Below are 144179 nucleotides of genomic sequence, written 5' to 3'. Positions count from 1 at the left end.
ATTAAATGACTATGTTAGTATTCTCATAACTCACACTCTAAGGGAAGGCAATAAGGTTGCAGACCTCTTATCTAATGAAGGTGTCAATTTAGAGGTGGAGGTTAAATATATCGAAGAGACCCATTGTAAAAGGGATGTTAGAGAGCAATTATTACTTGATAGCATCAATGGGTCAATTTAAAATCATGATTATCTTTTGGGGTCCAGAAATCAAAAATAGAGTTTGGGGGCAAATGAAATGTAAGTTAATGATTTCTTTTAGGCATTGGTTTTATGATCATATGTGTGATGGGGTTTATAATAATAAGTGTTGATTTTGTGCGACCATTATTATTATCTTTAAAACCATGGACGGGACTCTGTTATGTTATTCTAGAATTTTGCTCAAGAACTTGAGGTTAAATCTACAGATTGTGAGATAAACCTTTGGGTACTTCGACTTTCTCTTCAATATGGGAGGTAACTTAAATAGGAATGAGCCCTTTGGTTGCAAAAACTAGAAGAGTCAACGGAAAGTGTGGAGGAGGCTTCATAGATATGGATTCACCGACTATATGGAAAAGTTGCATGGAAGCAGAAATTCGATGTCTCATGGCTTTGCTAGGGGCTGGAATAGAAATAGAGTCACCTTGTTTGGGGAGACCTGGAATATTGATGAGGATTTGGTTGCGAAGGTGACGAGTCTTCAAAAGGAGGGCACTAAATTCTATAGAGACAGGAAGTATGCTGCTGAAGCGATTAAAAACTTCCCAAAATCTAAGGATGAGAAGGCTCGGCTTGCCAAGAAAGACAACATCTCCTACTACCTCCCCTAGCAGGTAAAGTCTTTCTGGTAGAAAGTGTTAAGGGTTTTGATGGAATTCCTTACTATTGATGGTAGATTTACTAAAATCTACAATTATCATTTTGCAATTCTTAATCATTTCCGTCATGGGGTTAAGATTTCCCTGCCCTTTTACTTAGCTTCTTCTCTGAATGAGAGTTTAGCTGACCATGCTAAAAAGCCCAATTATTACCCCATAGCCCATCAGGGGCTTATTTTACTCATTTATGAATACCTGAAGGAAAAAGCTAGGGCTAGCAAGGATGATTACCTGGTAACTAATGCACATGTTTCTGAGTCTGATGATGACTAGTCTAATGCCCCTACCCATAAAAAACAAAGAGCTGATATAGATACTGTAGAAACAGAGGTGCATTATGAATTGGAGGAAAAGGGGAAGGATATTGAGACAAAAATGGAGAGTGAGAAGGTAGAGGATGCTGGAGAAGAGGAGGAAGGGAAAAAAGATGCTAATTCTGAAAAACCCTTATTCTAACCCTATGGGTTTGGATAGTAGGAATGTCGCCCCAAAATCTATGGAGGAAGACAACCCTAATTTTGTGAGCACTGATCAGGGTAGGGATTCGGCGAATACTATTTTGAATACTATCCAAAATTGCAGACTTGAGTCTTTCAATCTCCAGAAGTGGGTTATTGACAACATAACAAGCATTCAGAGCAAATAGAGGGAACTAGAAAATAAGATACACAATTTGATTGAGGAAACTAATTCGGGGAAAAAGAGTGAGGAGATGGAAACCAGTGAAGCTGAGGAAGAAATTGAGATGTAGGAGTGGTCGGAGAAAGACCTGATAAAAGGGGATTTGAAACATTTGGAGGATGTTATCAGAATTATAAAAGAAAAAGATGAGGTGGATAAAGATAACATCATCACACGGGTTGCTCAAACTGAGAAGGCTTTGAAAAGCTTCATGAACCATAGTCTTGAGGTCTTAAGAGTCTTGTCACATAATATGAATGCCTTGGTGGATCACTTAGAGAGGATAAATTAGGATAAGAACTTGGTAATCATTGAAGATGTACCGACCTCCAACTCCACTCATCAAATCTCTAGGCGAAGGACTAGGCAGACCACCACTGATATGGAGACCAAAATGAAAGACATCTAGCTGAAACAAGAGAGCAATGATCTAAGAGAAGCCACTAAGGCCATGATGCTTTTGGTTTAGAATGCTAAGGAGTCTATAAAAGTTTTCATTTGAAATGTAATGCTGGGTTTTGGATGCCAACTTCTCATTGGCTCCTTGTTGTACTTTTGTCCTAGCCACTAGTTTTTGTGCTGGTCTTTTGCAGCTATTTTATTTTGGTCCTATCTTCTCTTGTTTCTTTCTTGCTCATCTATCATATTGTAAGCGGGTTTTAGCTCCCTTAAAACCTGATTTTCCTTAATCAAAAACATATTCCCTTTTGATACTATTAGCATTATGTGAACCGGTATGAAGACATAATGATATTGTATGTTGTCATTGATGTCAATATGTGACATGATGTGAACTGGCACATATGACATGTGAGAAGAGAGAACCGGCATATATATATGAACTGGTATATATGCCAAAGGGAAGTGGTATATTTGTTCAAGATGAACCGGCATGTCAAGATGAACCGGCATGCAATTATGAGAACCGGCACATGGAAGCATTGTATGACTACCAATTGGTAGGTAGTTTCCACTTTAGGATTTCCGATTGGAGTACCTCAAGCCTGTGTAACTCAATCGGTGATCCTTGTGTGATGAGTTAGCAGTATAATGGAGAATAGATCGTGTTGCCATGTAAGCCCTATGCGCGTGAAGGATCTTGCATGAAGAAGACTATCCCTATCTACCTTGGGAATGTGCGAAGTTTGTCAAATGGTGATAACGCGTGATGGGTTATCAGCCACCATGAAATCGGTGGATAATGGATGATAGAGAATGTCTTGAGATCGATTCAAGAGTGTTGTATTTAATGCAGTATGATTCAATGGTCGGGATTGAACTATTTGAATTATTTAACCTAACAGGTTTAGGGTTTAGGGTTTTTGCTACCAACCTGTCTATTTCTTATAAGGTCGATGTTGTGTTTCTTTCTAAAGTTGTTGGCAAAATTTGTATGTGTGTATCCAAGGGAAGTGATACGTGATTCTTGCCAGACCAAAGGAGAGAAGAGATATCTACAAAGTGAATGTGCAGAAGGTGAAGAGGAGCCAAAACAGATCTGCATTAGCATTGAGTGTTGTTACTAGATCATTGTAATTCCTGTTGATCTTTAACCACTTCAATAGTTGTGAAATCCCTTAACAGGTTAGCCTTAACCGGCTTGATACAAATCCCTTAATAGGGTAACTTGAAGTTATTGAGTTCTAGGAAGCTATAGAGCTCTGGAGATCCTTTAGCTATTGAGTTCTTGAAATCCTCTAACAAGGTAACCCTAACTAGGTATTATAGCCATCCCTTAACCGAGTGATCCCTAACAAGATTGGTTCTTAGCAGAACCTATTGTAATGTCTTTAACTAGAAAAGGCTCCTAACAGAGTGGACTTCTAAAGAGTTCAAAAAGTAGCTTGTGGGTATTCATCCCCACCGTGGTTTTTTCCAGTTGGGTTTCCACATGAAAAATATGTGTGTCATGTGTGATGCTTTTATCTTGTGATGCTTTGTTATTACCTATTGAGCATATGATGGTTCTGTGTTTTATGCCTGTCTATAAAACATATTGAACTAACTATTTTGAAGATCTGATGATAGTTTACCTATTCATGCATGAGGGTGTAATGGTACTATAGTATTGAGCTAAGAGGAAAGCTTAGTGAGTAACCAGTTTATGATTGTTTTAGTTGTTCTGAGTCCTACTGGTTGCACTATGTTTTAACCAGAGTCATAGCTTGCCAGTCACTTGGAGTAATTGTTGACAAACTGGTTTTGGATAGTATTTTGCCTGTACTGATTCACCCCCCCCCTCTCAGTACTAGTTTGGTACTATTCGTTCATCATTGAGTTATCAGATACTTCTCTTACAAACAAGGTAATTTTCACATAACAACAATTCACATATTAATGCACATTACTTAAGATAGAATTTAATTATGTTACTCCTACAAGACACATGGAGAATTCTTTAATGTAAACATACAATTTTTTCTCAATAACCAATATTAACTTCAACCCAAAGCCCTTTTATAATTTACAAACACATAAGCGTTATAAGGCTCACACAAGGGCTCAAGAAATCGCAACCTTTCTCTTGCAATAAGAAAACTCAAATAAGAGATAATTACACATATCAAAGACATTTTAATTTCTAGAGAGAGAGAGGAGGAAGAGTGATAATTATTCAGTTTGCTACATAATAAGCATTCAATATCTACCACACTAGTCCTTCAAGAGAACAACACTAAGCTAGATCATAACCATAAACAAGCACATTTTGTACTTTCAGATTCAAGACGACACTAACCAACCCAAATGGATTAGTCAAAAGTGTACAATGAATCAAAAAGGAAGGTACATATGACTCTCTTTCAAAAAATGAGTAATCGTAGACCAAGACATCAATAAGTAAACAAATCACATATAATCACTCCAAAGCACCCACATCAAGAAGGTGAAAATAGGGTGTGAACACACATGTTACACACAAGTTAGGGTCTACTCAATCACACTCATACAACAAGGGGGACAAGCATACAACATAAGGTCGATACACCTCACACCAACTAAGGGCACAAGCGAAACTAGAGATCCCAGTATTGCAACATGGGCTCTGATACCAAATGTAATGCCTCGTCAAGAAACCCCGAAGGGATAAAGCTAAAACACAAAATGGAGTGAATATATATATATATATATATATATATATATATATATATATATATATATATATATATATATATATATATATATATATATATATATATATATATTAATAAGACACAACATTAAGATACATTGAGTTATCTAAAGCTTCGATGACACAGTGGAAGACTAAACAACCTAAGGAGTTTCCCAACATGATTACGTAACTTAACACCTAACTCAACTCGTGACATTTGATCCAATTAAGCAAGGTATCTTAATTACATGTTATTACTTAAAACATGGATATAATTTATTCAGTAAATTAAAATTATTTAGAAAATAGGACACGTTCATACAATAAGGTTGAAGATGAGGCTAACATGAGGAAATTTACCCATTAAAGTTAAAACATAGATAACATGTGGAGGTTCATCCATTAGAGGTAAAATATAGGTAACTTAATGAAGTTTATCCATTAGAGTTAAAATTAGATAACATGACGAGTTCATCCATTATAGTTAAAATATAGCCAATAAGATGAAGTTCACATATTAAGGTTAAAATGTAAATAACATAATGAAGCTCATCCATTAGGGTTAAAATATAGATAACTTGATGAGTTCATCCAATTTAGTTAAAATATAGCTAATATGATGAGGTTCATTTATTAAGGTTAAAAGGTAAATAACCTAATGAGTTCATCCATTATAGTTAAAATATAGCTAATAAGATGAAGTTCATTTATTAAGGTTAAAAGGTAAATAACCTAATGAGTTCATCCATTATAGTTAAAATATAGCTAATATGATGAAGTTCATTTATTAAGGTTAAAAGGTAAATAACCTAATGAGTTTATCCATTATAGTTAAAATATAGCTAATAAGTTGAAGTTCATTTATTAAGGTTAAGATGTAAATAACCAAATGAGTTCATCCATTATAGTTAACCTATAGCTAATAAGATGAAGTTCATTTATTAAGGTTCAAATGTAAATAACCAAATGAGTTCATCCATTATAGTTAAAATATAGCTAATAAGATGAAGTTCATTTATTAAGGTTAAAATATAGATCACAAAATGAAGTTCATGCATTAGAATTACAATTTAGGTAACATGACGAGTTCATCCAAATAATCGTTATCCATTCATTACGTTCAATTTTACATTAAACACATGTTGTACATCTTGATTCCAAAATGCACTATAATTTCATCATAACTAGTGAGATCTTTCCAAGCATACTTATTTTCATTAATAATAAAATGCATTCTTTCATGATCCAATTTACTGCATTTAAGAGACGACTGCATACATACATTTATGGTGAATCTCACCAAATCCACTTATACATTCTATCAAAAAGCCATCCATACATGCTAACACTAGAACATGAAACATAAGAACAAAAGCATCGCATAACACCAAATTGATATCGGAGTTCACCCTTGAAGGGCTACATCTCCGGGTCTGCTCAACTGCAAGACCCCTCTGATCATTTAAATAAGTTAAGGATACATAAGGTTCACATTATTTACAATCCTGCCATCAAGGTGAACATAACCAATATGCAAATGACATCGGTCAATAAATACATAGACAATCCCTACATAGAAACAGATCCAACTAGACATATTAAAAGCAAATTCAAAGGTCCACTGCCTAACGGTACTCTAACTAGAGACCTGACCAACTATGTGTTGGCAAATGCACACTCCAATGAGAAATTGTAGGTGATTGAAGGTTTTGTCATTGATGGAAACCTTGCAATCATATGATACTGGCAAAACAAATATACCAGCACCAGCAAGGACAAACTCTACACCAGCACACAGAACACCGACAGTGAAAGGATGGATACCGGCACTCTGGCCGACAAGAATTTTGTTGATAATATATTTTATAATTAATTGTAAAATCATTGTAAGCCGACATGACGAGTTGTAATATGACTCATATATGTATGAGATCATTGTAGAACATTTAAAAATAATGTGATAGGCGAAATTATGCAGACCTAATATGCGAATTTTAGGTTAAGGGTTTATGTATAAAGCAGAGCTAAAACCGGTATTGGATCTGGCATAGCAGATGCTAATTTGAAGCAGTACAAGACATTGGATTTGTATAATCCATTTTTGTAAGTCAGTTTGATTTCCTTTTTAATTGAGCAGTGAGCTCTAGGCACTTGGCCTTCCTGCATGTGCAGGACCCTCTTGTAAAACAGTAATATTCCCTTATTGGCCAGTAAGTGAATATTGTGGGTCACAAATCCCACCAAGGTTTTTCCCACACTGGGTTTCCTCGTTAAACTACTATGTTATGGTGTGCTTTTCATGTGGTTGTTGTTATTTTTGTTTACTGCATTCTTTTTGGTTTACCGGTACAAAATATTGATATACTTTACATGTTTTAATTCAAGTAAATTCAGTAACTAGTTAGATATTGATTCACCACCCCCCCCCCCTCTCAGTATCTTTGGGAATCCTAACAATTGGTATCAGAGCTTGGTCCTCTATTTTCAGAAGCCTAACAACTTGAGGAAGATCTTGTCACTGATAGAGATGGAAAACTTGAGAGATCAATTGAAAATAACTCTTTCAGACTATGATGTAGAAAATGTGAAGAATATCAAACTTGAAGATGATCTAAAGGCTGCTCAAGATATCATTCAAGTGCTTCAAGAGAATCTTACCATTACAAGAAATAAGAGAAGAGAATTTTGTGAAAAGATGTAGAATGAGAATGATGAAAAAGAAACTCTTAATGATTTGGTAAACAAGCTAAGACAAGATAGTAAGAAGAATGAAGAAGACTTGGCCAAAAGACTAAATGATGCTGGAAATAAAAACACAAGACTTAGTCATGAAAATGATATGTTGAAGATAGACCTAATCCACACACAAAATGATAGAACTGAACTCATACGACAGAAAGGAATCTTGGAAAGTGAACTAACTACTACAAATCATCACAAAGAAAAATTCAAGAAAAGTTCAGAAGAACTTGGTGACATGCTGAAGAATTAAAAACCTAATGGTGATACAAATGGGCTTGGCTTTGAAGTTGGTGAAATCTTCGGTACTGCAAACAATCATGATCATAGCAAACTGGTAAGACAGCCTACTGCTTACAAGTTTAATGGCAAATGCTTTAACTGTAACAAGTATGGTCATAAAGAAAATCAGTGTAGATCTAGAAATTATCAGAACACTAATACACCCACCGGTCAATGTTCTAAATGCAACAAAGTTGGTCATAATTCAGAAAATTGCAGAATGAATGTGAGATGTTATGTTTGTGGAAGATTTGGGCACTTATCTAATCAATGCAAAACACATACCGGCATAGGATATGGGAAAGCTATTCAAAAGAACAATGTGACTTGTTATGCATGTAACAAGATCAGACATATTGCTAAATTTTGTAGAAGTAAGGAATCACCAACAAATAACAAAGGTCCTAGTTTGAAAGGTAAAGAAAAAGTTGAAGAGGTAAAGCAAGAATTTTCAAAACAATGGATCAGAAAGTCAGATCAGAATGTTGATATGATTACACCTCCACTAGTAGAATAGAATAACACTCCACCGGCAAAAGACTCCTCATCTAGCTAAAGAAAATTCTTTTGGGGGTTTAGAAACAAAATGAAAAACATGTTATTAGTCCCTCGGTTGATGGTGAGAAGTTGAAATTACTTCTATACCGGTAGATGACTTAAGTTGTGACTTAACCGACAAGCATTAAATGTGGTAGTTGGTGAAAATAACATTATAAAGCAAGTGTTTTGGCTCTTTTTTCAGTCATCGAGCATTCAAATCTTTGAGAGCGTGAAGACTCCTGAGCGAAGGTACTCCAAGGAAATAAGTGAAGCAATCCATCAAAGAATTCATCCTTAAGGTAGATTAAGGTATTTATAGCTATGGCATCTTCATCCACTCCTGAATTTATTGCCAACCCTACTGTTGTTGAAGTTGTTAAGTGACCTAGACCCATTTTTCATCTAGTTCCCAAAATTTATAAGAAAGATGATAGCATAGGTGCATTCTCCCAAATCCTTAAAGGAGTACTATATGTTGAAGACCCTAGAATGTATATACATTGTCATATTGATGAACTAGGTAATGATGAAATTGAGAATATGTATGAGACTATAATCTGTGATGAATCCGGAAATGTCAAACCTGAACACAAGATAGTAGAAACCCTATGTTTCACTGAAATACTTAGTATCCCGGATTTTCCCAAGGATATAATAAGGATTGTGTTAAGCAGAGTACATGGTGAATTTTTCTGGTTAGACTCTATTCACAAGATCACAAAAGAAGCGGTAAGGGCAGTAATAGGGTTACCCTCCACTGGCAACAGACCTGACAAAACTAAGAAGGTCTCAAATGACTTAGTCACAAACTTAACTGGTGCAACATTTGATAAAAGATCACTAAGGGTAAATGATGTAAAGGATACAAATATCACATTTATCAGTATGGTCTTAGGTTACAAGGATACACATGCAAATAGGTTAAACTCAGTTTCTAGCCTATGTATTAAGAGTGCCTATGATATGGTAAATGATAATGCAAGGATAGACATATGTGAATGGCTTAAAGATGAGCTAATAGACAATCTAGGAAAGATCAACAGGGAAAAGAAAGGAACATTCAAATTTGGAAACCTACTTGTTTGTCTGATGCTATACATAACCAAACAAGTACCCGGTATTGGTGCTAAATATTTTGGATTTGATATACCGGTAGGAAAACAACTATCAAAATTGCTGAACAATATGGGAGAGAACAAGGAGAAAATCATAAATGAGCACTTTCAAGCACTAAAGGCTCGAATGAAAACAAGAGTATGGCTATCACAAGCTATTATGGATAAGTACCAAAAGGAAATCTATTTTGTAATAAAGAAAGATGAAATTTGGATGGAGGCAATTATTCCTAGAACCATATGGGTAACTGAAATGGGGTATGAGACTAATGACAACATAATAGAAACTTATGCAAAATTCCTCTTGGAAGCTCCTAAGGAACTAGAAGAAAAAGTATTTGGTAGTGCTGAAACTATAAAAAGACAAATTAAATCAAGGAAAAGAGTTAAGTAGGTTGAGGCAACTATTAGAAAAGGAACCCGACAGGTAAAAGCTATTAAAGATGTGCTAAAACAAACCGCTATAACTGAAAGTGAGTTGGAAGCACTTCAACTGGAAACTCACCTTTCACTGGTTGGAACTTCTTCAGAAAGTGACATACCTACTGTGTTTAGGAGAGTTGAAAGGAAAAGAAAACCTTCATCGGCACCTTCTCCTACACCAAAGAGGACAAGACAAAAGCAATAGGCAGTGAGGCCCCCAGCAAAGAAATTAACTCCAAAGAAAAAGAAGATGACTCCTAAGAAGAAGACACAACAAACTATTGCTCCCATTGATAAACTTCTCAGTGAAATTACAGAGGATGGAAAGTTGAATAATATCAACAAATTATATGACACACTATCCGCTGATGATAAAGAGAAAGTAGAGAACAGTGTAATCTTACACTTAGATATTTTCAAGAAATTTTTGATGCAAGTTGTTGATGAAATACCAACAGGTCTATATAATAGACTAGAAGCTAGAAGAGTAGCTATTGTTGAGCTAGATAAGAAAATAAAGATTGAAAAACTACTTGCAATGCATCCTGTTAACTCATCTAATGATATAGATCAATTAATCTCTGAGGCTAACTAGTCAGTATTCTCAACTGCTCACCGAAATGTAGCACTAATGGCAGGAAGAGTGAATCAGGTAACAGAGGAAACAATAGATGCATGGGACATATTCCTAGTAGAAAAAGAGAAACGGGAAGAGTATCAAAAACCTAAAACCTTCAAGGTATATCAAAAGGACAGGGACAAAGGAAAAGGTAAGGTAGGTGGACCTCCCAGTATAAAGATAATAGACAAATTACCCCACCACCTCTAGATACTCCATCGGTAGACACTACTGACAATCAACCGACAACTGAGAGTATGGACACACCACATGAGGATACAAATCCTGATTCTAAGGTGTTATATACAATGAACATTGACACTCAGAAATTCAATATTGTGGTGGATAAGGAATCAACTGAGAAATCAGATGCAGCAACAGAGCCATCGGTAGGAAATATTGCAATAGAAAACATTGAAATTGGGGAACTAAAACAAACTGAAGGATCAAGTGAACCCCCAGACATTGGAAAGGCAAAATCCATAGATGTGCATACTAATGCATCCACTAAGCCATCGGCAACTACTAAAACTGAAAAACCAACTAAGTCACTAACAACAGGCAACAAAGAGGAAAAACCGACAATGGACAACATAGAGAAACAAGTAGAGCAACAAGCTCCTTCATAGGTATAGATAGAGACAGTGCCATCGGCTCAAAATGAAAAGCCTAAAATTTTGTTTGTAGAAATGCAAACTCAAACAAATCCTCCAGAGAAAGAGGAAAGCAAAGCTACAACTACAACCGGTGGATTATAGATTGTAAAAACTATTGGACAAACATCCGGTACAACCATGATATAATTCAGACCTACTAATGTAGCTGAGGTCTTATTAGATTCAATAAAGAAAATAACAGAGTGCAATGCACAAGCCTATAAAGCTATAGATGACACTTTACTGATTTTGAAGATGATAGCACCAAAGTGCAGTGTTAAGAATAAAGATTCTTTGAGCCAATTAGACACATTGTCTAAGTATATAACTGACAACCTAATAACACTGGACAAAATAAATGAGGATACATTTAAGGAAAGAATGATAAAAGAGAAAGAAAAATTCTTTATGAAAATTGTGAATAAGAACAAAGAGGAAATGGATACTCTTTTACTGGAACTCAGTGAAATCATTCTTGACTTCAAGAAATTGTACAGGGACACTTGCAAAATGGATGTATTAACAGAGGATCTTGACAAAGAAATCAGAAAAGCACAGGATAAGATTAATAATATTTTTGATAATCTGATTAAAACATCAGACTCATTTTTGGAATTAGAGAATAAAATTGTAGAGCAGGAAGAGAAAATCAAGAAACTGGTAAATGAAAAACAAAGAATAAAGGACAAAGCACAGGACTTAAAATGCAGACTTGGTCCAAGACTAGAGTATCTTATTTCTTTGAGAAAAGAAATATCTGAGGCTCTGGTTCTAGGACTAAAGACACTGGAAGAGAAAATGCACATACTCACTAGTACAGTGTAGAGGACTCAAGAAGCCATAAAAGATTGCAAAACATTCAGCAATAGAATAAATCTAGTTTTGATAGACATTTTTCAGATTGTAACCCATTGGTTACAAGAATTCAGGCAGGATTCCACTGACAGCGAATGACAACCTTTGTCATTGATGTCAAAGGGGGAGTAGAGGAATGAGAAAAATGGTTCATCTCCTCAGGGGGAGCATACAGTTTTGGCAGACTATTTTTGGATATCATTTTTGAACACCTTTTTATTTTTCTCATGAGTGTTGCCATCAATGCCAAAGGGGGAGATTGTTGGCAAATGCACACTCCAATGAGAAATTGGTAGGTGACTGAAGTTTTTGTCATTGATGGAAACCTTGCAATCATATTATATCGGCAAAACAAATATACCAGCACCGACAATGAAAGGATGGATACCGACACTCTGGCCGACAAGAATTTTGTTGATAATATATTTTGTAATTAATTGTAAAATCATTGTAAGCCGACATGGCGAGTTGTAATATGACTCATATATGTATGAGATCATTGTAGAACATTTAAAAATAACGTGATAGGTGAAATTATGCAGACCTAATATGCGAATTATAGGTTAAGGGTTTATGTATGAAGCAGAGCTAAAACCGGTACTGGATTTGGCATAGCAGATGCTAATTTGAAGTAGTACAAGACATTGGATTTGTATAATCTGTATTTGTAAGTCAGTATGACTTGATTTGTAATTGAGCAGTGAGCTCTAGGCTCTTGGCCTTCCTGCATGTGCAGGCCCCTCTTGTAAAACAATAATATTCCCTTATTGGCCAGTAAGTGAATATTGTGGGTCACAAATCCCACCGAGGTTTTTCCCACACCAAGTTTCCTTGTTAAACTACTGTGTTATGGTGTGCTTTTCATGTGGTTGTTGTTATTATTGTTTACTGCATTCTTTTTGGTTTACTAGTACACAATATTGATATGCTTTACATGTTTTAATTCAAGTAAATTCAGTAACCGGTTAGATACTGATTCACCCCCCCTCTCAGTATCTTTGGGAGTCCTAACACTATGGTCAACCACAAGTCAATACACTACTCCCGCATTAAAGGACATGACCAATTATAACATCATTAAAAGGCAACAACCAAACTAGAGACCATTTATATAAATAGGTACCCCAAATTAACCAAACGATAGGGTCCAAAAAAAACATATCAAGTCTTGCCATTACTTAAGCAAAAGCGAGTGTAGAAATTAAACTTGCATAGGCATTAACCGGTAGAGGCAATATTTTCCCATATTAATTTAAACACTAAAAGTCGACCAAGTTTTCTAAATGATCTAAGTTGTTTTTAGTTATCTACCTCATTCAGGTACATGTCATTCTTGGTTTTCTAGCTCACTATGTTCATATGTGTCAAGACATAACATAAATACATCATTACAAGTTTTTCAACCAAGTTCACATGAATGTAAAGAATTAATCGTATAAATATGTTATTTAATCTTTAGATAAACATCATTGACATACTGGTTTGGAACAATAATCTAGTCCCCTCTCTAGCAACACAAATTTACCCTTTCCAAAAATGGAAATATACATAAAAAGGAAATATCAAAATGGGTAAACATTTCCCAATGAAATAAAATTCCCTTGAATATATTTAAAACAAATAGACCATCTGAAAGTATCAAATAGCATATATATATATATATATCTCAATATATACCTAACTTAATAAAATTAATGATTGAACAATACTATAATTCATTGAAAATATATGCTATAAAGGGACCAACAATTAATATATAATTAATAATATATATTAATGTATAAATTATCTAAATTAACATATATTTACAATATAAATTAATCAATAATTAATAATTAATATATAATATTAATATATTAATTAAAGTTTAATAATAATAAAATGTATTAATTTAAAATTTAATATATTTAATATATATATATTTAAACTAAAAAAAAATTTAATTGTAAAAAAAATGAAGGGCGACAACCCTAGGGCAGCCGTGGGCCCATCTCCCATCCACGGGAGTGGGGCGGTTGTGCCCTAGCCATCGAGTCTGCGGCCACCACGATGGACGTAGATCATCGACCTCCACATAGTGGAGCTAGGGTCTCTACGACCACCGTGGGGGTCGTAGACCCTTCGGCCTCCACCTTGTGAAGCAGGGTCTATGCAGCCACTCATGTGGACGAAGTCCCTCTGCCTCCACATGATGAATGTAGGGGCTCTGCAGGAGGCAAAAAGGGGAGGGGCGAGGGTTGAGCTTTGGCTCCCCCCCCCCACAAAAACCCCAAAATTTCCATTTTTTACATAGATTTTTTTTAATTTTGATTTTAATTTTTAATTAATAAAAAAATAAAACAAATTTCAAAGACATACACCCCCATTTTCTTTCATTCACAGATTCTATACTATTATTTTTATTTTTATTTTTCCAAAATGTCCAAGAATACCAAAATAGATTTGAAAACTAAATCAACAAACCCATAAAATAAAAATAACTAAAAACCCCCAATTTCTTTTGTGCACAGTCTCTGTAATGTTTTCTAGAATGTCAAAACACCATTTTGAAGATTTTTCCAAAGCTAAAACTCAAATTTGGGAACCTCCATGGATTTTTAAACCAGAATTTCATGAAGAACAACCAAACACAATTTTTTGATTTAACAACGAAATAAAAAGGTAAACAAGAATCCTACCTCTTTTAGCATTCCTGGCAAGATTTTGAGGAAGAGCCCAACCTGCAGCTGTAGAAATCCTTCCTTCCCAAAATCCGCAATTTTCTCCATCCAAAAAATATCTTTCTCCATAAAAAATCAACAACCCCAAAAATATTATCCAACCTAGGTTAAATGGAATAAAATTTGACCTAATCTCCTAATTTTGAATTTAAACACTTTTTAAATAAAAAAATGAAAAAAAATCATTATTTTCAACTATTCAAATAATCTAACTTGCTTTTCTAATTAAAATTAAAATGCTTCTCTCTCATTTAATTTTAATTTTCTCAATATTAACATAGCTAACATTTATATTTCACAATATTTTTTTATTTTATTTTTTTGATTGATAAAAGGTCGAGGCCAAAGAATTTTATTAATTTAAAAAATAGATAGATATACATTTACACCTCCATTATTTGTGGGCACCGGTAGGAAAGAATGGAGGGAAGAAAACCTCCAGTCTAGCCTAGATCCCTCAAGGATCAGAAAAAATTAAGAATGCGATACAAAATAGAGATAGAAGATCACAAAGGGAACTTGTCCAAAATAATGAAGATTGTATGTAGAAATCCTCTGTGTAAAGTTGAGCAGCAGATTGCCCATCTCTTGGTGTGATGCTAGCATTTGTGGGTGACTGTTCTTGCTATTCCTGAAACACAGGGTTAAGCATGCTCTGCTCCTTATGCTGCACAAAATCTTGAGAAAATCTCTCACCAGAATGTTAGGAAAAGGAAAACTGAACAGGTCAACTTATACAATATATCATACCTGCCTGGATGGTCACCTTGTTAGGATACACAGGTCAAAATATTAGTTTCAAAAAATCTCCAGAAACATATTGCGAGAGTGATTACCCATCGAAGAGCATAAACTCAATAAATATTAACGAGGCAAATTCCATAAATATTCCTGCAAAGAGATCGCAGGGAGCTATCATCTTAAAGAGTATGGTTCGAGAGCCTTCTAGGCCCTAATTGAGTGTCATGGGGAAGCTTTAAGTGAGATAAAATTTTATCAGGTCGACCCTTAATCTAATAATATGATGCTGGAGATTACTGGGAAGAAAGAGGAAAATTGACATATGTATCTGAGACTGATTTAACTTAAAACTGAGAGAACAGGCAAGAAAATAGGAAACTATATATGAATATGATTATAAAGATGTAAGTTTGAACAAAATCCTAATATACAATGTGAATGATGATAAATTTATATAAAAATATAAATACAAATATATATATATATATATATAGATATATATTGCAACCATGGAAGGCCTAGAAAGCCTGAAGGTGGCTGGGGCCGATCATACACAGGGAAGAGGATGACGCAAAGCATATACACAACTTAACAAAATTACGAAGCTAAGTTAAAGCAACCTAGAGACATTAAATCCTGAAAGCTTCTTAAGAACAAAACAAGAGACAAAACCTCAAGAAAGATCAAAACTACTCATAAGATCCCCGAAGGCAGAGACCAAGCTGCTAACCTTCCAGAGGGATCTTTAGTCCTTCTAGCATAGATAGCGCAATGGGCTATCATTCATAATAGATTTTGAATTAAACAAAGATCCTACCATGCCCAAAAGAGTGTGGATGATAAAAGAGCCATCTAAGCTATCCTAGTACAGAAAAGATGGAAATAACAGAGAAGATCATCATTGAAACAGAAATATGAAACATCGAGATTTTTAAATATATAAGCATATATACATATATCTATATGAAATATGGATATATGGCTTTATGTCTATATATGTTCAAAATATAACATTATTAAGAAGCAGCAGCAAGGCTATACCGCCTGAAGATCACCAAGAAAGTCTTAGCCAAGCATAACCATATTTATGAGATATATCTATCAGAGTTTTAGATGTTCGACCATTATGTCTCACCTATCTACTACGGCTCGCCAAATATAGGGGACCGAAAAGGTAAAATAGAGATGAGGATGGCTAGGTAAGTGTTAGTCCTAAAAGAAGGCAATATCTACATAAATAGTAATACCTATATATCCATGATCACATATATCTGGGAGTGAGATATGCCATCACATTTATATACCTATGCTCATTAATGTATGGTATTGCCTCCTTCTAGTCTTAAAGCTTATCCTAGCAGAGCGACAAGACTAAAAAAGCTAAATTTAGGAGTGATCAAATATAAGGAGGAAATACTTAAACATCTGAGTCTGAGATGGATAAATCTGAATAAGAGAATGAAAATGGTTATATAAATATATATAAGTATATAAATGTAAATATAAATAAGTATAAATAAAAGAAGGAGAAAAACTATATATATATATATACACTTCTATGTAGGTATATATATGTATATATATATACATAAATAAATATAACTAGATATCTAGTTATAAAACTGAAACCTATTATTATTAATTTATATTGTTGTGATTATTATGATATTATTTTATAATTTATTGAAAATAATATTCATAATATAAATTTGAAATATTTGAAATGTATTATATTATTATTTTAAATTATGTTTAGTTATAATATTAGTTTTGTAGTTTTATTAGTAATATAATATTAATAGAGTGCCATATGATAAGTATAATACTATTATATTCTTATTTTGAAACTGTAATATTATTTTATAGTTATTAAGTGTATAATATCAGGGTCAGGGTTTAAATATTTTGTTAGAGTTAGGGTTAGGGTTATGGTTAGGGGTGGTGTTGAGCATCGAATTTAAATCAATAGAATTCCATGGTTTTAATTAAAGCTATGAAAGTTTTCTTAAAAAAAAAAAAAGAAATCAAGCATGCCTTTAAGAATTTTGATAGAACCCTTGAAACTTCCACCAACATCAGAATCCTAAAAGTTATCGCCCAAACCAAAGCCATTGGATATACACACTAACCTCTCACCAAAATGTCTAGTTTGACCGAAATGGTACACCTATTGTATCAAAGAAACCTATTGATGTTTCATTGATAAGATTATTTATCGAAGTGACTTGAGCCTCGATGAACTTCAAAAAGGACTTATCAAAAGCATTATTTTTCATCGATAGAAGGTATATCAAAGAAACCAAAGGAGGTTTCATTGATGAAGCAAGGCTACCAAAGAAACTATGGTATCCGTAGGACATGTAAAGAATTCACCGAAGAAGATAGTTCTACCGAAATGATGAGATCGAAGAAACTGGTGAAGGTTTCATTGATAGGACTTTTCAAGAAAAGAAGGGTGTCTAAGAGATACTAAAGTTATTGGCCGATAGTGACAATTTCATTGAAAGACAAAAGGTCGATAAAACATAAGAGATATTCATCAATAACATGCCATCGGTAAAAACAAAAGGTCAAAGGAAGATATTCTTCTTTCATCAACATAAGGAATTTCATCGATGCCAATGCAAAAGCTGGATAATGAGGAACCATTATCGATAAACTTAAAGATTGATAAGATGGTTGTGAAACGCATCAACAAAATGATTCCTATCGAAAATAGGTTTTCGATGAATCGATGGAGGATTACATCGACATGAACACGTAAGGTAAAGATTTCAATGAAAATGAGGAGATCAATGAAACCACAAGGCTCATTGACAATAACGATGCTTTCATAAAAAAAAGGTAACGTCGATGAAACATGATATTTCGAAGGAAGATAAAGTGATGCCATAGAAGTGAATGATTCCATCGAAAAAATAGTGCAGCTATAAAATTAATGAGCATTGATATAAAATATGAAGTACTACTAGATAAATGATTACTTTCTATCGCAAAGATCAATACAGACTTGGGCCTCGATGAACTTCAAAAGGGACTTATCGAAAGCATTATTTTTCATCAATAGAAGTTATATCAAAGAAACCAAAGGAGATTTCGTTGATGAAGCAAGGCTGTTGAGGAAACTACGGTATCGGTAGGACATGCAAATAATTCACCAAAGAAGATAGTTATACCAAAATGATGAGATCAAAGAAACTGGGGAAGGTTTCATCGATAGAAATTTTTTAGAAAAGAAGGTTGTCGAAGAGATACTAAAGTTATTGGCCGACAATGACAGTTTCATCGAAAGACAAAATGTTGATAAAACATAAGAGATTTTCATCGATAACATGCCATCGATAAAAATAAAAGGTTGAAGGAAGATATTCTTCTTTCACCAACATAAGGAATTTCATCGATGCCAATGCAAAAGCCGAATAATGAGGAACCATTATTGATAAGACGACTGTGAAACACAATGACAAAAGGATTCCTATCAAAAATAGGGTTTCAATGAACCAATGGAGCATTACATCGACACGAACACGTAAGGTAAAGATTTTGATGAAAATGAGGAGATGGATGAAACCACAAGGCTCATTGACGATAACAATGCTTTCATAGAAACAAAGTTAACATCGATGAAACATGACATTTTAAAGGAAGATAAAGTGATGCCACCAAAGTGTATGACTCTAAGAAATTATGAAAAAAAAGGCATCTATACCTTCAGATAAATGAAGAGATGGATAAAAAAGATTTAAGCCGATATTCAAGGATGAAAGATCAGTAAACTTCAAGAGACTAATAAGAATATATATATATATATATATATATATATACACACACACACACACACACACACATATATATATATATGTATATATATGTATGTATATATATATATAATAAAAAAATAAATATATCAAAATATATATATATAAGTATATATATAAATGTATATATAAATATGAATATATATGACTATATATACCTATAAATGTGAATCAAGGATCTAACTTAATATAGGTGTTAAGATATATATGTGTGTGTGTGTGTGAAATGCCTGTATATCTGTAAAGAGAAAATTATTACATGCGTTGAGAGTGCTTATTTGTCCCAGATGATTCATGAAAGGGTCCTCAGCTGCAAGAATGTATATATATATATATATATATATATGTTGATGAGAGGTTGAATATGAGGATGGATGACTAAATCAAGGTGAGGGTCTGATAATGAGAGTTCCCAGATAAGTATATACAAAAATATTAGATGAGGGGCCTCTCCTTGGGCTAAAGGATGGAAGACTAAATGGGTATGCAGGAGAGGAATCAAAATATATGATTGAGATTTGTGTTTTAATGATTATATCCGACCATGGATTGAGACTAACTACCTGAGGTAAAGTCTGGGAGAACAAATATATGGGCATATTTAAACCGAATGTTTGTCTGAGTATCTATACGTAAATATAGGGGGCAGGAAGAGGAATAAATAAGGGGGTTAAAATAGAGTGTGGGCAAGATAAACATAAGGGGGTGAAAGGAGAAACATGCTAACGACCACTTAGGAAATGAAAACAAAAGAGGGGGTTGCCTTAGGGTGGCCCTCACATGAGATTGATGCATTGGCTCCCAAGTTGGCCAACTCATCTACTCTTTTATTGCCCTCCCTATAAATATGATTGACTATGAACATATCAAAATCTCTGCATAAGTCAAGAGCTTTTGACAACAAAGTATTTAGTCTCCAATTAGGCATACTACCTTTCCTCAAAGTATTGACAATTATAGCTGAATCTCCTTTAATTTCCAAGTTCTTAACTCCTAGTTTCCTACATAAATGCAGACCCTCCACCAAGGCCATAAGTTCTGTCCAATTGTTGTTGTTGATGCCAACCAGAGAGGCAAGGGTTGCTAGTTCCTTGCCTTCCCAATTATGAACAACACATCCTATCCTTGCTTGCTTTGGGTTGCCACGGGATGCCGCATCAAAGTTTAGCTTCACACAACCTTCACCTGGGGGCTGCCATCTGCATGCATCCCTTGATTGAAGACTTGCAATAGGACCATCTCCTACAAAGGGAGGAAAGGATAAGCCTTCCCAACATTTTTTCATCTTTTCATCCCAATAAGTGATAGAGGTATTCTTCAATGTGCCTAATCATAGTCAGTTTTTCATGAGCTCAGTGATAGCTGACTCTATCCTATTAATGATTCTGGGAACCTCTAGTTTTTCATTCTTAAAGATATGTCTATTTCTCTCCTTCCATAGTTCCCACATAATGGAATAAGGAAGAGCTATCCATAAACCTTCAAAGAGATAGCCACGCCTGAGGAGAGGCCATGCCTTGAGCATTCCAAAGATGGTGTGGGGGAAGGCCACAGACCATTCAAGTTTGTTGGTGAACCAGATCCAAAATTTATGTGCAAAGGGGAAATTAAGGAGGATATGATTGGTGTCTTCCTCGTCTGCCTCGCAAAGAGGACATCTACTAGGGCCCTCATACCCCATTCTTCTAAATTTGTCCACAGTTAGGAGCTTGTTTTGAACCACAAGCCAAGAGAAGATACCTGCCTTAGGCATGTTGGCATATGGACACTCCAATGAGACATTGTGTGTGATTGAAGGTTTTGTCATTGATGGCAACCTTGCAATCCTATGGCACCGACAAAGCATTACTCAGGCAACCTTGCAATCCTATGGCACCGGCAAGACAATATACCGGCAAAGCATTACTCAAACAAAACAGTGCTCTCGCATCAACAAAATCAATCTACACCAGCACCGACACAGAAGATGTACACCAGCACAGAAGGAAATATGTATACCGGCACAGAGGCTGACATAATTTTTGATATGTAATATTCTTTTTATCATTGTAAGCCGACTTGGCAAATTGTAAAATGACTCTTGTATATAAAAGAGATCATTGTAGGCATTTGTAGGATATGGATAGAAAGCAAAAAAAAAAATTATAAGGCAGACCTAATGTGCGAATTGTAGGTCAAGGGTATATGTAAAGAACAAAGCAAGAACCGGTACTAAATCTGGCATTGAAGATGCTATTGTAAAGCAGTATAGAATATTGGATTTGTGTAAATCCTCATTGTAAGTCAGTGTGACTTCTTATTGAGCAGTGAGCTCTAGGAAGTTGGCCTTCCTGCATGTGCAGACCCCTATTGTAAGTAATATTCTCTTATTGGCTAGTAAGTGAATATTGTGGGTCACAAATCCCACTGAGGTTTTTCCCACCGGGTTTCCTCATTAAACATCTTGTGTTATGGTGTTCTTTTCATGTGGATGCTTTTGATTCTATTATTTGCATTAATTCTTGCATACCGGTATACTGTTACTTTATATTCTTCATATTCAGTTTTAAGAAAATTTCATTATCGGTCAGATACTGATTCACCCCCCCCTCTCAGTATCTGTGGGAACCCTAACAAGGTAGACAATATTTATCCCAGTAAAGTTTCAAGGGAAGCTCAGTCATAGGTCTTATAAATGATTTGGAGATGAGAGAGTACCCATCCTTGGAGTTGTATTATCCTCTTGTAGAGCCATCCTAGATGAGTTTGTCCTCATTCTGACCTAAGGCAATGTTCCTCAATTTAAGAATTGCCATAAGTTTTTGTTTATCCCTTACCAGGATATCCTCATCTTCCTTCTCGTTCCACTGCCAAGTAGCCCCATCCTCCGAAGGGGAGATATAGTTGTTTAATAGGGGTCCTCTATGAGATTTGAGAAGGATACGAGTAGCACCAAAGTCATGGATATTATCAATAGCCTTATATCCACCCCATGAATCTGACTAGAAAAGAGCTTTATCCCCAGACCTCAGGTTCCAAGTAAGTCTATTAGAGATAATCCTCCTCTAGTCTAACATAAAATTCCATAGGTAGGACCCTCTAGGAGGGCTGGTTTCTCTAAAGATTTGGATAGGATTCCCTCCATTAAGGTATTTGTGGTGCAGCAAGTGAGCCCATTTGAGGTGGGGGGTTCTGAACATCCTCTAGACCAACTTGGCACCCAAGGCTTTGCCCTGATCATGAAGGTTTTTAATGCCAAATCCTCCTTCTTCTTTAGGTTTACATATCTTGTCCTAGGATATGAGTGATATTTTACAGTTGTCATTAGCACCCTGCCAAAAGAAAGTCCTGAGATGCTTGTTGAGCTCTGCATGTTTAGAAGAAGATAAATGTTGACAGAAGAGCTGGTAAATGGGCATAGTTGACAAGACTGATCTAACCAAGGTTTCTCTACCTACAGATGAGAGCCATTTTCCTATACAAGTGTTAATCCTAGCCTTGATTTTATCCACCAAGTTGTCCCATAATTTTGAGGGTCTTATACCCTTGTCAAGGGGAATGCCTAGGTATTTGCAAGGAAGAATTCCTTCACTAATCTCTAGAACATTGCTGATCACTTTTCCTAAGGAGGGGTCTATGTTGAACATAAAAGCTGTAGACTTGGCCAGATTCACCTCTTGACCTGAGGCTAGCATATAGGAATTAAGGATGCCTTTGAAGGTGCTCACTTCCCATACACTTCCCTGCCTAAAAAGCATCATGTCGTTGACAAATTGCTGGTGGGTAAAGGGAGGGAGGCCGCTGGTAATGGGTATTCCTTGGAACCCACCTTCCTCTTTGGCCTTAGAGATGGATCTACCTAGGGCTTCAGCCATGATGATGAAGAGGAAGGGGGACATAGGATCTCCTTGCCTGAGCCCTCTTGAGCTACTGAAGAAACCTTTCGGGGAACCATTAACCGAGACCAAGAATTTGGGGATGGATATACATTCAAAGATTAGGTTGATCCAGGATTTGGAAAATCCATAGGCGTCCAACATTTACATAGGAAGCACCAATCAACTTTGTCGTAAGCTTTGCTTATGTTTAATTTGACTAGCATACTTGTGGCCCTGTTGAGCTGGACCAAATGAATGGCCTCTTTGGCTATAATAGCCCCATCATAGATTGATCTACCTGCTACGAAGCTGGTTTGTTCTTCACTAATGATAATGGGGAGAAGATTTTGGAGTTTGGCTGCTAGGGTTTTGGTTAAGAGTTTGTACAGAGTGTTGCAAAGGGCTATTGGTCTAAAGTCATTAAAGCTTTCAGGATTCTCTTTTTTGGGGATGAGAGCTAAGAAGGTATTGTTGATTTCTTTGAGAATCTTACCGAAGTTCCTAATACCTTCTAAGGCGTCCGTGATCTCTGTCCCCATAAAACCCCAACATTTTTGGAAAAAGCTAGTGGGGAAGCCATCCGGGCCCGGGGACTTGTCGGGATTCATCTTCATAAGGATAGATTTAACCTCCTCCTCAAAGAATTTCTTTGACAAGATTTTGTTGTGGTCATCATTAATGAGTTTTGGAAGATTCTTGATAATATTGAGTTGGCCTCTGAGGTTGGATCCTTCAATATTGCTTAAGATTTTATCAAAAAACCTTGCTGCCTTAGAGGCAACATCATCCAGTTCAGACAGGATGGAACCGTGGCAATTCTTAATTTTAGAAATTCGATTGACCCATCGCCTCTGCTTAGTACTACTGTGGAAAAAATTAGTATTTTGGTCCCCATCACTCAACCAAGTCTCCCTTGATTTTTGTTTCCAAAAGATCTCTTCATTTGAGAGTGTCTTTTCATACTCAGAGAGTAGAGTCTTTTCTTTGAGGAAGAGATGTTCATCCATCCCCTTCTCAAGAACCTCAATGTTAACATTCTTAAGATCATTTTCTATTAGGATTTTTTTATTGAAAATATTTCCAAAATTAGTCCCGTTCCATTCTAAGAGCTTCCCTTTGATAAGATTTAACTTGCTTGTGATAATAAACATCTTCGAACTAGAGAAAACAAAGATTCTCCACCAGTTCTCAATTAATTTTAAAAAGTTATCATCTTTGAACCACATGCTCTCAAATTTGAAGGGACATTTTTTAGGGGAGTGGTCAGATAATAAGATTAGTTGGAGTGGGAAATGGTCAGATCTTGCTAAAGGGAGGGGTTTTGCATTCAGGGTAAAGTTAAGCTCTAAGAGCCACCCATGGATAAAGAACCTATCTAGTTTCTCAACAATGTTACAAAAACCAAGCCTTTTGTTGTTCCAGGTGAAGGCATTTTTTGTCATTTGGATTTTCAATAGGGCGTTCCTATTGATCCAATGATTGAAATCTATAGCTGCTAGAGGAAGTTTGTTGCTACCTCCTCTTTTGTCTGCTACTTTAGTGATACCATTGAAATGTCCCCCAATGATGCATACATCATTTAGGAAACTTCTGAGGAAAGACTCTAGTTCCACCCACACCCTAGTCTTATCCCTATTTTGGATAGGACCGTAAATGTTAATCAATTTGAATCTTAGGTTATTTTTATAGCTTACTACTTCTCCTCCCATCCAATTTTTCTTAATCTCTAAAGGTGTAAATGAGATGAATCTAGAGTCATAAATGATGGCTAAGCCCCTTGAGGCCCCTGTAGCAGGAGAGTGCTTTAGCTGTCTAACACCTAGTTTTTTCTCAAAAAGAACTATCTCAGAGGAGTTCATTTTGTTTTCTTGGATTAACATTATATCTGGTTTAGAATCAAAGATGCAGTGCTTTAAGATGCACTAATTGTTAGGGGCATTTAGACCCCTAATATTCCATGTTATGATTTTCATGGCTCTCTGAGGAGGAACTTCCCCTCCCCTGCATTAAAAAGAGTAGATATTTTAGCCTAACCCTTGGCATCTCCATCCTTTGATCTTAGTTCAGCAAGGGATCTCCTACCTCTTCTCCTACTATGTTTAGCACAGTCAGGAGAGTCTTTGCTTCTGTCAGAGCTGAGAATGCCTAGAGTATTTAGGTTATCATTTTCTAAGTTATCTAATGCTATAAATAGATCATCTGTTTCTAAGTTGACTCTAGTAACATCCACTAGATTTTTGAATAATAAATCCCTTTGTCTTTCCAACTCCTCATCATCACAAATTTTAGCAACCAATTGATCCATGAGGTCATTTACTACTTCCCCTACAAAATTGGCAATGATGTTAACTTACCTAGCCACATGATTACTCTCAGATTCTACAATTGTATCACAAATAGCTTTCAAAGGTGGAGAGCAAGCCTTTGCCTCCTTAAAGCCCTCCAATCTTGAGGCTAGAGAGATTGGATGATCTTGCAAGGATGCCAATCCTGGATTCGGGGAAAGCCTATCCATCACTGCTAATTGCTCAGAGGTAATTAGTTAAATTAAAGGGGGAGACCCCAAGGGATTTAGCTTTTCTGGTGGAATGAGAGAGCTAGATGATGACATATTTGTCAGACCGAGCTACTTTTTCTGAGGGATAACCTCATTGATTTCACCATCTTCCAGATCTCGATCCCTAAGAAGAGAGTCATCTATAGGTGAATTTATAGTTAGCAGTGGAGGAAGAGGGGAGCAAGAGGGCTTAACAGGGGATCTATGAGGGAATAGGTCTGAGGTGAGATTAGGTTTATTATCAATCTTATAGTCCTCTAGGGTGAAACCCCCTCCTTCCATGAAACTGAATGGTGAGCCATTAGACATGAGCAATGATTTAGGGAAATATTTTTCGAAGGGGATCTTCCTTGGCATAGAATCTTCAAAAGAACTATTATAAAAGGGTAATTCTAGGGTTAAACAATATTTATCGCATTTCAGAGTTATAGGCTCTAAAGATTTAATGTTAATATTCATTTTAACAATTAGGAACTGGTTAAAGAAGCTTAGGGCTGATTTTTTGACTTCTACAAATTTACCTATTTTGTTGCCTATTATTCTTAAAAAGTCATTATTTTGCAATTCTATGGGAAATTTATCCAGTGAAATTGCTCTATTAACCATGCAGGAATTGAATTGAGATGGGAGAAAGAGAGGTTGCCATTCCCAACAATCAAACCCTAGACCCTTAAATGTTAATATATCCCTGTTTAACAATGAATTTCTCAGACTCTGATTACCATATTCAATAGCTAAGAAATTATCAGAAAGGATGTCAATTTTTTCTTGGTAATTGAAGGAAGATGACACCCCGTTGGCAATTTGTTCAGACGGGATCCCCCAACCTTTCCATCGAGCAAAGATCATTCTGTCACTGCAATGCATTTGATACTTGGCATGGGTATGATTATCAATTTCAATGACCAACCCATTAGGAGAAGCTAGGGAATTTGAAGGTAGATCTGACAATGGGTGCTCGACTTCCTTAGAATTATGACAACCAGGGGTTTCCATATCCTCTGAAAATTTACCCAAAGATTTTCATGAAGGAAAAATATGGCAAGCAGAGGAACTCTTTGACTGGTTAGGTTTTACAAAACCCTCCTCCCGACAATGACTGGAATTCTGTTTGGGGCCGTTTGGTTGCAATAAAGCCCTATTATTTTTGCAGCTCACCAAATCTCGATCCCAATCTTAGCCCTTGTAAAGAGGGGGGGAGGAGCCCTAACCACATTAACCAAAGAGTATTTTGTTTTTGCAAAGAAGGCCTCTTGATCATGAGTTTGTGATGTGACCCTTCCAAGATCCTCAGTCCCAGAGTTATTAGCCAAAGCAGGGAAATGATTTGCAGAGCCTCTGTAATTTCCCCATGGCGAATAAGATCGCTCAAAAAAGGATGTCGATGCATTGCGTCGCTTTTTCACATGCAGAGGCATTTTCACAGATATATATATTTTGCAATATTGATGAGGGTAAAATATTTTAATTAAATTAAATTCCCAAAATCAATCTTTCACACTATATCAAATATATATATATATATATAAATTAAACTTTCTTTTCTAATAAAAATTGATTTTCTTAAATAATTAAAATTAACCTTTCTATTTCAAAAAGCAAAAAGGGATTATTATTTCTATTTAGAATAACTTTAAATCTTCCCTTTTCAAAATGCATAAACTAAATAAATTCACTATTTAGAATAACTATATATATAATGAAGGTGTTAGCTCGAGATCACTAACAAGAATCAGGGAAACAATTAAACTTACATAAGAATTGATACAAAAGTACATTAACAGGTACACACAATAATCATAATATCTAACTACAACATTACATCACAGTAAATCAACCGTTCAAGAATGCCACATAAAAAGTCAACCAAGGTCAAACCAGTTTTACAAAGCTAACTAGGGTAGGGGCACTATAGGTCGGCCCTAAGAATGAAATAAATTCCTTTGGAAAATAACAATCAAGAAGTGCGGATCAACAGGAAGGTTGGCCACATGCCAAAGAACATCGGAAAGGACCCCAAATAGAACCACATGCCAAGAAACCATTCCAGAAATGAAGGAAAACCAACCGATAAGCTCAAGAACTATCTCAGAACCCAAAAATCATCAAACTAGAAGTGATAACTAGTCGACAAAGAATGCAAATAGACTTAAAATCTGGAATTAAGCACATGAACTAGCCTGGAAACCAAAAATAGGATCTTTAATGAAAAACAAGCAACTACTGGCACCTACCAGTAGGAACACAAAAAATTGTACAATGAACTGAATAAGAACTAAACTAAAAGGAAATGTTTTTGGTTGATGCAAGATTGCTCATAGACCAGGGATGCTCCTGCATCACAACCTATCCCAAAAATGTGTTGGCATTTGTATGAAGATTGAATTAATGATATGTTATGTTGTCATTGATGTCAATTAAACCAATAATGATATTGTTGTAATATTGTTACTGTAACTGGTAGGAAGAATTTGTGGAGTGAACCAATAACTGGTATAAACCTTATCTATTGATGTAACCAGTAAACCCTACCTGTTGTTTTTTATAAACCCTAACTGATTTAAGTTTGGTGAATTGGTTATATTGGTTTATGATCTGATGATGAGTGGTAATGATGATGAGACATGCATGATTATTGTATGAAGACAATTCCAAGAGATTTTGGCGAGTTGTTGTAATGGTTTTTGTCTAGGGAATGAGAAAATGTATTGGATCTAATGAAAAGTGTGTGATGAGTTTCAAAGTTTGATAAAGTAGTGATCAAGGAGCGATCAAGGTTTTATTGATTGATGTGCAAAGATTTCTATGTAATCCAATGGTTATACTTGAACCAAATTTGTTTGTAATCTCGATGAGAATTAGGTTTTTGTTGTGTTACCGACCTGATTGATTTGTATTTAATGTCGATGAAGTTGTTTAGTTGATAGATTTGGAAAAGAGATACATAGTTCAGTTGAGTGTGTGGTTACCAAACCAGATGATGTATCTGTAGTTTGAGTAAAGGAAGATAGGAGCATGAAATGGATCTAATCAAGAAAGTGTAGTGCTATTCAGACAGATCAACAAACTCCTGTTGTTTTCTACCAATTATAGTAGAATTAAAATCCCTTAACCAAGTAAGCTCTAACAAGCTTGGTGCTATTCAAATCCTCTAAGAAGGTACTCCATTATATTGGATTTTCAAATCCTCTACCGATGTTACTCCTTACAGGGTATTGCTTCTAACAAGGCATTTGTATTCAATCCCTTAACCAGGTGATTCCTAATAGGATATGTTCTTAACAGGACTTTTTGTAAAGCTTTAACAAGCTAGGCTCCTAACAGGGTGAACTTTAGAAGAGTTCAGATATTATCTTGTGAGTCTCATCTCACCGTCATTTTTACCTATTTTGGTTTCCACGTCAAAAATATTTGTGTCAGTTGGTGAATGTTTTTGTGGTTATGTTTTCATGGTTGATTTACTTAGCTACTTAACTATTTTGATAAGTCATGATAACCAGAAGCATTGAGAAATGAAGAAGTTGTTTACTGTTAATTTGTTATAATAGACAATCAGTTTATCTGAGTTTTTATCTTGACAGAGATTATTTCATTGTTAGTTCTAAGTTTACTTTGAGAGATTGATTGGTGAAGTTTATTATCAATTTTTATATCTATTGATTCACTCCCCCTCTCAGTAGTTGACTAGATACTTATTCTTTCATCATACCATCAAAATTTGCATGCCCTACTGTGCCAAATATAGAACTGAAAAAGAAACACCTCTTCACTAAAAAATCTGCATAACACTGATCCAAAAATAGCTCTGAGAAAAAGAAACCCCCCCCCTATGAAAATAGCATGATATCTTTGCCAAAAATAGCTAATCTGAAAAAAAAATCCGCCTCTCTAAAAACTTTCTTCAAAATGTAATGGATCAGGCCTGATACAGGTCACCAAATTTAGGTGTAGCAAAATTTGGTACAATTTTTGGCGACCTCTCAGGAGTGTCTGCCTACTAAACAAATAGAATACCATAGCCTAGCATATCCATTGGGCATTGAGTCAAATCTTCCATCTTCAAGATCTGGAACTGCAACTCAACACTTCAAACAAAACCAAAACAACTTAAAATTGATACTACTTTGGCTCTGCCTATATCTGAGCCTGAAAAATGTGCATCAACACTTCTTGAAAACCAAAAACTAAACTGAAAACTTGATTCAAACTGAAAACTAAAATTGAAACTGAAATATGCCAGGAGAACTTATTAAAAACTGCAACTGGACTAAACTGGAAAACTGAAAACAACTACTCTATCCTACTTTTGTTGGGAATGGACACTCAATTGGTTGGTTTCACTATGTTGTCATTGATGGCAGCATGGTATTTTGTTTTGACTTCATGTTTTGCTTCAGTTGTGTACCAACAGGCACTTCACAGACACTACACCGACACTAGCATTGACATGACATAAGGATTTTTTGGTTACCGACAATGAAGGCCGACATGGTTATCGATATTGGAGGCCGACATCTCTTAGATCCAACATTGACAATTGTTTTTGATATTCATGCATTTATGTTATCTAGCCAACATGTAATTTGATATTGTAATTATCTTTGTAAGTCGACATAAGGCATGATAAGTTGTATAGGATATATAGGTCAACTAGATTAGATCATTTTGATATAGAAATGGTGATGGATATGTGAATGTGATATAATGCAAAAAGTATCAAAGAGATTATGTATATGAGGATATTTATGTAAGGGGTTATTCCAGTAAAGAGTTTAGGGTTTTAGATCGGGACAAATAGAGCTTAAATCAGAACTGTATTCTGGCATAGAAGATGTTGTCTTAGCAATTCAACACTTCTCTGGATTATAGTCTGGATTTATATGTAGTCAGTGAGGCTCCATTTGTGATTGACCAGTGTGCTCTAGTCTATAAGCCTTCCCGCAAGTCTAGACTCCTTAAATTTAATAATATCTCTTCATATGGCCAATGGATTGATATTGTGGGTCATAAATCCCACCGTGGTTTTTCCTCTTTGAGGTTTTCCATGTATAATTTCGTGTGTTATGATTCTCATTTATGTGATTGGCTTATTTGTTTCTTTACTTCTTTCAATTTTGTATGTACTGGTATACCGGTTGGTGTATGAATGTTTTAATAAGGCTAAAATTAATCCATTCAATATAACACTGATTCACCACCCCCCCCCCCCCTCTCAGTGTTATTGGATTCCAATAATTGGTATCAGAGCCTTGTGCCTTGAAGGAAGTTTAACAGCTTGAGGAAGATCCTAAATCTGGAATTCATGGACATGGGTTTGGAGAAACAACTTGAGATGGAACTTGAAGATTATGATACTGAAATGTTGAAGAACTTAAAGCTACAAGAATAATTGAATTTTGCTAAGGAATTCATTCTTGTACTACAAGAGAGGCTATCATCTGTTCAAGCTAGGAGGAAGGAACTTTTGCAAAGTCAAGATGATGAAGAGAAAGATGCACTTAAGGAACAATGTTAGAAATTGAGTCTGGAGAACATGGTTATGAGAAATGAAATACAAGCTATAACTATGAGAACGTCTAATGATATTGAGGACTGAAAGAAAAAGGAAGAAAATCTTGTTGTATCCCTGAAGAACAAATTTGAAGAATGTGGTAGGTTGGTTCATGAGAATGATATGTTGAGAACTAATTTAGTACAATCCCAAAGTAATGAACAAGATCTTGAGAGACAAAATATAATTCTGAGAGAAGATCTAACTATTGCAAGTGAGCATAAAGAAAAATTCAAGATTAGCTCCACACAACTAGATGAGTTGTTGAAGAGACAAAGGCAGATTGGAGATTCTAGTGGACTTAGATTTGAGCAAGGATAGAGTTCCAGTACTGCCAATGAAGATCAAAACTATAAGGCACCGGTAATGCAATTTAATGCTTATAAATTTAATGGTAGATGTTTTGTTTGCGATAGATTTGGTCACATGGCTAGACAATGTAGAAATAGAGAAAATCAGAACCTTGATTCTGCTCCCAGTAAATGTTCTAAATGCAATAAGTATGGTCATAAGACAAAAGATTGCAGAATAAATGTTAAAGCTATGCATGTGGAAAGTTTGGAAATATGGCTAATCAGTACAGGTCAAGCAATTTCACCAGTTTTAGTAAAGCTATTCAAAGGAACAATGTTACATGTTATGCATGTAATGAGGTTGAACATATTGCTAAATTCTGTAGAAGCAGAAATCCACCATTTGCTAATGGAGGATCAAATGAGAAAGGGAAAGAGAAGGTTAGTGAAATCTAGTAAGATCATACTCAGATATAGGTTAGGAAGACTGAAGAACAATCATCAGATGGAAATGCATTGGTTACTTATCTGGCAGAGGAGGTTGTCTTGCACTGACTGGGAGCTCATTCGGTAACTGAGGTAGATGCCTTAGGTGTAGGTAAAATTCTTGAAGATGTTGCATATGCCCTGGGAAGAGGTTTTGGAAGATGTTCCAGATATTGGAGATGCTTATCTAGCATGGATATTTTATGTTCAAGATCTGGTATCTTTCACTGGAAGTCATTAATGTCAATGGAAGATTAGGGTTTTTCTTGAAGGTTAAAAGGTTGAATTCACTTCAGTTTTTATCACCTTTCATTTAGAGCGATTTCAGAGTGATCAAAAGCATTTCAGAGCAATCAGATTTCTTTTTGAGCGATTTCACCAACAACTAGAAGAATTTGTTAAAGGTTTTCACCAAAAGTGATCAACAGATATTTATCTTTAAACATGGAAGCGACATCATCATTTATTCCTATATCTGTTGCAAATTTGACTATAGTAGAGGTCAAGGAACACCCCAAGACAATTTTCAAGCAGTATCTGCATGTGGCTACCCTGGAAGATTCGGTTGGGGCATTTTCCCATGTTTTGGAGGGAGTTTTCTATGTTGAAGATGTTAGGGTATACATACATTATCACATTGAGGACTTGGGAACATATGAAATAAAGGACATATACATGAGCAAGTTGATGGGAGAATCTGGAAAGATCAAACCGAAATACAAGCACATTGAAGACTTAGGGTTTATTGGCATTCTGGACATCCTGAAATTTGAAGATGAGATAATTAGGTATGTTTTGAGCAAGGTACATGGGGAGTTTATTTGGTTGGACATACCTTACAAGATCACCAAGGAAGCCATTAGGGCAATCACTGGTTTGCCATAGGTTGGGCAATGTCCAGACAAGAAGGTTTCAAATGATTACATGAATAAAATCACTGACGCAACATTTGATAGGAGATCTATGAGAATAAGCACTATTACAGACACAGACATCAGATTTGGTAGCATGATCATCAGATATAAGGTAACTCAATCAAACCGACTAAACTCTATTTCTAGTTCCTTCATTTTCATAGCATACAAAATAATGAGAGAAAATGAGAAATTGGATCTATGTGGTTGGATGCTAGATGAACTATTAGTAAACTTAGGAAAGATTAAGGGATACAAGAAAGGAACCTTCCAATATGGCAACTTAATTGTCTGCTTAATGTTATTTTTCATGAATGACACTCCCAAATTTGGGAAGAGGCAATGGGCATTTGATATCTCGGTAGGGAGACAATTGAAATAGTCAATTGCTACTTTAGGAAGTCATAGAAATGATAAAGTATGGGGATATTTTAAGGGGTTCCAAAAATATATGAAGTATAGGGAAAGGGTTCCTAATCATATTGTTGAAAAATATTCAATTGACATATGTTTCATGGTGAAGAAGGATGAAACACTTATGGAAGTGGTTAAGCCCCAAAATATTTGGATTGAGGAAATGGGCTATAAATTGGATGCATAGATCCTTGAGGCTTATGCAAAAATGTTGATTGATGCACCTATTGATGAGGCATATAAGCCTTGTGGTACTGCAAAACAAAAATCACAAGAGGTTGAAACAGAGCTCAACTGGAAGAAGAGAGAGAAGCGGGAAGGAAAGGCTAGCAAATTTCTGGAGAAGGTCTCAAAGGACATTAAAGCATTAATTGATGTTGTCTCGGAGAAAGGAAGGAAGAGGAAGAATCCAGAAGTACACATTGAGCCTATTATAGCAGAGTCTGAATCTAAGGATGACACACCCTTGGCATTCAAGAGGGTTGTAAGGAAGAAAACAAAGGAAACAAAGGTAGAGGCTAAAAAATAAATCGGTTAGGAAGGTTGCATTCAAAATATCGGCACAGAAGAAAGCACCAAAAGTAACCACTTCAGCTCCATCCAGTACTGCAAGAAGGAAGAAGAAGGATGACATTGATCTGGCAATTCAATCTAGTAATGTGACTATCATTCCACCAAAAACTTGTGAAGAGTTAGTAGATGAAATCACTAAGGATGGCATGTTAAAGAATGTATAGTGTTATTATGAACACTTAGAGGATGATGAACAAAGAGACGTAGAGGAAGCAGTATTATTATATTTGGATAATTATAATAAAGCCTTAATAGAAATTAAAAACCAAATACTGGCAAAATTATATAATATGTTAGATGCTAGAAGACTGTTAGCAATGCAAGAAGCCAACAATATTAAAATTCAAGAGTTGTTATCTATTTGTGTTACTATTGCTCCAGAGGAAATGGAAAGGACACTTGAGGTGGCAGATAGAAAAGTCTTTAATAGCAAACACGGAATAACCAGTCTGATGCTAGGAAGGGTAAATGAGATAATAAAGGAGACTCAAAAGGCATGGGTTAAGTTCTTTGGAGAGAATAGAGGTTTCTTTATTTCACCGAAATCAAAGACAGACACTGCAGACACCCCAATTGAAGGAAAAGGAAAGGGGATTATGGGTACTTCACCCTTAGTTTTGAACAACATTAAGATAGTGGAAATCAAGCCTTCGGTAGATACAAATGTATGAACAAATGTTGAGATACCGAATAATACAGAGAGTGAAAAGGTTGATGATGTACAGGATACTAATATTGAGGATAACAGTCCTCTGAATACAAATGCACAGGTTGAGGTTACAGTTTCTACAAAGGAACTGTTAGTTATAGAGATTGCACCCAGTGGCGAAGCCACTGGTGCAAGTAAGGAAGCTATAAAGGACAAATCATCAGAGGAGAAGAAAGGGGAAACTGGTAGAGAACCGGTAGTTGGTCCATCATTATTGTCAATTGACACCTCGCAGGTTGTAAAGAAAAACATAACCAAGATGAGTCCTACTAAACTCATGATGATGGCAGCATAAAAATTAATGAAGGAGGGATCTATAGATAAAGGGATTATTGATCAGGGAAACACTATTTTACACAGACTAGTTCCAAAGTGCAAGATTGACAATGAAGCTTGCTCATCTAGAAAGCTTAAGACAATTATTGAGCACATTTCAAAGAATTTTCAATCCTTACAACAGAGTTCAAACCGACAAGCACTCAAGAGGATCACTCAGGCTAAAAGAGTTGCATTTGATCGAGTGATTGAATTTGAGAAGAAGAAGATTGATGGAAAGATTAAACTGATAGATAATTCTTTGAAGCAGTGTACAAATATTTATAGGGTATGTTGTAACACATATATACTTACAGTTAATGTGGATAAGAAGATAAAGAATTTGAGGAGAAAATTGTAAATATAGCTAATTCGTTTGATGGATTGACTTCATTGATTACATGCATTGATGGTCAAATTTTGATTTTGGAAGCCCAAATTTCTGTTCTTGAGAAGGAAAGAGACAAAATCATAACAAGAGTTAGAAGTCTGAGAGGCTTGGTGAGTCCCCAGTTGGATTCACTCAGTGTACATAAGAAAGAATGTATGCATATGGTTGGGAAGCCCATAATGGTAGAGGTAACTGAGAAAGAGTCATTTGCACATATATTAAATAGACTTGTATCTATTTCTAACACTTCCAAAACGAGTTGGGGTACTTATCTCTAGCTATTGGAGACGGCTTATCCGAAAATTTTGAAATTTTTTAAACTTCGGTAAGATATTTTTGGGATATTCATTGTACAGTTTTTTTTTTATATTTGAGAATATTTTTAGAATTTTTCATGGCATTGATGTCAAAGGCGAAGTGATATAGATGTGAAAAAGAATAGACAGAGTTGTAAACATTAGGGGGAGATATGGAGATATGGGAGTATGGAGTATTTTGCATTAATGAATATTTAGCTCAGGGCGAGTAGTCAAGATGAAACTAGTAGATGAAACCCTGACCATTTTTCACATGAGTGTTGCCATCAATGCCAAAGGGGGAGATTGTTGGAAATTCACACTCAATTGGTTGGTTTCACTATGTTGTCATTGATGGCAACATGGTATTTTGTTCTAGCTTCATGTTTTGCTTCAGTTGTGTACCGACAGGGACTTGATAGACACTACACTGACACCGACACCAGAAGGACATAAGGATTTCTTTGGTTATTGACAATGAAGGCTGACATGGTTTAGAATATGGTTATCAGTATTAGATGTTGACATCGGCAATTATTTTTGATATTCATGCATTTATGTTATCTAGCCGACATTTAATTTAATATTGTAATTATCTTTCTAAGTCGACATAAGGCATGATAAGTTGTATAAGATATATAGGTCAGTTGGATTAGATCATTTTGATATAGAAATGGTGATGGATATGTGAATGTGATATAATGCGAAACATATCAGAGAGATTGTGTATATGAGGATATTTATGTAAGGGTTATTCCGGTAAAGGGTTTAGGGTTTCAGACCGAAATAAACAAAGCTTAAACTAAAACTATATTCTGGCATAGAAGATGTTATCTTAGCAGTTCAACACTTCTCCAGATTGTAGTGTGGATTTATACGTAGTTCGTGAGGTTCCATTTGTCCTTGAGCAGTGTGCTCTAGGCTATAAGCCTTCCTACAAGTGCAGGCTCCTTATATTTTGTAATATTTCTTCACATGGCCAGTGGATTGATATTGTGGGTCACAAATCCCACCATGGTTTTTCCTCTTTTAGGTTTTCCACGTATAATTTTGTGTGTTATGATTCTCATTTATGTGATTGGCTTATTGGTTGCTTTACTTCTTTCAATTCTGTATGTATCAGTATACTAGTTGGTGTATGCATGTTTTAATATGGTTAAAATTAATCCATCCGGTATAACACTGATTCCCCCCCCTCTCAGTGTTATTGGATTCGAACAACTTTAACCAAGAAAGAAAATTGGTTACACAAAACCATTCATTGGTTTTGAGAAGTAACATCCTTTACTTTCAATCTTAGGATGTTGCAAAAGTTTACGAACAACTGAGAAGTTATGGAGAATGAAGATATTTCGCACCAGTTGTAGCAATATATCTTTAAATATGAAAACAACACCTCCTACCTCACTGAGTTGATTATTTATTCTATTTACTTGGAGTGGATGGGTGAGTGAAGCTTGTTTCACTTGCACTGCAACTTTCTCCACTTGAGCAACTTCTTCATGTTTGGCTTCTATGCTGGCTAGATGCCTGATTGGGCAGCCTCTTGAGATGTTAAACTTTGGAACCTGATTGTTGGTTTCTTGTCTATTGATCATCTCCTTAACCATAATATCTACTTCTTTTACCTGAGTATGCTAATCATTATCTTTTATTTCCTAAGGTATCAATTAACTATTGAGGTTAGAGCAAAAATTTCCAATCAATTCGTTATCAAAAGCAAAAATATTCAATAATACTTGAGAATATAGCTATATTATGATCAATGTCATCATGAAAAGTGTTTCCCAATACACTTTCTGGATTGCTTTTAGTATCTATGCCTTGTAAATCTAAGATTTGCTGATTGTTTTGATCTACTTGAAACAAAATTGTATTAATACCAACGTGTAACTCTTTTACAGCCCTGTTGTCTTCATTTGCTTCCTCATAGATTTGCCCTTTATGGATCTATGTGGTTGGATGTTAGATGAACTTTTAATAAACTTAGGAAATATTAAGGGAGAAAAGAAAGGAACCTTCTAGTATTGCATCTTAATTGTCTGCTTAATGTTATTTTTCATGAATGACACTCCCGGTTTTGTGAAGAGGCAATGGGCATTTGATATCTCGATAGGGAGACAATTAAAAAATTCAATTGCTACTTTAGGCAGTCAGAGAAATGGTAAAGTATGGGGATATTTTAAGGGGTTCCATAAATATATAAAGTCTAGGGAAAGGGTTCCTAAGAATATTTTTGAAAAATATTCAACTGACATATGCTTCATGGTGAAGAAGGATGAAACACTTATGGAATCGGTTAAGTCCAAAAGATTTGGATTGAGGATATGGGCTATGAAGTGGATGCATAGATCCTTGAGGCCTATGCAAAAATGTTGATTGACACACCTATTGATGAGGAGGAGAAGCCATGTGGTATTGCAAAACAAAAATCACAAGAGGTTTGAAACAAAGCTCAACTGGAAGAAGAGAGAGAAGCAGGAAAGAAAGGCTAGCAAATTTGTTGAGAAGGTCTCACAGGACATTAAAGAATTTATTGATGTTGTCCCAAAGAAAGGAAGGAAGAGGAAGAATCCAGAAGTACACATTGATCCTATTACAACAGAGTCTGAATCTGAGGATGACACACCCTTGGCATTCAAGAAGGTTGTAAGGAAGAAAACAAAGGAAACAAAGGTAGAAGCTAAAAAGCAATCAGTTAGGAAGGTTACATTCAAAATACCGACACAAAAGAAAGCACTAAAAGTAACCGCTTCAGCTCCATTCGGTACTACAAGAAGGAAGAAGAAGAATGACATCAATCTGGCAATTCAATCTAGTAATGTGACTATCATTCCACCAATAACTTGTGCAGAGTTAGTAGATGAAATCACTAAGGATGTCATGTTTAAGAATGTACAGTTTTATTATGAACACTTAGAGGATGATGAACAAAGCCAGGTAGAGGAAGTAGTATTATTATATTTAGATATTTATAAGAAAGCCTTAATAGAAATTGAAAACAAAATACTAGGAGAATTATATAATATGTTAGATGCTAGAAGACTGTTAGCAATGCAAGAAGACAAGCATATTAAAATTCAAGAGTTGTTATCTGTTTTTGTCACTATTTCTCTAGAGGAAATGGAAAGGACACTTGAGGTGACAGATAGAAAAGTCTTTAATAGCAAACACAGAATAACAAGTCTGATGCTAGGAAGGGTAAATGAGACAATAAAGGAGACTCAAAAGGCATGGGTTAAGTTCTTTGGAGAGAATAGAGGTTTCTTTACTTCACTAAAATCAAAGATAGACACTCCAAACACCCCAGTTGAAGGGATAGGATTATGGTATTATGGATGTGTTGCATTGGTTTTGTCATTGATGTCAACACTTGTCAACACTTTGAGATCTTTGGTTATGTTACAAAGAATGGCTACGTTGGTCCTACTCAGAGTCAACCTAATCCACCAACCTTGGCTAAAGATCTGGAGAATGATTGCAAAGTAAGGGAACCACTTTTGAGTGCATTATCAGATCAACAAATCATGGGATTATCAGACCGATCTACTACTAAAGCTATTTGGGATAAATTGGAGACATTGAATGAAGGTGATACCACTATCAAAATTACAAAACTGGAATGCTTTTGGGTTAGGTATGAAAATCTAAAAATGGAAGATGATGAAAGGATTTTTGCTTTTATGGAAAGAGTTAATGAAATTGTTTTGGGTATACAATGTTGTGGAGGATCCTTAAGTGAAGATGAAATTGTTTCTAAAGTTTTAAGAGCTTTGCCACTAGCATACAAAATGAAAGTAACTACTATTAATGATTTGAGAACAATGCCTAATACAACAGTATCTAGAGATACTTTGGTTGGAAACATTTCAGCTTTTGAATTTGAGGAATTTGGTCCTATTGCTACAATTAAGACAAATTTGGCTTTCAAAGCTTCATCATCTGCAACATCATCATCATCATCTGAAAAATATGATTGGAAAGCACTCTATGCTAGAGAACTTGAAGAAATCAAAAGAGAGAATGAAGAACTTGAAGAGCTTGAAGCACTATTTGCAAGGAAAATGCTTGAAGGTCCAGTTCGAAGTAAGTATGAAGGTATATCACCATTTAAATGTTTTAACTACAATAAAATTAGTCATATGGCATTTAGGTGTCCTGATAGACATGCAAGATTGAAAGAAGAAGCTAAAAGAACATATAAGCCTAACCCTGAATATCAAAGGTACAAATTTAAGAAGAATAGAGACAAATCATGTTACTATGTTGATGAAGGAGTTACTAATGATTCTGATGAGGAACCAACAGATAATGGATGGGCTTTTGTTGCAATAATAGAAGATCAACCAACACCTACTATTCAACTGGTAGAGTAGGCCCTGGCAGCTAGAATTGAAGAAAAGGATGAATGGATCATTGATTCCAGAAGTTCACATCATATGACTGGTGATAAGAGTAAATTCTTAACCTTTCAGGAATACAATGAAGGTCTAGTAAGATTTGGAGATGACAAAGCTTGTTTAATCAGAGGAAAAGGCACTATATCTTTTGATGGCAAGTACAATACTGATAATGTTTACTATGTTGAAGGTTTGAAGAATAATCTTTTGAGTGTTGGTCAATTAGTTGAAAAGGGATTTCAATTACAATTCAAGAATGGTAAATGCAAAATCATGAATAGAACTGGTTTGGAAATTGCAACTAGTAATCAGACTAGAGGTAATATCTTTCATTTGAATAAAAATGAGAAGACATTCTTGATTGCACATATTTATGAAAGTTGGTTATGGCATAACAGACTATGTCATGTAAATTTTGATTGCATTGTGAAAATCAGTACAACTAAGGCAGTAAGGGATTTACCTAAGATTGTTAAACCTCATAATCCGGTATGTAAGGAATGTCAATTTGGAAATAAAGTTAGAGCAACTTTTAAGAGTATTCTAGAAAAATCCAATAATGTTCTTGACTTAACTCATACTAATTTATGTGGTCCAGCAAGAACTAGAAGTTAACAAGGAGATAGATATTTTATGCTAATCATTGATGATTATTCTAGAATGTGTTGGGTTACTTTTCTCAGGGAGAAATCAGAAGCTTTTGGGAAATTCAAACTATTCAAAGTGATGGTACAGAATGAAACCGGTAAGAAAATCAAATGTTTGATATCAGATCAAGGAGGTGATTTCATATCTAAGAAATTTAATGCATTCTATGAATTGAATGGAATCATAAGACAATTATCAGCACCTCGGACACCCTAGCAAAATGAAGTTGTGGAAAGGAAGAACATAACTATTTTGGATGCAGCTAGAAGCATGATATCAGAAGAAAATCTACCTCATGTGTATTGGAGAGAAGCAGTCAATATAGCTATTTATACATTCAACAGAGTTCACATCAAAGGTGAAACTGGTAAGACCCCTCATGAACTATGGTTCGGTAATACTCCTACTTTTAAATATTTTAGAATATTTGGAAGCAAATGTTATATTAGGAGAGATGATTATATTGGCATATTTGATCCTAGAAGTGATGAAGGAATATTTCTTGGTTATTCATCTAAGAGCAAGGCATATCGATGTTTTAATAAGAGATTGTAGAAAATCATTGAAAGTGCAAATGTGAAGATTGATGAACAGTTTAGAAGGTCTATGGACTCTAAACCGACAGTTGAGATAATCACAAATGAACCTACAATGAGTACACTGGTACAAAATGTTGATCTTGTCACATCAGCATCATCTGAGACTTCCACAGTGACTGAAGAATGACAGCAAGTGAATACACCCAAGTGTGTAAGATTGAATCACTTTGAAAGTTAGATAATTGGGAATAAGTATCAAGGAGTTATGACTAGAGGAAGACTGGTAAATGAAGAGGGATGTCTAATTTCTCAATTTGAACCAGTAACTATTAATGAGGCATGTGAAGATAAACATTGGATTAAAGCTATGGAAGATGAATTGGAGCAAATTGAAAAGAATAAAACATGGACATTGGTTCCTCGACCTAAATACAAAAATGTAATTGGAACTAAATGGGTATTAAAAAATAAACTTAATAAAGATGGTAAGGTAATCAGAAAAAAAGCAAGATTAGTGTGTAAGGGATATTCACAGAAAGAAGGAATTTATTATAATGAAACCTTTGCACCGGTAGCTAGAATTGAGGCAATCAGATTATTCTTAGCTTTTGCAGCACACAAGAACTATAAAGTATATCGAACGGATGTTAAATGTGCATTTCTAAATGGTGATCTTGAATAGGAAGTTTACATTGAATAACCTGATGGATTTTCTTTAACAAATGACAAAGATATGGTTTGCAAGTTAAGCAAAGCTTTATATGGATTGAAGCAAGCTCCTAGAGCTTGGTATGCTAGATTGGACAAATATCTTTTGAAGCTTGGTTACACTAAAGGTAATGCTAAAAGCAACCTATATTACAAAGTAACTAATGATGACATCTTGGTTATTGAAGTTTTTGTTCATGATATCAGTTTTGGAGGAGAAGATGGATTGTGTAAAGACTTTTCTAATAAGATGTAGGAAGAATTTGAAATGTCTATGATTGGGGAGATAAAATTCTTTTTAGGATTACAGATTTCACAGACTGATAAAGGTATATTCATAAATCAATCAAAGTACTTGAAGGAATTACTCAAGAAATTTGTCATGGAAAAATCTAAACCGGTAAGTACACCTATGACTACAACTGATAAACTATCATTGAAGGATGAATCAACACCTGTTAATCCGATAAGATACAAGTCTATGATAGGAGGTTTATTGTATTTGACACAAACAAGACCTAATATTATGAATGTAGTATGTATTGTTTCAAGATTTCAGAGTAATCCTAAGGAAAATCATGAATCAGCAGTGAAAAGGTTTTTCTGGTACCTACAAGGCATAACAAATCTTGGTTTATGGTATCCTAAAGATGAAAATTTTGATTTATGTGCATACATAGATGCAAATTGGGTAGGAGATGTAGATGATAGAAAAAGAACCACCAGCGGAGCATTTTTTCTTGGCAGCAAACTAATTTCATGGTTGAGCAAGAAACAAAGTTGTACATCACTATCAACTACTGAATCAAAATATGTTGCAGCAACAACTAATTGTACATAGGTATTATAGATTAAGCAAATGTTGAAGGACATAAAGGTAAAATGCAAAGAGCCTATAATCATTTACTGTGATAATATGGTAGCAATTGATATATCAAAGAATCTGGTATTTCACTCTAAAACTAAACATGTTTCTATCAAATTCAATTTTCTGAAAGAGAATGTTGAAGCAAAAGAAGTGAAATTGGTTTATGTGAATACGAAAGAGCAGATTGCAGATATCTTTACTGAGCCTTTGCCTAAGGAAACTTTTGAATATCTAAGAGAGCAGCTTAGAGTTATACCCTCACTGATAGAAACTTAGACAGCTGCAGCATGGCATTAGACTGATAGAATTAACAGAAAAATATTTTTTCCGAATTTGATGAAGGAGAGCTACTTCTCAGGGGGAATAGATTGAATAAATTTGATTATAACAATTAGTATTTGTAACAAGTTCTATGAACTGATTGTATTTGGTTTTGTATTGCTTTGGAATTTGATGTCAAAGGGGGAGAGATATCTATGGAAAAACACATTATCTTTTGGGGAGAGATTATTCATTGGGGGAGAGATTGTTACTCTCTGTATCTGTATGTTAATGATCGCTTTGGGAGATTGTTGGTTTTTTGGTTTTTGGCATTTCTACTTTGGCACTTAGATGGTTTTTCCATCTTGTGTTGTCATCAATGCCAAAGGGGGAGATTGTTGGTATTATGGATGTGTTGCATTGGTTTTGTCATTGACATCAACACTTGTAAACACTTGTCAACACTTGGAGATCTTTGGTTATGTTCACCGACATGTTCAGTGACTTATGCATAGTCACCGGTATCTGGTTCGCCGACAGGTTATATTGTTCACCGACACTGAGGATGATCTGTTATCATCTGGAGATTACTTGGTTATGTCAAAGACATTGTTTGGACACTTGTTTTTGGTGATTTGATTATTGATACAATCGAGTTTGCATATTTGTTGTTACTGGCAAATAGGTCTAGGTTATGGACCGACAAGCATTATCTATTCCAGATCAGCACGACACGTTATGGAGATGTTTTAATTGATTGGTTATTGTTGTAAATGCATTGAGCTGACATCATGCATCACATATTGATTCATTTGTAATTGATTTAATTGTAATATTTTTAGTGATCCGACCTACACAATTGGTCTTAGGTTTTGGTATATATGTAAGATCTCATTTATGAGATTATGTAGTGAAGGTGAAAAAGGAATGTAGTAAGGTATATGTGAACATAAGCAGAGCTATACACATAGACATCTTTTGAAGATTCAAGGAAGGTATGAAGAACACAAGAAGAGCTTGACTAGTACTGAATCCAGCATATGAAGATGCTATTTTGAGCAGTACATTATCATTGGATTTAACCATCCAATTGTAGTCAGTGTGACTCCCTTTTTGTGATTGAGCAGTGAGCTCTAGGTAGTTGGCCTTTCTGCATTTGCAGACCCCATTTGTACACACATACTATTTGCAGTAGTATCATTTGATTGTGGGTAAGGTTTCCCACCGTCTTTTTTCCCCTTACAAGGTTTCTACGTACAAATAACTATGTTATGTGTTGTGTAGGTTATTTGTGTTTCTGTTTCATGCATTAAACTTTACTAGTATTGCAATTAACTGTTAAACTGTCAACCGACATTAAAGTTTGGTTTACCGGTATTATGCACTAAGTCTACTTAAGTTATATTTGGGTTGAAATTAATAGACAACTGATTCACCCCCCCCTCTCAGTTGCCCCTGGGTTGTAACAAAGGAAAGGGGATTATGGGTACTTCACCCTCAGTTTTGAAAAACATTAAGATATTAGAAATCAAGCCCCCGGTAGATACAAATGTACAGACAAATGTTGAAACACAGACTAATACAGAGAGTGAAAAGGTTGATGATGTAAATGATACTAATATTGAAGATAACAGTCCTCCCGATACAAATGCACAGGCTGAGGTTATAGTTCCTACAGAGGAACCGACAGTTACAGAGACTGGACGAAGTGACGAAGCCATCCGTGAAAGTGAGGAAGCTATAAAGGAAAAATTATAAGAGGAGAAGAAAGGGGAACCTGGTAGAGAACTGGTAGTTTGTCCATCATTGTTGTCAATTGACACCTCGTAGGTTGTAAAGAAAAACATAACTGAGATGAGTCGTACTAAACTCATGATTATGCCAGCACAAAAATTAATGAAGAAGGGATCTACGTATAAAGGGATTATTGATCACTGAACCACTGTTTCACCCTTATGCATGAATAGGTAATCTATCATCAGAAATATAATAGCAGCTAGCTCAACATGATTTACCTTCAAACATAAATCACTTAAATCATCACATGAAAAATGCCACACATGACACATAGATTTTTCACATGGAAACCCAACTGGGAAAAACCATGGTGGGGATGAATACCCACAAGCTGCTTTTAAACTCTTTAGAAGTGTGCTTTGTTAGGAGCCTAGTCCAGTTAAAGACTATTACAACAGGTTTTGTTAGCAACTGATCCTGTTAGAGATCACCTGGTTAAGGGTTAAACCCTGTTAGAGGTTACCTTGTTAGAGGATTTCATGAACTCAATGAGTTTGAGTCACCCTGTTAAAGGATTTATAGCAAGCTGGTTAAGGCTACCCAGTTAAGGGATTTTCCAACTTTTGAAGTGGTTAAAGATCAACAGGTATTACAATGATTTGATAATAGCACTCAATGCCTAATGCAAATCCGTTTAAGTTCCTTCCTTCTACACACACATTATGCAAGAATCAATCCTCTTATCTCATCTGGTCTGGCAAGAATCACGTATCTTTGCACTTAGATACACACATACCATTTGCCAACAACCTCAGAAAGAAACACAACATCGACCTTATAGGAAACAAATAGGTCGGTAGCATAAACCATAAACCCTAAAACATTTAGGTTAAGCAATTCAAACGGTTCAATCCCGACCGTTGAACACATTGCATTGAATACAAAAGTCTTGAACATATCTCAACACATTCTCCATCATTCATTCTTCACTGCTTTCATGGCGGCTTGTAACCCATCACATGTTCTCCATCATTTACAGAGACTTTGCACATTCCTGAGGTAGATAGGATTGATCTCCTTCATGCAAGATCCTTCACGCGCTCAAGTTGACATGGTAACACAATCAGATCTTCATTATAATGCTAACTCATCACACAATGTCATCAGTTGAGTCACACAGGCTTGGAACACTTCAACTGGAAACCCTGAGGTTGAGACTACCAATCGGTAGTCATGCAAGACTTTCATATACTAGTTCTCATACCAACATATCGGTTCACCTTTTCAAATATACTGGTTCACAATGTTATACTGGTTCTCTCATATACCAACTCTTAGTATCATACTGTTTCTCTTGCTAGTTGCTTACTTCCATATACCGATTCACTCTTCAACTTATTGACATCAATGACAACATACAATGTCATCATGTCTTCATACCGATTGACATATGCCAACAATCTCCCCCTTTGGCATTGATGGCAATATACAAAGATATCTATCTACTTTATACCTTCTCTCGCAATACTGCAGATATCTTCTCTGCTTCACTTCTTCTCCCCCTTTGACAACAATGCCAAAGTGGAGGCACAAGCTTCCCTATTCCATTATGCTGCTCCCTCTAAGGAGTAGCATCTTTCAAAAAATCAATCCTGAAAAATATTGGGCACTCATATTTTCAGTTTACCTCTTTAAGGGGAAGCACCCCTAATTCACCTCTCAAATAGGTAAATATAGCCTTTGGTAGAGGCTTGGTGAATATGTCTGCTAACTACTCCTTATTGGAAACATGTTCCAACACAACCTCCTTGTTTTGAACCTTCTCCCTCAAGAAATGATACTTGAGCTCAAAGTGCTTGGTTCTAGCATGCAAGACTGGATTCTTGGAAATGTTAATTGCACTTGTATTGTCACAAAATATGCTTACCAGTTTAGATATAGAAACTTTGAAGCCATTTAATACATGCTTCATCCAAATAGTCTGGGTGCGGTTCATAAAAGTTGCAACATACTCTTCTTCTATTGTAGACTAAGAGATACAACTCTGCTTTTTACTCATCCATGAGACCAGTCTACCACCAAGGAAGAATGCACCACCAGTTGTGCTCTTTTGGTCATCTACATTACCAGCCCAATCAACATATATGAACACTTTCAAGTTGAAATCATTATTGTATGGATACCATAACCCATAGTCAATTGTTCCCTTCAAATATGTAAGAATCCGCTTGACTGCTACCAAGTGGGATTCTCTTGGGCTTTTTTGATACTAAGTGGTAATACCCACTGCATGTGCAATGTCCAGTCTGCTATGCACTACATAATGCAACTTACCAATCATTGATCGGTAGTCCTTCTCATTAACCAATGCCGAGTCATCCTCTTTTGATAATTTACAACTGGTCACCATTGGTGTACCAACTAGTTTACTGTCTTCCATGCCAAAGGTCTTCAACACCTCTTTGACATACTTGGACTGATTAATAAAGATTCCATATTTCATTTGTTGAATTTGTAGTCCAATGAAGAACTTAATCTCCTCTATAAGTGACATTTCAAACTCTGTTTTCATCTCATCAGCAAATTCATGACTCATCTTGTCATCACCTCCAAAGATGATGTCATTAACAAATACTTCATAGATCAGAATCTGACCTCCTTCTAATTTCAAGTAGATATTGCTATCTTCACTTGTTCTCTCAAATCCAATCTTCACAAGATGGGAGTCCAAGCATTCATACCATGCTCTAGGTGCCTGCTTCAGTCCATACAAGGCTTTATGTATCGTACACACCATGTCACTATCTTCTGATAGGGTAAACCCATCTGGTTGTTCTATGTACACCTCCTCTTCAAGTATTCCATTTAGGAATGCAGATTTTACATCCATTTGATATACCTTGAATCCTTTACAAGATGCATTGCAAGAAGCATACACACTCCTTCCAATCTTGCTACTAGAGCAAAGGTTTCTCCATAGTCTTCTCCTTCTTCTTGGGCATATCCTTTGCACACTAGTCTGGCTTTGTTCCTTACCACTGTGCCATCCTCATTTAGCTTGTTTCTGAAAACCCATTTGGTTCCAATGATATTTTTATGCTCCAGTCTGGGTACCAAAGACCATGTACCATTCTTCTCTATCTGGTCAAGTTCCTCCTCCATTGCCTTGATCTAGTCTTCATCTTTATGTGCCTCTTTGAATGATTTAGGCTCAAACTCAAAGATCATACATGAGCTTTCTCTGACCTTTCTTCTTGTAAGAATCCATGCATCTTTGTCTCCTATGATCTTCTTTTGATCATGATTGAGTTTGACATACTTAGGTATGTTCTTAACAGATTCTTCTTGCTTTTCTTCTTCATCCTCATCTTCATCAGCATCAGCATCCACCGATGTAGGAACACAATTACTGGTACTGGGATGATTTGCAACCGGTTCCTAGAAGGTTACTACCGGTTCATCTCCTACTTGCTCACTGTCGGTTTCCTCAAGTTTCCTAGAGTTTTCATCAACCCTAACATTGATGCTTTCAATAATTCTCGGAGTCCTATTGTTGAAACATTTGAGAGCTTTACTCTTGGTGGAATATCCTAGGAATATTCCTTCATCACATTGTGCATCAAACTTTCTCTGATGTTCACTCCTCTTGATATAACATTTGCTACCAAACATTCTAAAGTAGCCTACCATTGGTGTCTTACCAGTCCAGTACTCATAAGGAGTCTTATCCTTTCCCTTTTTGATGAGTACCCGGTTCATTGTGTAGACTACAGTGCTCACTGCTTCTCTCCAAAAGGTGTGAGCAACATTTCCTTGGATCAACATAGTTCTAGCTGCTTCAACCATAGTCCAGTTGTTTCTCTCTGCTAAGCCATTCTACTATGGAGTCAGGGGGGTAGATAGTTGCCTCTTGATGCTATTCTCTTCACAATATTTGTTGAATTCACCAGAAGTGAATTCCCCTCCTTGATCAGTTTTAAGGAATTTGATTCTTCTACCACTTTCCTTTTCTACCAATGCTCTGAAAGCTTTGAACTTTCCAAAGGCTTCAGACTTGTCCTTTAAGAATGTGACCCACATCATTCTTGAGCAATCATCTGTAAGAATCATAAAATACCTATCTCCCTGCACACTCCTAGTTTTCATAGGACCACACAAATCGGTATGCACAAGATCAAGTAAGTTGTCAACTGTGAAGGATTTACCTTTGAAGGTTGAGGAAGACATTTTCCCCAGTTGACATTCTCTGCACAAAGGATTTTCCAGTTTGCTCAGCATTGGCAGTCCTCTAACTACCTTGATCTTGCTAGCCTTCACAATATTATCAAAGTTTACATGGTAGAGTCTCATATTCCATATCCAGCTATCATCAAACTTAGCGATAATACATGTACTTATATTTGCATTTAGCTGAAATAAGTTACCTTTGGTCTGCATACCGGTGGCCATCAAATCACCATTCTTTCCTTTGATTTTGCACGCTCCATTTTGAATTCCAGAGTGAGTCCACTGTCATTCAGCTGGGAAACACTCAATAGATTGTGTCTCAGACCTTTCACCCAATACACATTGTCGGTACTGCTCTTTCCATTCAGAGAGATGGACCCTCTTCCTCTGACCATACATGGTACATCATTACCAAAGTGAACCACACCACCATCATATTCTTCCAAAGATAGAAACTTTCTCTGGTCACCAGTCATATGATGAGAACAACCACTGTCAATAATCCACTCATTGGAATTATCAAAGCGGGAGACAAGAGCCTTCTTGTCTGACATATCTTCCTTTACTGCAACAAACACAATATCTTCATTCTCTTCATCTTCTGATTCCTCATCTGTGACACCTTCATCAACTACAACAAAACAGTTTCTCCAATTTCCTCCTTTGAATTTCTTGAACCTCTTCGGTTTGTCCTTGTTGTCACCATTAGGATAGTTTATAGCAATATGTCCTATCCTGTTACAAGAAAAGTATTTCAAAGGGAGCTTACCTTTGTATTTACCGTTTCCTTTAGGAAGTTTCCTGGCAAGAAGAGCTTCAAATTCTATCAAGATCTCCTCATCATCCATTTCTTTGCTCTGTCTTGGTTCACCACTAGTGCTTTCTTCTTTTCATTTTTTGGATGGTACAATAGAAGATCTAAAAGTTGCTTCAGTCTTTTGAACACTGCCATCAAAACTATTTAGCTCATAGGTTGTCAGCTTTGCAATGATGGAGTCTAGGGATACCTTAGTCTTATCTATTGATCTCAACTCTTGAATAGCAACAACCCTTATTGCATAGACCGATAATAAGGATCTCAGAACTTTGCTTACCACAGTGGAATCCTCCATTTTACCACTTGCACTCTTGATGTCTCCAACAATAGTTTTGATTCTTATTCCATACTGTTGAATGGTCTCACCTTCAACCATCTGCATGTCTTCAAACTTCCCTCTAAGGCTTTTTTCCTTAGCTTGTTTTACATGCTCATCACCGCTAAAGATATTCTTCAGAGTGTCCCATACTTCTTTGGGATTATCTTTATCCTAGACATCAATAAACTCAATGTCAGATAACCTGTTGATTAGGGCTTCCATGACTTGTCCATTCTCCTATATTTCTCTCTTTTGATCATCGATGAGAGTACCGGTAGGAATAACTAAATCATTTTCAACATAGCTCTAGTGTTGAGCACCCATGCTTCTGATGTAAATTTTCATTCTTTCTTTCCAAATTTTGAAGTTATCTCTGTTGAACTTTGGACCTTCTCTCTTCATCATTACAATAGGATCTTTCCCTCAAGCGGTTAAGCTTACAACATAGAGGACCTGGAGGATGCTTTGATACCAATTAATAACTCAATGATGAACAATAAGTACCTAACTGGTACAGAGAGGGGGGGGTGAATCAGTACAGGCACAAAATTTTTTCCCAAACCGGTTTGACTGCAAACACTGCGAATGTCTAAGAGACAGTAACACTGGTCTAAAACAGAGTGCAATCAATAAAGCTAAGAATGGCTATGACAAGCATTAACTGAATAATCACTTAGCTTTCCACTCAACTTAATACTACACTTCCATTTCACCCTTATGCATAAATAGGTAATCTATCATTAGAAATATAATAGCAGCTAGCTCAGCATGATTTACCTTCAGACACAAATCACTTAAATCATCACATGAAAAATGCTACACATGACACAGATTTTTCACGTGGAAACCCAATTGGGAAAAACCATGGTGGGCATGAATACCCACAAGTTGCTTTTGAACTCTCTATAAGTCTACTCTGTTAGGAGCCTAGTCCAGTTAGAGACTGTTACAACAAGTTCTGCTAGGAACCGATCCTGTTAGAGATCACCCAGTTAAGGGATGGCTAAATATCCGGTTAAGGGTTAAACCCTGTTAGAGGTTACCTTGTTAGAGGATTTTAAGAACTCAATGAGTTTGAGTCACCCTATTAAAGGATTTACAACAAGTTGGTTAAGGCTACCTGGTTAAGGGATTTTCCAACTATTGAAGTGGTTAAAAATCAACAGGTATTACAATGATCTGATAATAGCACTCAATGCCTAATGCAGATCCACTTAAGTTCCTTCCTTCTACACACACATTATGCAAGAATCAATCCTCTTATCTCATTTGGTCTGGCAAGAATCACGTATCTCTACACTTAGATACACACACACCATTTGCCAACAACCTCATAAAGAAACACAACATCGACCTTATAGGAAACAGATAGGTCGGTAGCATAAACCATAAACCCTAAAACATTTAGGTTAAGCAATTCAAATAGTTCAATCTTGACTGTTGAACACATTGCATTGAATACAAAAGTCTTGAACATATCTCAAGACATTCTCCATCATTCATTCTTCACCGCTTTCATGGTAGCTTGTAACCCATCATGCATTCTCCACCATTTATAGAGACTTCGCACATTCCCGAGGTAGATAGGATCGATCTCCTTCATGCAAGATCCTTCATGCACTCAAGATGTTGCGGCAACACGATCAAATCTTCATTACAATGCTAACTCATGACACAATATCATCAATTGAGTCACATAGGCTTGGAACACTTCAACCGGAAACCTTGAGGTTGAGACTACCAATCGGTAGTCATGCAAGACTTCCATATACCAGTTCTCATACCAACATGCCGGTTCACCTTTTCACATATACTGGTTCACAATGTTATACCAGTTCTCTCATATACTAGCTATTAGTATCATACCGGTTCTCTTGCCAGTTGCTTACTTCCATATACTGGTTCACTCTTCAGCATATTGACATCAATGACAACATAAAATGTCATCATTTCTTCATACTGGTTCACATATGCCAATAGTATACATTAGAGGGAGATATGGAGATATGGGAGTATGGAGTATTTTGGATTAATGAATATTCATCTCAAGGGGAACAGTCAAGATGAAACCAGTAGATGAAAACTTGACCATTTTTCACATGAGTGTTGCCATCAATGCCAAAGGGGCAGATTTTTTGGCAATTGACACTCAATTGGTTGGTTTCACTATGTTGTCATTGATGGCAACATGGTATTTTGTTCTAGCTTCATGTTTTGCTTCAGTTGTGTACTGATAGACACTTCACAAACACTACACCAACATCGGCACCGACACCAGTAGGATATAAGGATTTATTTGGTTACCGATAGTAAAGGCCAACATGGTTTAGAATATGGTTATCAGTATTGGAGGCCAACATCTCTTGGATCCGACATAGGTAATTGTTTTTGATATTCATGCATTTATGTTATCTAGCTGACATGTAATTTAATATCGTAATTATATTTGTAAGTCAACATAAGGCATGATAAGTTGTATAGGATATATAGGTCAGTTGGATTAGATCATTTTGATATAGAAATGGTGATGGATATGTGAATGTGATATAATGCGAAACATATCAAAGAGATTATGCATATGAGGATATTTATGTAAGGGTTATTCTGGTAAAGGGTTTATAGTTTTAGACTAGAACAAATAGAGCTTAAACCAAAACTGTATTCTAGCATACAAGATGCTATCTTAGCAGTTCAACACTTCTCTGGATTGTAGTGTTGATTTATATGTAGTCAATGAGGCTCCATTTGTGGTTGAGCAGTGTGCTCTAGGTTGTAAGCCTTCCTGCAAGACCAGGGTCCTTATATTTTGTAATATCTCTTCATATGGCCAGTGGATTGATATTGTGGGTCACAAATCCCACCATGCTTTTTCCTCTTTGAGGTTTTCTACGTATAATTTTGTGTGTTATGATTCTAATTTATGTGATTGGCTTATTGGTTTCTTTATTTCTTTCAATTCTATATTTACCAGTATACTAGTTGGTGTATGCATGTTTTAATAAGGCTAAAATTAACCCATTTGGTATAACAATGATTCCCCCCCCCTTCTCAGTGTTATTGGATTAGAACAACTTTAAATAAGAAAGAAACTTGGTTACACAAAACCATTCACTGGTTTTGAAAAGTAACATCCTTTATTTCCAATCTTAAGCTGTTGTAAAAGTTTATGAACAACTGAGAAGTAATGGAGAATAAAGATATTTCCCACCAGTTGCAACGATATATCTTTAAATATGAAAAAAATGCCTGCTACCTCATTGAGTTGAATATTTATTCTATTTACTTGGAGTGGATGGGTGAGTGAAGCTTGTTTCACTTGGGCTGCAACTTTCTCTACTTGAGAAACTTCTTCATGTTTGGCTTCTATGCTGGCTAGATGCTTGATTGGGCAGCCTCTTGAGATGTTAATCTTTGGAACCTGATTGTTGGTTTCTTTTCAGTCGATCATCTCCTTAACCTTAATATCTACTTCTTTTACCTAAGTATGCTGGTCATTATCATTTCTTTCCAAAGGTATCAATTCACTATCGAGGTTAGAGCAAAAATCCCCAATCAATTCATTATCAAGGTTAGAGCAAAAATCTTTAATAATACTTGAGAATATAGCTATATTATGATCAATGTAATCATGAAAAGTGTTTCCCAATACACTTTCTTGATTGATTTCAATATATATTCCCTGGAAATCTAAGCTTTGTTGATTGTTTTTCTCTACTTGAAACAAAATTGTATTTATACAAACTTGTAACTCTTTTACAACCTTGTTGTCTTCATTTGCTTCCTCATAGATCTGCCCTTTATGCATCTATGTGGTTGGATGTTAGATGAACTATTAATAAAATTAGGAAAGACTAAGGGAGAAAAGAAAGGAACCTTCTAGTATGGCATCTTAATTGTTTTCTTAATGTTATTTTTCACGAATGACACTCCCAGTTTTGGGAAGAGGCAATGGGAATTTGATATCTTGGTAGGGAGACAATTGAAACAGTAAATTGCTACTTTAGGCAGTCAGAGAAATGATAAAGTATGGGGATATTTTTGTTAGGCCCAATATGGAAAGCTGATGTACTGAGAGGGGAGGGGTGAATCAATACTCCAAAACTTTTCTTGAATAATAACTTTATTGTTATGCATAAATATAATAGTGCAGTAACATAAAATAAAGTTAAAGCAAATAGATAACAATCATACATGATTCACTCCATAACACATATATTTTGGTTACACAGAAACTCTTGGTTAGAGAGAAAAACTACGGTGGGGATGGCACCCACAACTTCACTACTGCAATAATAAAGAGTGCTCAGTTAGAGCTACATAATAGCTATTTCGGATAGCTTACCCTATTAGGAGTAACAAGATCTGCTAGATCTACCTTACTAAAGGATTTTACAACACTTAATCTAAAAGTTGCACCTGGTTAGAGGCTTTACAATTTATAGACTTGATTAGAGTCTTTTACCCTGTTAAAGGTTTCTCTTTCAACTTCACAATATTACAATAAAATCATTACAAATGTCTGCAACTTTACATCTGAAATGTTATAGTAGATTCTATGTGCTCATAATAGATTACCTTGCTTATAGCATACCTCGGTAACCCATATAGTAACTTGGTAAACCCTTATGTTTACTCTGTTCTTCGACTATTCTCTGAAAACCTTCTCGGTGACCTCTGTGTCTCTATAATAGTCTTCTTACACTCATGAACACACCTTTAACTCATGGTGTATAAATAGATCTCTTAAGATGGTGATCTAATTCATTACTTCGATCTTACAAACATGATTCCTCAAATGAATAACTATACAAAATATTTCATTGGTTAGATTGATCTCAAAATCATACACAATCTCTTAGTGCAATTTCCAATGTGATAACGGTTAGATGTGCCTCGATCTTGTAACACATTTTCATATGCATGTCCAGGTTCAATGAATCTGGTAGCACGTTTCACTCGGTGTATATCAACTTGGTGTGTCATCTTTGCTTCTCGGTAGACATGAAAAGATACTCCATAGACAGCTCGGTGTATACTACGTTCTGTGACAGCTTTCCTCTATAACCGACTAGACTATGCATACCGACTGCATGATTTGTTAGTGTTAACCGACTAGAGTATATAGTATGATTTGAATATAAAAACTAATGGAAATTTGATAAGTAGTAACAATCTCCCCTTTTGACATTAGTTGAGATGTTTGACAAAAACTACTTTCAAAGTCATAGCTCAAAAATCTATATACTTTGCAAAATGACTATACTTGACAGCATATACAATAGTCAATGAAATAGTATATTCAGATATACTCCCCTTATCATTATGTACATAACTCTGATTTTGCATGCTCGGTTGTGTGCATGTGTGCTCTTGCTTACTGTCCTTGGATACTCTACACACTCTGCTCGGTATACTCCCCTTGTCTACAATACTCTGAATACTATATCAAAACTGTATCACCAAAACTGTATTACTCCCCAAATATATTGTATCACTCCCCCTTTTTGACAAACATCAAAAACTTAATTTCCATCCAGTGGTGGTAACTGGTGAAAAATGGATTTGTACTTTTTTTGGGCGTTAGTGAGAGTGACAAAGAGTGCATCGTTTACACTTTCCATTAAAGAATTTTGTGCTTGAATATCAGCCAATAGTGATATTAAGACATCAAAAGTGCTTCCCTCTTGTGTAGTAGATAGGTGTGTGGCTCGGTTAATCTATTCTTGAACGGATGAAAGATGAGGAAGGAATAATGTCTGGAGTGTCATTATATCCATCCTGATCTTATGTTCTTCATTTCTTAGTTCCAATTATTGAGCCATGAGCTGTTGAAGTTTGGTATAAAAATTCTAAACTGAATTGGGCTCTGGGGTCAACTTATTTGAGAGATCGGTGATCTCTTTCTCAATTGCATCAGTTTTATTCTTAATGTCTTTAATGAATATAGAAAATGTATAGAGTTTCTGAAATAAATAAAGTATGTGCTTGAGTTGAGGGGACAACTCAACAATGAATTTGACAAGTTTGTCTTTGCCAATAGCTAGAGCTTTCTATACCTCTTCTATCATTTTTGCAGTAAGCTTCTTGTCTTTTAGCTTGCTCAAATACTCAGATGCATCAACTCTAGATGTTTCTATTTGATTAAGGAGTTCATCTAGTTGAATGTGGATGGCTACATCGGTTGACACTGTAGCTATAGGTAGCATATCTTATAGCAGTGTCTTCACCTTTTGAAGTACTTTATTCTTCTTTTGTATGGCCATCTACTTTTCTTGTTTGGCCTTAGCTTTGCATAGTTCACCAAAATCAATGAGTGTTTGCCCCTTCAATTTTGAGATATCCACATTGGGCAACACTATTGGTTTAGATAAATCAACTTTGAAACTATGCTTTTTCACTTTCTTCTCTTTACCTTTGGTCGGTTGGACCAAGACAATAGCTTGAGAGGCTTGTTGACCCTCGGTAGGTTGCTCGATAGAGGCAACACTTTGGTTGGTTCCTGTAGCCGTGGTGGTGTCTTTTGGTGTCTCAGTATTGGGTGTCTCAGCTGCTACATTTTCGGTGCTCGAAGGTGCTTGAGAGGTTTTCTCTAGAGTAGTATCTTCTCCTATTGTAGACTTGTGACCTTTGGTGCCTTGTGTTGTATCCTAAGGAGCTTCGGTAGAGATAGGTTGAGTGATCAGTGGATAAGGCTGAACTTGTTCTAAAATGGATTCACTAGATACAAGTTTTGCATATGTAGTCCCTTCTATCATTTCCTGCTCTAGTTCCTCTGTATCCATGACATCTTCATCTATTTGAATAGTGTCAGCCGAGTCTTGTTTGGTAACATCAGGACCGTGCTTGGTGACATCAGGATCATGCTTGGTGACATCAATGATTTCAACTATAGATTGTTCACCGACATCTTTGATTTTGAAGATTTCCTACCATTTTGCTTTTGTCTCATTTTCTACGTCAATATATAGCCCATTCATCAGTTTTAAGGCTCTCTATTTGACAAGAAATTTTGAATTGTAGGTTGTCAAATGTTCCTTTATTTCTGCTACAGACATATCAGGAAATAGATGGACTAGACTTCTTTCTCTGATTTGTTTCTCTGAGTCCATTACATACTTCCACCTATTATCAATATGTAAGTAAAGTTTATTTGGAAGTGACATTACTAGTTCCAATGGAGCTAACCGGAACTGTAGAAGTGTGCAGATGATAGCTTCTTCAATTTGTCTCTTCTCATCATTATTTCCAGTTTCATACTCGACAAATCTAAAGGAACCAAATCTGCCATGTTCTTTCGGATTGGCACAAAAGTTTTCAACACTATGTATATTTACCTTCTTGCTCTTGACAATCTGGAATTTGTTTGCATCTTCAGATTCTGTATCACTAGACTATTTTGCCAAAATGAGTCTCTGAGTAGATTTCTTGTAGGCCTTGGTTACCTTGGGAGTAGTAACACTCTTTTGTTTCTTACTCGGTGATGCAGTTGATTCTCTTGTATTAGGTCTCTTTATTGGAGGAGTTGGTAGGGCCTTTGAAGTGTCCTGTTTCTTTCTTTTTAACACTTTACCCTTAAGCAATTCGGTGCTCAGTGTTATAGCTACCTCTTGAGTTTCTGGTTCCTCTTCGGTGATGGCAAGAGTGCCTTTGACAGGTGTGGAGGAAGAATCTTCTCCGAATTTCTTCGTCAAAACCTTTATCATCTTTGTTTCTTTTCTTGTAGCTTTGGGTACTACAATGCTCATTTTTACTTTTCCCTTCACTTCTTCATAGGTTCCATACCTCAGCTCAGTAGCATGCCTTGGTAATGTAAGAAATGCATCAATTTTCTATCATGTGATGTCAAAGTCAATCTCATAACCCATAGGTGGCAAAGATTGAGCCCTTGGTTCCACAACGTTCACATAACAGTAGTTAGTGTCTACCTCAAAGCATATATCATCTTTATATTTATCCACTAGCTAGGGTGGAATTCGGTACCTGTTGTGCATCTTCTCTTGAAATTTATTGAAATTATCACCTAGTTTCTTGATAAAGTCATTAATCTGATGGGTGATTGGTCGGTGTAGCTCCCAAACTACTTTACCAATAGATGGAAAGAATTTTTCAAAGTAGAAAAACATGCATACAAGAAGTGAACCAAACTTTAGTGTGTTTGCCGAGTTGTTCTTCTTCGACTTCCTTACTGTGTTCAGATTCTCAAACAGGTTCTTCAGTAACACTTCACATAGGTCAACTTTCATTCCCTTTTTCACAATTTTATAAGCTAAGTCAACTGCTGCATAGGGTACACTATTTTCCCTTGCTGATTGGAAGAAACAGTAACCGATTAATCTAATGACAAACTTAAGTTTTGCATCAATGACATTGTTCAATTTTAGTCCTCTATAATCAGATTCCACTCCGGTTAAACTGGTCAATTTCTTCTGTGATATCATCTTTTGAGCTCATGCATGATCATAGATAGGATAACCGGTGATCGCATGCATGATTTCCTTGGTGATTTTAAATGGTTGCTCTTCTAGCCACATGAAATCATCGTGAACTCTGCTCAAAACAAACTTGACCCACTAGGGTTTGAACACATGAGGATAGGTTAAGGCTTCAGTCAATCCTTTGATTTTGATGTGTTCATACTTGCTGTTTAATACACCATCTGTACATAGTTCATCATAGGTGTCTCTTATTTCAACATGATTGAGTTCTTCAACATGGCATTTGGTGAAGAATCTCACATCTTCGACTAACAAGACTCGATCCAGGATGAGTGAAAAGGCGATTTTGTCATCCAGTTCAGAGGTGACTTTAGGAGTCAAAGAGTATTTCAGTGAGGGATTCTCTACATTCTTGACAATAATGAGATCTTGGATCCTGGGCGCCATTTAAGATTTCAAGTAAAAACTAGTAAAGAGTCTGTAGGGTTTCAGAATTTCAAACGACAGACGCTTCACACTCAATAGATAATAACAATTTGATAAGATCAATAAGCTAGCTTAATAGTGCGATGAATTTTGATGTAAATATCTTGAATTCACTTTGAATGAGGTTTTGATCACCTTGGAATCACTTTGCTCTGCTCTTTCAAAAACTTGGTAAGTGTAAATGACCGCGAAAATGCTTTTAAGTACACAAAATACCTTATCAGGCTCCATACGGGTTAGGTCAAAAACATTAAATGCACTCGGTTCACCTTTAACCAGTTTACTCTTTTTTGTTTTAACCAAGTAACCAAATTTTCTTCATTTACCAACTTGACAGGCTTCCTGTATTCACCAACTTGACAGGTTTCCTGTAAAGTGCTTCAATGACTTTGATAGAATTTCAAACTTACTAATGCATCTTAACTATGCAGATTTTGAATTTAGTACATAATGGAATAGGAACTGTTATGATTTTATCCTTCAGAGAATGCAATCCCTTCATACCTTTACTGATTAATTTGGAATAGGTGCACCTAACTCGGTAGGTAAGGTGCATTCTTCATTTGACACAACTTCCTTCTTTTTCCAAATCATCTTTAATTTTTCTTTTATTTCTTTAGTGTCTTTTCTAGATTGATCTCTGCAATCTCCAGCCAAATGTCCAACTTTGTGACAATGAAAACATGCCATACAAGGATTTCTCCATGATCTTCGGTTGTTCATTCCAAACCTTATAAAATAGTTAGCACTAATATGTCCATATCTTCCACAAGATTCACACCATATCCTTGTGTTGTAATCCCATGGTATTGCTGCATATTATCGGTAAGGATCTGTGTGAGTTTAGTAACCTCTAGTGTTTGCTCGATGTGCAAACCACATGTAGTTCTTTTGCTTAAGGGAGCACTTCTTAGTACTATGTCCATATCTATTGCAGTTTCTACAAAACCCTTTATATTTGCCTTCTGATAGTTTTTAACAGACTTTGTCCTACATTGGTTAAATGTGTGACCATATTTATTGCAATTGTAACAATAACCATTGGACTTAGTGATATTCAGTTGCTTACCTTTTCTGATTTGGCACATGTTGGAAGTGTGACCTTTATTTCCATAGTAGTAGCAAATAGGCTTCTTTCTTTTGATGTTATTCCTTTTTCCAGCTTGCTTTGATGATTCTCCTCTCTCAGTGGTATGAATTCCTTTCTCAGTAGAGTCTTTTCCTTTGTAACCGAGTCCTACATCTTTGTTGGGTCTTCTTGTATTCAGTTTCTGATCCAACATCTTTGATGCTTCATAACTCTTCTTCAGTGTTTCTTTGGATTTCTTCTCTGTTTCAAGTTCATCGGTCAACCTTGATTCTTCAAATTTCAATGCTTGATTTTCATCATTCTTCAGAATTGCTTCATGATGTGCATAAGCTAGTTGATCTGTCATATTTTGTTGAATCCCAATCAACCTTATGATTTCATCATTTTTATCAGATACTAAGACTTCAAGTTGTTGTTTCTCTCTTTCTAGATCTCTTGCTTTATCCTTAGCTATCCTTAATGCATCTAGATTTTCAGTCATTTGTGTGCTGAAATGTTCATGTTCTATTGCTTTTAGTTGATCAGCCAATGCTTTGTTCTTTTCTTTCAATACCCCAATCATTTATTTAGTCTCTTCAGATATACTATTCTCAGATGATGTCTCAATTTGTTCCACTAACTCTTGAGAGTCCTGCAAATCATCAGATAATCTTCTTCTTACTTTCAGAGATTTTTGCATTTGCCTTTGCATGTCTACAATCACTTAATTAGCATGATCCAACTCTTTTTGCAGATACACAATCCTACGAGACTATTTGTAGCCTTCCATTGATAAGATCTTTCTCTTTAGGAAGTTAAATCCTTTTCCAAGATTCAAGCTCTGATACCAATTTTTAGGCCCAATATGGAAAGCTAATGTACTAAGAGGGGAGGGGTGAATCAGTACTCCAAAACTTTTCTTGAATAATAACTTTACTGTTATGCATAAACAGAATAGTGCAGTAACATAAAATAAAGTTAAAACAAATAGATAACAATCATACATGATTCACTCCATAACACATATATTTTAGTTACACAGAAACTCTTGGTTAGAGAGAAAAACTGTGGTGGGGATAGCACCCACAACTTCACTACTGCAATAATAAAGAGTGCTCGATTAGAGCTACATATTAGTTATTTCTGATAGCTTACCCTATTAGGAGTAACAAGATCTGCTAGATCTACCTTGCTAAAGGATTTTACAACACTTAATCTAAAAGCTGCACCTGGTTAGAGGCTTTACAATTTATAGACTTGATTAGAGTCTTTTACCTTGTTAAAGGTTTCTCTTTCAACTTCACAATATTACAATAAAATCATTACAAATATCTACAACTTTACATCTGAAATCTTATAGCAGATTCTATGTGCTCAGAATAGATTATCTTGCTTATAGCTTACCTCGGTAACCCATATAGTAACTCGGTAAACCCTTTTGTTTACTCTGTTCTTTGATTGTTCTCTAAAAACCTTCTCGGTGACCTTTGTGTCTCTATAATAGTCTTCTTACACTCATGCACACACCTTTAACTCATGCTGTATAAATAGATCTCTTAGGATAGTGATCTAATTCATTGCTTCCATCTTACAAACATGATTCCTTGAATGAATAACTATACAAAATATTTCATTGGTTAGATTGATCTCAAAATCATACACAATCTCTTAGTGTAATTTCCAATGTGATAATGGTTAGATGTGCCTCGATCTTGTAACACATTTTCATATGCATGTCCAGGTTCAATGAATCTACTAACATGTTTCACTCGGTGTATATCAACTCGATGTGTCATCTTTGTTGCTCGGTAGACATGAAAAGATAGTCGATAGACAGCTCGGTGTATATTGCGTTCTGTGACTGCTTTCCTCTGTAACCGACTAGACTATGCATAGCGACTTCTCTATGTATACCGACTGCATGATTTGGTAGTGTTAACCAACTAGAGTATTTAGTATGACTTTGAATATAAAAACTAATGGCAATTTGATAAGTAGTAACAATTTTAAGGGGTTCTAGAAATCTATAAAGTCTAGGGAAAGGGTTCCTAAGCATATTGTTGAAAAATATTCAACTAACATATGATTCATGGTGAAGAAGGATGAAACACTTATAAAAGTAGTTAAGCCCCAAAATATTTGGATTGAGGAAATGGGATATGAATTGGATGCATAGATCCTTGAGGCTTATGCAAAAATGTTGATTGATGCACCTATTGATGAGGCAGAGAAGCCCTGTGATACTACAAAACAAAAATCACAAGAGGTTGAAATAGAGCTCCACCGGAAGAAGAGAGAGAAGTAGGAAGGAAATGCTAGCAAATTTGTTGAGAAGGTCTCACAAGACATTAAAGCATTAATTCATGTTGTCCTGGAGAAAGGTAGGAAGAGGAAGAATCTAGAAGTACACAATGAGCCTATTACAATAGAGTCTGAATCTGAGGATGACACACCCTTGCCATTTAAGAGGGTTGTAAGGAAGAAAACAAAGGAAACAAAGCTAGAGGTAAAAAAGAAATTGGTTAGGAAGATTACATTCAAAAACCAACATAGAAGAAAGCACCAAAATTAACCACTTCAGCTCCATTCGGTACTGCAAGAAGGAAGAAGAAGAATGACATCGATCTGGCAATTCAATCTAGTAATGTGACTATCATTCCACCAAAAACTTGTGCAGAGTTAGTAGATGAAATCACTAAGGACGGAATGTTAAAGAATGTACAGTTTTATTATGAACACCTAGAGGATGATGAACAACGAGAGGTAGAGGAAGCATTATTATTAATTTGGATATTTATAAGAAATCCTTAATAGAAATTGAAAACCAAATACCGGCAAAATTATATAATATGTTAGATGCTAGAAGACTGTTAGCAATGCAAGAAGATAAGTATATTAAAATTGAAGAGTTATTATTTGTTTGTTTTACTATTGCTCCAGAGGAAATGGAAAGGACACTTGAGGTGGCAGATAGAAAAGTCTTTAATAGAAAACATAGAATAACAAGGCTGATTCTAGGAAGGGTAAATGAGATAATAAAGGAGACTCAAAAGGCATGGGTTAAGTTCTTTGGAGAGAACATAGGTTTGTTTACTTCACCAAAATGAAAGACAAACACTACAGACACTCCAGTTGAAGAGAATGGAAAGGGGATTATGGGTACTGCACCCTCAGTTTTGAAAAAACATTAAGATAGTGGAAATCAAGCCCCCGGTAGATACAAATATACAAACAGATGTTGAGATACCGACTAATATAGAGATTGAAAAGGTTGATGATGTAAAGGATACTAATATTGAGGATAACAGTCCTATGAAAATAAATGCACAAGTTGAGGTTACAGTTCCTACAAAGGAACCGACAGTTATAGAGACTGCACCAAGTGGCGAAGCCATCGGTGCTAGTGAGGAAGCTATAAAGTACAAATCATCAGAGGAGAAGAAAGGGGAAACTGGCAGAGAACCGGTAGTTGGTCCATCATTGTTGTCAATTGACACCTCATAGGTTGTTAAAAAAAAGCATAACTGAGATGAGTCCTACTAAACTCGTGATTATGGCAACACAAAAATTAATGAAGGAGGGATCTACAGATAAAGGGATTATTGATCAGTGAATCACTATTTTACAGAGACTAGTCCTAGAGTGCAAGATTGACAATGAAGAGAGCCCATTCAGCAAGCTTAAGACAATTACTAAGCACATTTCAAAGGATTTTCAATCCTTACAATAGATTTCAAACCGACAAGCACTGGAGAGGATCATTAGGGCTAAAAAAGTTGCATTTGATTAGGTGATTAAATCTGAGAAGAAGACGAGTGATGAAAAGATGAAAATGATAGATAATTCTTTGAAGCAGTGTACAAATATTTATAAGGTATGTTGTAATACATATATACTTACAGTTAATGTGGATAAGAAGATAAAATAATTTCAAGAGAAAATTGCAAGTGTAGCTAATTCTTTTGATGGATTGACTTCATTGACTACATCCATTGATGGTCAAATTTTGATTTTGGAAGCCCAAATTTATGTTCTTGAGAAGGAAAGAGACAAAATTATAAGAAGAGCCAGAAGTCTCAGAGGCTTCGTGAGTCCCCAGTTGGATTCACTCAGTGTACATAAGAAATAATGTATGGATATGGCTAGGAAGCCCACACTGGTTGAGGTAAGTGAGAAAGAGTCATTTGCACATATATTAAATGAACTTGTATCTATTTCAGACACTTCCAAAACTAGTTGGGACACTTATCTTTAGCTATTGGAGAAGGCTTATCCAAAAAATTTGAAATTTGTTAAGCTCCGGTAAAATAATTTTGGGATATTCATTGTACAGTTTTTTTTTATCTTTGACATTATTTTTAAAAATTTTGATGGCATTAATGTTAAAGGGGGAGTGATATAGATGTGAAAAAGAATAGAAGGAGTTGTATACATTAGGGGGAGATATGGGAGTATGGAGTATTTTTCATTAATGAATATTCAGCTCAGGGGTAGCAGTCAAGATGAAACCCGTAATTGAAACCTTCACCATTTTTCACATGAGTGTTTCCATCAATGCCAAAGGGGGAGATTGTTGGCATTTGACACTCAATTGGTTGGTTTCACTATGTTTTCATTTATGGAAAAATGGTTTTTTCTTCTGACGTCATGTTTTGCTTCAGTTGTGTACTGACAGGCACTTCACAGACACTACATCGACACCGGCACCAACAAGATAGAAGGATTTCTTTGGTTACCGGCAATAAAGGCTGACATGGTTTATAATATGGTTATCGGCATTGGAGGCTGACATCTCTTGGATTTGGTAATGAAAATTATTTTTGAAATTCATGCATTTATGTTATCTAGCCGACATGTAATTTGATATTGTAATTATCTTTTTATGCCGACATAAGGCAGGATAAGTTGTATAGGGTATATGTCAGTTGGATTAGATCATTTTGATATAGAAATGGTGATGGATATGTGAATGTGATATAATGCGAAACATATTAGAGAGATTATGTATGTAAGGATATTTATGTAAGGGTTATTCTAGTAAAGGGTTTAGGGTTTCAGACTGGAGCATACAAATCTTAAACCGGAACTGTATTTTGGCATAGAAGATGCTATCTTAGTAGTTCAACACTTCTCCGGATTATAGTCTAGATTTATATGTAGTCAGTAAGGCTCCATTTGTGATTGAGGAGTGTGCTCTAGGCTGTAAGCCTTCCTGCAAGTGTAGGCTCCTTATATTTTGTAATATCTCTTCATATGGCTAGTGGATTGATATTGTGGGTCACAAATCCCACCATGGTTTTTCCTCTTTGAGGTTTTCCACATAAATGTTTTTGTGTTATGATTCTAATTTATGTGATTGCCTTATTGGTTGCTTTACTTCTTTCAATTCTATATGTACCAGTATACCAGTTGGTGTATGCATGTTTTAATAAGGCTAAAATTAATCCATCTGGTATAACACTAATTCACGCCCCCCCCTCTTAGTGTTATTGGATTCCAACAACTTTAACCAAGAAAGAAACTTGGTTACACAAAACCATTCACTGGCTTTGAAAAGTAACATCCTTTACTTCCAATCTTAGGATGTTGCAAAAGTTTATGAACAACTGAGAAGTAATGGAGAATGAAGATATTTCCCACCAGTTGCAGCAATATATCTTTAAATATGAAAACAATGCCTCCTACGTCACTGAGTTTATTATTTATTCTATTTACTTGGAGTGGATGGGTGAGTGAAGCTTGTTTCAATTGGGCTACAACTTTCTCTACTTGAGCAACTTCTTCATGTTTGGCTTCTATGCTGACTAGATGCCTGATTGGGCAACCTCTTGAGATGTTAAACTTTTGAACCTGATTGCTGGTTTCTCGTCTATCAATCATCTTCTTGACCATAATATCTACTTCTTTTTCCTGAGTATGTTGATCATTATCTTTTATTTCCAAAGGTATCAATTCACTATTGAGGTTAGAGAAAAAATCCCCAATCAATTCGTTATCAAGGTTAGAGAAAAAATATTCAATAATACTTGAGCATATAGCTATATTATGATCAATGTCATCATGAAAAGTATTTCCCAATACACTTTCTTTATTGCTTTTAGTATTTATGCCTTGGAAATATAATCTTTGCTGATTGTTTTGCTCTACTTGAAACAAATTGTATTTATACCAACCTGTAACTCTTTTACAACCATGCTGTCTTCATTTGCTTCCTCATAGATCTACCCTTTATCCTGATGATTATCAATTGTTTGTTTCTCATTACTGGATAGTGATATTTGTATAGTCATGCATTCAATCTCATCACTAATGAATAAGGGAATTTTTTCAAATAAATCAGTTGAAATCTGAACTTCAACACCCTTTTCTACCTCTAGAACCTGTTGTTTAGAAACTTGATCATGCTCAAACACTTTTGTTAACAAATCCGATTTGTTACTTTATACATCTTGTACAAACATAGCAGTAGGTGAAAAATCTACTTTTTCCTCTTCAAATATCTCCTCTTGCTATTTTATAACCTGATGTTCTTGGGAAATCACAACAGTAGTGGGCTCCTCTCCGGATGGATTAATCGTATTGGGACAAGGAGGTTGTTCGATAATGTATTGTTGAGGTTCTTGAGGTTTCGTAAAGCTTGGAAATGCAAACATGTGAGTTTTTTTTTTAATAGACCAATTCTAGATGGCAAAAGATGGAAGGATTGGTTCTTCATGAATGCTTTGTTTATAAGGATGAACTTGTTTCAGAACAAGTTCTTGAAATGAGTGAGGACTCCTAAAACTAGGAATTAAAAATTTAGGAGATTTAGGAGACTCGCCTTATTTGAAATTCAGTTATTCAACCTTGGAAACATCTTTCTTGGAAAATAATAACTTCATCTCCATCTCCTTTACAACAATTTGTTACTCTAGGTTATCTTCAAATAGTCTTTCTTACATTATTGAAATAGCAGGCCCTTATCCTGATAGTAACTTTATGCTATTCTTTGAGTGTTGTAGGCTATCTTGTTGGAAGAATATGTACTTTTTGAACAACAGGGGGTCTATTAGCAGCTAGCTGACTTGAGGAAACTTGCTGTTTTGAGTTGTCTTGCTATTGTTTGCCCTTATAAGCCTACTATTGATTAGTTGCAGCATGGTGTCCATGATTTACAACTTGCGGTTGGTAATTTGCAGCAAATTTTCTTATGTCCACTGCATGTTTTTTTGACCTTGTGTTAGCTACAATAGGTGAATAGGGTCTATTATGCACTTGTGGATGATTGACTGCACAAAATTCCTCAACTTGATAGTTCATCATTGTTGGATTTGGTTGTTCATTGCTACTACTAGGATATATTGTTGTCATTGATGTCAACATATTCCTGTGAGTTATTTTGATGAGTTTGGGAAGAGTTTTTGATCTAGTTTTGTAGTTTGGTTTTGCTTATCACTATTTTATGGAATCTGGTATTTCCTCTGGTATATTCTGGTGTGATCAGATCTTGTACTGAGACTTTGGATTATTGCCTAGAATGATCTTATGTATCTTCATTTCAGATTGCTCATTATTTGGTGCTCCGCAAGTTATCTTTCCTCATGACAGTTGTCGATTGGTTGTTTTCTTGAGCTTTGAGACGTTGACCGATGAAGATTTGAAAAGAAGTGTTGGTGCAACTATTCAAGATGATTCTAACATGCTTGTTCATGTTTCCCAGTCATGACCTATTTGTTTTAGCGATCCACATTGATCGTTATGTGATTTTTGTGTATGCGATATTTCTAGTGGTGTAGCATATTGCAATTGATCTTGGCACGATTTTTGATGGATTTAATCATTTGGGAATTTGAATTACATCCATGATATGTAATGTAAATCATAATATTGGTCCGGTGGTCAATCTTTGTATCATGCAATGATTTTAACAATTGTGAGTTGAGGGTTGAGATTTTACCTGACCTTGTTATCAAGGTTGATGTTTTATATATAGGTGAGATGCTTATGTTATTTAAGCATTGTTATCATGTCTGCATTATCAGAGATAGGGGATTGTGCAAACAAGAGATTTATCATTCCGTGAATTTTTGAGGTGAGATTGGTGTTGCAAAGCAGACAACTGTGCTTAACCAGAACTATCATCTTGCATTTGTAGATTCTATCATTGCATTTCATTCCTTCTGGATTGTAGTCCGAATCATATTGTAAGTCAGTGAGACTTCCCTGAGGGTTTTAACCTTCCGGGCATATAACTTTTGAGAAGTGATGTAATGCCCCACCAGGAAACCCCGAAGGGATAAAGCTAAAACACATGAATGGAGTGCAACAATTTTTTTTAAAAAATAAGACACAACATAAAGATACAATAAGATATCAAAGTACACATTACACAATGGAAGACATCAACTATCACCTAAAGAGTTTCCCAATGCGATTACTTAATTCCACATTTAACTTAACTTATGCTAATTAATCCAATAAGCCGATTGTCTTAATAATGAGAGAATTCTTAAACAAGGATAATTTCTTTCAGCAAGACAAAATATAGATCACAAGATAAAGTTCATCCATTAAGGTTTATTCATACCCTTCGTCCATACTTTTCATTAAAATTTTAGTCATGCATCCAATTTAATAACACACTTGAATTTCATCATAAACTAACGAGATCTTTCCATGCATACTTAATTTCCTTAACAATTATAGAATACATTCTGCAAATCAACTACACTCTTTCATGAACCACATTACTGCATAAAGAGACGACTAAAAATATGCATTACAATTAATTTCATCTAATCCACTTTCACATTCTATCAAAATGCCATCCATACATGCTAACACTAAAACATGAAACATAAGAACAAAAGCAACACATAACACCAAAATTATCTCGGAGTTCACCCCTAGAGGGCTACATCTCCGGGTCTGCTCAACTGCAAGACCCCTCTGATAATTAAATAAGTTATGGGTACATAAGTTTCATATCATTTACATTCCTACCATGAAGGTGAATCATACCAAAAAACAACCGACCACATCGGTCAATAAGTACATAAATGATCCCTACAAAGAAACAGATCCAACTGAACATATCAAAAGCTAATACAAGGCCCATTGCCTGACAGTACTCTAACTAGAGACCCGACCCGCTATGGCCAACCACAAATCACCACTTGACACCCACATAAAGGACAAGACCGGTTAAAACACTATCACAAGGCAACAACCAAACTAGAAACTGAAGACATAAACAGGTACCCCAAATCAACCAAACGACAGGGTCCAAACAAACATATCAAGGCCTTGTCATTACTTTAAACAAAATCGAATACAGAAATTAAACTTGCATAGGCAATAACCAAAAAAGGACAATCTTCTTTCTTGTTGGTTTAAACATAAAAATTCGATCAAGTTTTCAAAATACATTAACAGAAAAATTACCATAACGAGGAGAATACAATACCACAATTGCAATAGTCCATTTGTCTATGTCTCAATACAAAGGAAAAATATAAACTAACCATTTATTTTACTAAATGAAAATCTCATTAACTTACCAATTTTCCAAATGATACATTATTAAATTTCCAATAATTCCAATAGCATATCATATAATATATTCCTGAATAAAATATTATTTAAAAATTATCAATTTAATAAATATATTTCATTTCAATAATTTTCCAAATAAAATAATATTTTACCTTTTTCCCAAAAAGATACTTCCTCAATAAAATAGATACCAAAATTAAATATTAATTATTATATATTTATTTATCCCCCAAAATATAAACAATTAATAATTTAATAATACACAATATTAACGAATTAAGTACTAATTAAATAGATATATATATATATATTAATATATAAATTATCATGATTAACATATATTTAAAATATATATTAATTAATAATTAATATTTAATAAAACAATTAAACATTTTAAAACCCACTTTAAATTTAATATGTTATAATATATTTTTTTAATTATTATTATTTATTTATTTTTAATTATTATTATTATTTTTTAAAAACATGTAAATAATTTCCAAATTCATTAAAACCCCTTTGACAAAATTTACATAGAAATAAAATTCCCAACTCAATAAAATTCATTCACAGAATTTTATTCCAATTACTTTTTCTTTAAATTAGATAAACCAATAAATTTAATTCACAATTAAATTTATTTCTAAAGAAATCAAATAATTTCACAGAGATTTATTTAAAGGACTATCAGAACAAATCAACAAGAGAGAATAATTTTTTTCATAATAATTTCCCTAATTTTCTCAAAATTAAATTACTCCCATTAACTAGAAAATTAACATCATGCAATAATTTTAAATCAAAACCCGAATTAACCAGAAGAGGGTTTTGGATCTGACAAATAATTTACACACACACCATTCAGAGAAAAATAGAATTATTTTCTTAAAAACCAACAAATCAAAGAAGCCACCCAACCTGGTATAGCTTTCCTGGAAGAAATCTGTAGAAGAGTCCTAATCTTTTCAATAAGCTTCCAATAAATTTCTTCACCTAAATTCCTGACCTGTTTCCTGTGTATCTAAAATAAAGACCTATTCCCTATTTAAACTAAAATTCTAGGTTCAATAGCTTTTTCTCAAAAAACCTAAATTTAGAATAAAAGTAATTTTATTTTATTTTCTAATTTTATAACAAAAGATAAGCTAACATGGAATAATTAAAAATCATTATTCTTTCTTTTCTTTTCTCATGCAAATTAATTAATTTTCAAAATAAAGAATTAAAACAATACTTTAATTCCAATTAATTCTTTTATTCGTTTTTATTTAATTTATTCTTTTATTTATTTATTTATTTAAGATTCTAGGAACAATAAATATAATTATTCTAATTTATTTTTCCACTAAAATTTAAATAAAAATATATTTCTAATATCATGCAGCTTGCAACTTAATTTAATTAATTAATTAATTAAGTTTATGGAATTATCTTATAGTTGAATTGTTTATGCATTGAGATTATAAATTTAGTTAATTAAAAGAAATGCTTTTCTGCCTCATTTAATTTTTAATTAACAAAGCTAATAGTTACATTTCACAATATTAATGAGGGTAAAATATTTTTAATTAAATTAAATTCTCAAAATCAATCTTACACACTATATAAAATAAATATGAATAAAACTCACTTTTCTAATCAAAATTGATTTTCTTAAATAATTAAAATTAATCTTTCTATTCCAAAAAGCAAAAGAGATTAAATTATTTCTATTTCGAATAAATTTAAATCTTTCCTTTTTAAAATACATAAACTGAATAAATTCGTTATTTAAAATTAACCATTAAATTAAACTCACTACAAACATAAATAGGGCGATCTTTTTAATTAATGATTAATCACATAAAAGAAACCTATTTATTTTAATTCCTCAATTACTAATGCGTAAATGAACACATTAAATGAAAACAAATACTTAGGGTTAAATACTCTATTTACCACACATCAAGCACGCAAACCAAGTAAGCCAACCAATTACCCGACCCGCAAACCCAAATGAAAAGAAAACTGACGGAACACAAGCGACGCTCATTTGAGTATGACTAGGGTAAACTGAAGGTTTTACGACCACCTAACCCAAATTCTAAGGATGAAAGAGGTATACTCAACCCTACGAATCTAGGTGAAGACAAACCTTACACCTAGGCGGTACTGTACCTGCAATCTCCTGCAACCAAGAGTCACACATGCATATATATATATATATATATATATATGTTTAATGAAGATGTTAGCTCAAGATTAATAACAAGAATCAGGAAGACAATTTAAACTTGCATAAGAATCAATGCGAAAGCACATTAACAGATACGCACAATAATCATAATATCCGACTAAACATTACCTCATGGTAATTCAACCATTCAAGATTGCCACATAAAAAGTCAACCAAGGTCAAACCAGTTTTACAAAGCTGTCTAGGGTAGGGGTACTATAAGTGAGCTCTAGGTAGTGTGCTTGAATGCATGTGTATTCCCCATTGTAATATTTTCACATGCTACTATAGAGTATCATATTACCATGGTTCCCATCGTGGCTTTTCCCTTAACTCGGTTTTCCATGTCAAAAATCTTGGTGTTGTGTGTTGTGCTATTAATTTGCTTATCTATTTGTTGCTACAGTTTAACAGTTTTTTTTTTGGATTTTACTTTGTTGGTATTCGGTGAAGATTGAATCACCCCCCCCCCCCTCTCAGTCTTCCTCCTTGATTGATTCTAACAATTGGTATCAGAGATAGATCCTTCAGTAGAAGCTTAATCACTTGAGGAGATCCGGGATGGTAGCTCAAGGTATTCTTTTCAAGAAAGACAATCTAAGGTTTGATGGAAGCAAGCTCTATACTATGTGGAATAGACAGATGGAGGTGCATTTGAAATGTCTTGGAGAAGATTATTGGAAGATTACTAAGAATGCTTATGTTGTTCCTCAGAATGGACCATCCACTCCTGATGAGGTTAAGGAAGATAGATATAACATCAGAGCAAATGAAGCATTGCTTAGTTCCCTAGTTGATTTTGAAATGACAAATGTTATGGAACTTCAGACCCCACCTGAGATCTAGGTGAAGCTTGAAATCCTATATGAAGGTGATAGTCAAGTGAAAGTTGTTAAGTTGTGGAGTTTGAAAGGAAAGTATGAGACATTGAAGAAGGGAGATGATGAGAACATGCATTCATACATTGCTAAGGTGAATGAGCTTGTCCTTGGTATCAAATATGCAGGTGGAAAGATTGAAGAAGATGATATTGTTCCTAAGGTGTTGATATCTTTGTCTCCTTCTTATAAACATAAGGTTTCTTCTATTGACGAGATCCGGAGTGTAACTATAGTGACAAGAGATGTGTTGGTTGGAAAACTTGTTGCATTTGAGCTGAGTGATTTTGGAGAATCCCATGGAAAGTGTAAGATAACATTCAACTCATCAACATTTGTGTCTGATAAGTAGAAATATGATCATTATGAGTGCATGATATCCAAATATGAAAGAGAAAGAAGAGAGATAGCAAAGCAAGAAAGAGAGCTTGATGAGCTTGAAGCACTAATTGGCCAGAGATTGCCGAAAGGTGCTGGCAAGTATGATGGAAAGTTGACCTTGAAATGTTTTTCTTGTAATAAGATAGGACATTTTACTTCAAGATGCCCCAAAAAAATGGCTAAGTATGATACACATGATAAGTTTGATAAGTATGATAGGAATGATAGATATGAGAAGCATAAAAAGTATGTTAAGCCTTATAAGTCTAACCAAAAGTTTAGGAACTAGAAGAACTATTATTATGTTGTAGATGAAGGTGTTACAGATGATGAATCAAAAGGAGATGAAGTTGTGTTTATTGCCATTAAAGAGGATAGAACTACACCTATTGATTCTAGTAGTTGTTCTGTTGAGGATAAATCTTTGGCTACAAAGGTAGAAGAACAGGGTGAATTGGTGATTGACAACGACTGTTCACATCATATGACCGGTGATAAAAGTAAATTTGTAAGCATGGAAAGGTATGATGGTGGAATAGTCAGATTTGGAGATGACAAAGACTGTGTAATCCATGGGAGAGGTTCTATTTTTTTTATGGTAAGCATAACACTGATGATGTTTTGTATGTTGAAGGTTTGAAGCATAATGTTTTGAGTGTTGGACAAATGGTTGATAAGGGTTATGATCTACAATTCAAATATAGTAAATGAAAGATCTTGAATGCCTCTAGTATAGAGATTGCATCTGGAACTAAGACTAAAGGTAACATTTTTTATTTGAATGTTGGTGAGAAAAGTTGTTTGATTGCTAAGATAGATGAGAGATGGTTGTGGCATAGAAGAATGTGTCATGTAAACTCTGATTCATTGATCAAGATCAGTTCTACACAAGCTGTTAGGGATATGCCTAAGATTGTTAAACCTATTAATCTGGTATGTAAGGAATGTTAGTTGGGTAAGCAAAGAACAATTTCTTTCAAAAGTAAACAGTATACATCAGATGAATTGTTAGATCTTGTGCATACTGACCTATGTGGACCTACAAATGTTAGAAGTGTGCACGGTAATAGATACTTTATGTTGTTAATTGATGATTATTCCAAAATGATGTGTGTTGTCTTATTGAAGGATAAATCAAAAGCATTTGAGAAATTCAAGATATTCAAAGATAAAGTTCAAACTGAGTCTGAATTGAAGCAGAAGTGTTTGAGATCTGATAGAGGTGGAGAATTCTATTTTGGTGAGTTCAATTCTTTCTATGAGATGTATGGAATCAGGAGACAACTATCTGCTCCTAGGAACCCACAACAGAACGAGATTGTTGAAAGAAAGAACCGTTCTATTTTAGATGTTGCAAGAACTATGTTCATTGAAGGAAATATTCTGAAGGTCTACTAGAGAGAAGCTATTAGCACTACAACTTATACATTAAATAGAGTTCATATCAAAGGTGATACCTGTAAGACCCCTTATGAGATTTGGTTTGGTCATGTTCCTACAATGAAATATTTCAAATTTTTTGGTAGCAAATTCTATATCAAGAGAGATGAGGATATTGGAAAGTTTGATGCTAGAAGTGATGAAGGTATCTTTTTGGGATATTCTACAAATAGGAAACCCTATCGGTTCTATAATAAGAGACTAGGAAAGATGGTTGATAGTGCAAATGTGAAGGTGGATGACAACCTTGGGAAGGAGATCAGAGATTATGATGAAGGTCAACATGTTGTTTTAGCTCCTATTTAGCCTAAAGAGCCTAAGAAAAATGATCCCGTAGAAACTGTAAATCCAGATGTTGCTGCTTTTGGTGATGATGTGTAGGAACCTGAGAATCAAAATAATCAGAAGACTTCGAGGTTTGTAAGACTAAATCATTCTGAGAATAATATCATTGGTGATAAGTTTTGGATCCCCAAAATGGGGTTTACACTACAAGAGGGCAGAAACGAAGTTGATTCTTCAGATTATCTATGGAGAAGATAACTCCAGCTATCAATATCTTTAAGAACTTAGACCAACTATGATAAGGATTCTGCTAATATTTCTACACTTTGGGATCTACAAGAACCAGGAGGTTGATCCCTTGGTGAATCTATAATCTCTGTGCCATACTCACAAATTACACCAAAACTAAGAAGATAATATCATATAAAGGCTCAACAAAGAGGGAGAATGCTCAAGAATGGCAAGTTCTTCAGTGATCCTCAACCTATTAGAGCATGAGATGGGTAAAACATGAAATAACATACATAAACTCAAATATATTCTGATAATCAATAGTTTGCAACAAATACAGATGAACAAAGCATAAAAATAATTGTAAGAACTTAAGACTAGCTAGGCCCAGTGCCTTACTCCATTGGGCACTTGAGTTCAAAAGACAAATGAATTATAACAAAATTTATCTAATATCATTCAGATCTAGGACAGTATTTCCTTACAATATTTCTTATCTCCAATCCTAGTCCATACTACTTATCAAAACCCTCAACAAGCCTTCTCACTCTGCAATTTTGTTTTAGTATTTAATTGATCCCTTAGATCAAAGCATAAACAAAAACTACATACATCACAACAATGCACTAAATGAAAGAAATCCCTGATTATATTTCATTCAAAAGATGATAAGATTATACAATGAAGAGAAACAGATCATAATTGTATTTCTATTTGAATAAATTTTCTATTTATGTCATAAAATGATTTACATATAACTCCTTAAAGAACCTACAAAATATAGACACAAGACTCTTATCTATTGCTCTGCAAAATCTTTACAACTTGCTCATTTTCACCTAAATCCTTCTACAGGAACCTATGACTCTGAATTTTAGAAAAACTAAGTACAAAAATCAATTTTAGAACCCTGTCTCTTAGCCTTGAATTCTCTTTTTTAGGAAATAAGGGAGCAAAACAAGCTACAGGCCAGAGGAGACACCTATCATTCAAAGATGACCGGTTACCCATAATTCTATTACAAAATATTCCATTTGAGGAATGTCACAATGAAGACCAAAAAATTGTAACTACTTCAATCTTAGAACTTTATGCACATTTTTCCTTTTTGTTGCTGCTAATAAAGATCTGGTACAGACCCACCTTGTTGTTGCCCATGTCCAAAAAGTAACTGTTGCAAAGAAACAAGACCGCCTACCAGACTGTTACATCAAATAGTTAACTAACTAACCATTTGCAGTCCTTACTCTTCCTTTAAGTAAGTATTACCCCATTCACCATATTCATTAGTTGGCCATTTGCAATTCATAATCTCATCAACTTTTTCTCTGTATGGAGTATACTTAACTACCACTTGATTCGCCCCTTTCAAAAGATTCAAAGAATGTTCTTGTACATATTATCTTGTTTATGCTATCCTCCAACATGCCAATATCTAACTCCTCATAAATCAAGTCCACTTGAATGTTGATGACTCTTTCTGCCTCTTCTCTCCAAAATTGTAAAGGCCTAATTGCCCAACTTTCACCTTCAATACCAGGCAGGAGTGTTTCATTCATCTCATTGGAAATTCTCATAAGCTCTGTTATCTTTCTTTCTATATTTTCTGGCAGTATATGTGCTTCCTACATTGACTTTACCAACAAATAGGTTGGCTAAAGTGTGGGTGGCCTCTCAGCATGGTCTTTGCAAGCCATTGACATTATTATAAGTTTATTTCCCCTTTGTAACAATTTTGTAAACAAAGGGATTGCCACTTCCTTATCTTTGTCAAAACTTTGAATTGCAATAAACAATAAAGAATATAAATAATCAATGTTATTTAATCTATTGTCCACCTTCTCATTCAAATGAGTTAGCACTCAGCTAACTATCTCCTTTTTCTTGATAGAAGACTAATCTTCTGACTCCTTTAGCATATTTTCTAATTCATTTACTTTCTCCAAAATTAGGGCTTTTGTCGGGTCAGTTGATCTAGTGGGTTTAGGTTCTTCATCAACATATGGCACTAATGGTGTGATTGGAAAATCAGTCTCACTGTCGAATTGAACTGTTGCATCTACATGTGAGACACGTGGAGACCTAGACGTTGATGGAACTGATTCAATTGTAGGAGCTGAAGAAGATTCTCCTATCTGTCTATGTTCAAGAAGTTGAACCTTAGTTTGTAGTTCCACACACCTTTGTTGAACTGCATTATAATCATTGAAAACCTTTTCAAACTTCTTCATTATCTCCTCTTTTTCTCTAGTCTCCCTCTTTGAAGTTTCATGGACCAATTTTGCCACATCAATAACTAGCTTTGAGGCCACAATATTTGATGTATCAGAGGCTCTTTTTATAATGAGGCTTCCCCTCAAGTTTGGATTTATATTGCTTATATTGGGCCTCCTAGGCCCCTATTCTAGTGCCCATATTGCCAAGGTTGTGAAATCATCTACAAATTTTGATGCTTTCGGTGCCAACCTTGCTTCTTCCTCTAAACTGAATTGTTGATCTTTTAATTTTCTAATTACATCAAAGGCCACTACATCATCTATATCCCACTTTGGCAAAATTAAGACTCCGACCTTATTTATAATCATCCTACCTTCATCTGTAGTAATTTCTTTAAACACTTCCATCATTTCATTTTTGACCTCCTCCTATTTTTCCTAATCAGATCTGTTTGGCCTTTGGGCTTCTCTCTCAGCGCTTCTCCTCTTGTATTACTCTATCTTCATTTCCATACAAGTTGTAGGAAGGCTGAACTTCTTACAAAGGATTAATCTTCAAGAAATCTATTGCATGTCTCCTTCCTGGCATCTCTAAAGGATCTACCTTGAATATCCAAAGGAGTGAGGTCCAAATCTAAAGTGGGTGGTAGAGGAGGGATACCAATCTGCATCTTTTCATTTGTCACTACAATGGTATCTTCCTCCTCTTATTCTTCCATGTGTTGCTCCTCTCTTTGTTCTTCAACCTTCCTTGGAGGTGAAAAAGGCACATGAGGTGGTGAAGGACTTTTGTCTGATTCTTCAAGATCAATGATCTTGACCCTTTTGAAAGGTTTTACTTGTGTTTTTGGGGGTGGCTTTGTCTTCACTATTTTCTTTCCTTTTCTTCTCACCAACCTTCAACTATCACTGCTACTCTCCTCTTCACTACTTATTTCTTCTCTTACCCTTTTTACTACAATACCACTCTTTGGAGGAGGCAGATAGCTAGTTCTACCTTCTACTAGCCCATTTGTTCTATGAGGTGGAGGAAGAGATGAACTTGGTTGTTTTATTCTCATTTGATGAATCAGGGTTGGTTCTTCCATTGTGATGGGTGTAGGTTGCTACACACTTCTCCTCTCAACTTACCGATCATGAACTTCCTCAAGTCTAGTCATCTTTTCCTTTAATGCAATAATTAGCTCATCAAAAAATTTCATGAGAAAATCTACTTTGGCCCAAAGTGGAGAGAATTTTTTTAATGAATTGTAGCTGTGATCAATTTTTTGTACTATAGCCCATAGCTTCCTAAAAGCTATCCATTTCTCCTTCCTCCAATCCTGAGTCATGAAATAGAAAAATTTTCTTATTATATCCTTAGAGAAATTATGCCACATGGGGTAATGGGCTTTCTTTTATGCTTGCCCTGAAAACATTGTAAAACCCCTCCAGGTCACCTAACTGTGTTAACCCCTAAATTATATGGTAAAAAAATATTGCCAAAATGCACATATCCCCCTTTTATAATCACAAAGTATGGAATGACAGTATAATCAATGAAAAATAGTCCCTTTGCCTCTACCCTTCAACTCTTTATCATGTATATGTTGGCAATTGACATTCATCCGGTAGTCACCTTCAAAGGTAAATTGTATTTTGGGTTGTCATTGATGGCAACTCATCTTCAGGTGTTGGTATTTCTTCATCTGAAAACATTGCATTATCATTTTTCTTAGATTGGGCCAATCAGTATACACCTTATTGTTTATTCTTGTTAATCGTTTAGTCTTGGTACCGGTAACTTATATTTAGGACCTGGTTAAGATATTATGGAACCCAGTGAAATCATTTGTGGAATTGGAGGTAGCCTATAGGCCAACATCAAATATGATCATTGGGAGGAAGTCAACGGGTATATTTTCTTTATGAGGCCGACATGATGAACAAGCTGCAAGGTTATATAAGGGAGATCATTTAGAGATGGATTTCATTATTATGGTGATGCAATTTGAGATGCAAATAAGGAAGAGATTGATAATGTGTGAATTGGTCAGTGAGTGATAGCGTTTGTGCATAGTTACACGTGCACAATCCTAATCGGTAGCTAAACATAGCAGAACAGAGTAACAAAAACACCGGTTCAGTGGGGTTTCTTAGAGCTTAAATTGGAACTTATCCAGCATGATCATATGCACTATTTAAGATCATTTATGTTTGAAATCATTATGTAATGTTGTGTAAGTTAGCGATACTTCTATTTGAGTAGTGAGCATTAGGCGGTGAGCCTGTATGCATGTGCATACCCCTCTATGCAATATTTGTATACCTTCATCAAGTATATAGATATTATGGGTATCAACCCACCTTGGTTTATCCCTTTATAGGGTTTTCCATATATAAATATTGGTGTTATGGTATTTCTTTGTGTGTTGATTTTTTTATGCACTTTAATTTTATATTCTATCATCTGGATGATCAACAAAAAGTTTGGAAATTCTTTTACTGGTAGAACACTAATTCACCCCCCCTCTCAATGTTATTGGATTCCAATAGTATACAACCTATCTACCACAATACTTCAGAAAAACCTAACCTCAAAGGAACATTAAAAGGTAATACATGTGGCTAGACAGGGAAACCATAAACTCTAATAACTATACTAATAGGATAAGGGATAATGTCCCCCTAGTTGTGCTCAATTTTCAAAAGTGGAAGCCTTTCCTTTGGTCTTACAAAATCACACAGTTGTGCGGAAATCCTTGGTTGATTGACTATTAATCTCTACCTCAATCTAGAAGCAAAACTATTATCAATTCTGACAAAACCTGCTTCCTCTTTGTCCCAAGACATGTCCATACTCCAAAGTTGCACCGACACCTCAATATTGTCAACTGTTCTCTTGAGATTCATTGTACCCTCAAAATAATCTGCATTTCTATATAAAAAAATATGCATTAACAATGAATTGTAATAGAAATGAGTGTTAAATGCACCATTCTTAATATCTTGCAACCCCTCATGAATATTTTCTTTAAGGTACGGGGCAAAGTGAAAAACCACTATAAAATATGGATGTTGAATTTGTATAGCCATGTACATAAAATTAGGTGGCATGATTGTTATAGGGTTGAACCCTAAAACCTAGGACAAAGAAAAGAAAGCGGTCTGCAAATATTTGGCAAAAGCACCGATAGTGAAGGGCTCTTCTAAATTAGGGCTAATATGATGAGTTGTGTCTCCTACTTTTGCCAAATGAGCTGGAAGGAGGATAGCTCTAAAAAAACCTTTCATTCTATAATATTTTGCATTTAGTTCATTCAAATCTATCTAAACCAAGATAGAAGAAGGTTCATAAAAAATAAAAAATCTCGTGAAATTCCTCCCTCTTGATTGTCAACAAAATTTCTCCCTCATTTCCCCTTATAACTCTAGAAATGGGGTCACATCTGTCTGCAATAGCTTTGAGGAGGTCGACATCCATGAAAATATTGGGTACCACTAGCCTGCCCAAGTCATATTGCCAAGCACTTGAAAATGGGGATTGCATATTTCTTTGTCCATACCACAACTTAAAGAATTCCACCCCAGTCATTGCTACCCTAGCATCCATGATGCTATATGCCTTATTATAAACCCTTCTCCTAGGGTTTTTCCTTGTACAAGTCTCTTCCCCTAATATTTATCATTTGTCGAGGGCTTCAATTGGTTAAGAAAATCATCAAACATATTTCTCTTTAGATACTTTGTCTGTCCTGAGTGGTTTCGCATGGAATCCATCCTATTTGACTAGGGTTTCTTACAATTACCCACAGAAGAAAAATAGAAACTAGAGCTTAACATAAGACTATCAATTTCAACATAGTAGAGTGTGAATTCTCGCCCCTTTTTACCAAATTTCAAAAAACCTAGAGAAATTCGCAATCTTTTCACTACAATTTCATAAACTCTCACTTTCAACAGCTCTAAAAACACAAAAGAAGGATTTAGCAACTTACAACTTCATATGCACCAGATGAAACCCAATTTTGCACTACGAGGACTTGCACTAATCTTTTTCTTCTTAGGAATCACCTTCTAATCACCTTTGAATCGCTTTGTGAGTTGAAAATGGCTCTGAAAATGCTTTTATTACCATTCTGGAGTGAAGCATTACCCTTTCATCCGTCAATACTGCTCGCGCGAATGAGGAAATGACTCAAAACTACTTTTGAATTAAGTTTGAATCTCTAGTGTTGATTAAGTCCTTGCTAGCAAATCACACAAAGAATAGTGGTCCATTTGACATTAACCATCACATGTGGCAAGTGGGTCCATCAAAGGTATGATGCGACATCTTCAACTCACTTTTCACCTCACCTCAGTGAGCGACCTCCACCTTCTAGCTTACCTCGGCCTGCCTTGGATACATGGCATCATCTCATGATGTCACGATCCTTAATCTCCTTTCATCTTCCTTCATGGGACTGTGAGGACCATTGGATCTGTTCGCCCTTTATTCGTCAGCCACAATGATTACCTAACACTAGCCACTAACCCTCGAGCACCTTTTGGGTTTAGATTAAACATCACTATTTATTTTTTCCATGTGCAGAATTATGCACCTTTAGTAGCTCGGGTTTTAACTAAAAGCGACTGGTAACCACAGAGTTAAGGTTATGTCTTTGGTTAAACTATTGGTCAATGAGGGACACGTGGCAAGATCCCGTGATATCATGAAGTAGTGATGGTTCACATCTTTTGATAATGGCATTGCAAGGAACCATAATCACTAGAAACATAAACCACTAGGCTTATCAAAGAGGACCCAACCATAGGAAATAAACTATGGACTTAGGATAAATTAAAAGGGGCCGACACTTATAACTTTAAAACTAGAGAATAAATGGCCCCACCAATGAGCTTAAACCCTTCGGACTTAAGTGAAAAAGGTAATGAATAATTAGAATAGGTTTAGGGGTTTCAACCAAGACTTAATCAAATATACATAAAACCCTAAACTCTAAGCATGAGGGAAAGAACAAAGAACATTAAACACTTGAAATGACCAAAAATTTGACTAAGGCATGAAACATTTTTTGCACAGTCATTTTGAGGACTATTAATGGATCTAGTTGGGGATGATCATTACTCAGGAATGATGTGAGAATCCAAAATCTTAGGTGGAGCAGACCTTTGCAGAGCAAACCAAAAAGTAAGTTACTTGGATAGGGCAACTCAAACAGAAAAGGAAACTACTCTACATATATACATGACCTGATCTAATGCTCATGGAAAATAGCTACTTTAAGAAAAGTAGAGCTTCAAGAATTGTCCATGAATAGGCAATTAAAGAGTATCACCATTTATATCTTGGATAAAATATGAGTCTTCTCCCCACTTACTCTAGATCAGATATGGGCCAATCTAAATGGCATCAAACTTTCCATGCTTTCCTTTATCTTCTATCCTAGCATTCCACATCAGAACCAAATCATCAACCTAGAAGTTTCTTGCAGTTGTTCTTTTATAATACAAGTTCTTTACTTGCATCTACAATTTTGCATTTCTAGTATTAGCTTCTCTTCTAGTTTCATCTAACTCTATCAGTGCTTCAACCCTCAATTTCATATCATCATCGTAAGTTTGGGAAAAATTATACATCTGCATTAGATTATTTTGGGGAAATCTTGCATGTATACCATACACTAAATCAAAAGGAGCACATCCTATTGCCTTTTTAACTATTATCCTGTATGCCCAAACTGTCAACTTTAGCTTTGAATCCCAAGCTTTCTTGTTTTTCTCTAGGATTCTTTTAATTATTTACATCAAGCTCTTATTACTTGATTCAACTTGTCCATTCCCTTGTGGGTGGTAAGGTGATGAGTATGAGATCTGGATACCATACTTACTACAAAATTCTTCATATTCCTCTGACCTAAAACTTATGGCATTGTCAGAAACTATTATTTCCGAACATCCAAATCTGGTCGATATATTATCTGTGATAAAATCAATCACCACCTTACTTGTTTCTCTTCTAGTTGGTATAGCTTCAACCCACTTAGTAAAATAATCCATAGCCACTAAGAGCCAGGGGTGACCACCACTGGATTTACATGCTATTTCTCCAATAAAGTTTATACCCCACTATTGAAATGGAGCCTACACATTTATAGGTTTCAATGGAAAACTTCCTAAAACATTTGAACTTTCCTGAAAAACATCTGGCATGGATCATATTATATGACTAACTGATGTGCATCCTTGAAGATTTTTGGCCACAAAAGCCCAACTCTCAATAGTTTATGTGCAATTATTTTGGCCATATAATGTCCTCCACAGACCCCACTATGCATTTTTGTCAGTAATTTATGAGCTTGATCTTTGTTCACATATTTTAACATGACACCATCATTGCTCCTCCACTAGAGTGTTACATTTACAATAACATATTTTATGGTATGTGTAGACATCTAAAAATGGTCAACGCTTGCGAAGTCATACTTTAACATTGGCGCATTGCCTTATTTTAGGTATTTTTGCGTCGCATTAACATTTCTTCTATGTTGCGCACTTGGTCTTTATCATTTGCGAGCATCGAGTCCTTCTTCTGCATTCCTCATTTTTATCGCTTTCGAATTAGGGTTTTCTTGTCATCTTGCGATCGATTTGTCATTGGTCATTGTCATTTTGCGATCGATTTGACATCGATCATCGTCCTTCTTAATCATGTCAATTTGGATCAATTAGTCATTGTTCCTCGTCAATTGGTGCATTTATCAATCAAATCATTTATCAATTCAAAATCATGATTGAATTGACATCAAATCAATTTTACATCAAGACCTAATTGTTGTCCTTGCATTTCTAATTCATCTTCTAGGGTTTCATGATTTATTCATCTAATCTTGTTTGTCATTTCTCCCTTTAGGTTAAATAATTTATTTATTTATCCTATGTCTTCTTGTCACAATTAAATATTTATTTAATTGGCTAATTAATTCCTCCTATTTTTGTAAATTAATTAATGAACGAGAAATTATTAATTAATTTACCTAATTTTCATCAATTTCCTATTTTCCAAGTCATTATTTCCAACATAATTTTCTAATTTCTCCTAAATTCCTAAATGTCTATTTCTATTTCAAAATCTTGTCATAAATCCTTGCATAGCAATTTGTCATACACATGTCATAATTTTGCTATTCTTGATTTGAATTTCCATTCGAATCTCTTCATGCTAATTTGATCTTTTCTCCAATTTGTCTATAAATTGGATGAAATTCTTCAATCATGGCCCCCTGATCCCTGGTCGAATCAATCACACTTCTAGTACCCTTATGTTGTCGTCTCATCTTGTCTACTTGCTTTCACATCATGCTTATGCACTTGAAGGTGAGATCCACAAAACAAAAGCTATTTGAAGGAGAAAGAAGGACAATGGAGCCACATGAAGAAGACATCTGCATTTGGTTTGCTTAGTTTTCAATCTTGAAATGTCTTGTTTTCATGTTTTCATTGAATGTAATTAGGATTGGTCATTGCAATTGAGTTTTCGTGATTGAACTAGGCTAGTGTTTCTATTGCTTTGATGATTTCTAGATTCCTACCTACAGTATGTAACTTCAATGTCCTCTTTTTGTTGTCACTCATGCCTTCAACATATTTATTCTTTTATAAGTAGCATATTATGTCCACATACCATTCAGAGTTATCCATATCACAGAGATAAGCTTTGTGTTCCTCCTCTGTAACATTTATCTGATTGGCATCCAAGTTGCTTTGAGCCATTAATTTGGCCAATCCTTGTCCTCTCACTAACTTAGTGATCTAGATGTTAATATTGAACTCTTAGATCCTATTGATCCATCTACATCTCCTCCTGGATACTTCCTGATGCATGAAGATGTCTTTGACTGCAGCACTAGGCACATATGCAACCACTGTTGCTCCCATCAAATAACTCCTAAAAGCCTTCATTGCCTTTACTAGTGCATAAGGCTATTTTTCATTTAAGTCATACTTCAACTCTGCAACTTGCAAATAATTACTGAAATTTCTATGGGTTGATCAAAACCCTCTGAGTTCTTTTGTAGCAAGACTGCAACAACAGTATGAAAAGATGCAAATACAAATATTTGCATAGGTTTTCCATAATCAGGTGTTTTCAAAATAGGTTCATTTTTAATAGCTCGTTTGATTTATTGGAATCCCTTGGTTGGCTCTCCTTCCCACTCTAACTTTGCGCCCTTTTTTAACAACCTAGAAATAGGTCTACTGATTTTTGCAAAGTTAGTAACAAACCTTCTAAGGAAATTAATCTACCCAAAGAATGATTGGATACCTTTCACTGTCTTGGGTTGAGGAACTTTATCAGTTGTTTCTACCCTTTCTGGGTCAATTCACACACCATCTTTTGATACAATGTGGCCCAACAGTCTACCCTCAGTCACTCCAAAAGCACATTTCTTTGGGTTTAAATATATTCCATACTCAATAGCCCTATTAAATATTTTTTCAAGATGATCATAGTGATCACCTTCCTTCTTAGAATATGTTGTTAGATCTATTGGAAATTTGTAGGAATTGATTATGTGTTGCATTGATGTTTGTCATTGATGTCAACACTAGCTACTTTGGTTGTTTATTGGTATCCTTTTAGTCCTGGTAGGTTGTTTTGTTTCTGGTTGGATTAGATCATGATGATCTAGTATACTCTGGTATGCTTTGGCTTATGGAATTGGCTTAGATCTTCTATTCATGCTACTTGGATTCATGTTCAGTCAGTTGGTTTTGATTTGGTGAGCGAATGCTATCTTATATGCTAGTAAGCCTAGTTTGTTGATCTGGTGAGGGTTTCACTGACAGAGATTTGTTGAAGATCTTTTGATACTATGCATATGTGGTGTTGGTGAGGATTCTAGTAGGTTCTCTGGATGCTGATGGTTATCATGTTCATGTTTCAGTTGTTGGTGGTGCTTCATTTGGATTATGGCGACCTATTTTGGGTCTGGTACTATCTAGGTTATGGACCATTTTCTGTAACGTGTTGGAGGATGTTCCTGATGCGTTACCAATGGGATTTAACGATTGGTTTACATTGTTTTTGGCCTAAGACAACTTGGTTGATCATTTGATTATGGGTTTAATTTATTAATTTATTGTATTATCTTTTAGGTGGCCGACCTAATTGTTTAGGTCCCGGGTTGGTATAAATATGATGTAAGATCTCTTTGTAGATCATGGGAGATAATATATGGTATAGGAGTGAATAATGTTGTAATCTTTCAAGTAGAGGATTTGGTCAATCATAGGTGATCAAGTTGGTTTTGTGGAAGAGGTTTAAGGCCTTCGATATTAAGCTCAACCGAAACTATACTCAAGCATGGAAGATGCTATACTTACAGTTCAATCCTCATTCCTGATTATTGTCTGATGTTTTATGTAGTCAGTGAGACTCCTTTTGTGATGAGTAGTGTGATTTAGGCTATTGGCGTTCCTGTATGTGTAGGTGCCTTATTGTAATACTTATTCATCTGATCAGTAGATAGATATTGTGGGTCTCCAATCCCACTATGTTTTTTTCTCTTTGAGGTTTTCCACGCATAAATCTATGGTGTTATGGTGTTTATCTTTGTGATTGTATTGTTGGTTATTGTTATATACTTTTATTTTTACTAGTTTCTGAGTTGTATTAATAAGGTTAAATTTCTCAATTCCAGTAGAACACTGATCCACCCCCCTCTCAGTGTTCTTGGATTCCAGCAAGATCATCCTAATATACAACCAAGAATATATTTATAATGTAAGAAAATGTAACATCCATAGCTCTTTGTAATTTTGCTCAAGCGTTTGTCAACCAAAATGACATTCTTACATAAACATAAGTCCCCAAGGCATAGTAAATGTTGTCTTGAACTGCTCCGATTCTTTAACCATTACTTGATTATAACCTGAAAACCCATCGATCATAGACAAAAGCTCACACCCTGTGACTCTCTGCAACACTGCTTCCATATTAGGAAATCGAGAGTTGTCTTTTAATGAGGAGATATTTAGATTTCTAAAATCAACACACAGTCTAATATCTCCATTCTTTTTTCATATAGGTACCAAGTTAGACACCCATGATGAATGTTTGATAGGCTTAATGATTCCGGCATCCCTTAGCTAGACCAATTCTTCATGCATTTTGGGTGATAAGGTTGAATTAATTGGACTTTTCTTTTGTCTGAAAGGCTTAGCACCTTCCTTCAAAGGGATTTCATGTTGAAACAAGTCTTCCCTATAATCTTTTAAGTCATCATATGACCAAGCAAAGACATGTCTATATTTTCTTAACAAATCAATCAACATTTTTCTTACCTTGGGTGATGCCTTCTTTCCAATGTATACCTTTTTTGGGGCTCCTTCTTTTCCAAGGTTAATCTCTACTAAATCCTCAGGGTGTGGGGAAATAGTAGCAATCTTCACCTTATCCTGATTATCAAACACCCTTTCTAATACAACCAATCCTTTGGGAATCTAATTTGTCTTTAATTAAATTACCTCCTTCTAAAATATTGTTTCCTTTCCATCCTCTGTTTGTACAAAGCCACCAAAATCAATCTCCTAACCCTCATACTATTCCACACAAGTTAGGAACCTTATAATATCATTAGCATCATTGAAAACTTGCCAGCATTCAATATTGTCAGGGATTGAAGGTCTAGTTTGAACCTCAACTTTTGAAATTCCTATGAAAGTTATATCTTCTGGCCTTAAAGCAATGTTAGCCAACAAGTCTGCCATCTTATTATGGCTTCTCTCTTTCTAGTCAATGTTAAATGCATCAAAATTCTCAATCTCATCCCACACAACATTCATGTACTGCTTCAACCTTTTATTTTTGATGCATACTTTGACCTGATTTAGGATATGACTAATTCATAATCTTCAGTGACTTTGAGACTCTTTACCCCATGTTTTTCAACTAATCTCAAACCTAATAGTAATGCCTCATATTCTACCACATTATTTGTACATGCAAAAGATAGAGTAAAAGAAAACTTAAATTGTTTTCCATTAGGTGAGATGAATAATACACTTGCTCTGGAGCCTTCCTTAGAGCTAGCTCCATCAAAATACATTGTCCATAAGATATCATCACCTGATGACTTCTCTACTTTATTTTGTAGTGGTGCAGGTGTTCTCTCTCTTCTCTTGGGGAGTCTGCAATCTTGAATGCATTGATGTCTGTGTCTACAAAACATGTCATGTCTTCATCAGATTCCTTTTCATGCACCATCATATATGGCACCCTTGACTCTCTTTCAATTTGTACATTCTTACCATCAATGCAAAATGTTGCATACGATAAATTACATTGCAAACTTTCCCCCATAGAAGCACTCCACTTTCTTGATAAGAACATCCCACAATGAGGTGGAATTTCTACAACTAGGACACTCATGGTTAATTCCTTCTCAGGGAAGGATGCAAGTTTATAAGGTAGTGCCCTTATAGTACCTATCACATGTACCTCTCTTGAATCCATAGCACAACATCTAACTTGAGGGGTATCTACATTTAAATCCATTTCTTGCATTATCCTCACTGGCATGACATTATTTGAGGCTCCAAAATCAATCATACATTTTTTTAGCACCCCTCCATTTATGATAACACTAAAAGAAGAAGGGATCTACATTCTGTAGGCAATCATCTACTATATCTTCAAGATAAATTTGGTGAATCTGATAAACCATTCCCTCTAGCTCTTTATATTTTATCTCGTTCTTACTCAATTGTTCCTTTACATTATGAGAAACACTTTTGTGTTCCATCTTAGAAAAAGAAGAAACACCCCTGACCCAGGCTATAGCTTTCTCCTTATGTTCATCTATTCTTAATGTTTTTTGTAAAGGAACTTTGATTGTAATCTAAGAAAGCAACTGAAGCATATCAACAGGTGTGTAATCTAGTGATTCAAGAGACATACTTGATTTCTCTTCATTTTTATTCAACTTGTTTCTTTTAGCATTTTGTTTCTACTTCAGGTCCTCTCCAATATGCGCAACAGACTTTTCAACTATCTTTGTCTTCACTTTAGGTAAAACAATTTCCTCATTGGTCTTTATAATTTCAGCCTTCTTAGCCCACTCTTTTTTCTTGACCTCCTTGATCTTGATTGCATCCTTCCTTGGTTTGTCTTCCTTGACCTCCTTACCTTTATTTTTTAGTTCTTTGATAAATAAACCAGAAGTCTTGCCTTGATCTTCACCAATTGTTTTGTTTATCAATTGGTAATTACTTTTGATTTGAGCCACCATAGTAGCTGTTATATTGGCAATCTCTTGATCTGAAGGTCTTCTCAAGGACACTATGTCTTCTCCATGTTTAGTGTTACACACTTTATCATCAACACATAACTCATCATCAAAAAAAACTTTCTAGTGATATGATTCATTCCTTTGCCTTTGATGATCTACATCAAAGTCATGAGTCTTAGTATCAAAAAAGTATTCTGCTCCTCCCAGGTAAGAAGTAGTGATGAGACAATCAACCTTGTCATCCTCAAAAGTTTCTTCTTCTTCTTCTTGCATTTCATCCTTAGTAAAAATAAATTGTGCAACAACACAATACTTAGATGAATGAGGTGATTGACAAGCATCACACCAGGGTGTATCCTCAACAACATTCATTGTGTATTTTTGTAATGGATCAGGAGTCTATTGTTCTTGCTTATTCTTTTGTTGCTGTAGAACTAGCTTTCCATCCTTCCAATTTGTGTTGTAAGGATAATCTTGCAGCTTTGGAAGTCTGCTAAATTTATTAAACTCTTGCTTTTCTGGTGCAACACCCTTGTCATTATTTGCAATAGTTAATTTAAGATCTTTGAAGGTACTGAGCACCTTGTCCCATTTGTCTTCTTCTTTTGGTTTTGATCCTAAAGGTTTCTCCATCTTATCCTTTGCACTTTTGGAGAATCTAAGATCCTCTCTTCTCCCAAGCTTACCTGAAGCTCACCTATTTTCTTCAATATTTATGGCTATCCTAAATGCAGCTCTTAGATTTTGAGGATCTTTATCCCTAAGGATATATGCCATATTTGCATCAAATGCATTTACATATGTAGCTAGACAAACATTGTCCTCTAACTTTAGAACCTGAAATAATTTATGCATAGACTTTTGAAATTTGATATTAAAATCAGCTACAACTTCATTCAGTGACTTCTTTATATTGTTAAAATTATTCAACATAAAACTTGCATTAGTTTTGTCACCATACCGCCCTTTGAAAATCCTTTCAAATTCTTCCTAGGAATTGATGCTTGAAGTTGGCAATCCTCTGTGCCAATCCATAGCATCTTCAGTCAGAGATTGTACAAAAAGTTTCATGACAACATATGCATGTTCTACTTCATAGTCATTTAACTTATCTGTGAAAGCTCTCAGATATTCTTCACCAGTCATAGCATTATTTATTGCAAACTTACTGATCTTGTCCCTCAATTCATTTGGGACTGTATTACGATGTTCTGGTATCCCATCAAAACACAATTTCCTATACCTTTCTAAATGGATAGGTCTTCTCTAGAATTGCCCAACAATAGCTTGTCCTCCAATGTTGGTTGTAGCACTAGTTCCAGTGGTTTTTGTTCCAATGTTACCCCCAACAATTGTTAGGATTCCCAAAGATACTGAGACGGGGGGGTGAATTAGTATCTAACCGGTTTCTTAATTTACTTGAATTAAAACATGTAAAGCATGCCAATACAGTGTACCAGTAAATCAAAAGTAATGCAGTAAACAAGAAAAACAATAACCACATGAAGAGCACACCATAACATAGTAGTTTAATGAGGAAACCCGATGTGGAAAAAACCTCAGTGGGATTTGTGACCCACAATATTCACTTACTGGCCAATAAGGGAATATTACTTCTACAATAGGGACCTGCACATGCAGGAAGGCCAAGTGCCTAGAGCTCACTGCTCAATTACAAAAAGAAGTCACAATCACTTACAAAAATGGATTATAATAATCCAATGTCTTGTATTGCTTCAAAATAGCATCTGTTATGCCAGATCCAGTACTGGTTTTAGCTCTGCTACATACATAAACCCTTAACCTAAAATTCACATATTAGGTCTACATTATTTTGCCTATCCTTCATTACCAAATGTTCTATAATGATCCTATACATATATGAGTCATCTTACAACTCACCACGTTGGCTTACAATGATTTTACAATTAATTACAAAATATATTACAAATAAAATTCCTGTCGGCCTGGGTGTTGGTATCCTTTCTTTCACTACCGGTGTTCTGTGTGCCAGTGTAGAGTTTGTCGTTGTCGGTGCCAGTATATTTGTCTTGCCAATATCATATGATTGCAAGGTTTCCATCAATGACAAAACCTTCAATCACCTACAATTTCTCATTGGAGTGTGCATTTGCCAACAATCTCCCCCTTTGGCATTGATGGCAACACTCATGAGAAAAATCTAAAAAAGTGTCGTCCAAAAAGAATCTGCCAAAATTATCTTACCCGAAACTATTTTGCCAAAAGTTGTGTGCCATATTATATGTGCTCCCTCTAAGCTGATGGTGTCTTCTGCTAATCATTTTTCTCATTACCACTACTCCCCCTTTGGCATCAATGACAAAGGTTGTTACAGTGTCAACTGAGTGTGGTTTCCAACTTCATCCCTATAACTGGTTGGTTACAATCTGAAAAAGGTCTGCCAATACCAAATTTAGGCTCTCAGTGAACCATTCACTACCCTTTAATGTGGCCTTTGTCCTCTAAATTGTACCGGTGAGGTGTTGCATTTGTTGTTCCAGTGTCTTCTATCCTTGAACCAATGCCTCAGATATCTCTTTTCTCAAGGAGGCAAGGTAGTCCAATTTTGGACTAAGTCTCCATTTCAAAATTTTTGCCTTTCCTTTTATTCTTTCCTTCTCTTTTTCAAATTTCTGAAGTTCCTCCTCAGAACCTGTTATTTTCTACTCAAAAACTAATAATGGTTCAGATGAATTAATGAAATTGTCAGCTAATTTATTTATTTCTTCCTGTACCATATTGATCTTCTTGTCTATATCTACTGTCAAAAATTTTGTTTTACATGTATCTCTGTACAACTTTCTAAATTATTTTAGTGTTTTACATAGTGCCGGTAAAAGAGTGTCAAATTGTCTCATGCACTTCTTTATTTTCTCTTCAAAGAATTTATGTTTTTCTGTCTCAATTTTCTCTTTGAATGCTTCCTCATTTATTTGTTCAACTATCACAATATTGTCAGTAATATACTTGGACAATGGGTCAAGTTGATTTAAAGAATCTTTATTATCCACATTACACTTGGGTGCTATCATTTTCAAAATTGGGATTGTATCATCAATAGCTTTGTATGCTTGTGCACTGCACTCTGTTATTTTCTTGATTGAATCAAATAGAACTTCTATCACATTTGTTGGTTTGAATTCTACCATGGAAGAACCAACAATCTGTATTCCGCCAGTGTGAGTAACTTCTTTGCTTCTAGTGACCTCTGGTAGGTCAGTTTGTGTTTGCATTTCTCTAAGCAAAGGTTTGGGTTTCTTAGCTATTCTCGGTGGCACTTTTTCTACATGAACCTGTTCCTGTGAGGGAGCTTATTGCTCTGCCTATTTCTCAGTGTTGTCCACTGCCGGTTTTTCTTCTGTACTGCCTGTTGCCGGTGATTCAATAGATGAATCATTATTTACATCTATGGTCTTTGCCTTTCCAGTGTCTGGGGTCACTATAATGTTTTCTGTCGGTGGCTCTGTTGCCACATCTGATTTCCTAGTTGATTCTTTATCCACCACAATATTGACTTTCTGAGTGTCAATGTTCATTGTATATAACATCTCAGAATCAGGATTTGTATCCTCATGTGGTATGTCCATACTCTCAGTAGCCAGTTGATTGTTAGTAGTAACTACCAATGGAGTATATAGAGGTAGTGGGGATAAGTTGTCTGTTATTTTTATACTGGGTGGTCCACCAACCTTACCTTTTCCCTTATCCTTTTGATACACCTTGATGGGTTTAGGGTTTTGATACTCTTCCTATTTCTCCTTCTCTACAATGAATATATCCCATGCATCAGCTATTTCTTATGTTACCTCATTCACTCTTCCTACCATCAGTGCTACATGTCGGTGAGCAGTTGAAAATACTGACCAATTAGCCTTAGAGATCAATTGATCTATCTCATCAGGTGAGTTGATAGGATGTACAACAAGTAGTTTTTCAATCTTTATTTTCTTATCAAGCTCAACTAGCTAGCCTTCTAGCTTCTAGTCTATTATACAGATTTGTCAATATTTCATCAACAAATTGCATCAAAAATTTGTTGTAAATATCTAAGTGTAAGATTACACTGTTCTCTACTTTCTCTTTGTCATCAGCTGATAGTGTGTCATATAATTTGTTAATGTTTTTCAGCTTTCCATACTCCGTAATTTCATTGAGAAGTTTATCAATGGGAGCAATAGTTTATTGAGTCTTCTTCTTAGGGGTCATCTTCTTTTTCTTTGGAGTCACTTTCTTTGCTGGGGGCCTCACTGTTTGTTGCTTCTGTCTTGTTTTTATAGGAGAAGGTGAGGGTATTGGTGAGGTTTTTTTGTTTCTTTCAAGTCTTTTGAATTTATCTGGTATGTCACTCTCAGAGGAAGTTGTAACCGGTGACAAATGAACTTCCGATTGAAGTTCTTCTAGTTCACTCTCCTTAATACTGGTTTGTCTTAATACATCTTCCTTGATAGCTTTTGCCTACCGGGTTCCTTTTCTAATAGTTGCCTCAACCTTCTTAACCCTTTTTCTTGATTGAATTTGGCTTTCTATTGTTTCAGCACTGCCAAAAAAAAATTCTTCAGGTTCCTTTGGAGCTTCTAGGAGGGATTTTTCATAAGTTTCTATTATGTTGTCATCAGTTTCATACCCCATTTCAGTTACCCAGATGGTTCTAGGAATAACTACCTCTATCCAAATTTCATCCTTCTTTATTACAAAATAGATTTCATCCTTATATTTGTCCACAATTGTTTGTGATAATCAAACTCTAGTTTTCATTCAGGCCTTCAATGCCTGAAAATAACCATTTATGTTCTTTTTCCTGTTCTCTCCCATGTCATTAAGTAAATCTAACAATTGTATGCCTACCGGTATATCAAAACCAAAATTTCTAATACCAATACTAGGTACTTGTTTGGTTATGTACAACATCAGACAAACAAGTAGGTTTCCAAATTTGAATGTTCCCTTTTTGTCTTTCTTTATCTTTCCCAAATTATCAATTAGTTCATCTTTAAGTCATTCACACACATCTATTCTTGCATTATCTTTTACCATATCATAGGCACTTTTAATGCATAGGCTAGAGACTGAGTTTAACCTATTTGCATGTGTAGTTTTGTAGCCTAAGATCATACTGATAAATTTGACATTGATATCCATTACATCATTTACCCTTAGTGATCTCTTGTCAAATGTTGCACTAGTTAGGTCTATCACTGTGTCATTTGAGACTCTCTTGGTTTTGTCAGGTCTGTTACCAGTGGAAGGTAACCCTGTTATAGCTTTGATAGCTTCCTTAGTAATCTTGTGAATAGAGTCCAACCAAAAGAATTCACCATGAACCCTGCTTAGCACAATTCTTATGATATCCTTGGGAAAATCTGGAATACTAAGAATTTTTGTAAAACCTAGGGTTTCTATTATCTTGTGTTCAGTTTTGACAATTTCAGATTCATCACAAATTATAGATTTATACATGTTTTTAATTTCATCATCACCCAATTCCTCTATATGACAATGTATATACATTCTAGGGTCTTCAGCATAAACTACTCCTTTAGGGATTTGGGAGAATGCACCTATGTCATCATCTTTCTTAGCAATTTCGGAAACCAATTTGAAGACGGGTCTAGGGAACTTAACTACCTCAACAACAGTAGGGTTTGCAATGAATTTAGGAGTAGATGAAGAAGCCATGGTTATAAATAACTTTATCTGCCTTAAGGAATGATTGCTTGATGAATTGCTTTGCTAGGGGTGCCTTCGCTCGGATATTTTCACGCTCTCAAAAGTTTGAATGCTCAGTGAATGAAAATGGAGCCAAAATACTTGCTTTATAATGTCATTATCTCCAACTACCACATTTAATGCTTGTTAGTTAAGTAATGACTTAACTTATCTGCCGGTATAGAAGTAATTTCAAATTCTTACCATCAATCGAGGGAATAATAGCATGTTTCTCATTTAGTTGCTAAACTCTCAAAGGATTTTCCTTTAGTTAGATGAAGAGTCTCCTACCGATGGAGTGTTACTTTGTTTTGCTGTTGGAGGAGTATTCACATCAACATTCTGATTTGACTTTCTAATCCATTATTTTGAGAATTCTTGCTTTACCTCTTCAACCTTTTCTTTACCTTTCAAACTAGGACCTTTGTTATTTGTCAATGAGTTCTTGCTTCTACAAAATTTAGCAATGTGTCCAATCTTGTTACAAGCATAACAAGTCAGATTGTTTTTCTGAATAGCTTTCCCATATCCTATGTCGGTATATGTTCTGCATTGATTAGATAAATGTCCAAATCTTCCACAAGCATAACATCTTACATTCATTCTACAATTTTCTGAATTATGACCAACTTTGTTGCATTTAGAACATTGACCGGTGGGTGTATTGGTGTTTTGATAATTTCTAGATCTACAATGATTTGCTCTATGACCATACATGTTACAGTTAAATCATTTGCCATTAAATTTGTAAGTAGTAGGTTGTCTTACCAATTTTCTATGATCATGATTGTTTGCAGTACCGGAGCTTTCACCAACTTCAAAGCCAAGCCCATTTGTATCACCATTAGGTTTCTAATTCTTCAGCATGTCACCAAGTTCTTCTGAACTTTTCTTGAATTTTTCTTTGTGATGATTTTCAGCAGTTAGTTCACTTTCCAAGATTCCTTTCTATCTTATGAGTTCGGTTCTATCATTTTGTGTGTGCATTAAATCTGTCTTCAACATATCATTTTCATGACTAAGTCTTGTGTTCTCATTTCCAGCATCATTTAGTCTTCTGAACAAGTCTTCTTCATTCTTCTTCCTATCTTCAATTTCTTTACAAAATCTCATAGTCATATCCTGCATCTCATTTTGTGTTGTACTGATCTCTTATCTTAGCTTGTTTACCATATCATTAAGAGTTTCCTTTTCATCATCCTCATTCTGCATCTTTTCACAAAGTTCTCTTCTCTTATTTCTTGCACTGGTAATATTTTTTTGAAGCACTTGAATAATATCCTGAGCAACCTTCAGATCATCTTCAAGTTTGATATTCTTCAACTTTTCTGCATCATAGTCTGAAAGAGTTGTTTTCAATTATTCTCTCAAATTTTCCATCTCTATCGATGTCAAGATCTTTCTCAAGTTGTTAGACTTCTAAAAATAGAAGACCAAGCTCTGATACCAATTGTTAGGATTCCCAAAGATACTAAGAGGGGGGGTGAATCAATATCTAACCGGTTTCTTAATTTACTTGAATTAAAACATGTAAATCATGTCAATACAGTGTACCAGTAAATCAAAAGTAATGCAGTAAACAAGAAAAATAATAACCACATGAAGAGCACACCATAACATAGTAGTTTAATGAGGAAACCCGGTGTGGGAAAAACCTCAGTGGGATTTGTGACCCACAATATTCACTTACTGGCCAATAACGGAATATTACTACTACAATAGGGGCCTACACATGCAGGAAGGCCAAGTGCCTAGAGCTCACTGCTCAATTACAAAAGGAAGTCACACTGACTTACAAAAATGGATTATAATAATCCAATGTCTTGTACTGCTTCAAAATAGCATCTGCTATGCCCGATCTAGTACCGGTTTTAGCTCTGTTGCATACATAAACCCTTAACCTAAAATTTGCAAATTAGGTCTACATTATTTCACCTATCCTTCATTACCAAATGTTCTATAATGATCTCATATATATATGAGTCATCTTACAACTCGCCATGTTGCCTTACAATGATTTTATAATTAATTACAAAATATATTACAAATAAAATTTTTGTCGGCCTAGGTGTCGGTATCCTTTCTTTCACTGCCGGTGTTCTATGTGCCAGTGTAGAGTTTGTCATTGCCAGTGCCAGTATAATTGTCTTGCTGGTATAATATGATTGCAAGGTTGCCATCCATGACAAAAACTTCAATCACCTACAATTTCTCATTTGAGTGTGCATTTGCCAACAACAGTAACTCCAACAAGTACATTAGAAGCTTGGGACTGACTACTATTTTGAGTGGTTATTGGACCTCCCTACCCCATGACTGCAATTCTAGTACTCTGAGTACCTAGAACATTTTGAGCAGAAGTACTTGTATTGACATTTTTTATTTTTGTATGGACTGAACTAGAAACAACCTGAGTATTACATGGGCCAGTAATGAATGAAACATTATTTAATGATGATATTTTAAGGAAATCAATTTTCCTCTTCATTTTTCTATTGAAGCTTCCATCTCAATCCTTTTTAACTCTTTTGCAAGAGTTTCACTCTCTATCCTAGCTTTTTCTAATTCAATGTCAGCTTGAGATAATCCATGACTTAGATCCAGGATAGTTGAGGTTTTTTGATTGCTTATTTTGACACTAGATACCTTTTGTTTTCCTTTGTCCTAGTCTGATTTGGGGATCTGAGCACTTGGATAACTGGGATCTACTAACTTTTGGCTATCAACATGGCTCTTAGACTTTTCTTTTATAACATGTTCAGAGTTCCTCTCTAAGATTTCTCTTATAATAGGACCCTCAACATTAGGCTTAATTTTTTCTTGATTCAAAGCTTTGAGTGTAGCCAACTTCCTCATTAAACTATCCCTCTCAATCACAACATTTATAACCTTAGATTCCTTCTCCTTTTCCTTTTTCTTTCTTAAATCCATTTGTTCTTGAAGTTCCCTTTTTAATGTATCTATGTCTCCAAGAACCTCTTCAGGATCTGGAAAAGTTATTTCAGATCCAGAAGTATCACCTAAATCTATTAGGTTTGCATCTCCTTGTTCTTGAGTTGAATGAATATTATAAGGAAATTTTGTTGTGAGACCAAGATGAGGAGGTACACCAATAGTACTACTTTGATGACTTGTACTTCTACTCTGACGTCTTCTCTTTTCTGAATATTGAATCTGAGTAACTTCCTTATTCTGTTGTTGTACTTCTTCTTGTACTAGTGTGTTAAACAAAGAGTCAAAAAATCCTAAGATATTTGACTCGAAATTCTTAGAAGAAGTTTCATTAATGTCAGGAATAGGATTCAAGGATGACTTACTTGTGTTCTTATGCTTTGGTTTCCATGAGGAGGGAGTGGGGCTTTTTTCCGTGTTTCTTATTATTCCACTTCTCTGTAGAGCTCTAGGAATCTCTTCCAATCTTTCTTGAAGACGCAACCTCATGAAACCTTTGGTATTATTAGATTTGCTCATAGTGAGAGAATCTCTCAAAGATTTATTATAAATATTCACAATATACGCACTGGCACAAAGATTTTAGAGTCACCATCCAAATTACTTTGGGACACCAAATAAAATAGTATTTCGTAATCTTTGAAAGAGATTCACGAACCTTGTTCACAAATAGGAATGCCTTTCTCACAAAAATGTAGAACACTCTTCACAATAGAGAGCATAAACCAGAAACACAAAATATGGGCTCAACCATGAAATCATCAAAACATGATACAAACTCAACGTAATTTCCCAAATGGACGAAACAATTGACTGCAATTATGCATTACTCAATTATTTACCAGAGATACTAGAAAGTCCCCAGTAGAGTCACCATTTTTGTTGGTTGCCCAAAATGGGGTTTACACTACAACAAAGTAGAAACCAAGTTGATTCTTCAGATTATCTATGGAGAAGCCAACTCCAACTATCAATATCTTTAAGAACTTAGACCAACTATGACAAGGATTCTGCTAATCCTTCTACACTTTGGGCTCTGCAAGACCCAAGAGGGTGATCCCTTGGTGAATCTATAATATTTGCACAATACTCATAAATTACACCAAAACTAAGAAGATAATCTCATATAAAGGCTCAACAAAGAGGGAGAATGCTCAATAATTGCAAGTTCTTCAGTGATCCTCAGCCTATTGGAGCATGAGATGGATAAAACATGAAATAACATGCATAAACTGAAATATATTCCGATAATCAATAGTTCACAACAAATATAGATGAATGAAGCATAAAACTAACTACAAAAACTTAAGACTAGCTAGGGCCAGTGCCTTACTCCATTGGGCGCTTGAGTTCAAAAGACATTGATGAAATATAACAAAATGTATCTAATAGCATTCAGATCTAGGACAATATTTCCTTACAATATTTCTTATCTACAATCCCAACCCATACTACTTATCAAATCCCTGAACAAGCCTTATCACTCTGTAATTTTGTTTTAGCATTTAATTGATCCCTTAGATCAAAGCATAAACAAAAACTATATACATCACAACAATGCACAAAATGAAAGAAGTTCTTGATTATATTTAATTCAAAAGATGATAGCATTGTACAATGGAGAGAAATAGATCATAATTTTATTTCTATTTGAATAAATTTGCTATTTCTTTCATAAAATAATTTACATATAACTCCAAGAAACAACACAAACTAGACACAAGAACCTTATCTATTGCTCTACAAAATATTTACAACTTGCCCATTTTCACCTAAAACCTCCTACAGGAACTTATGACTCTAAATTTTAGAAAAACTAAGTATAGAGATCAATTTCAGAACCCTGTCTCTTGGCCTTGAATTCACTTTTATAAAAAACAAGGGAGAAAAACAAGCTATTGTTGGCAATTGACACTCATTTGATTGGTTTCATATGTTGTCATTGATGGCAACATGTTTTGGCTTTCATTATTTGGTTTGGTTGTTCACCGGTAGACACCAGCATTGATAGGTATCTTCACTGGTAGGAAGGATTCTATGGGTACCAGCATTGCAGGCCAACATGACTTACAACAGGATACCAGTATAGGAGGCCGACATCATTGGGAGATTTGGAGATCAGCAATTCATTTTGATATTTATGTATATATGTAATGAGATGACATGCATATTCATTTTGTAATTATCTATGTAAGCCAACATGAGTCATGAAATATTCTAAGGTTATATAGGTCAGTTGATTAGATCATTTTTGATATAGGAGTATGTGATGATGTTTGAAATGCGAAGATCATGTATATGAGGACATTTATGTAAGAGGTTATTCCAGTAAGGGTTTAGAGTTTTAGAACCAAAACAATCAGAGCTTGAACCAAAACTCTATCAGGCATAGCAGATGCATTAAATGAGTTTAGTTTTATGTTTTCTTATTCAAAGTGACTGTAGTTAGTGATACTCCTTTGTTTTGAGCAGTGTGCTCTAGGATGTAATCCTTCCTGCATGTGCAAACTCCCATATTATGTAACATCTTTTCATATGGTTAGTGGATTGATATTGTGGGTCAGAAAACCCCACCGTGGTTTTTTCTCTTTGAGGTATTCCACGTATAATTCTTTGTGTTATGGTATTCATTTGTGTGATTGGCTTATTGATTTCTTTACTTCTTTCAATTATATATGTACCAGTTTATCGGTTGGTGAATGCATGTTTTAATAAGGTTAAAATTTAAAATTCTGGTAGAACACTGATTCACCCCCCCCTCTCAGTGTTCTTGGATTCCAACAATTGGTATCAGAGACTTGTGCCTTAGAGGAAGCTAATAGCTTGAGGGAGATCTTGAATCTTAAATCCATGGATATGAGTTTGGAGAGGCAACTTGAGGTAGCACTTGAAGATTATGATGCTGAAAGGATGAAGAACTTAAAGTTACAAGATGAATTGAATTATGCCAATGAATTCATTCTTATCCTATAGGAGAGGTTGTCATTTATTCAAGCTAGGAGGAAGGAACTTCTGCAAAATCAAGATAATGAAGAGAAATATGCCCTTAATGAAAGATGTCAGAAGCTGAGTCAAGAGAACATGGTCATGAGGAATGAAATGCAAACCCTAACTATGAGGATGTCAAAGGAGATTGAAGACCAAAAGATGAATGAAGAAAACCTTGGGAGATCTCTGAAAGATAGATCTAAAGAATGCATTTGGTTGGTTCATGAAAATGATATGTTGAGAATTGATTTAGTGCAATCCCAAAATAATGAAAAAGAACTTGAAAGATAAATGATAATTCTGAGAGATGATCTGGCTATTGCAAGTGAGTACAAGGAAAAATTCAAGGGTAGTTCAACACATCTTGATGAATTATTGAAAAGTCAAAGATAGAATGGAGATTCTAGTGGACTTGGATTTGAACAAGGTCAAAGCTCTAGTACTACAAATGAAGATCAAAACCAGAAGGCACTAGTAAGGCAGCTTAATGCTTACAAATTTAATGGTAGATTCTTTATTTGTAATAAATTTGGTCACATGGCTAGGCAATGTAGAAATAGAGAAAATCAAAACTATAACTCTACTCCCGATCAATGTTCTAAATGCAATAAGTATGGTCATAAGACAAAATATTGCAGAATGAATGTAAAATTTCATGCATGTGGAAAATTTGGACATATGACTAATCAGTGCAGGTGAAGCAGTTATACCAGTTATAGCAATGAAATTCAAAAGAACAATGTTACACACTATGCATGCAACAAGATTGGACATATAGCTAAGTTATGTAGAAGCAAAAATCCACTGGTTAGCAATGATGGATCAAATGATAAAGGAAAAGAGAAGGTTAATGAAATCCAACAAGATCATATCAAGAAATGGGTTAGGAATGGGTCAGATGATCAATCAGCAGATGGAAATGATTTGGTTACTCAACTGACATAGGAGGTTGTTCCTACACTGGCAGAAAGCTCATCTGGTAACAGAAGCAGATGCCTTAGGGGTAGGCAAAATTCATGATAATACTTCTTAAGCCCCGTGAATGAGTTTTGGAAGATGTTCCAGACATTGGAAACGTTTATCTGGCATGGAGATGTTCAACTGAGATCTGGTATGTTTCACTGGAAGTCATTCATATCAATGATGGATTAGGGTTTATTGAAGGTTAAAAGGTTGAATCCACTTCATTTTGGATCACCTTGCATTCAGAGCGAGTTGAAGGCAATTCAATGTGATTAGATATCTTCTTCAGTGATTCCACCAACGATCGGAAGAGTTATTTAGGGTTTCACTGGCAACCATTTCTTAGGTACTTATCAAAATCATCTTTCATCATGGAAGAAGGATCATCCTCTGCACCTACTTTCATTGAAAATCCTACTGTTGTCAAGGTTAAGGATCATCCTAGGCCAATTTTCAAGCAATGTCCACAAATTGCCACCTTGGATGATTCGGTTGGTGTATTTTCTTGTGTTTAGGAAGGAGTTGTATATGTGGAAGACGTCAAAGCATACATTCACTACCACATTGAGGATCTCGGTACCAATGACATCATGAGCATGTATATGAATGAGTTGATGGGAGACTCTAGAAAGATCAAGAATGAGTATAAGAACATTAAGGATCTAGGGTTTACTGGCATTCTAGATATCCCTGAATTTGAAGATGAGATCATCAGATATGTATTGAGCAGCATGCATGGAGAATTTATTTGGTTGGACACACCTTATAAGATCACAAAGGAGGCCATTAGGGCCATCACTGATTTTTCATAGAATGGTTAGTGTCTGGAGAAAAAGATTTCAAAAGATTAGGTTAACAAACTCACCAGTGCAACTTCGGACTGACGATCGATGAGGGTTAGCACCATTACTAATAGAGATATCAAATTTGGTAGCATGATCATTGGATATAAGGTAACTCAATCCAATCATCTCAACTCTGTTTCTAGCTCCTTTATATATGTCACACATAAGATTATGAGGGAAAATGAGAAGATAGATCTCTATAGATGGATGTTAGATGGGTTGTTAATCATCCTAGGGAAGATTAAAGGAGAGAAAAAGGGGACATTCCAGTATGAGAATCTTATTATCTTCCTGATGGTACTTTTCATTAATGAAACTCCTGGTTTTGGGAAGAGACAATGGGAAATTGATATCTTAGTAGGAAGAGAACTAAAACAATCTAATGCTACTTTGGGTAGTCAGCGAGATGATAAGGTTTGGGGTTACTTCAAGGCATTTCAGAAGGCAATGAAATCTAGAGAGAGGGTTCCTAAACAAATTGTTGAGAAATACTCAACCAAGATCTGCTTTATGGTTAAAAAGGATGAAACCTTAATAGAAGCAGTTAAACCCCAAAAGATATGGATAGAGGAGATGTGATATGAGGTTGATGATAAGATTTTGGATGCTTATGCCAAGATGTTAATTGATGTTCCTATTGATGAGGTTGCGAAATCCTTTGGTACTATAGAGCAGAAGAAGCAAGAGGTTCAAACTGAATTTAACCAGAAGAAGAGGGAGAAACAGCAAGGCAAAGACAACAAATTTGTTGAACAAGTATCTCGAGACATCAAGGCATTAGTGGATGTTGTTCCAGATAAAGGAAGGAAGAGGAAAGAGCCTGAAGTTTTTATTGAGCCTATTTCATCACACTCTGGAACTGAAGATGAAACACCTTTAGCATTCAAGAGGGTATTGAGGGAGAAAGGTGAGGAGTCTAAAGAGGAAGGAAGGAAGCAACCAGTAAGGAAGGTAACAATAAAGGTACCAGCAAAGAAAAGAGCTCCAAAGGAAACACCATTTGCTCCATTCGGTACTAGAAGAAGAAAGAAGATGGATGACACAGACCTTGCTATTGTATTTGGTAATGTAACTATTATTCCACCCAAGACTTGTGCAGAATTGGTAGATGAAATAACTAAGGATGGTATGTTGAAAAATCTACAATTCTATTATGAGAACTTAGATGATGATGAGCAGAGAGAAATTGAGTAAGCAGTTTTGTTATACTTGGATATATTTAAGAAAGCTTTGTTGGAAATTGAGAAGAAAATACCGGCACAACTATATGACAACCTAGATGTTTGGATATTATAAGCTATGGAGGAGGATGAGCACATAAAGATTCAAGAGTTATTAACTAAATGTGGATCCATTACTCCAAATGAGCTGGATATAACACATGAAGTTGCAGATAGAAAAAAATTTCACAGCAAGCACAGGATAGTTAGTCTTATGCTAGGAAGGGTTAATGAAATAATCAGTGAGACTCACAAGGCATGGGTTCAATTCTTTGCTAAAAACCTTGGTTTCTACACTTCACCAAAAGCTAAAACACACACTACTAACATCACGATTGAAGGGAAAGGCAAAGGTATAGTGGGTACCTCATCTACAATTTTGAAAGACAATAAGGCATTGGATATAGAGCCCTTGATATAATCCAATGTACAGGACACAAAGGTGATGTCGGCAAATGTAGAGATACCGATAGATTTATAGAGTGTATAGGTTACAAATGTTGAGGATAATAGTCCTTTGGATCAGAATTTATAGGTTGAGGACATGGTTCATAAGGAGGAACCGACAGTAACTGATACTGCACCAAGTGGTGAAGCCACCAGTGCAAAAGAGGAATTTATTAAAGTTAATCAACCATCAGAGGAGAAGGGAGAGGAATCTAGGAGGGAACCAGTAGCAAGCACACCATTGTTGTCAATTGACACCTCACTGGTAGAGCAAAAGAGAATAACTAAGATGAGTTCTACTGAGATCATGATGATGGCTGCTCAGAAGATGATGAAGGAAGGATTAGTGGACAAAGGAATTATTGATCAATCAATCCCAATTTTTCATAGAATTGTCCCAAAGTGCCATTTTGACAAAGGAGCAAGCCCATCCGACAAGCTCAAAATAATCACTGAGAACATTTCTAAGGACTTTCAATCTTTACAATAGATATCTAACCGGTAGGCATTGGAGAGATTCACACAAACTAAGAGAGTTACTTTTGATTAGATGATTGAATAAGAGAAGAAAGAGATTTCTGATAAACTGGTATTAATTGATAATGCTCTAAGAAAATGTACTAATATATACAGAGTATGTTGTAACACAGGTTTACTTACTACAAATATAGATAAAGGGATTAAGGATTCTCATGAGAAAATTGTAGGTATAGTCAATTCTTTTGATGGTTACGATTCTTTGACTACATCTATTGATGGACAAATTTTTGTATTGGAAGCTCAAGTTTCAACTCTTGAAAGGGATAAAGACAAAATCATAAGGAGAGCTAAAGGACTTAGAGGATTGGTGAGTCCCCAGTTGGACTCATTGAGTATACATAGGAAGGAATGCATTGATATGGTTGGTAAGCCCACACCGACAGAGCTTAAGGATAAAGAGTCAAATGTTCACATGCTTAATGGACTTGTATCTATTTCTAGCATATTCAAATCCGGTTGGGACACTTATCTAGAGATTTTGGAGAAAGCCTATCCATAAATTTTCAATTATATTTAGCTCTGGTAAGGTGTTTTGAGACATACTCTTTGTATAGTATTTCATTCTTCATCCTGGCTTTTGGTATTTTTTTTGGCATTCATGTCAAAGGGGGAGGTATAGGTGAAAAATATATTCTTGACATCACAAGATATGGACTATTTTGTACAAATCATGATCACAGATGGATATTCAGCTCAGGGGGAGCAATCTCAGGGTGAAACCAATAGATGGAAACCATTATCATTTTTCACATGAGTGTTGTCATCAATGCCAAAGGGGGAGATTGTTGGCAATTGACACTCATTTTATTGGTGTCATATGTTGTCATTGGGGTATACTTAAATGCCACTTGATTTTCCTCTCTTTCAAAAGATTCAAAGAATGTTCTTGTACATATTATCTTGTCTATGTTGTCCTCCAGAATGCCACTATCTAACTCCTCACAAATCAAGTCCACTTGAGTGTTGATGACTCTTTCTGCCTCTTCTCTCCAAAATTGTAAAGGCTTAATTGCCCTACTTTCATCTTCAATACGTGGCAGGAGTGTTTCATTCAACTCACTGAAACTTCTTATTAACTCCCTTATCTTTCTTTCTATATTTTTTGGCAGCATACGTGCTTCCTGTATTGACTTTACCAACAAATAGGTTAGATGAAGTGTGGGTGGCCTCTCAACATGGTATTTGGAAGCCATTGACATTATTCTAGGTTTATTTTCCCTCTGTAACCATTTTGTAAGCAAAGGGATTGCCACTTCCTTATCTTTGTCAAAAATTTGAATTGCATTAAACAAAAAAGAATATAAAGATTGAATGCTATTTAATCTACATTCCACCTTCTCATTCAAATGAGTTAGCACTGAGTTAACTATCTCCTTTTCCTTGATAGCAGATTGATCTTCTGACTCCTTTAGCTTATTTTCTAATTAATTTACTTTCTCCAAAATTTGGGCTTTTGTCGAGACAGTTGATCTAGTGGGTTTAGGTTCTTCATCAACCTATAGCACTAATGGTGTGATTGGAAAATCAGTCTCACTGTCAAATTGAAATTCTACATCTACATGTGAGATAGGTGGAGACCTAGACGTTGATGGGACTGATGCAATTGTAGGAGTTGAAGAAGATGCTCCTATCTATCTCTATTCAATAAGTTGAACCTTAGTTTGTAGTTCCACACACCTTTGTTGAACTGTATTATAATCATTGAAAAGCTTTACAACTTATTCATTAACTCCTCTTTTTCTCTAGCCTTTGTCTTTGAAGTTTCATGGGCCAATTTGGCCACATCAACAACTGGCTTTGAGGCCTCAACATTTGATGTATCAATGTCTCTTTTTAAAATGAGGCTTCCCCTCAAGTTTGGATTTATATCATTGATATTAGGCCTCCTAGGCCCCTATTCTAGTGCCCATATTTCCAAGGTTGTGAAATCATCTACAAATTCTGAACCTTTCAGTGCGAACCTTGCTTCTTCCTCTGAACTGAATTATTGATCTTTTGATTTTCTAATTGCTTCAAATGCCACTACATCAACTATATCCCACTCTGGAAAAATTAAGACTCTGACTTGATTTATAATCATCCTAGCTTCATTTGTAGTAATTCCCTTAAACTCTTCCATCATTTCATTTTTGACCTCCTCCTGATTTTCCTGATCAGATTTGTCTGGTCTTTTGGCCTCTCTCTCAGCACTTCTCCTCTTGTATTCTTCTGTCTTCAGTTTCCATACAAGTTGCAGGAATGTTAGACTTCTTACAAAGCCTTCATCTTCAAGAAATATATTGCATGCCTCCTTCCTGGCATCTCTAAAGGCTCTACCCTAAAAATCCAAAGGAGTGAGGTCCAATTCTAAAGTGGGTGGTAGAGGAGGAATACCAATCTTCATCTCTGCATTTGTCACTACAATGGTATCTTCCTCTCATTGTTCTTCCATGTGCATCTCCTCTCTTTGTTATTTAGCCTTCCTTGGAGGTGAAAAAGGCACATGTGGTGGTGAAGGATTTTTTTTTGATTCTTCAAGATCAATGATCTTGAACCCTTTGAAATGTTTCACTTGTGTTTTTGGGGGTGGCTCTATCTTCATTATTTTCTCTCCTTTTCTTCTCACCAACTTTCCACTATTACTACTACTCTCATCTTCACTACTTGTTTCTTCTCTTACCCTTTTTATTACAATACCACCCTTTGGAGGAGGCACATAGATAGGTTTACCTTCTACTAGCCCATCTATTCTATTATGTGGAGGAGGAGGTGAACCTAGTTTTTTCATTCTCATCTGATGAATCAAGGATTCTTCTTGCAATGTGATGGGTGTAGGTTGTTGCAAACTTCTTCTCTCAACTTGCCAGTCATGAACTTCCTCAAGTTTGGTTCTCTTTTCCTTTAATGCAAGAATTATTTCATCAAAATTGTTCATGAAAAAATCTACTTTTGCACAAACTAGAGAGAAGTTTTGTAATGGATCATAGCTTGGATTTATTTTCTGTACTATAGCCCATTGCTTCCTAAAAGCTATCCATTTCTCCTTCCTCCAATCCTGAGTCATGAAATCAAATTTATTTCTTATTATATCCTCAGGGAAATTGTGCTCATGGAGTAATGGGCTTCCTTTTATCCTTGCCCTCAAAACATTGTAAAACCCCTCTAGGTCACTATGTTTGATTGTGCTAACCCCTAAATGATATGGTGAAAAAAGCATGTCAAAGTGCACATATCCCCCTTTTATAATCACAAAGTATGGAGTGACAATATAATCAGCAAAAATAGTCCCTTCAACTCTTTATCATGTATACAGCCTATATGCAGTAGTACTTCAGAAAAACCTAACCTCAAAGGAACTTTAAAAGGTAATACATATGGTCAGCTAGGGAAACCATAAACTTTGATAACTGTACTAACAAGATAAGGGATAATGTCCCCCCAGTTGTGCTCAATTTTCAAAATTGGCAGCCTTTCCTTTTGTCTTACAAAATCATGCAACTACGTGGGAATCCTTGGTTGATTTAGTGTTAATCTCTACCTCAGTTTAGAAGCAAAATTATTATCAAACCTAACAAAACCCGCTTCCTATCTCTTCGAAGACATGTCCATACTCCAAAGTCACACCAACACCTCAATATTGTCAATTGTTCTCTTGATATTCATGGTACCCTCAAAATAATCTACATTATTATATTAAAAAATATGCATTAACAATAAATACCAATAGAAATGAGTGCTAAATACACAATTTTTAATATCTTGCAATCCCTTATGAATCTTTTCTTCAAGGTACGTGGCAAAGTGAAAAACCACTGTAAAATTTGGATGCTGAATTTATATAGCCATGTACATAAAATCAGGTGGCATTACTGTTATAGGGTTGAACCCTAAAACCTGGTACAGAGAGAAGAAATTGGCCTGCAAATATTTGGTGAAAGCACTGATAGCAAAGGGCTCTTCTGAATTAGAGCTAATATGATAAGTTGTATCTCCTACTTTTTCCAACTAAGCTGGAAGGAAGCTAGTGATGAGACTAGGATGTGTTATTTATTTTACCCTTAATTCGCCATTATTTGTCATTCCTATGGTATCCATGTCATTCCTGCCACCATTTGGTAAGGAAAAAAGGAGGGAATTCGATAAATATGAAAGAAAAGTCAAAACCAAAACTATGAATGAAAACCATGGTTATTTGCTGACTAAACTGTTTAAACTGCCATAACAGGGGATCTATAGGTGGACAAGTACTTGGAAGAAGGGATTGCTTGGTGCATGGATTATGAGAATGAGAGATTGGCATGAAGCTGATCTATTTTTGACAGATGGTTTTGACATAGTCTTGGAATAGCCTAGAATTGTTAAAACTGTTATACTGTTTTGATTCGGTGGCCTGCGACCCTAGAATTGTCAAGGCTGTTATATTGTTTCAATTCGGTGGCCTGCGGCCCTAGATTAGTTGATGGTATTTATTTTGTTTTGTATAAAACAAGTTTCATGGTTACAAACTCATAATCAGTTAGAGACAATATTAGTAAGCAGTGTTATATAAGTATGTATGGGATTGTTCAAGAAGATAAGCTGATTATATATATGAAAAACATTGTTGTTCCAATTATTATTCTCTGATTGCAAGTGGATGGTTTGAAGTAGCAAGCATTTATAGTTTCAGCACTTGGTGACTGAGAAGGTAAGGCCCCCTTGCTCGCATTATCAGGTGACTTCTTTATAAGTGTGGAGTGAGTAGTTTTATGTTTCGATTGCATGATTACATGTTCATTATTTTAACAGTGTGATTTAATAAATAGTTTAGTTCAGATTTAACTTAGTATCGGTTTGAAGGAATTGTGAGTTTACAGAACATTTAATAATCCATTTAGTAGAATATCTTTTGTTTGAATTGTAATATCATTTCTGCATTCGCAAGTCTAATAGGAAATTGCAGGATAAGGAAAATACCTCAGTTCAGAAATCAAGTTATATCTATCCGAACTTATGTTTGATCTGATTAAATGAGCTGTGATTCAGAATTCTGATATTCAGATGAATACATGTTTGAACCGGTAGGCTGTGACTCATAATTCTGGTGTTCTTCCACACTGTTCCACTTCCTGTCACTACCATGACAGGAAGCAGAACTATTCTGTCTTCACTCCTAAATTGCTTTGGAGGAAAGTAGTTTTATAATTAGTAATAAATTAAGTGAATGTTTTAAATTGATGTTCATAAATTAAGAAAATGTTTTTGATTGAAAGTGTGTGATTTAAGTTTACATGTTTTGAGTGTGAGATTTAATTTGTTAGTTTAAGTGTATGAGCCTTAGATTTGTTCTGAGAATAAGTGTGTAAATTAGAAATGCATTCATAATCACTTAACATACTATCTTCATCCCTTGAGAAAATAGCCATTATACCTCTCATCAGCTTATGAATCCCGGATTGACACTTTAAGGTACAACTAAGGATGTCCGCATAAGTTCCAAGTTAATTTGAAGAGAAATTAGCTCGCAGTTTTACCCTACAGCTAGCTCTAAAAAAACCTTTCATTCTATAATTTTTGCCTTTAGTTCGTTCAAATATATATGAACCAAGATAGAAGAAGGTTCATAAAAATTAAAAAATCTCTTGAAATTCCTCCCTCTTGATTGTCAAAAAAATTTCTCTCTCATTTCCCCATATAAATCTAGAGATGGGGTCATATCTATCTGCAATAACTTTGAGGAGGTCGACATCCATGAATACATTGGGCACCACTAACCTATCCAAGTCATATTGATAGGCACTTTAAAATGAAGATTGTAAATTTCTTTGTCCATACCACAACTTAAACAATTCCACCCCAGTCATTGGCACCCTAGCATCTGTGATGTTATATGCCTTATTAGTTAACCCTTCTCCTAGGGTTTTTCCTTGTACAAGTCTCTGCCCTTGATATTTATCATTTGTCGAGGGCTTCAATTGGTCAAGAAAATCATCAAACAAATTTCTCTTTAGATACTTTGTCTGCCCTGAGTGGTTTTGTTGGGGATTCATCCTATTTGACTAGGGTTTCTTATAATTACCCATAGAAGAAATATAGAAACTAGGGCTTAACATGAGATAACAAAATTCAACACAACAGAGTGCAAATTCTCACCCCTTTTTACCAAATCTCATACAACTAGAGCAGTTCGGAATCTTTTCACTACAATTTCATATAACTTGCACTTTCAATAGCTCTGGAAACACAGAAGAAGGATTTAGCAACTTACAGCTTCGTACACACTAGATGAAACCCAATTTGACACTGCAAGGACTTGAACTAATCTTTTTCTTCTTAGGAATCACCTTCTAATCACCTCTAAATCCCTTTGTGAGTCAGAAATGACTCAAAAAATATTTTATTACAATTCTGGAGTGAAGCATCACCACTTCATCTTCCATTACTTCTCGTGCAAGTGTGGAATTGACTCAAAACTGCATTTGAATTAAGTTTGAATCTCCACCGTTGTTTAATTCCTTTCTGGAAAATCACATGAAGAATAGTGGTCCATCTAATATTGACCATCACATGTGGCAAGTAGGCCCACCAAAGGTATAACACAACATCTCTAACTCACCTTCCACCTCACCTCGGTGAGCGGCCCCCACATTTTGGGTTACCTTGGCCCACCTTGGACACATGGAATTATCTTGTGATGTAGTGGTCCTTAACCTCCTTGCCCCGTGATGACCTCTTCCTGAAGGAATAGTTAATATGGAATATGCTGAGGAACCTGTATATTATATGGCTCCGCAACAACCTTTTCCACCAAGAGAAATACAACCAGGTTTCTCCAATGAGTATTTTCCTTGGCCGAGTCAAACCTTTCCCAATCCAAACACATGGTATGGAGGCTGGAAACAACCTCCATCCTATCCTCAGTAGTCTCAAAATTACTAGTTCAGAATGCAACCATGGCAACAGGCATGGAGGCCACATGCACCACAACCTACACCATACCCACAATCCTATCCACCACAAGTTCCATTTCCTCCTCCACCTCTAATAAGTCCTTACCAACAACCACAACAATTCCTTCCGCCTATACCATCATCTTCATCTAATCCCCCACTTAACCCACCACAACCACCAAAGCCAACATCATTGCCCACTCAACCAAACCCCAATCCTAATAATAAGCCATCCCAACTTGTGTATACTAATGAGGTGGTAGGTTATCCCACTTATCCAATTAATGCAGTAGAACTTGAGGGCATACAACTAAGGTCAAGAAAAGCCCTCCAAGGTCCTACAATCATAGAAATAAATGAAGAACTCGAGGAGGAGCCTGAAAAAGAACCTCCATTTCCTAATCAATTTCTTTCTAAACCTGTACAAAAGGAGATTATACAAACTGAATTTGATCTTATCAATGAGCTCCGCAATGTTAATATGAAAATTCCTTTGTTGCAGGCTATCAAAGATATTCCGGTGTACAATAAAACAGTTTGAGAGTTATGTACACAAAACCAAAAGAAGAAGGAAGATCCCAAGACTATTCAGGTTATTGGGCAACTCACAGATCTTATGCTTGGAAATTTGACAATCCCCAAATATGCAGATCTAGGGAGCCCAGTCATCTAGGTAAGCATTGGTAAGGTTACTATTCCTAATACACTTATGGATTTAGGTGCTGCAATTAATGTGATGACTAATGAGACCAAGACAAAATTGTCTCTTGAAGTACTTAGGCCTACACCTATAGTTCTCTAGATGGCTGATCATTCCCTAGTTAAGCCTGAAGGGGTTATTGAAGATGTGGTCCTTTCTATTGATTCATGGGAATTTCCGACTAACTTTATGATTTTGTAGCCTAAAGTTAAGCTGGGGGGGGTATACTTTAATCTTGGGATGACCTTGGTTAGCTACTGCTAATGCTTTTATCAACTATTGGTCGGGTAATATGGTTATCTCTAATGGCAAACAAACTAGGCAATTAACACTATATCCACCTGCTCAACCCCTGCTAGAAATGGAAGATCTTACTTGGGTTGATAGTGACTTGGAAGATTCCTTACCAGTCCTAACTATTGAACAAGCACATGACTTTGAAGAGCCCACAGAGGATAACCTTCTTGTTAATTTTCTTCAAAACAGGTATGGGTCAAATGACATTTTGGACAACTTGGTTCTTCCTTTGGAAATAACTACTAGTTGTCCTTTTGGTAGTTTTCCTCTAGTAGGTGGTTCTCAGTCTATTCGTCACTTTTTCATATTACACTAGTTGTTGCCTCACCAGTGTTTGTATAGTCCATTACTATCCTTAGAAAGTAATGATTCATCACAAGTGTTAGCTCTTGATTCTCCTATACAGTCACAACCTATGGAGATTTTACCGGGTCGCACCCTTAATATCAATCCACAGTTAAGTCTAGAATAGATTAAGGACCTTATTACCATGCTTAGGGACAATAAAGCCGCATTTGCTTGGGAGTACCAAGATATGTGTGGTATCCATCCCGACACTTGCATACATCACATTTACATTGAGGAAGGGAGTCATCCTATCAGACAACCACAATGAAGACTTAACCCTGTTTTGCGGGACATAGTCAAGGAGGAGCTACAAAAATTGTTAAATGTTGGTTTTATATATCCTATTTCAGATAGCAGGTGAGTATCTCCTTTATTTGTTGTGCCAAAGAAGAATGGTAAGTGGCATTTTTGTGTTGATTATAGAGCACTTAATAAAGCAACTAAAAGGGATCATTTTCCCTTACCATTTATTGATCAAGTTCTAGACACTCTTGCAGGGAAATGATTCTTCTCCTTCTTGGATGGATTCAGTGGATATAATCAAATCCACATAGCACCTAAAGACCAGGATAAGACCACCTTCACTTGTCCCTGGGGGACATTTGCCTATAATGTGCTGCCATTTGGATTATGTAATGCCCCAGCTACCTTTCAGCGGGCTGTGCTAAGTATTTTTGACCTTGTGAATGATTGTGTAGAAGTCTATATGGATGAATTTATGGTTCATGGAAATACTTATCAAGAGGCAAAAACAAACTTAGAGAAAGTGCTTAAGTGATGTATAGATACTAATTTATCTTTAAGTCATGAAAAGTGTCACATTCTTATGACTGAGGGCATTGTCTTAGGTCATTTCATTTCTTCCAAAGGTATTCAAGTTGATCCTAAAAAGGTCCAGATAATTCATGACCTACCTACACCATCTAGTCCAAAAAATGTGAGGAGTTTTCTTTGCCATGCTGTGTATTACCGACGGTTTATTCAAAACTTTAGCAAGATTGCTTCTCCTTTGCTTTCTCTTTTAGCCAAAGATGTTGTCTTCTCCTAGACGCCTGAGTGTCAGGAAGCCTTTGAGACTATTAAAACCAAGCTTGTGATCACCCCAGTCCTTAGAGGTCCAAATTGGGAGTTGCCATTTCACATCCATACCGATGCCTCTGACTCTTCTATGGGTACAGTGCTTGGACAAAAAGAAGACAATCTCTTTTATTCTATTTATTACATCAGCAAGAACTTCACAGGTACAGAAGTAAACTATACGGTAACTAAAAAGGAGTTTTTAGCTATTGTTTAAGCTATTAATAAATTTTGTCATTATATTACTAGATATAAAGTGTTTGTTCATACAGATCATTCGACAATTCACTTTCTAATGAATAAACTAGTAGTCACTGGCAGAGTCATTAGGTGGTTACTTTTATTACAAGAATTTGATGTCACTATACTTGATAAGCTTGGTCGAGAAAATGTGGTTGCAGATTTCCTATCCAGGTTGTAGTTGCCAAACAATGAACCAACTCCAGTTGATGACACCTTTCCCGATGAACACCTCTTTGCTATCTCCGCAAAGAGTCCTTGGTTTGCTGATATTGCCAACTACTTGGTCACATGCAAGTTCCCTCCTCACTTCTCCCCTCGAGAACGTCGAAAGTTGGTGGGCCTCAATGGACAATATACCTGGATTAATGGTCTCCTCTTTCGCACTGGCATTGACAACATCATGCGCAGATGTGTACCTGAGGAGGATGTCTTTGATATTCTTTGAGCTTGCCATACTGAACCATGTGGAGGACATTTTGCTGCTCAGAGGACTGCTCAAAAGATCCTCACTGTTGGGTATTATTGGCCTACAACCCATAAGGATTGTAAGCGATATATTCATCATTGTGATCAGTGTTAGTGGATGGGTCATCCTACATGCTCAAATGAGATGCCATTACATCCTCAGATATCTTTGGAACCCTTCAAGCAGTGGGGCCTTGATTTTGTGGGTCCTATCAACCCACCTTCTAGGAACAAGGAGTACATTCTTGTTTGCATAGATTATGTCACTAAGTGGGTTGAAGTCATTGCGCTCAAACATGCATGAGACACTAAAGTGGCTGACTTTCTATATTCAGAAATTTGCACTCACTTTGGTGTTCCTCAAGAAATCACTACAGATCAAGGACCATAATTTACTTCAGAACTTATTGCTGCTCTAGTCAAAGAATATGAGATCTGTCATCGGAAGTCCACTCCTTACCATCCCCAAGCTAATGGACAAGTTGAGGTCACCAACAAAGAACTTGAGAACATTCTTACCAAAATGGTTGCTCTTCATAAGTGTGATTGGGCCATGCGGCTTCTTGAAGCTGCATGGGCCTACCGCACAACGTGGAAGACCACTAATGGTCTAACCCCTTATGAACTCGTTTATGATAAGAAGGCAGTTCTTTCGATTGAGTTTGAAATTAAGACTCTGCGGACTGCGTTGCAACTCGGTCTAAGTCTCTCTGATGCCTAGAAGGACCGCATTGCCCAACTACACTCTCTTGATGAGCTCCGTCAGGATGCACTCTTTCACACAGAGGTCATCCAAAAGCAACGAGCTCTGTGGCATGATCGACATATTCACCATCGCTCTTTTTAGCCTGGGGATTGGGTGCTTTTGTATGACTCTTGATTCCAAGATTTCAAAGGCAAGTTTCACACAAGATGGCTGGGACCTTACGAAGTTGAGCATGTATATGATAACGGTGTTGTTCAACTCTGCACTAGGGATTCTGAACACTGCAAGCTCCTCGTTAATGGTCACCGCTTGAAGCTGTATCGGAAACCTCTTTCAAAGGAAACCTTCTTTCTTGATGTGGCTAAGGAACTCACCATGGTTCCCTTTGGCCTCCTTCCAAATTGAATATTAAAAAATAAAAAAAATAAAAAAAATGCAATAAAAGATCCAACAATCAAAACCAGTTTTCTGGCATTGTTAGCTGATTACTGGCTGAAAATTGGTTTACCAGCAGCTCGTAGTTGCAATAATTCCTGGCTGTGAGAACTGGGTTCCCAGCACAACCAGGCGGCATCTAGTTGAAAACCGAGTTATCGGCGGCCTAGTGTCGTTATTAAAAAAAAAAAAAAAGACAGAAAAAAAAGAAGAAAAAAGAAAAAAAAAAAGAAATGAAAAGAGAAAATAAAAACCAACAGGCCTAACACCCATGCTATCTCCTTCTCTCTTGCCACTCTCATTACCGCCCTATGTTTCCCTCCGGTGGCTTCTAGACTTCCTGTCCTTTCCTAGACAGGAAGTCCTCCGCTCATTCTCTTTTGGCATTTCTTTCTGTCAGCACAGTTTGTTTACCACTTGTCACTTCACCTGCCACTCTATCCCTTGTGCTCAATTCAGTCGCCACCCACTTCTTTCTGGTTCGTCATCTCTCTCCGCATGTTTGGTGACGTCATTGTTCCGCCATGTGACTTCACCTGACTTGGTAGTTGCACTCGTGTGATGTCGAATCTCCTGGCTCCACTTCAGCTTCCAGTCACCTCCTCCATCCTTGGCGATCTTTGCACTCTCTCATCATCGAGTTCCTCAATATTCAGTAATGGTTTCATTTTTCTTTTCTTTTGTTTATTTATTTAATTTCCTCTTTTATTTTTCTCTGCCCTATGGTGACATGCCCCGTGGATGGGTCTGATGCTTAGCTAGGGGGGGAAACGTGTTGTATATGTGTCTTGGCCATCATAATCTCTTCATCATCCCTTAAAAGCCTCTCCTTGTCATCATTACCTTGTCTGTCTTATCTTGCCCTCATAATTGTAAATTTCCATCACTATTTCCCAAACAGTGGTTTTTGGTAAAAGTTTTGAAAAAACTCTATTACAGTCATGGAGAGGGAATGACGTCCTCGGTATGAGCCTGTGACAATGGATGAAGTAAGAAAGCCCGAATATGAAGAAGCATATAAAGTCTTTAAGAAATCTAGATGGGATGTATATTTTAAACGACTAAGGGGTTATGATGAACGCACTACTTGGGAATTTGCAGAAAATTTTTCCAAAGGCCAAGCTATTGTCCGCAGGTTAACTATTTTTGTCACAGTGGATTCTATAGCTGAAGTTTCAGGGTTACCCATCAGTGGTGAAAATTATTTTCCTGAAAGCTCAAAGAAAGTGGTGGCTCTTAAGCCGCTTCGGAAAAGGTTTTTAGACAGAGGGGAATCTGTTATCATCATCTCAGGCCAGGGTACTAAATTGCTTTTGCTTCCAGCTCATTGGAAACATGTGGCTAGATTCATCATCTAGTATATCACATGCGAAGGTAGGTATGTTTATGTGTATACCCACCATTTCCGCTTATTGTTACATTTGTAGAGAGGAATGGTTGTTAATGTTCCCTATTTTCTTTACTCATCTTTGCAACGTATGAGTCAAAATGTTCAAGAGGGTCATGGCCATGCCCTAGCACATCATGGGCTCATCAGGTTACTAGTTATTAGGGAATTGCAAAAACTCTCTCCCCCTGGTAATTGGGACTCTTTTGTTAGCTATGATTCAGACCAGGAGCCTTCTAATAGGGAAAATTCTGTTGAGGAATAGAGGGGTGATAGCTCTGTGAATGAGGAAGAAAATAACCTTGTAAGTGAAGGGGAACCTTATGATAGCCCTATTGAGAAAGAAAATGCTTCTGAAGAAGAGGAAGAATATGTAGAATCTGGGAAAAACCCTAGTACACCCTTGACTTCTACCAAAAGACGGTCTCTAAAAAACCAAAACAAACAAAAATTGATATCTGGCAGCACACTAGTCCAAAGCCCTTATCAAACTAGGAGTTCAGTTGTTGAGGGTAAAGCAATTAGTAAACAATCCCCTGGTTCTAAACGAAAGAGGAAACTTGTCGTAGAACCCTTTGGTGATATGGGTGAAACACAAACTACACAAGAAGATCAGCTTCAACGTTTAGCCAGAGTAGCCACTACCCACATTGATGAAGGAATTGAGGAAGATTTACAAGTCTTGTCAGCAGTAATCAAGCAACATGGCAAGGTGCAATGAGAGCTGAGACATATGAATCGGCGGAAGATAAAAGAAAAATGGTAAAAGAAATCCCTTAGCCCTATGATAGTACATGTATAGGCTTATGAACCTTTACAAGAAGAAGGGATCCCTCCTAATGATGAACAAAATGAGTTTGATGAGAATGTGTATGATGAAAATGTAATTACTGAACACACTGGGGAAGAAATGAATCAAGAAGATGCTAGAGGCATCATATCTATAGCAAGGCATACTGAAACACTTGAGGAGCAACCTTTAAATACTGTTGATAACCCTTTTCCAGGAGCTATTAATAAAACTCTGTTGTTGGGAACTATAGATAACTGTCCTTTGCCAGTAAATGATGACCAAGCAACTTTGAATAAAGAAGTGAATCAAGAAGGGTTAAATGTAGATCAAGAGAAAAGTGTTCATCAAGTCATATAGAATATACCACAAGGAACAGAACAATCACCCCAAAAAGGAAAGGATCTCGAGCAAGAAAACTTTGATAATGAAATCCTGCTGAACCCAACTGATATCACTCTCATGTCTTATGAAGGGGAGAATGTAGGAAATGAGGAATTTCTGATGAAACAGAAAGAAGAAGTCTAGACTTTGAGGGATTCCATTGCTCAGTTGAAAATAGAGAATCAGTCACTCCAGAAGCAATTAGAGGATGCACAAGCTCTTGTTAGATTACATGCAGAAGAGCTTAGTAAACTCAAGGCAGAGGTGAAACAGACTGTTGCTACTACAGAACCTTGTCTCATGGTCAAAGAACATGAAAGGCTTGTAAGGGAGATGAAGCAGCATTGCTTTCAAGAGGTTACCAGCAATCTACAGAAACTAGTTCCTCCACCTGGTTTGTATTTATATTCTTTCTTTTGCATGAGGACATGCAAAACCCTAAGCTGGGGGGAAAATGATGAGACTAGGATGTGTTATTTATTTTACCCTTAATTTGCCATTATTTGTCATTCCTATGGTATCCATGTCATTCCTGTCACCATTTGGTAAGGAAGAAAGGAGAAATTTGATAAATATGAAAGAAAAGTCAAAACCAAAACTATGAATGAAAACTGTGGTTATTTGCTGACTAAACTATTTAAACTGCCATAATAGGGGACCTATAGGTGGATAGGAACTTGGAAGAAGGGATTTCTTGGTGCATGGATCATGAGAATAAGAGACTGGCATGAAGCTGATCTATTTTTGACAGATGGTTTCGGCATAGTCTTGGAATAGCCTAGAATTGTTAAAACTGTTATACTATTTTCATTCAGTGGCCTGCAGCCTTAGAATTGTCAAGTTTGTTATATTGTTTCAATTTGGTGGCCTGCTGCCCTAGATTAGTTGATGGTATTTGTTTTGTTTTGTGTAAAATAAGTTTCATGGTTACAAACTCATAATCAGTTAGAGACAATATTAGTAAGCAGTGTTATATAAATATCTATGGGATTGTTCAAGAAGATAAGCCGATTATATATATGAAAACATTGATGTTCCAATTATTATTCTTTGATTGTGACTGCATGGTTTGAAGTAGCAAGCATTTATAGTTTCAGCACTTGGTGATCGAGAAGGCAGGGCCCCCTTGCTCGCGTTATCAAGTGACTTCTTTATAAGTGTGGAGTGAGTAGTTTTATGTTTCGATTGCATGATTACATGTTCATTGTTTTAACAATGTGATTTAATAAACAGTTTAGTTCAGATTTAACTTAGTATCAATTTGAAGGAATTGTGAGTTTGCAGAACATTTAATAATCCGTATAGTATAATATCTTTTGTTTGAATTGTAATATCATTTCTGCATTCGCAAGTCTAATAAAAAATTGCAGGATAAGGAAAATACCTCAGTTCATAAATCAAGTTATATCTATCCAAACTTATGTTTGATCTGATTGAATGAGCTGTGATTCAGAATTCTAATATTCAAACGAATACATGTTTGAACTGGTAGGCTGTGACTTCTAATTCTGGTGTTCTTCCACACTATTCCACTTCCTGTCACTACCGTGACAGGAAGCAGAACTATTCTGTCTTCACTCCTAAATTGCTTTGGAGGAAATTAGTTTTATAATTAGTAATAAATTAAGTGAATGTTTTAAATTGATGTTCATAAATTAAGAAAATGTTTTTGATTGAAAGTGTGTGATGTAAGTTTACATGTTTTGAGTGTGAGATTTAATTTGTTAGTTTAAGTGTATCAGCCTTAGATTTGTTCTGAGAATAAGTGTGTAAATTAGAAATGCATTCATAATCACTTAACATACTATCTTCATCCCTTGAGAAAATAGCCATTATACCTCTCATCAGCTTACGAATCCTAGATTGACACTTTAAGGTACAACTGAGGATGTCTGCATAAGTTCCAAGTTAATTTGAAGAGAAATTAGACCGCAGTTTTACCCTACAGCTAGCTCTAAAAAAACCTTTCATTCTATAATTTTTGCCTTTAGTTCGTTCAAATATATATGAACCAAGATAGAAGAAGGTTCATAAAAATTAAAAAATCTCTTGAAATTCCTCCCTCCTAATTGTCAAAAAAATTTCTCTCATTTCCCCTTATAAATCTAGAGATGGGGTCATATCTATCTGCAACAACTTTGAGGAGGTGAACTTCCATGAATACATTGAGCACCACTAACCTATCCAAGTCATATTGATAGGCACTTTAAAATGGAGATTGTAAATTTCTCTATCCATACCACAACTTAAACAATTCCACCCCAGTCATTGGCACCCTAGCATCTGTGATGTTATATGCCTTATTAGTTAACCCTTCTCCTAGGGTTTTTCCTTGTACAAGTCTCTACCCTTGATATTTATCATTTGTCAAGGGCTTCAATTGGTCAAGAAAATCATCAAACGGATTTCTCTTTAGATACTTTGTCTGCCCTGAGTGGTTTTGTATAGGATTCATCCTATTTGACTAGGGTTTCTTATAATTACCCATAGAAGAAATATAGAAACTAGGGCTTAACATGAGATAACAAAATTCAACAAAATAGAGTGCAAATTCTCACCCCTTTTTACCAAATTTCATACAACTAGAGCAATTCACAATCTTTTCACTACAATTTCATACAACTTGCACTTTCAATAGCTCTGGGAACACAGAAGAAGGATTTAGCAACTTACAACTTCGTACACACTAGATGAAACCCAATTCAACACTGTGAGGACTTGAACTAATCTTTTTCTTCTTCGGAATCACCTTCTGATCACCTCTAAATCCTTTTGTGAGTTGGAAATGACTCAAAAAATATTTTATTACAATTCTAGAGTGAAGCATCACCACCTCATCTTCCATTACTTCTCGTGCAAGTGTGGAATTGACTCAAAACTACATTTGAATTAAGTTTGAATCTCCACCGTCGATTAATTCCTTTTTGGAAAATCGCATGAAGAATAGTGGTCCATCTAATATTGACCATCACATGTGGCAAGGAGGCCTACCAAAGGTATAACGTAGCATCTCTAACTCACCTTCCACCTCACCTCGGTGAGCAGCCCCCACATTTTGGGTTACCTTGGCCCACCTTGGACACATTGAATTATCTCATGATGTAGTGGTCCTTAACCTCCTTGCATATTTCTTCATGGGACTGCAAGGACCGTTGGCTCTATTTGCCCTTTATTTGTCGGCCACAATGACCGCCTAACACTAACCGCTAACCTTCAGGCACCTTTTGGGTTCAGATTAAAACATCACTGTTTATTTTTTCCATGTATAGAATTATGTACCTTTAGTAGCTTAGGTTTTAACTGAAAGTGACTGGTAACCGTAGAGTTAAGGTTATTGCTGGTTAAACTATCGATCAATGAGGGACATGCAACAAGATCTTGCGATGTCATGAAGAAGTGAGGATTAACATCTTTTGATCATGATATTGCGAGGAATCATAACTGCTAGAAATATAAACTGCTAGGCTTATGAGAAAGGGGACCCAACCATAGGAAATAAAATGCGGACTTAGGAGAAAATGAAAAGGGGCTGACACTTGTAACTTTAAAAATAGAGAATAAATGGCCCCGCCAATTAGCTTAGACCCTTCGGACTTAAGTGAAAAAGATAATGAAGAATTAGAATAGGTTTAGGGGTTTGAACCAAGACTTAATAAAAAATACATAAAACCCTAAACCCTAAGCATGAGGGTGAGAATAGAGAACATTAAACACTCAAAATGACCAAAAAATTGACTAAGGCGTGAAACATTTTTTGTACAGTCATTTTGAGGACTATCAATAAGAATAAAGGTGTGATGACTAGAAGAAGGTTAGTTGCAGAAGAAGTATGTTTGATTTCTAAACTTGAAGTGAAAGATGTTGTTGAAGCCTATAGAGATGATAACCAGATAAGAGCTATGGAAGAAGAGTTAGATGAAACTGGAAAGAACAACACTTGGGAACTTGTGCTTAGACTTAAGGATAAAAATGTTATTGATACTAAATGGGTTTTTCGAAACAAATTAAATGAAGCCAGTGAAGTACTCAAAAATAAAGCAAGATTGTTCTGCAAAGGATATTCATAGCAAGAAGGGATTGATTATGAAGAAAATTTTTCTGTAGTTGCCAGAATTGAAGCTGTTAGATTGTTGCTTGCTTATGATGCTTATAAAGATTTCAAGGTATATCAAATGGATATCAGATTTGAATTTTTGAATGGTGATCTAGAAGAAGAAGTTTACATTGAACAACCTGATGGATTTTCATTGTCAGATGATGGAGACATGGTATGTAAGTTGAAGAAAGAAATTTATGGATTGAAACAAGCTCCTAGAGCCTGGTATGCTAGGTTAGACAAATATTTGCTAAAATTGGGATTTATCAAAGGTGTTGTTGATAGTAATTTGTACTTTACGTTTGAAAATGATAACATTTTGAATTTTTAAGTCTTTTTTGATGACATTATCTTTGGTGATGATGATGATATGAGTATGAGGTTTTCCAATGATACACAAAAAGAATTTGAGGTGTCTATGATTTGTGAGATGAAATTTTTCTTAGGTTTGTAGATTGAACAGATAGGAAAATGTATATTTATATCTCAAACTAAGTATGTAAATGAACTATTAAAGAAGTTTGGATTAGATGATTCCAAACCGGTTGGAACTCCTATGGTGACAGGTTGTAAATTGTCTAAAAATGATGAATCTCCTAAATCTAATCATAGTTTTGTACAAATTTATGGTTGGTGAACTGCTATATCTTACTCAGACTAGAATTTACATTATGCATGTTGTGTGTATGGCTTCTAGATATCAAGCTAATCCGAAGGAGAGTCATGTCACTTTTGTGACATGACTCTCCTTACACTGAGGATTATGGTCTATGGTATCCAAAGAATGATGAATTCATGTTGTGTGCTTACATTGATGTAGATTGAGCTGGTGATATTGATTACCAGAAGAGTACTACTGATGAAGCATTCTTTTTAGGTAAGAAGTTGGTTTCATGGGCTTGCAAGAAACAAGATTCAATATCTTTATCTACTGTTGAAGCTGAGTACATTGCTGCTAGTAGTAATTTCACTCAGATAGTTTGGATGAAGCAAATGTTGAAAGATACTAGAGTTATTTATGATGATCCTATTGTTATATATTGTGATAATTCCAATTCTATAAACATGTCTAAGAATCCGATGCAACATTCAAAGACTAAGCATATATTAATTAAATATAATTACTTGAGAGAGAAAGTCAATGAACAGAAGGTGAAGCTGGAATATGTATCTACAAAGGAACAAATTGTTGATATTTTCACTAAGCCTTTTCCTGCAGATACATTTGTCTATTTGAGAGAAAAGCTAGGGGTATCCACCCCTCGTGATGAGAATTAGATGCATTGAGTTGCATTGATCCAGTGAATTTTAGAACATTATTCTTTTATCTGGATTGATGAGTTGTTGTTGCTCCTCTGTTGGAGTAGTTTGTTGATTTGGTTATGTATCCTAGGTAGAGATTCATGATTATGTATTGAGAGTTTGATTTTCTCTTTTGGAGATCTTTGGCATTTCTTTCAAAGGGGGAGAGAGATCATGTGAAAAACTGCTTTATCTATCTTGATCTTAGGGGGAGTTTGTTGGTAATATCTTCTTTCTTTGCATTGACTATTTTTCACATTCATATGTTGCCATCAATGCCAAAGGGGGAGATTGTTGGATTTGGTTGTTCATTGATGCTGCTAGGATATGTTGTTGTCATTGATATCAACATATTTATATGAGTTATTTCGGTGAGTTTGGGAAGATTTTTTGATCAGATTTTGTAGTTTGGTTTTGCTAATCACTGTTTTGCAGAATCCGGTATTTCCTTTGGTTATATATTCTAGTGTGATCAGATCTTGTGTTGAGACTTTGGATTATTGTTTGGTATGATCTTTTGTATCTTCATTTTAGATGGTTTTTGATTTGGTGCTCTGCAAGTTATCTCTCCTCATGACAATTGCTGATTGGTTGTGTTCTTGAGCTTTGAGACGTTGACCGATGAAGATTTGAAAAGAGGTGTTGGTGCAACTATTCCAAATGATTCTAACGTGCTTGCTAGTGTTTCCTAGTCACATCCTATTTGTTTTGGTGATCTGCATTGATCATTGTGCGATTTTTTGGTGATTTCTATGAATCGATGATGATTTTCATGTTATGCAGTATTTCTGGTGGTGTAGCGTGTTGTGATTGATCTTGGTGGGATTTCCAGTGGATGTAATTATAGATAGGAATCTGGAAATCATCAAAGCAAATAGCAAATTGGTCTAGCTCAATCAAAAAAACTCAATTGCAATGATTAATCCTAATTACATTCAATGAAAACATGAAGACAAGACATTCAAAATGAAATCTAAGCAAACCAAATGCAGATGTCTCCTTCATGCGGCTCCATTGTCCTTCTTTCTCCTTCAAATAGCTTCGTTTTGTAGATCTCACCTACAAGTGCATACACATGAGATGAAATCAAGATTGACAAGATAGCATGACAACATAAGGGTACTAGAAGCATGATTGATTTGACCTTTTGATTGAAGAAATTCATCCAATTTATAGACAAATTGGAGAAAAGACAAGATTAGCATGAAATTGATATTAGAGGCAATTGATTTCAAAATGGTAAAATTGAGTTGAAGCAAGAAGGTTATGACACCTTCTATGTTATGAATTATGACATATTGCCAATGCAAAGGTTAGAGGACTAAAAGCTTATGATATCTTGCTATGCCAATAGTATGACGCATGAGAAATTCATGCTTCCACCGAAGCACAAAAATAGGGAGAGACTAGAGAGAAATTAATTAGGTGGAAATTGAATTTTGACAAATTAGAAAATTAGGAGGAAATTAGGAATTAGGAAAATTAGAAATTGATGAAATTAGAAAATTAGGTGAATTAATTATCAATTTTTCATTCATTAATTAATTCACAAAAAGAGAGGGAATTAATTAGCCAATTAAATAAATATTTAATTATGACAAGAAGACTTAGGATAAATAAATAAATCATTTAACCTAGAGGGAAAATGACAAACAAGATTAAATGAATAAATCATAAAATCCTAGAAGATGAATTAGAAATGCAAAGACAACAATTAGGTCTTGACAAAAGATAATTGATGTCGATTTGATCATGATTTTAATTGACAGAGGACCAATGCTGATAAACAATTGAGATTGGTTGACAAATTGACCAAGATTGACAAAGAGATCAAATTGATAAGCACCAATTGATGAGGAACAATGACTAATTGATCCAAATTGACATGATTGAAAAAGGACAATGATCGATGACAAATAAATCACAAAATTGATGAGATTGACAAGAGGACAAGGATCGATGATGAATCGATCGCAGAATGACAAGATTGACAAGGATAAGGATCGATGATGAATCGATCACAAAATGACAAGATTGACAAGAGGACAAAACCCTAATTCTATCATCGATTAGGATTGATGATGTCCAAAATGAAATCAAATTGACGATGTCAAAATATGACAAATGAGCATGCACATTGATGTGACAGGATAAGATCAACCAAAATCATGACTGAAGATTGTTATCGACAAGACCAAATTCGAAAGCGAGATAAATGAAGAATGCAGAAGAATGACTCAATGCTCGCAAATGATAAAGACCAAGTGTGCAACATAGAAGAAATGTTAATGCGATGCAAGAACCCTAAAATAAGGCAATGCGCAAATGTTAAAGTATGACTCTGCAAGCGTTGACCATTTTTAGATGTCTACAATAATCATTTGGGAATTTGAATTAGGTCCATGCTATGTAATGTAAATCATAATATTGGTTTGGTGGTCAATCTTTGTATCATGCAATATAATTTTTGTAATTGTGAGTTGAGGGTTTAGCCGACCTTGTTATCAAGGTTGACGATTTGTATATATAGGTGAGATGTTTATGTAATTTAGGTGTTGGTATTATGTCTGCATTATCAGAGAGAGGTAATTATGTGAACAAGAGAGTTATCACTCAGTGAAGTGTTGACATGAGATTGGTGTTGCAGAGCAGACAACTATGCTTAACCGGAACTATCAGTAGGCATTTGTAGATGTTATCATTGTAGTTCATTCTTTCTAGATTGTAGTCCAAATCATATTGTAAGTTAGTGAGACTTCCTTGAGGGTTGTAGCCTTCCGGGCATATATCTTTTGAGCAGTGAGCTTTAGGTAGTGTTCTTGAATGCATGTGCATTCTTCATTGTAATATTTTCACATACTACTGCAGGGTATCATCTTACTATGGGTAGGTTCCCATCGTGGTTTTTCCCTTAACCAAGTTTTCCACGTCAAAAATTTTGGTGTTGTGTGTTGTGTTGTTAATTTTCTTATCTCTTTGTTGTTGCAGTTTATCAGTTTATGTTTTGGAGTTTGATTTGTTGGTACCTAGTGAAGACTAATTCACCCCCCTCTCAGTCTTCATCCTTGATTACTGCTAATAATCATAGCCACTTCGGGACCTTCTAGTTCCTCAATATTACCTGCATCCTTAAAAGACATTGAGTTATTCTGTACCATTAAAGCCTGTGACTGCACATGCATTACATTCAAGCAGGATGCTTGATTATTGGCTTGTTGGCATGAAAAACACTAACCTTGTGCCATATTGTTCTGAGTGAGTACAATATCTCTGATATTACTAGTGGTATTCAGATTGTCCTACTAATTGGGCCTTTTATAATTCCTCCTCTGAATATGAGAATCATTCTGGTAATTAGGCCTATTGGGCTGATAAGGAGCTTGGTATGGGGCTTGATACCTCTGAATTTGGCCTTGATTCTTCTCAAGGCTGACCAATTCATTACTAATAGTCTGTAGTAATGTTTCCATCCTTTCTTGGGTACCCTTAAGTTCTTGCAGCTCTGAATTTGTTGTAATGAAACTATTTTGAGAAAAATTCTAAAAACCTAATGTTAGAACAATGGGTAATGTAGCTATAAGAGGTGCTTGTGAGGGTATTAATGGCTATATATCTAGAAAAATAAGCATACGAGGTCTAGGAGCTATTTTACCAGCCTGTATAAGGTTGTTTTCTGCTCTAATAGCTACATCATAAGTTATTGGTAATGTAACCCCACCCATAGACTGAATCATAACAACAATATCAATTTTTAAAGCTCTCAAATAATATAAAAATGTATTTTTAGTATAGGGTTTAACCATTGTAGGAATTCTATTTTATGTTCACTCAAAACGGTAGTGGAAATCTATCATCTTCTCTTATGGAGCCCTCTTGATAGTGGTCATCTGCTCAACCAATGATAGGTGATCTGACTTATCTGCAAATTGCTTTGTGAACTTATCACCCAAATCATCACAAACACCAACTTAATTGATTGGAAAATGTTTGAATCATTGGAGTTCTTTGCCTTTGAATGATGTTTTTAGTAGCCCAAGTTCTACGTTCTCTTGGGTTATATGGTGAATGCTACACAGAGATGCAACATCTCTAATATGTTCTATTGGTGTAGTTTGATCCTCACTAGTGAAGATAGGTAGACATTTTAGAGCTGCTACTAGTATAGGATCATGTTGAGTCATATTTAATGGGTTGCCCCCTTCAAATGGTACAAAATCATATGCTCTTACGGCCATTGGATGTTCCTCATATGTTGTTAAGACCTGTTCTACACATAAAAAACCACAAAATAAAGGCAAAGGGTACTTAAAATAAACCTCAAAAGGCTATAATACTACTGTCAATACAAAAACAACAACAAAAATGGATCTTTTTTGAGTTGTAATAGCTCAAACGTGTCCCACCAGGCATGCCAAAAACTATTGTCATGAAGGATTGCGCCTGAAAATGCTAAGTGTAATACCTAACAATCCTAATAAACATGGGAATACTTTTAGGCTTGTGGGTATGCCTATCATGAAAGGAGACCTCTGGAGACTAGGCTAACTTCCTAGCTTGATGAATCTCCTATAGCTTACTTTTTTTGAGAAAAGGGTTAAAAGGCTTGCATGCGACAAAAAACCTATCCTAATGGAGGTGATACACCAAAGTGATGCAATTCTACTTGTCATCCTAAAACTATAACCAACTGCAACAAAGACCAATAATTATTTCACAAATCAAATAAGATCATGAAATTCATCAATATTCCATGCAAAGGCCTGAAATTATCCAACTTAGGCATGTAGGAAAAGTGATTTTTCACAACATGCAAAGAATTGGAAATGAGATGAACACAACCCACAACCTGAATTTAGTATGAAATCTTCCTATTTCTACAAAGCATAAATGAGATGCGGCAAAGGATTCAAAATTAAATCACAATAACTATCAAATCATTCATCTGACAATGGAAAAATAAGAACAATTGACAAGGAAACTGAAAAAACACTCTATTGCACATTGAAAAATAATCTCTATTACAATGCTGAAAACTGAAAAGTGATGCGATAGAATGCTTTTTCTGCTATGTGTGTAGCAAAAAAGAAAGAACCAGAGGAAAAAAAGAAGGAGAAATGAATATATAGAATATTCTCCTTCAAAAACCCTAAAATGAAAAAAACTGCATGAGAAAAAGCCTTAAGCGAAATTGCCCAAAATTTCCTTAAAAACACATGTCAAACTCTACCAAAAATAGCTCCTGATACTGAAAATAGGCCTCCAACTCAAACTGCATGAAAAAGATACCTCCTGCTAAAAATAGAATTGGCACCTTTGCTCAAAAAAGCCAATCTAAAAAAGTAACATGTCCCAAAAATCCGCATACCCTGTTGTGCTAAATATATAATTGAAAAAGAAACACCTGTTCATTGTAAAGTCTGCATGACACTGATCCAAAAATATCTCTGAGAAAAAGAAAGCCTCCCCCTCTAAAAATAGCATGATATCTTTTCCAAAAATAGCAAATCTGAAAAAAAAATATCCGCCTCTCTGAAAACTTTCTTCAAAATGTAATGTATTAGGCTTGAAATAGGTCACCAAATTTAGGTGTAGCAAAATTTGGTAACAGTCACATGTGGACTTGGGTAGTTGTGTAACATTTAAAAAATAGAATAAATGTTAATAGGGATTAAGATTTGGTTAATTATCTTGATGAGGGGGATTAAAAGAAGGGTATGTAGGAATCACCATATTATTTTAATTGATTTTGAATTAATTTAACTAATTGAGATTAGGAGGGAGATTGAAATATTGCCTAAGGTTGAGTTTGATTTAAAGAAATAAATCAAACTTTAGAGGAAATGAGACATATATAATTAATTAATAAATTAATTATATGGATGGAAGAGGGGATTAATTAAATGTGATTTAATTTATTTTTTTAATAATAAAGGGAGAACATGATTCATAAAATTAATTATCTGACACGAGGTAATTCGTTAAATATGAATTTAATTAATTTTAAGTGTCTACAATTACCATAGAACAAAAGGGTGTAAAACATCCAATTACTTCAAATTGGAAAACATCATTCAAGACCTCATTGATCAAAGTGACATTGCAATTGAAACCCCATTAGGAACATCTAATAGTGACCATGTGGTTTTTAAGGATCTCTTACATGATCATGGAAAGGGAGGTGCCTCTAGTTAAGGGAATGATAATAATTCCAATTATGCTAGGGAGGGTTATGAGTACACAGTCAATCACATATACCAATTTGATGACCATGTTTCAACCATTACCATAAAGAACAAAAATCCTATATGTGCAGTTGTTACTCGTAGATCCAAAGTGACCCTCCAAGGGGCCACCTCTAGGTCACACCCCTCTAGTCAGTACAACCTTCTAGATCACTTGGGAAAGACACCTGCATAGATATCTATTCTTGGAATCTTACGCATTTATCTTACCCGTAAATATATCCTTGATAAAGCACTTCAGGATGCATCTATACCTACTAACATAAATGTCTATTACTTTTAGGCCATGGCAGGACATCTCGCCACCTCCCACAAAGTTACCTTCATTGAAAAATGACATCCATTCTCATAAGCTATGTCATATTGATCCTCTCTACCTAGAAGTATTTGTGAATAAACATAATATTAGATGACTTTTGATAAATGGTGGAGAATGCTTGAATATCTATACTTTGAAATTGGACAAAATCTTGGGATACTCTAAGGATGTTATTGATGTTTAAAGGAGAATTATTATCAAAGCTTATGATGATGTTGATTGGACTTCCAAGGGAGTGATTGTCTTTCCTGTTCATGTTGGTCCTAAAGTCCAAGATACCCTATGTCAAGTATTAGACCTTGAGCTTGGTTATAATCTTCTCCTTAGTCCGAGATGGATTCATGCTATGCAAGTTGTTTCTTCCACTTTTCATCAATGTTTAAAATTCCTTTTTTAAGAAACCGAAATTACAATATTTGGTGATTTTGACGCTTTCCAATATTGTAGTAATATGAGAGGAACACCTGGATACCAAGTCCTTGTTAATGCTGAAGGCTCATCCTCCATTGATAAATATTTGATAGCTTCCACTTCCAAATTAGAATTCAAGTATAATATCTATGATAGGGGATATAGTGGATGTGATTTGAGTAGATCTTTTTGCATTGGGAAACTACAACTATCACTCAATTCCTATGGTAAACCATAGTTGATTAAACCTACTCCTAAAATAGTCATGCAATGTAATTCATATAAAGAAGACATTGAAGATGATATCTTTAAATGTTTCTATAAGGATGAGGAAGATCAAGAAACTGTTGCATTATCCATTCAAAAATATGGCAAAGGATTCTATATAGTGGAAAAAAAGGGATATGATGGTCATAACAGTCTAGGACCAACATAAACAGGCTATCAAAGAGCCTCTCTAGCCTCAACCATGACATGGAAATAAAGGATTAGGGTGTGGACCATTGGTAGTGCTTTCTAGTTGTACAAAGTCATCCTCTAGTAAGAATGTTCATACTTATGATAAAGTTGAGACTTCTAGTGAGGTTATTGTTGGAGTATCCAACTGATTGTCTAAAGGATTCCTATGAATTTGTTCAACTCAATCTACAAACCTTCAGGCCAGTGGACAAAAAATGAGATTTAGTCATGACTAATGTCTCTTTCACTTTTGGCTCTAGAAAACCAAGGTGGGTCTCCCTTTACAATGCTTGAATGACTAACTCCATTCAATACCTAGCATTGCAACTTATAACATATATTCCCAATGAAAACATACCAAGGAAGGTCTACAAACCTTGAATCTAACTATAATCTTGGCTTTGAAACATTCACTTAGCCACTAGGATTGATTTCTATTCTAAACCTACTCCTACAACAAAAATTTAAAGAGATTTTGTGATGCAGGAGCACCAGTGTGGTTCTTACCGGTTTGGGAGTTTGTAGTGGAATTGCTTGAGATCATGGTATTTCTTCATGTTTAAGAGTTTAGTGTTGTGGATTTGAATTTATTCCCTTGTGTTCATGGTGTTTATCATGTTCGAGTTTCATGGCATTTGGATCTAAATCCAGTGAGTTATCGATTCTGATATTAGCCCGGTTGATATGTTCTTACCAGTTAGTCTTGCAATGTGTTGAGAAAAGTTGGATTGGGTCATGGTTGATTCTTGTGACTTGCGGATCATTGATTTATGTTTCTTATGTCTTTTTTGATGTTCCCAGAGGACTGCATGATGTTTTGTGCATTGGAAGTTGTTCTTAATGATTTGAGCCGACTTGTTATTGTTTACACATTTCATAAACTGGTTGGTCTTTGGGCCAACTTGATCAAGTTAATAATATTTACAAATGGTATAAATAGAAGTCTGTGAATCATTTGAGAGGATATAAGACAGAAGATTGCATATAGAGTTTAGAGTTTGAGTGAAGATGTAGAACTGATGAGATTATGGTCTGATGGATTGAAGCCGGAAGGGCTGAGGTCTAGATTAGGGTTAAATCGACATATTATTTCCAAAAGCTGATTTGATGTGTAGATGATCTATGGATCTTATATTTGTGTTTTAAGCATTGTTTGTATCCTGCATTGTGATCTAATTGGTGGCATGTGTAATTATTCAAACTCTTATATGAATTGTTCATACTATTTACTAGTTGTGTATTCTATGCTATTACCGGTTGTTCTTTCTGCTTTATCTGGTGTTGTGCTACCGGTTATTAGTATATCTTGCATGGTGTTTGTGTTAGGCTATAAGGATGGGATGTCCTTCATTAGATCTCCCTACCTTGACTGCATCATTTTGATTTAAGAATTTGAGACCAAATTGAATAAGAACTTACATAAAGTTGACCAGTATGAGAGAGAGGGCATCAGAGTCATATAGAAAGTATTTTATGTTGCAACATTCAAACATGCTTTGAAGATCTTATAAATGTTATTACCTGAAAATAAGAAGATCGCTAAAACATATCAAACAATCATACTTGACAATCCACATGAAAACATAAAATTCCCATCACATTTATCTTATGCACTCTCTACTACTCGGATTTGATGTCCCTTGATATCTCTTTTGTACCCTCTAGTCTCTGATAATCATCACAAACTTCTGCCCAATATCTTCTATCTCTTTCTCTGATTGCTTCACTTCTTTTATTCATAAGTACCTCCACCTTGTCACATACACTTGGCTCTTCCTTCTGCTATCTTTTATCCTACATACATACCTTCTTAGGATGCTCACCTCTCTATATTCAACATACAATCTTTTCTTTTCTACAACCCTCTTCTAAATTACACACCTCTCTTTTCCACAACACACCCACTTTCTCTGAAGAGCACCCTTTTTCAGTTTAGCATTCAACATTAGTCTCACTCATCTATCTTTCTCTGCTACTTATTTTCAATCTCTGCCTACTCAGTTTATTCTCCACAACTACACTTATTAATTTTCACTTCTTTTTTGATTTATAATAACCTCTCACTCTCCGTCTACTAGCTCAACTCATCCACCTACTTGGCATCACATCAAAGATATCTTATTTTAGGTCATCTCTATACATGCATGATTTTTTCCTCCAAAAGAATTCAAAACTTTATCTTCTTGAACTTCTGAGAAATCATTTTTGTAGGTTGATTGGATTATCTATACATTATGTTACACCAAATAGCCATCAATAATAAATGCAATCTTTTGGAAACCTTTTGTATTCTAATCATTCTTCTTTAGTTTGGCTACTAAAATTAGCAATCTTTTGGTCTATCATCTCATTTATAGATTTTTTGATCATTTTGGAGTCACACAATATTTTGCAATGTTTGTCTTCATTAAATGTTGTATCATTCTTCCTTGACTTGCTCTGATTGGATTGTAAAACTACTTCATTTATGTTCTCCATCTCTACACATAAAAGATTATGTCATTCAGATGCACATTCATTTATTCTAAGAGCTCCACATCTTCAAATTTATTATCCATAACATTTGGTCTTCACTAGTCAAAAGTCCAAGTGGACCAATCACCAATTGGGTTGCAGTGGAGATGTTAAAATCCTTACATTTGGTCAAATTTTGACTTTGGAGTATTTCGCGTAGACACCAAGTGCATCACATAAAAAAACAAATCCTATCGTTGTAGCTTGAAAGGTCTATAGGGCAATTTGGTGTCATGTTGAAACATCATGTTACATCAAAAAGCAAACCTTGTTGGCAAGAAATTTTTGGAGTTACACCAAATAGAACACAATTGCTACCCTTTGTTGATGTGACAATGACTATGTCACATAGAAACTGCCATATCACTATAGGTTTTGTTTATTAGTAAGAGGCTATTTCAAGTCATACCAAAACCTAAGGTCACATTGAAAAAGCTAGAGGGACTCCACATGAACACCTTATTGCATGATTGGGTCATATAACGATCACCAATTGGATCTTGCAGACACATGGACAAGGTGGGCCTAGAACCAAGAAGGATCATTGCCAAAGGGGGGAACATATTTTGGCCAAACACAAAAGTCATCACACTAAAAAAGGTATTTCAATATAGCTCCAAAGGTTCTACAAAGGCCGATGAGAGTCTTACCAAACTGAGATATCTCACTGAAATTTCCAAGACCCATTTGCAGTTATAGTGAAACCAAAGCATGTCACCCAAACCGAATGAAAGTTACAACGATGAAGGGGAGTATCAATGTAACAAGAAAAGCTGACAAGAGGTAAGCAAAGGTCTTGTCAAAAGGGAAAGTCATGGAGAAAGGCCATTTCACCATGAGGCTCACATGACATAGAGAGCCAATTAGTGCCTACCACTTGGCCACATGGGACTCAAAGGAGAAAAGGGGCCGCAAAAAACCAACTTGGCCTAATTAAATCAACAAGCATATGCCACCTAGACATCTGTAGACACTCAAAAAAAGTGGGCTCGACTATCGGAGATTGAATATCGGATAGGAGTTAGAACTGAGAACAAAATGACTTCAATTTTTTTCCTCGAATGCTATCATATGACATAAGACATGAGATGCTTCATGGGGTCCACATCAAACATTAGAGGATTGGGTGAAACATGAACTTAGGAACAAAAGTGATATACTTCCACTTTTTTAGTGGGATGTGATAGGCTGATAAGAGACTTTTATAGGCCCCACATGAAACCCCATTCTCACCAGATTGTTAAGACAGGTCTATGGTCACGTCGAAAAGCCAGTTCTCCAGGATATCAAGGTGTCGATAAGAGACAAAAGTTGTCTTGTCAAATAGACATCTCACACCAAAACAAGGCTATATCATCGAGACTAGAACACAGTCACCCCAAAAGAATGCATATTGATATAACAATGAAACCCGATAGGAGATAGTAGGGGTCTTAGTGAAATAATGGTTCTCATTGACAAAGATATATATAGATGAGATAAAAACCTGTCTCACCAAAAACTATGAACCATGAGGATTTTCAATGGATTTCAACCTGCAACATACTTGATACAATTCTGATGGAATAAGCATATTGTGAGATCAATGTAGGACCTGAAGCCACACCTTCTACACCTCTACAATCACCTCTGCAACTCATTCCACTTTATCTACAACATGCAAGTTGACCTAGTTTACTTCAAGGTTGACATCAGTAACAACATTTGTGAACAATATCCCCCTATGATAACATACTGATTTCACTTCATTAGAGAGGCTAATAGACTGATATTCTGCTAGAAACATGCATTCTCCACCTATGACATTGTAGAGTTGAGCAAGATGAACCATAATTATAATATAAAAAGCAATGCCAATACTGCTTATCAAAAAAATTTAGATCTCGCCTTGAGAATGAGCATGAGGTTCAAGGATAAAAATAATAATACAGTATGCTCCCCCTAAACCACAATCCTGATAAAAATGCTTAAGTGATAAAGGAAGGTGGGACAACACCCAATTTGAGTCTTAGATATTCAAATGATTCTTTTGGAAGAGGCTTAGTGAAAATATTAGCTACTTGCTCACTTATGCATACATATTCTACCTTGGCTTCCTTATCATAATTGCTAAATAACTTAACTAGGTCATGTTCACATGTAGTGCCTAATGAAGAAATGACATATACCAAATGTACTCTTTGAATCAGCTAGAACTCCTACAGAGGATGCCCCATTCTAATTAATCTCACTACCATCCATATTTTGAACTTCTCTTCTTGTCTTAGTGACACTCAATGCACTGGAAACATTACTATTATCTATCTTTAAGTCTTTTAATTAGACACCTTGTACACATTGATCTTGTGGATGCATGGAATTAGGAACCCTCTTCACAACTCTTATGATCTATTTCTTCTGCAACATATTCTTCTCTTGACCAATTTTGTGTGCAATCCCCCCCCTTTTTTTGGATTTCACACTTCTCTCTATGTAGTCAACCTTTCTTACTCTACAAATTTTCACACTGTGCAGTCTATCATTCCTATTCTACATAATTACTTGTCTTTGAAGTTCTTCCTTATGTCTTTAATGTTTTGATGAAAGCGTTCTCATTTAGGTCAGTCATTTCAAAATGAGCAGTACTAGTTTTCATTGCAACAACAATATCATTTTCTTTCTTTGGAGCAGAAATATAAGTCTTCATTCTTTTAGTATACTCTCACACCATCATGAGATTTCAAATAAATTTCATCTTTGGCCTACATGTCTGCATGCATTGTATAACCACTGTTTTAGCTTTTATCACCTTCACCATACTTATCATTTTGTTGGTCTAATGATTTGTTTCCTTCCCTGTAGAACCTAAGTACTGTCACAAATATATATGTGGCCCAAACTACAAGCTTAACTCTCTTCAAACCTGACTTCTGAATAGAGACATGAATTAGTTACTTTCCAAAAGAGCCTTTTTGTAGCATATTGTCTTCAATCACTCAATCATTTTCACAGTGTACTCTGACTTTGAATTATCTTCAGCACTTACAATAACATTCAATCTTATACCTTTCAAGTATGCATGCACATTCAAAGATCATTACACAGTGACCTTCATGCTAACAATGTTAGAGCTTGATATTTTACCAAGGCATAAACTTTTGCAACTCTAGCAATAATAGGAAGCATACAAAAAGCTTCTACAAAATGCACATCAAGCTACATACATACAAACAATCACAATTCACAACTAAGTCCTCTTTGTTTCTTAGTGTTCTTCTACTATTCTTTTGATGAGTTTGGGGGCAGACGATTTGATCATGTTTAGCTCCACCCAAGGATCTACTTCTCCTTTAATCTTTAGGAGATGTCATCAGTTCATGGAATGCATCATGTTGGCCCATTGAATCATCCCTTTTATTTTTCTTGTTATCAACATCCTGTTTCATTTTATAGACTTTCTTAACTTCTCTTCTCTTCTCAATTGTAGCTTCTGGATCCTCATCTATCGTCTTGTTTTGTTTGATAAACCATGTTCTATAGTATATTGCAGTGTGGCTAAAATTTTTACAGCTACAACATACTATGTTCATACTTAACAAAGGAGTAAATGAGTTTCTATTAGACTGATTTATTTTCCTTCTCCAATCTACACTTTTGTGACTATCTGATGGCTCATATTTTGGGATACTTTTACTTTTGTTCCATGTATGTCCTTGTCTTACATAAGTTTTACTCACTTTTTCATGTTAACCATAGTTGTTATATTTTGTATTTTTGTTGAAAGAGTATTTGTAGGGGCTTCCATTTGATTGATATGTTTTTTTTTTGCACTCAAAACTCTTATTACCAACATTATTACAGTTATAACAAATCAAATTCATATAGATTAGATCCATGACAAACTGCATTTTTGCTTCTAGAGAATTCAACTTGACCTTTCCTAGACCCTTTTCTACACTCATTTGCTTTATGACCATATCCTTTGCATGAATAACAATAACTAGAAAAGAAAATATTATATCTTACAGAGTGATTTTGTTAATAAGGTGAAGATCTTATAGACATATTTGCACTAAATATTCTTCCTCTATTGCTATCCTTGAGCTATCCATTTGCCCCAATCCCATATTCTAATTTTTTCTTGTCCTTAGTCTTGTAAGCAGCAGTGTATCTTAGCCTTCAATTTCTCCTTGTTATGTTCTCAACTCTGATGAAGCCATCTTCATTTAGTTTTCCTTTTCCTTTTTGATCAACATTATTCTTCCTTGTAGAAAGAGCCTGTGTCTTCATACTATTGGGAGTTGTAGTCAAATCTATTTTCTTCTTTGGAGCATTCTTGACTATGAAATTTTGTTGATTACCATTTTCACTTGAAGAGGCAAAGTGTATTTCCTTCTTGGGTGAGTCCTTGTTGGTAGAACATTGACCATCCTCATAACCAATGCCTGTAGTATCCTTTGAATGCTTTTTTTTATTCAACATATCATCCAAAGCATTGGTGTTGCCCTCATATGTTAGTCTTTGTTGAAGATCTTCCTTACATACACTTCTCAATCTCTTTCCTAAGATTCACACCTTCTTCCTCCAAATTTTGACATTACTTTTCTTTGGCATCAAGGTCTAATTTCAACACTTTGTACATCCTCTTGGCTTCATCTAAATGAGTTGTTAGTGTAGTGATATTATTTTTGGACTCTTCAAGACCTTTGCTCAGCTGATCATGTTCTTCTTGGACTGACTTCTTGTATTTTTTATATTCCTTTCTTACCTTGTCCAATTCTTCCAAAGCACATACTAGTTTTCCTTCAAGATCCACCTCGACATCAATTTCACTTTCACCTTCTTCATCATTATCAAATACATCTTGTATTTTGGATTGAGCTCCACTATCACACCTTGATGTTTCCTCCTCATTTTGGACCTCATGGGCCATGAATAGATTATTTTATTTTTCATATTTAGTATAGCCACTAACTAATCTCCTTTTGTCATTTGCACATTTGTCTGATTCTTTATTCTTCTTCCTTCCACAATCTAATCCTATGGTACTAGGCTCTTCTCCATAGGTTTTCTTTAGCCTATTCCATATGTCTTTACAGACTTACACTTCTTTACATTCAAAGACACTGTATCAGACAACCCACTAAGAATAACCTTCTTGGCTTCAACATTTATATCATGTTTTCTTTATGCATTAGGGTCAGTTAGAGGAGTAGAAAGGATAGAGTATCCATTCTTAACAAACATCTAGACATCATAACCTAAGGAGAACAAGTAGACTTCCATTCTTGAGCTCCAAATAACATAGTTGGTACCATCAACCCTTGGTACATTATTAGAGGATGACTCACACATCACCATTGTAATCACACACTAGAATCTACCCAAGCTAGAGAAAGCTTATTTAACTAGGAACCTAGGGCTTTGATACCAATTGAAGGAACACAATAGGTCACTAAGAGGGGGGATGAAGCAGTGATAATTAAAAAATTTACTCTCTAACCTAATGCAAGAAATTAATAAGATATTAGACAATCACATGACACCATGATAACTCAATGATGAACCACTAGTACCAAACCGGTACTAAGAGGGGGGGGTGAATCAGCACAAACACAAATACAGTCCAAAATTGATTTGACAGCAAATACTCCAAATGATTGGCAAACAGGGATATTGGTTGAAATAGAGTGTAACCGGTAACACCCAGAAGAACTAAAACAATCATAAACCGGTCACTCACTAAGCTTTCCTCTTAGCTCAATACTATAGTACCATTACACTCTCATGCATGAATAGGTAAACTAACATTAGATCTTCATAATAGTTAGTTCAATATGTTTTATAGACAACCATAAAACATAGAACCATCATATGCTCAACAGGTAATAACAAAGCATCACAGGATAAAAGCATTACACAAGACACACATATTTTTCACATGGAAACCCAACTAGGAAAAACCATAGTGGGGATGAATACCCACAAGTTGCTTTTGAACTCTTTAGAAGTCTTCTCTGTTAGGAGCCTTGTTCGGTTAAAGATATTACAATAGGTTCTGCTAGGAACCGATCCTGTTAGGGATCACCCGGTTAAGGGATGACTATAATACCTGGTTAAGGGTTAAACCTGATTAGGGTTACCTTGTTAGAGGATTTCAAGAACTCAATAGCTAAAGGATCTCCAGAGCTCTATAGCTTCTCAGAACTCATTAACTTCGAGTTACCCTGTTAAGGGATTTGAATCAAGCTGGTTAAAGCTACCCTATTAGGGGATTTGTATCAAGCCCAGTTAAGGCTACCCTATTAAGGGATTTCACAATTGTTGAATTGGTTAAAGATCAATAGGAATTACAATGATCTGGTAACAACACTCAATGCTAATACAGATCCATTTTGGCTCCTCTTCTCCTTCTGCACATTCACTTTGTAGGTATCTCTTCTCTCCTTTGGTCTGGCAAGAATCGCGTATCACTTCCCTTGGATACACACTCACAACTTTTACCAACAACCTTAGAAAGAAACACAACATCAACCTTATAGAAAATAGACAGGTCGGTAGCAAAAACCCTAAACCCTAAACCTGTTAAGTTAAGCAATTCAAGTGGTTCAATCCTGACTGTTGAATCATACTGCATCAAATGCAACAATCTTGAATTGATCTCAAGACATTCTCCATCGTCTATTATCCACTGATTTCATGGCAGCTGATAACCCATCACACGTTATCACCGTTTGACAAACTTCGCACATTCCCGAGGTAGATAGGAATAGTCTTCTTCATGCAAGATCCTTCATGCGCATAGAGATTACATGGCAACATGACCTGTTCTCCATTGTACTATTAACTCATCACACAAAGATCACCAATTGAGTCACACAGGCTTGAGGTACTCCAATTAGAAATCCTGAAATGGAAACTACCTACCAACCAGTAGTCACACAATGCTTCCACGTGTCAGTTCCCATAACTACATGGCGGTTCATCTTGAACAAATATGCCACTTCACTTTGGCATATATATCGGTTCATACATATGACGGTTCTCTCTTCTCACATGTGCTGGTTCACATCATGTCACATATTGACATCAATGACAACATACAATATCATTAGGTCTTCATACCAGTTCACATAATGCCAACAATCTCCCCCTTTGGCATTGATGGCAATATACAAAGATATCTCTCCACTTCACATCTTCTCCCCCATTTGCTGCAGATATATTTTTCACTTCACTCCTTCTCCCCCTTTGACAACAATGCCAAAGTGGAGGCACAAGCATCTCTATTCCATTATGTTGCTCCCCCTAAGGAGTAGCATCCTTGAACACATCAATCAATAAAAAAATTTGACTGTGCAGTAACTAACTGATGTGGAACAAATACTTTTAGTTCACCACATGAAGGGGCAGTACCCCCAATTCACCTCTTAAATGCACAAATGTAGTCTTTGGGAGAGGCTTGGTGAATATGTTTGCTAACTGCTCCTTACTGGAAACATGTTCCAGTATAATCTCTTTATTCTAAACCTTTTCCCTCAAGAAATGATACTTAAGCTCAAAATGCTTGGTTCTAGAATGTAAAACCGGATTCTTTGAGATATTGATAGCACTTGTGTTATCATAGAATATACTTACCAGTTCAGATACAGGGATTTTGAAGCCTTCCAATACATGATTCATCCAAATTGTCTGAGTGTAGTTCATGAAAGTTGCAACATACTCTGCTTCCGTTGTAGACTGAGAGATACAACTTTTCTTTTTACTCATCCATGAGACCAGTCTACCACTGAGAAAGAATGCACCACCAGTTGTGCTTTTCTGGTCATCCACATTACCTGCCTAATTAGCATCTATGAACACTTTCAGATTGAAATCATTGTTGTATGGGTACCACAATCCATAGTCAACTGTTCCCTTCAGATATCTAAGAATCCGCTTGACTGCAATCAAGTGGGATTCTCTTGGACTTTTCTAGAACCTTGTAGTAATGCCAACTGCATGTGCAATATCCAGTCTGCTATGCACTACCTAATGCAACTTACCAATCATTGATCGGTATTCCTTCTCATCAACTAGTGTGGAATCATCCTCTTTTGTCAATTTGCAATCGGTCACCATCGGTGTACCAACCGATTTGCTATCTTCCATGCCAAAGGTCTTCAACACCTCTTTGACATATTTGGACTGAGTGATAAAGATTCCATCTTTCATCTGCTGGATCTGCAGTCCAATGAAGAACTTAATCTCCCCTATGAGGGACATTTCAAACTCTTTCTTCATCTCATCAGCAAACTCATGACTCATCTTGTCATCTCCTCCAAAGATAATGTCATCAACAAAAACCTCACAGATCAGGATCTGATCTCCTTCAGACTTCAAGTAGATATTGCTATCTTCACTTGTTCTCTCAAATCCAATCTTCACAAGATGGGAATGTAGGTGCTCATACCATACCCTAGGTGCTTGCTTTAGACCATATAAGGCTTTATGTAGCCTACACACCATATCACTATCTTCAGATAGGGAAAACCCATCTAGTTGCTCTATATATACCTCCTCTTCAAGTATACCATTTAGGAATGTAGATTTTACATCCATTTGATATACTTTGAACCCTTTAAAAGCTGGATATGCTAGAAGCATACAAACTCCTTCCAATCTAGCTACAGGAGCAAAGGTTTCTCCATAGTCTTCTCCTTCTTCTTGAGCATATCCTTTGTACACCAATCTGGCTTTATTCTTAATCACTGTGCCATCCTCATTCAGCTTGTTTCTAAACACCCATTTGGTGCCAATGACATTTTTATGCTCCAGTCTGGGTACCAAGGACCATGTACCATTTTTCTCTATCTGATCAAGTTCCTCTTCCATTGCCTTGATCCAGTCTTCATCTTTATGAGCCTCTTTGAATGATTTAGGCTCAAATTCAGAGATCATACATGAGTTTTCTCTGATCTTTCTTCTTGTAAGGATTCCTGCATCTTTATCTCCTATGATCTTCTTAGGATCATGATTCATCTTGACATACCAAGGAATGGTCTTAACTGGTTCTTCTTGCTTTTCCTCTTCATTCTCATCTTCATCAGTATCAGCATTCACCGATTCAAGAACACTGTTATTGGTACTTGGTTGACTAACAACCGATTCCTAGAAGGTTGCAACCGGTTCATTTATAGCTTGCTCACTGTCAGTTTCCTCAGTTTTCTCAGAGGATTCATCAACTCTTACATTGATACTTTCCATAATTCTCAGAGTCCTATTGTTGTAACACTTGAAAGCTTTACTCTTGGTGGAATATCCTAGGAATATTCCCTCATCACATTTGGCTTCAAATTTTCCCTGATGTTCACTCCTCTTGATGTAACATTTGCTACCAAATACCCTAAAGTAGCTAACCATAGGTGTCTTACTAGTCTAATACTCATAAGGAGTTTTGTCCTTACCTTTCTTGATGAGTACCCGGTTCATAGTGTAGACTACAGTGCTCACCGCTTCTCTCCAAAAGGTGTGAGGTACCTTTCCTTGAATCAACATGGTTCGAGTTGCTTCAACCATAGTCCTGTTATTCCTCTCTACTAGGCCATTCTGCTATGGAGTCCGGGGGGCAGATAGCTGTCTCTTGATGCCAAATTCCTCACAATACTTGTTGAATTCACCAGAAGTGAATTCCCCTCCTTGATTAGTTCTGAGACACTTGATCCTTTTACCACTTTCCTTCTCCACTAATGCTCTGAAAGCTTTGAATTTCACAAAAGCTTCAGACTTGTCTTTCAAGAATGTGACCCACATCATTCTTGAGAAGTCATCAGTGAGAATCATGAAGTACCTATCACCCTACACACTTCTAGTTTTCATAGGACCACACAAATCAGTATGCACAAGATCAAGCAAGTTGTCAGCAGTGAAAGATTTAACTTTAAAGGTTGAGGAAGACATTTTTCCC

The 144179-nt window shown here is 35.6% G+C and overlaps 1 protein-coding gene across 1 annotated transcript; it reads left to right on the top strand.

The window, feature by feature from the left end:
- Positions 1–112074: 112074 nt before the first annotated feature.
- LOC131033736 (uncharacterized) lies at positions 112075–112620 on the top strand. The gene has a single exon (XM_057965009.2). It carries the CDS (start codon positions 112075–112077, stop codon positions 112618–112620), a length of 546 nt encoding a protein of 181 aa, XP_057820992.2.
- Positions 112621–144179: the final 31559 nt, after the last annotated feature.

This window comes from Cryptomeria japonica, chromosome 4 (assembly GCF_030272615.1).
Source record: "Cryptomeria japonica chromosome 4, Sugi_1.0, whole genome shotgun sequence".
NCBI classification, from domain to species: domain Eukaryota; kingdom Viridiplantae; phylum Streptophyta; class Pinopsida; order Cupressales; family Cupressaceae; genus Cryptomeria; species Cryptomeria japonica.
The sequence above is the reverse complement of the archived record's forward strand: the minus strand, read 5'-3'. Positions and strand labels throughout refer to the sequence as shown.

Coding starts and splice junctions, on each gene's coding strand:
- LOC131033736 (XM_057965009.2), top strand. CDS start 112,075: ATGCAACCATGGCAACAGGCATGGAGGCCACATGCACCACAACCTACA.